General features: G+C 42.8%; 4 protein-coding genes across 13 annotated transcripts; 3 read left to right on the plus strand and 1 right to left on the minus strand.

Moving 5' to 3' along the window:
- Positions 1–10,040: 10,040 nt before the first annotated feature.
- Positions 10,041–13,511, minus strand: LOC110510485 (C-X-C motif chemokine 13). 2 transcript variants are annotated; one of them, XR_005052401.1, is made up of 3 exons: positions 12,036–12,319; positions 10,517–10,597; positions 10,041–10,366 (listed from the first exon to the last, which is right to left on the minus strand). XR_005052401.1 is itself a non-coding variant. In XM_036981821.1 (3 exons), the coding sequence occupies exons 1-3, from the start codon at positions 13,505–13,507 to the stop codon at positions 10,315–10,317; spliced, it is 261 nt and encodes an 86-aa protein (XP_036837716.1). In that variant the 5' UTR covers positions 13,508–13,511; the 3' UTR covers positions 10,041–10,314. The 2 variants fall into 2 exon arrangements, 1 of the variants encoding a protein (XP_036837716.1); XM_036981821.1 differs by lacking the exon at positions 12,036–12,319 and adding an exon at positions 13,380–13,511.
- Positions 13,512–23,695: 10,184 nt separating this feature from the next.
- LOC110510489 (trichohyalin) lies at positions 23,696–111,087 on the plus strand. Of its 9 annotated transcripts, none has more exons than XM_036979255.1 (16): positions 23,696–23,887; positions 75,906–75,932; positions 80,399–80,731; positions 81,166–81,171; positions 83,441–83,446; positions 84,003–84,008; positions 86,750–86,824; positions 98,384–98,410; positions 99,778–100,110; positions 100,535–100,546; positions 107,026–107,031; positions 108,123–108,197; positions 108,468–108,743; positions 108,815–108,889; positions 109,119–109,196; positions 109,290–111,087. In XM_036979255.1, exons 2-16 carry the CDS (start codon positions 75,911–75,913, stop codon positions 110,600–110,602), a joined length of 2,643 nt encoding a protein of 880 aa, XP_036835150.1. In that variant the 5' UTR covers positions 23,696–23,887; positions 75,906–75,910; the 3' UTR covers positions 110,603–111,087. The 9 variants fall into 9 exon arrangements, with proteins under 9 accessions (XP_036835150.1, XP_036835155.1, XP_036835149.1 ...); XM_036979254.1 differs by lacking the exon at positions 23,696–23,887 and adding an exon at positions 26,434–26,576; XM_036979253.1 differs by lacking the exon at positions 23,696–23,887 and adding an exon at positions 75,568–75,731.
- On the plus strand, positions 41,265–51,811 carry LOC118964812 (trichohyalin-like). Its single transcript, XM_036979251.1, has 5 exons — positions 41,265–41,446; positions 41,715–43,430; positions 43,616–43,684; positions 43,811–43,885; positions 50,397–51,811. The coding sequence occupies exons 2-5, from the start codon at positions 41,723–41,725 to the stop codon at positions 51,722–51,724; spliced, it is 3,180 nt and encodes a 1,059-aa protein (XP_036835146.1). The 5' UTR covers positions 41,265–41,446; positions 41,715–41,722; the 3' UTR covers positions 51,725–51,811.
- An 18,943-nt stretch (positions 111,088–130,030) lies between the features above and the next one.
- Positions 130,031–136,499, plus strand: LOC118964813 (myelin-oligodendrocyte glycoprotein-like). Its single transcript, XM_036979262.1, has 7 exons — positions 130,031–130,195; positions 130,370–130,396; positions 131,694–132,026; positions 132,451–132,456; positions 132,958–133,032; positions 133,570–133,647; positions 134,189–136,499. The coding sequence occupies exons 2-7, from the start codon at positions 130,375–130,377 to the stop codon at positions 134,233–134,235; spliced, it is 561 nt and encodes a 186-aa protein (XP_036835157.1). The 5' UTR covers positions 130,031–130,195; positions 130,370–130,374; the 3' UTR covers positions 134,236–136,499.
- The last annotated feature ends 7,680 nt before the right edge of the window (positions 136,500–144,179 follow it).

Here is a 144,179-nt window from a genome sequence, read left to right on the forward strand (position 1 = left end):
ACCCAATGCGATATAGGAAATAGGTTTCCATTTGGGAGGAAGCCCCAAGTTCAGGTCATCCTGGTCTGATGTCAGACCACCTGATGTGTTTTTGCCTTGGCCCGGTCTGGGTGGGCCCGGTCTGGGTGGGCACGGTCTGGGTGGGAAAGGTCTGGGTGGGCCCTGTCTGGGTGAGCCCTGTCTGGGTGGGCCCGGTCTGGGTGGGCCCTGACTGGGTGGGCCCTGTCTGGGTGGGCACGGTCTGGGTGGGCCCTGTCTGGGTGGGCCCTGTCTGGGTGGGCCCAGTCTGGGTGGGCCCTGTCTGGGTGGGCCCTGTCTGGGTGGGCACGGTCTGGGTGGGCCCTGTCTGGGTGGGCCCTGTCTGGGTGGCCTGGCTGAGAGTTAGAAAAGCTTTTTGCCATAATCTAATGACAGTACGACGACAGCCGCCATCTGGGTTTCTCTGTGGTTGAGAAATCCACTCCTCAAGACACGTTATGACATCCAGAGTTCTACTGAATTGCGTTTGATGATCATGTTAAAGTTGCCATCGTTTCATCATACACCCAAACAGGACTTCTTCTTCCTTCTCCAAAATGACGGTGGTGTTTGGGACTTTTCACTACTGCTCTATTTTGGAGTTAAGTCCCGGTAAGACAAGGTTTTTATTTTATTTATTTTTTTAGCAAAATGTGAAATGTTGTCATCTCTTAAACATGCGTCTATGGAAGCCTATAAGGGTCAATCAGTGAACAGGATCCCAGCATTACTATTGTATCTCAAACACAGCTTCAGTATTAACATAATTTGCTCTCAGCTTCTCATTCTGCTATGTAAATTGACACTATGCATTGATTTTTCCCTCGTCTGTTTGAGTGGTGTGTGTGTGTGTGTGCTCCTGACCCAGTGAAAATTATCTGATTAAAAAAAAATAATAATAATAATATAAATAATTTATTGCACCTTATTGAGGTAGGATCCAGGCCTACCTCTTCCGTTCATTAGTTAGCCCCCATGTTGAGGTAGGATCCAGGCCTACCTCTTCCGTTCATCTGTTAGCCCCCATGTTGAGGTAGGATCCAGGCCTACCTCTTCTGTTCATCAGTTAGCCCCCATGTTGAGGTAGGATCCAGGCCTACCCCTTCCGTTCATCAGTTAACCCCCATGTTGAGGTAGGATCCATGCCTACCTCTTTTGTTCATCAGTTAGCCCCCATGTTGAGGTAGGATCCAGGCCTACCTCTTCCGTTCATCAGTTAGCCCCCATGTTGAGGTAGGATCCATGCCTACCTCTTCTGTTCATCAGTTAGCCCCCATGTTGAGGTAGGATCCAGGCCTACCTCTTCTGTTCATCAGTTAGCCCCCATGTTGAGGTAGGATCCAGGCCTACCTCTTCTGTTCATCAGTTAGCCCCCATGTTGAGGTAGGATCCAGGCCTACCTCTTCCGTTCATCAGTTAGCCCCTTATTGAGGTAGGATACAGGCCAACCTCTTCTGTTCATCAGTTAGCCCCTTATTGAGGTAGGATCCAGGCCTACCTCTTCTGTTCATCAGTTAGCCCCCATGTTGAGGTAGGATCCAGGCCTACCTCTTCTGTTCATCAGTTAGCCCCCATGTTGAGGTAGGATCCAGGCCTACCTCTTCCGTTCATCAGTTAGCCCCCATGTTGAGGTAGGATCCAGGCCTACCTCTTCTGTTCATCAGTTAGCCCCTTATTGAGGTAGGATCCAGGCCTACCTCTTCTGTTCATCAGTTAGCCCCTTATTGAGGTAGGATACATGACTACCTCATCTGTTCATCAGTGTTAGCCCCTTATTGAGGTAGGATACAGGGCTACCTCTTCTGTTCATCAGTTAGCCCCTTATTGAGGTAGGACACAGGCCAACCTCTTCTGTTCATCAGTTAGCACCTTATTGAGGTAGGATACAGGCCTACCTCTTCTGTCACCTAGACTAGAGTTCCTTTTTGAGTGAAAACCAAATTAAAACCTGTTGCTTTGTGAAAACTTTCAAATCCCTGGGTCCGTTACAATGACTTGGATCACGTCGAACGGGGGGAGTCCAAATTTATTGACACCCTTGACAAAGATGAGAAATAATGACTGTGTAAAATCAACAATTCAAATACTGAGCTATATTGTACGCTCAACAAAATGGGGAATTATATTTTTTTATACGAATACAATTGCTCAGAGAAAGAGATTTTGTCTAACAATATATAAAAAAATATCTCAAAAAGGTAGGGGGTCAAAAGTTTAGTATTTGGTCCAATATTTCTAGCATGCAATGATTACATCAAGCCTGTGACTCTATAAACTTGTTGATGTATTTGCAATTCGTTTTTGTTTTTGTATTTCAGATGATTTTGTGCCCAATAGAAATTAATGGTAAATAATGTATTGTGTCATTTTGGAGTCACTTTTATAGTAAATAATAATAGAATATGTATCTAAACACTTCTACATTAATATGGATGTTACCATGGTTACAGATAATCCTGAATGAATCGTGAATAATAATGAATAGTGAGAAACTTACAGAGGGTCAAAGATCATACCCCCAAGATATGCTAACCTCTCATTAGGGCCTACCAGGGAGGTTAGCATGTAATATCATACCCCCAAGATATGCTAACCTCTCATTAGGGCCTACCAGGGAGGTTAGCATGTAATATCATACCCCCAAGATATGCTAACCTCTCATTAGGTCCTACCAGGGAGGTTAGCATGTAATATCATACCCCCAAGATATGCTAACCTCTCATTAGGGCCTACCAGGGAGGTTAGCATGTAATATCATACCCCCAAGATATGCTAACCTCTCATTAGGGCCTACCAGGGAGGTTAGCATGTAATATCATACCCCCAAGACATGCTAACCTCTCACCATTACCAATAACAAGGGAGGTTAGCATGTAATATCATACCCCCAAGACATGCTAACCTCTCACCATTACCAATAACAAGGGAGGTTAGCATGTAATATCATACCCCCAAGACATGCTAACCTCTCACCATTACCAATAACAGGGGAGTACCTGTATTTCTGGAACACCTGGGAATTTTGAGAAAATTAACAGAATTTTGCAAACCTAATCCCCATACCCATAAATACAGTATATGTCTTCATTCATACCCCTCAAGGAACAAACACTAAGTTTATATGACTTCAAAGTTACAGAAATTCCCAGGTATTGCCCTAATGTGGATACACTAATACCATGGCAACACTGTGTGTGTGTGTGTGTGTGTGTGTGTGTGTGTGTGTGTGTGTGTGTGCGTGTGTGTGTGTGTGTGTGTGTGTGTGTGTGTGGTGTCTGAATCTGTTGTCAACATAACATGCCTTGGCAACGTTGGCTTTGCTTTTATTTGCCCATGAATCAAACTGACACGCTATGCCTCCGATTTTCAATGACTTCTGTGAAACCAGAGAGAGAGAGAGAGAACTACATTTGTATCAGTTCTATATCAAAGCCACATAGTATCATCTTTGGTGACTGTCTTATCACACTATAACTGGTGATTTGGGGGGGGGGGGGGGGGGGGGGTATAATATGTTCCTCGTCCCGTGTATGATCATGCTGTCTTGCTAGTTCCTGTGTTCATTTGTTCCGTGGCAAAAGAAATCTGATCTGGGACCACGCTACCATTTGTCCAACTAGGGTGGTAATTTTAGATTTTGTCACCAGTCCAAAGTTTGTCAATCTGATCTGTATGCCCAGTCATTGTGCCACCTCAACAAAGTACCGAGATCAGCGGTATGAGAACCAATGACCAAACACCCAAACTACATCCTTTATCTATTTCTGAACCAAAGGCAGTGTACAAATTGATACTTTGTACGATACAGTATTACAAGCTTTTGAAAAGAGATAAATGTTTTAGATTTAAAAAAATATATATTTTAAACAATTGTCTAAATGGCTTTTATTTATTTATGAGTGAATAATTTTAATGTGAAATTAATCTGAATGGTCAAATGTTATGAGATGTTTGTTTTTTTTATCCCTTTTTCAGCTGATGATCTCCTAGCCTTCCCTAGGACTTTTACTGTTGTTCTTTTTAACTAAGACTCCCACTTCCAAACACCATAATAATTTGCTAAACTTCAGCTGCATCTTCCCTCCACATTGTCTCATTAAATATCGCAGTCAATCGTGAACACATCCACTTTCTACGTGTGTATCAACATTTGTTTTGTAGAGCACACCTCCATTTTCTTCCAACAACAACAACATGCCTAATTTGTACAGGATACCTTCTCTAGTTTGTACAGGATGCCTTCTCTAGTTTGTACAGGATACCATCTCTAGTTTGTACAGGATACCTTCTCTAGTTTGTACAGGATACCATCTCTAGTTTGTACAGGATGCCTTCTCTAGTTTGTACAGGATGCCTTCTCTAGTTTGTACAGGATACCTTCTCTAGTTTGTACAGGATACCTTCTCTAGTTTGTACAGGATACCTTCTCTAGTTTGTACAGGATACCTTCTCTAGTTTGTACAGGATACCTTCTCTAGTTTGTACAGGATACCTTCTCTAATTTGTACAGGATATTACACTACATGAGTATGTGGACACCTACTCGTCGGACATCTCATTCCAAAATCATGGGCGTTAATGTGGAGTTGGTCCCCCTTTTGCTGCTATAACAGCCTCCACTCTTCTGGGAAGGCTTTCCTCTAGATGTTAGAACATTGCTGAGGAGACTTGTTTCCATTCAGCCATAAGAGCATTAGTGAGGTCGGGCACTGATGTTGAGCGATTAGGTCTGTCTCGTAGTCGGCGTTTCAATTAATCCTAAAGGTGTTCGATGGGGTTGAGGTCAGGGCTCTGTGCAGGCCAGTCAAGTTCATCCACACTGATCTCGACAAACCATTTCTGTATGGACCTTGCTTTGTGCACGGGGGCATTGTCATGTACCCCCTGTATATAGCCTCCAGATTGACTCGGTACCGGTACCCCCTGTATATAGCCTCCACACTGACTCGGTACCGGTACCCCCTGTATATAACCTCCACACTGACTCGGTACCGGTACCCCCTGTATATAACCTCCACACTAACTCGGTACCGGTACCCCCTGTATATAGCCTCCACACTGATTCGGTACCCCCTGTATATAGCCTCCACATTGACTCGGTACCGGTACCCCCTGTATATAGCCTCAACATTGACTCTGTACCGGTACCCCCTGTATATAGCCTCCACATTGACTCTGTACCGGTACCCACTGTATATAGCCTCCACACTGACTCTGTACCGGTACCCCCTGTATATAGCCTCCACATTGACTCTGTACCGGTACCCCCTGTATATAGCCTCCACACTGATTCGGTACCCCCTGTATATAGCCTCCACATTGACTCGGTACCGGTACCCCCTGTATATAGCCTCAACATTGACTCTGTACCGGTACCCCCTGTATATAGCCTCCACACTGACTCGGTACCGGTACCCCCTGTATATAGCCTCCACACTGACTCGGTACCGGTACCCCCTGTATATAGCCTCCACACTGACTCGGTACTGGTATCCCCTGTATATAGCCTCCACACTAACTCTGTACCGGTACCCCCTGTATATAGCCTCCACATTGACTCGGTACCGGTACCCCCTGTATATAGCCTCCACACTGACTCGGTACTGGTATCCCCTGTATATAACCTCCACACTGACTCGGTACCGGTACCCCCTGTATATAACCTCCACACTGACTCGGTACTGGTATCCCCTGTATATAGCCTCCACACTGACTCGGTACTGGTATCCCCTGTATATAGCCTCCACACTGACTCGGTACCGGTACCCCCTGTATATAGCCTCCACACTGACTCGGTACTGGTATCCCCTGTATATAGCCTCCACACTGACTCGGTACTGGTATCCCCTGTATATAGCCTCCACACTGACTCGGTACTGGTATCCCCTGTATATAGCCTCCACACTGACTCGGTACTGGTATCCCCTGTATATAGCCTCCACACTGACTCGGTACTGGTATCCCCTGTATATAGCCTCCACATTGACTCTGTACCGATACCTCCTGTATATAGCCTCCACATTGACTCTGTACCGATACCTCCTGTATATAGCCTCCACACTGACTCGGTACTGGTATCCCCTGTATATAGCCTCCACACTGACTCGGTACTGGTATCCCCTGTATATAGCCTCCACACTGACTCGGTACTGGTATCCCCTGTATATAGCCTCCACATTGACTCTGTACCGATACCTCCTGTATATAGCCTCCACATTGACTCTGTACCGATACCTCCTGTATATAGCCTCCACACTGACTCGGTACTGGTATCCCCTGTATATAGCCTCCACATTGACTCGGTACCGGTATCCCCTGTATAGCCTCCACATTGACTCGGTACTGGTATCCCCTGTATAGCCTCCACATTGACTCTGTACCGGTACCCCCTGTATATAGTCTCCACATTGACTCTGTACCGGTACCCCCTGTATATAGCCTCCACATTGACTCTGTACCGGTATCCCCTGTATATAGCCTCCACACTGACTCGGTACTGGTATCCCCTGTATATAGCCTCCACATTGACTCTGTACCGGTATCCCCTGTATATAGCCTCCACATTGACTCTGTACCGGTACCCCCTGTATATAGTCTCCACATTGACTCTGTACCGGTACCCCCTGTATATAGCCTCCACATTGACTCTGTACCGGTATCCCCTGTATATAGCCTCCACACTGACTCTGTACCGGTATCCCCTGTATATAGCCTCCACATTGACTCTGTACCGGTACCCCCTGTATATAGTCTCCACATTGACTCTGTACCGGTACCCCCTGTATATAGCCTCCACATTGACTCTGTACCGGTATCCCCTGTATATAGCCTCCACACTGACTCGGTACTGGTACCCCCTGTATATAGCCTCCACATTGACTCTGTACCGGTATCCCCTGTATATAGCCTCCACACTGACTCGGTACTGGTATCCCCTGTATAGCCTCGTTACTGTGTTGCTTTTTATTATTTATTTATTTGTACTCTTCTTGAACTGCATTGTTGGTTAAGGACTTGTAAGTAAAGCATTTCACAGTAAGGTCTACACTTGTTGTATTCAGCGCATTTAACAAATTACATTTGATAACATATCTAGTTTGTACAGGATACTATCTCTAATTCCATCCATCCTTCCTTCCTTCCATCCTTCCATCCATCCTTCTATCCATCCTTCCTTCCATCCATCCTTCCATCCATCCATCCATCCATCCATCCATCCATCCTTCTATCCATCCTTCTATCCATCCTTCCATCCATCCTTCTATCTATCTATCCATCCATCCATCCATCCATCCATCCATCCATCCATCCATCCATCCATCCATCCATCCATCCATCCATCCATCCATCCATCCATCCTTCCTTCCTTCCTTCCATCCATCCATCCATCCATCCATCCATCCATCCATCCATCCATCCATCCATCCATCCATCCTTCCTTCCTTCCATCCTTGTATCCATCCTTCTATCCATCCATCCATCCTTCCATCCTTGTATCCATCCTTCTATCCATCCATCCATCCATCCATCCATCCATCCATCCTTCCTTCCTTCCTTCCTTCCTTCCATCCATCCACTTGAGTTCAAATCTTTCAGTGTTGGCTTTAGCTTGCTTGGAGTGTCAGGTGGGCAGAGTAGTCCCACTGTACCAGGAAAGCTCAATCAAGCCCGGATCAAGTGTTTGAAATGATTTCAGATAGTATTGGAAACCAGTTATCAGGATGGAACAATTAGTGTTCAGCTTCTAGGCTAACATGTAGTGTCGTAACGTTGGTATCACTAATGTGACCACTGTTGTTTATCGAATATTAACTATGTTTATAATTACGTGATTTAAATGAATCGGGTAATCATTAACCCAGTAACCTGGGGCACCATGGGAAAAGTTTGTTTAATGAATTTCCGTTTCCCTAATTAACTCAAATAATATCAGAATATCGATTTTACAGCAGTCCCTAATTAATTCATTTCCTCTACAGTCTCATCCTGAACGTTGCATAATTCGTAAATCTGCATAAACCCAGGTCTCACTAAATCATGCCGTACCACACCAATTGAGTTGATTATTTATTTACTAACAAGCTAAATGATAATATAAGATACACATCCTCAAACACACAGTCTAGGCTATTGATTAGAACTTAGTACGATGAAACAGGTCCCTAGTGGACCAACACAATATGACACGTGTTACATAAGATGGGGATTGAGAGAGAGCGAGCACTCTTGGGTACATTTTGTAAGCTATGCTTAGTTTGGCCCTAAACTGCCACTCTTATGGGTCAGAATTATAATGATGTAATTACTTGTTGAAGGTCTTCATTTGGTATCTCTGTTGGGTATTTTTTTAATTTGACCTTTATTTAACTAGGCAAGTCAGTTAAGATCAAATTCTTATTTTCAATGACAGCCTAGGAACAGTGGGTTTAATTGCCTGTTCAGAGGCAGAACGACAGATTTGTACCTTGTCAGCTCAGGGATTTGAACTTGCAACCTTCTGGTTACTAGTCCAACGCTCTAACCACTAGGCTACCCTGCCGGGTATCTCTGTTGGGTATCTCTGTTGGGCCCAGGGCTTCGTGGGCCGAGCTCCGCTTAGTGAGAGATGTTCAGCCGACGTCCCGTTCTCTGGCTGGTCATCTACTTTGTTTGCGAGTGTAAGTCTCTGATTGTCCACCAGCTGTTACAATGTCCTCTTTTCTAGTTGTCTGTTACCTTGCTTTTGTTCTGGAAGAGGCGTCTTCTGAGGACGGCTAATCAGCCGTGTAGATAGTTCCAGCGTGGGAATGAAAGCAGTGTAGACACACGATTCCTTGGAGAGAAGAACCGGGTGGTCCTTCTTCAATTCACCTTCTTAGATACAGCTACTCGACCGGAGCATTGATTGTTAAGAGGTTCATTTGTCTTCTTCAACCTCGTGTTGCATTTTGGGGTCACGACTAGTCATGGACCTCGGCTGCAGGTCAATTTAGTCTGTTATGTAAATTCTTAACTCGCATGTTTTATACTCTCGGGTCAAAAGAGAGAGATGACTCTGTAGGACTGTGATCCACGGTAACTTGACCCGAACAGGCCAGTCATGACAGTTGGAACAATCATTCAGTGGCTTGCGTCAGCCATATTGAGAGTGGTCATAGATAGATAGCTCCTCCTCCTCAGAGACCTTGCTATTACCCTGTAGAGCTCTTTGTTCAATAGTAGAGCACTAAATAGGGAATAGGATGCCATTTGGGACACAATTAATGTTTAATCAACTGCACAGGTCTGTTTTCTGAATGTGGAAGTCAGAAGTCATGTTGATCTGATTTCAAAGTAGTTGTGTTTTTTATTGGTTCATTCATGTTCTTTCATCTGTGTTTGGGTAAGACCATTATACAGAGGACTCATCTTTTGTATCAATGCCATTATATGGCGTCTGTGAGAGCATGAGCAGTGCCATTGATGCTGTCTCCATTTTAAAAGTAGTCAATTTTCTTCTTTTGTGTTTGAAAAAAAAAAATGTGTGATTTAAGTGCTGCCTGCAGTGCTGGAGTCCAGAACAACATCTTGTCCTTTATTTATTGTAACCACTAGATGGCGGTGATATAGCGTTTACTAACCATCGCCAACCCAATATGAAGAAGAAGACAATGCTCTGTTCATTGGCGGATCGCTCCCAAACCATAGGAATTCCCTCCCAGTTGACTACTTTAAAATGGTGGAAGTCCTCAATGGCAATGTCCATGGTAAAACCAGGTTATATCCATCTACATTCCTCTATCTTTGTGGGTAAGACACAAGGCCTTAACTACCACCAGGAAGTTTGAAAAGGACCTATGATCCCCAAAGAGCAGGCAAACTACGGACGCCCCAGTCCCGCCCCGGTCCCGCCCCTGCTGGGAGTGGAATATTAAGTCAACCCATCAGAGGTAGACGTGCTGACTGACTTTATGGGATAATGATGCTCACATCAACAAGTTGGTAAACAAGGCATTTCACCCTTCCTCCTCCTCAGGCAATAAAATGCTCATGTTTTGTACATTTTGTATAGGTTGTGTTTATTTTTCGAGGGTAGACCCAATACATGATTAAAAAAAAACATGAAATAATCACATTCAATACATACTGAAATCATTTAAAATAAACTAATTCACTTGGTATTAGAATCATATTTGAATAGAATCCATTGGTATCACATTGGCATCACATTGGTATTACATTGGTATCACATTGGTATTACATTGGTATCACATTGGTATTACATTGGTATCACATTTCCATTTAGCTCCAACTTGATACATTCCTGTTCCAATTCACTCAATGCTGGTTGAGATGGGGAAGTTCTACACTTCTCTTCCTCTTGTTGGTACTGTAGAAAGAGATGGTCTGTGTTAAAGTTAACAGAAGTGTGTGTGTGTGTGTGTGTGTGTGTGTGTGTGTGTGTGTGTGTGTGTGTGTGTGTGTGTGTGTGTGTGCGTGTGTGTGTGTGTGCGTGTGTGTGTGTGTGTGTTGTATTTACCTTTGTAACTTGACAATGACTTTGTTGATCCATCGTGCATCTGGAGTCACACAGACGGTGGCTTTGTCCTTCTTGGTAACGCTGATGAATGAAGGGAGGGATATATATTACAGCGTCGCCATGGTTACATATCATACACTGCAGAATTGAACCTATCAGAAAACGTCAATATGAACGTACACATATTTAGCAGATGTTATTATGGCTGTAGTGAAATGGTTGTGTTCCCAGCTCCAACAGTGCAGTAATATCTAACAATACACACAAATCTGAGTAGAAGAACGGAATTAAGAAATCTATAAGTATTAGGATGAGCAAAGTCAGAGTCCTGTATATGTTAATGTATGTATAGATACAGTACGAGTCAAAAGTTTGGACACACCTACTCATTCCAGGGTTCTAGAACACCTACTCATTCCAGGGTTCTAGAACACCTACTCATTCCAGGGTTCTAGAACACCTACTCATTTCAGGGTTTTTCTTTATTTTTACTATTTTCTACATTGTAGAATAATAGTGAAGACATCAAAACTATGAAATAAAACATATGGAATCATGTAGTAACCCAGAAAGTGTTAAACAAATCAAAATATATTTTATATTTGAGATTGTTCAAAGTAGCCACCCTTTGCCTTGATGACAGCTTTTCACACTCTTGGCATTCCTTTGACCTCATGGCTTGGTTTTTACTCTGACAGGCACTGACAACTGTAGGACCTTTATATAGACAGGTGTGAGATGTTCCAAATCATGTCTAATCAATTGAATTTACCACAGGTGGACTCCAATCAAGTTGTAGAAACATCTCAAGGATGATCAATGGAAACAGGATGCATCTAAACTCAATGTAGAGTCTCATAGCAAAGCGTCTGAATACTTATGTAAATAAGGTGTTTCTGTTTCTTATATTTAATACATTTGCTAAAATGTCTAAAAACCTGTTTTCTCTTCGTTATTATGGAGTATTGTGTGTAAATTGATGAGGACAATTTTTTATTTAATCCATTTTAGAAAAAGGCTGTAAACATAATAAAATGTGGGAAAAGTCAAGGGGTCTGAATACTTTCTGAATACACTGTATGTATATGTATACATGTGTGATTGAATGTAGAGTCATTGTGGACAGTATGTGGATAGAATATATAGTACATCTGTAGAATAGGGAGCATATAATAGTACATGTACAGCAATAGTTGAATAGGATGGCCTTGACTAGAAAAACATATTTGTAATCTGTGATTGTCTGGAGTCCCTGCCACATACTGAGTTTCGAGGGGGAATTGCTATAGGCTACCACTGCAAATGCCCACATTTATTACAATGTCTTAGCCTTGGTTACGAATAGGAACATTGAACTCATCATCAGTGACTAATGATTGGTTTGCATAGCATGCAGTAAAGTGACTATACTGACTAATTAATTTCCCCTCCACCACGACCGATCCCCCACGCTTCTTCCCCCTATGCATTAGAAAACCACAGTTTAGCGCTTCGTTCAAGACCTCGCTGACTGACTCACATGATCTATGTGTGAAGACAATGACAGCCACCATGGGTTTTAGGTGCGGTTTCCAAGACACAGATGAAGCCTGAACAACAACAACAACAAAAAGCATGGAGATTCCACTGGGCCAGTGGTTACCAACCAATCGATCGCGATCGACTTCAAGGCATTCCTAGTCGATCACCAAACATTTCTGTAGAAAATCATATGAAAAAGGATTGAGGGTCTTCTTTTTTAAATTCGTGTTGCGCTGTTACCGGCAGGTGCACTTCAGAAGCCTTGCGCACCGGGTAGGCAAACTGTTCCCAGTTTAAACCATTTAGTTTGTCAGGAAAGACCAACTCCACCTAACCAGCGGACAGGAAGATCTGTGGATAAATCGAGTGAGCCTCACTGCGCTGGCCAATCGTATATCTCAAATCACTGTGCCTACAGCTTCCACGACCCCCACACAAAGTTTGATACCAGCCTATGTAAGATTTCATAACTTTTAAAACCAGGACCAGAGAGAAATGATCAAAGAATACAGCTGCTGTTTTTTATGAGTGAGTTCATGTTTAAGTTTTCATTCTGCTCTGTCACTGTTTTCATTCAACACTATTACATAATATAAAACATGTTTCTCTCTACTTCCACTCACACTGTAATGAATGAGTAGCCAAGTGTATGGACAACGCTGTGTTTCTATCATTATTAGCATCTCGTCCTGTCTATTTTAATAGGGAGGGATATTATACTTTCTCTGGTCAGAGGAACAACATGAATTTGTGTCTGAAAGCAGATGTGGTGTGACTCGACTTTAGCCATCAGGTGGAAGACGTTGTCCCCTCTCTCTGGTCAGTCTCACCTCTCTCTGGTCAGTCTCACCTCTCTCTGGTCAGTCTCACCTCTCTCTGGTCAGTCTCATCTCTCTCTGGTCAGTCTCATCTCTCTCTGGTCAGTCTCACCTCTCTCTGGTCAGTCTCATCTCTCTCTAGTCAGTCTCACCTCTCTCTGGTCAGTCTCATCTCTCTCTGGTCAGTCTCACCTCTCTCTGGTCAGTCTCATCTCTCTCTAGTCAGTCTCACCTCTCTCTGGTCAGTCTCACCTCTCTCTGGTCAATCTCACCTCTCTCTGGTCAGTCTCACCTCTCTCTGGTCAGTCTCACCTCTCTCTGGTCAGTCTCACCTTTCTCTGGTCAGTCTCACCTCTCTCTGGTCAGTCTCACCTCTCTCTAGTCAGTCTCACCTCTCTCTAGTCAGTAATGTAACTTTTTAAGTCATGTTTAAAAAATATATATATTTCAGAAATAGATGTTGGTTTGCTTGTTGACTGTGAAAGGGTTCTTGACTGGTTGCTAGGTGGTGTTAGTTGACTCACATGATCTCTGTTTGACGACAGTGGGCACCTGGAGGTAGGATCTCTATCCTGTGGAACAGCCGAGGAGAGATGAAAGCAGAGGACGTCCGGATGCAGCGACACTTCTGACATGCAGCACAGCCGTTCATGGGGAATGCTGCAGGGATGAAGACCGGGAATATTACATACAATAACAATATAGTGTTGTTAGAATTTGGGGTTAAAGGTTAAGGTTTAAGGGATAGAGTTAACACCTTTTTATCATCACTAAAAGTTGCACTTTGAAACATGTGAATGTTAGAAAGACAAAACTGATTCTAGATCAGCACTCTTAGGGCTCTATTCAGTCTGTATCATCGCTGAAGTGTTACAGATTAAATCAAATCAAAGTTTATTTGTCTCGTGCGCCGAATACAACAGGTGTAGTAGACCTTCCAGGGAAATGCTGAATACAACAGGTGTAGTAGACCTTACAGTGAAATGCTGAATACAACAGGTGTAGTAGACCTTACAGTGAAATGCTGAATACAACAGGTGTAGTAGACCTTACAGTGAAATGCTGAATACAACAGGTGTAGTAGACCTTACAGTAAAATGCTGAATACAACAGGTGTAGTAGACCTTACAGTGAAATGCTGAATACAACAGGTGTAGTAGACCTTACAGTGAAATGCTGAATACAACAGGTGTAGTAGACCTCACAGTGAATTGCTGAATACAACAGGTGTAGTAGACCTTACAGTGAAATGCTGAATACAACAGGTGTAGTAGACCTTACAGTGAAATGCTGAATACAACAGGTGTAGTAGATCTTACAGTGAAATGCTGAATACAACAGGTGTAGTAGACCTTACAGTGAAATGCTGAATACAACAGGTGTAGTAGACCTTACAGTGAAATGCTGAATACAACAGGTGTAGTAGACCTTAAAGTGAAATGCTGAATACAACAGGTGTAGTAGACCTCACAGTGAAATGCTGAATACAACAGGTGTAGTAGAACTCACAGTGAAATGCTGAATACAACAGGTGTAGTAGACCTTACAGTGAAATACTGAATACAACAGGTGTAGTAGACCTTACAGTGAAATGCTGAATACAACAGTTGTAGACCTTACAGTGAAATGCTGAATACAACAGGTGTAGTAGACCTTACAGTGAAATGCTGAATACAACAGGTGTAGTAGACCTTACAGTGAAATGCTGAATACAACAGGTGTAGTAGACCTTACAGTGAAATGCTGAATACAACAGGTGTAGTAGACCTCACAGTGAAATGCTGAATACAACAGGTGTAGTAGACCTTACAGTGAAATGCTGAATACAACAGGTGTAGTAGACCTTACAGTGAAATGCTGAATACAACAGGTGTAGTAGACCTTACAGTGAAATGCTTACTTACAGGCTCTAACCAATAGTGTAACAAAGGTATTAGGTGAACAATAGGTAAGTAAAGAAATAAAAACACCAGTTAAAAGACAGTGATTGCGTGACAGCAATGTAACGATAATATCTGATTGAGCCGACATGCAGCGTTTACCGTGAATGCAGTTTCCACTAAGGAACATTACCTTTAAATTTCACTCACGCTGCAACGCAGAACTTCTGCCATACGGATTGAATACAGACCCTACTCTGAGACACTTAACATTGCAGTGGATTGATTGTGATAATTGGAATTAAATTGTTTAAAAAAATAAATTATAATAGGTTTGGTTTGTTGATTGTTTAAGAGTCAAGTTGAACAGATTCATAGATATGTAGATATATAGATAAAGATGCAATATCTCACCTTGAAGAGCCACGAACCAGCAGAGAATCAGGGACACCAACAGGTAGTGTGGCTTGAAAGGCATCTTGAGTCTGTGTTGGCTGTGGTCGGCTGGTGTCTACTGAAACTGAATTATGTTGTCTCTGGGTTTATATTGCTGCAAAAAAGGAAGTGTGGGGGAATCCCTCGTCTTCACGCAAAATGAAGATCAGACTTTTGGAGGATATAAAAATGTCTATATATATATTCACTATTTTAACTTTATCCTTCATTTCTAGCCTAGTGATTCTATTGAAATGAAACATGCCATATCGAGAATCTGTCTTGTTACATTGTAAAGAGGATTTTAATGATAATATAATCAAATAATACTTCAGCAATCTAGTCAAAACCTGGTAAATGCTGAGTAGAACAAGTAGAGATTCAGTGGTCAAGATTGGAGAGCGTTTAAAAACTGTATTTCTCCTAGACATACAGACAGGTCCATAATTATTGACCTTGATAAAGATGAACAATAAAAGACTGTAGAAAATCAACACAAACACTGTTGTATGCAAAAAAAAGGGGAAATTATATTTTATACTAATACAATTGCTCAGTGAAAGTGATTTTGTTTCACAAGTCATATTTCTTTTCTCTCTCAAAAAGATAGGGGTTAAAATGGCACTTCTGTTTTCAATACCTCACCTTGAGAGGATAATGGCCACTGAGTCTTTTTCTACTATGTTTTATAGGATCTTCTTTTAAGCCTCCAACATTAGGTTATGAGAATGAAGAACACATCAGGAGGGATCTTAGACCTGCTACGTTAGGTTATGAGAATGAAGAACACATCAGGAGGGATCTTAGACCTGCTACATTAGGTTATGAGAATGAAGAACACATCAGGAGGGATCTTAGACCTGCTACGTTAGGTTATGAGAATGAAGAACACATCAGGAGGGATCTTAGACCTGCTACATTAGGTTATGAGAATGAAGAACACATCAGGAGGGATCTTAGACCTGCTACATTAGGTTATGAGAATGCAGAACACATCAGGAGGGATCTTAGACCTGCTACATTAGGTTATGAGAATGCAGAACACATCAGGAGGGATCTTAGACCTGCTACATTAGGTTATGAGAATGCAGAACACATCAGGAGGGATCTTTGACCTTTCCTCTATAACAGAGTCTTTCCAGATCCTTGATATCTTTTGTCTGCGCTGATGGACTGCCCTCTTCAATTCAAACCAAAGGTTTTCAATGGGGTTCAAGTCTGGAGACTGAGAGGACCTTAACAAACTGTTCATTTTGTGGTCATTTAACAATTTCTTTGCTGATTTTGATTAGTGCTTGGGGTTATTGTCTTACTGGAAGATCCACTTGTGGCCAAGGTTCAGACCCCTGGAGAGGCAACCAGGTTTTTGGCTGAAATGGCCTGGTACTTGGCAAATTTGATGATGCCTTTGACCGTAACAACGGTCCCAGGACAAAACAAAAATTATATTTTTGGTCTTCTTTTAAGGTTAGGGTTAAGGTTAGGTTTAAAAATCAAATTTTTCAGAAGATAAATGGTAGAAAAAGGCAGAGTTTTTTGACTTTGTGGACAAAAAAAAGAACAAGCAAAATAGTCCCATAACATCAAATATCCTCCACCATATTTTACAGTCGGTATGAGGCTCCTTTTTAATGACGTCCAACAAATGTAAACACCTGCAGTTTGACAAACGGAAACGGGCGCCATGGGAACCTGCACTATGTTCAGATGACATGAAAATAAAGCTACTTTGGTTCTTCTCATCTTTATCAAGGGTGTCAGTAATTGTGGACCTGACATTATACACTGCATGTGCAACAACATCTCCTCCTTGGGAATTAATACAGTACTATTATTACCCTGTCGTATCTTTTCCCTATCAGAATCACTCTGCCACACATTTATCAAGGCTGATAGCTTCATATCACTTGTGTTCTTTTCCCTATCAGAATCACTCTGCCACACATTTATCAAGGCTGATAGCTTCATATCACTTGTGTTCTTTTCCCTATCAGAATCACTCTGCCACACATTTATCAAGGCTGATAGCTTCATATCACTTGTGTTCTTTTCCCTATCAGAATCACTCAGCCACACATTTATCAAGGCTGATAGCTTCATATCACTTGTGTTCTTTTCCCTATCAGAATCACTCTGCCACACATTTATCAAGGCTGATAGCTTCATATCACTTGTGTTCTTTTCCCTATCAGAATCACTCTGCCACACATTTATCAAGGCTGATAGCTTCATATCACTTGTGTTCTTTTCCCTATCAGAATCACTCTGCCACACATTTATCAAGGCTGATAGCTTCATATCACTTGTGTTCTTTTCCCTATCAGAATCACTCTGCCACACATTTATCAATGCTGATAGCTTCATATCACTTGTGCTCTTTTCCCTATCAGAATCACTCTGCCACACATTTATCAAGGCTGATAGCTTCATATCACTTGTGTTCTTTTCCCTATCAGAATCACTCTGCCACACATTTATCAAGGCTGATAGCTTCAGATCACTTGTGTTCAATATAGATTCATTTCACTTGATCGGGTGCAAGGAACCCAGAATAAGGAACTGAAAATTCCAACAAGCATTAAGATGCCAGACAATGTTTTTTCTATTAGCAGACTGATGGAAAGAGCTCTCTATTGGCCGTGGACTGCCCGGTGATGACCTCATCTAATTTTACATTGTGGTCATTTATCAGACGCTCTTATCCAGAGCGACCTACATATAAGGATTGTTCCCATTGGCAGTTTGAAATGACTCAAATCCACATTTTTTGCATATCCGATTCTAATCTGTTATTTTTCCTGCAGTCTGAACAGCAAAAAGCAGATGGAATTGGACATTTCAAGTCACATTTCAAACCGCCTTCATAAGTGATTTTAAGTCAGATACAAATCTGATTCCTGGCCATGTGACTTGTGTCTGAACTGTCAAATCTGATTTATTTGCCCTCAAGTGGTTTGCCCTTGTGGTAGAAAGGTAAACAGCTAGCTAGCTGACTGCTGTGGCTAGCTAATTGACTGGTGTGACTAGCTAGTTGACTGCTGTGGCTAGCTAATTGACTGGTGTGACTAGCTAATTGACTGGTGTGACTAGCTAGCTGACTGCTGTGGCTAGCTAATTGACTGGTGTGACTAGCTAGTTGACTGCTGTGGCTAGCTAAACAACGCTGTGGCTAGCCAATTGACTGGTGTGACTACCTAGCTGACTGCTGTGGCTAGCTAATTGACTGGTGTGACTAGCTAGTTGACTGCTGTGGCTAGCTAATTGTCTGCTGTGGCTAGCTAATTGACTGCGGTGACTAGCTAGTTGACTGCTGTGGCTAGCTAATTGACTGGTGTGGCTAGCTAGTTGACTGCTGTGACTAGCTAGCTGACTGTTGTGGCTAGCCAGTTGACTGCTGTGGCTAGCTAGTTGACTGCTGTGACTAGCTAGTTGACTGCTGTGGCTAGCTAGTTGACTGTTGTGGATAGCCAGTTGACTGCTGTGACTAGCTAGTTGACTGCTGTGACTAGCTAGTTGACTGTTGTGGCTAGCTAGTTGACTGTTGTGGATAGCTAGTTGACTGTTGTGGCCGAAAAAGGACTGGTTTTGAAAGTTGGATCATCTTGTGCTTTGAGGCTTTAAAGTTGTTCTGACACTATGATTTTGAACATTCAAAGTATGTGGGAAACATCCCTGGCAGGCATTGTCGTCATCTTAGCTTGCTACTTAACTTCTGAGTGAGAGGAAGCAGGAGCACCAATCAGCCTACACCACCACACATACACCCATTGTTAGTGTGACAACTAGCCATGTCATCAATGGTATAATAACATGGGTAGAATAACATGGGTTGAATAGCATGGGTTGAATAACATGGGTATAATAACATGGGTATAATAACATGGGTATAATAACATGGGTTGAATAACATGGGTAGGATAACATGGGTTGAATAACATGGGTTGAACAACATGGGTATAATAACATGGGTAGAATAACATGGGTAGATTAACATGGGTAGAATAACATGGGTATAATAACATGGGTAGAATAACATGGGTATAATAACATATGTCTTATAATAAAGGCTATTATGGTCAGATAAAATAGGATTAGATGAAGGCTAATACAAGTTTATAACAAAGTAATAATGTAATAGTAGCTGTGTTAGTATTACTATATTACCGTACTTTAATAGTCCCAGACTGACAGTGAGTCTAGTAGACAGGAGGCCTATTATATCAGTACCATCATTATAATACAGTTTTTATGGCTTTGCAGAACCAAAAAACTCCAAACGAACCAAAGGAGGAAGAAAGCACAGCATTTCACTTCCTGGATTTCACTTTCCCCTCTGAACTAGAATAGAAAGTTAGGCAATATAATGAACCTGAACACCGTGTGGGTAAACCACATGCAGCCAGCCCATGTCTGTGCCACCTTCTATGATCTGAGTATGATGAGCATGGTGTGTCAGTGGAAACCTGGGGTGTGTTCACGACCCCTCAAACCCACACGGAAACCAGCAGAAGCAAACTGAAGGAAAAGGGGAGGGACCAACATGAATTTGTCCAAAAGAAACTTGAATTTTTATTGAAAAGCATGTTTTTGTTCAAAGTTAATGGTTTCCGTTACAAACTGTTTGTTACGGTTTTGTTCTGAATGAACAGACCTCCGGGTGTTAAGACCAGTGTCTCCCAATCCTGGTTCTGGAAACCCAAAGGGGAGCACGCACAACCCTGATTCAAATCAAAGGTTTGATGATGACTTGATTAGTTGAATCAAGTCTGAGTGCTCGTGCAAACAGCACTAACTGTTATATAGACCTGATAACACTGTTATATAGACATTATAACACTGTTATATAGACATTATAACACTGTTATATATACATTATAACACTGTTATATAGACATTATAACACTGTTATATAGACATTATAACACTGTTATATAGACATTATAACACTAACTGTTATATAGACCTGATAACACTGTTATATAGACCTCATAACACTGTTATATAGACATTATAACACTGCTATATAGACATTATAACACTGTTATATAGACATAACACTGTTATATAGACATTATAACACTGGTATATAGACATTATAACACTGTTATATAGACATTATAACACTGTTATATAGACATTATAACACTGCTATATAGACATTATAACACTGTTATATAGACATTATAACACTGTTATATAGACATTATAACACTGTTATATAGACCTCATAACACTGTTATATAGACCTCATAACACTGTTGTATAGACATTATAACACTGTTATATAGACATTATAACACTAACTGTGAGAATCACACTGTTTCATTCAGTGGAAACTATTGCAGCTCATACTGTAACTATCATGCATGTTGGTCCCAGTAGTTTCCATTGGAAATGATGAGTGTGCACCTAACCTCATCACTGAAGGACTGTTAGCAGACTCCCGCACTAAAGGACTGTTAGCAGACTCCCACACTAAAGGACTGTTAGCAGGCTCCCACACTAAAGGACTGTTAGCAGGCTCCCACACTAAAGGACCGTTAGCAGGCTCCCACACTAAAGGACTGTTAGCAGGCTCCCACAGTAAAGGACTGTTAGCGGGCTCCCACACTAAAGGACTGTTAGCAGGCTCCCACACTAAAGGACTGTTAGCAGACTCCCACACTAAAGGACCGTTAGCAGGCTCCCACACTAAAGGACTGTTAGCAGGCTCCCACACTAAAGGACTGTTAGCAGGCTCCCACACTAAAGGACTGTTAGCAGACTCCCACACTAAAGGACTGTTAGCAGGCTCCCACACTAAAGGACTGTTAGCAGGCTCCCACACTAAAGGACTGTTAGCAGACTCCCACACTAAAGGACTGTTAGCAGGCTCCCACACTAAAGGACTGTTAGCAGGCTCCCACAGTAAAGGACTGTTACCAGACGCTCTTATCCAGAGAGACTTACAGTTTAGTGTGTTCATCTGAAGATAGCTAGGTGGGACAAGTTAGACATACTTCTGCCTGGTTTGTTAGGCCGATGTAGTTACAGCTTAGTCATTTAGCAGACATTTTATCCAGAGGGACTCACAGTAGCAGATTAGGGTGAAGTGGTGAGGCTGATCTCAATTCCGGTTCAGGAGGTAAGATGAAACATGATAGCACTAGCAAACACTTGAGTGGAGAGAGAAGAACTGTGGTAAATCACCACAGAAGAACTGTGGTAAATCACCACAGAAGAACTGTGGTAAATCACCACAGAAGAACTGTGGTAAATCACCACAGAAGAACTGTGGTAAATCGAGCAGAGGATGGTGCCACGAGCAGCAGGCCAGCGTGGAGTAGCCAGGCCCAGCAAGAGAAGATTGTGTAAATATATGCTTTGTGTCGAGGGGAACATGATTAAGGTGAATGTGGAAGCAATGTGAAGGTTAAGTGCTGTAATTGTGGGGGAGAACACGGTGCAACATTTGGTGGATGGCAGGTACAGAGAGAGGCTAGAGAGGCTCACATATAGACAATTAGTCATGATGTATCATATGTAGAGGCTGTAAAACAGATTGGTGGACTTGCAGTGTGGACTGATGGAGCTTCCATAGCTGCTCCTGTAGTAAGAGAACCTACTGTCAGACTGATGGAGCTTCCATAGCTGCTCCTGTGGTAAGTGAACCTACTGTCAGACTGATGGAGCTTCCATAGCTGCTCCTGTAGTAAGTGAACCTACAGTCACACTGATGGAGCTTCCATAGCTGCTCCTGTAGTAAGTGAACCTACTGTCAGACTGATGGAGCTTCCATAGCTGCTCCTGTAGTAAGTGAACCTACTGTCAGACTGATGGAGCTTCCATAGCTGCTCCTGTAGTAAGTGAACCTACTGTCAGACTGATGGAGCTTCCATAGCTGCTCCTGTAGTAAGTGAACCTACTGTCAGACAGATGGAGCTTCCATAGCTGCTCCTGTAGTAAGTGAACCTACTGTCAGACTGATGGAGCTTCCATAGCTGCTCCTGTAGTAAGTGAACCTACTGTCAGACTGATGGAGCTTCCATAGCTGCTCCTGTAGTAAGTGAACCTACTGGCAGACTGATGGAGCTTCCATAGCTGCTCCTGTAGTAAGTGAACCTACTGTCAGACTAATGGAGCTTCCATAGCTGCTCCTGTAGTAAGTGAACCTACTGTCAGACTGATGGAGCTTCCATAGCTGCTCCTGTAGTAAGTGAACCTACTGTCAGACTGATGGAGCTTCCATAGCTGCTCCTGTAGTAAGTGAACCTACTGTCAGACTGATGGAGCTTCCATAGCTGCTCCTGTAGTAAGTGAACCTACTGTCAGACTGATGGAGCTTCCATAGCTGCTCCTGTAGTAAGTGAACCTACTGTCAGACTGATGGAGCTTCCATAGCTGCTCCTGTTGGGCTGGTGTTTCTTTTTTTCCCTCGTCTTCTCTCCTTTTTCATGGTATCCAATTGGTAGTTACAGTCTTGTCTCCTCGCTGCAACACCTGCAGACACCAGGGCAACAGGAAGAAGAGGGAGGGACAGCCCCAGTAGTCAGCTGGCTCAGATACCAGGGCAACAGGAAGAAGAGGGAGGGACAGCCCCAGTAGTCAGCTGGCTCAGGCACCAGGGCAACAGGAAGAAGAGGGATCAGATGGACCAGAAGCACCAGCAGTAGTGCCACAAACGTCTGCTGTTTGGATGCTGTTTGACAAGACAGCAACTGAGTGTGAAGGAATCCCTCAGCAGATGCCATAATGGAGATCCAGTCCTATTTGGAGGAGCCCCTCCTCCAACGATTATGTTATGTTGTTCAGATTGTATTCATTTTTAATTGTTACATTTATATGCACTTTGTTTATATACATTAAAAAGTAATACTTTAAATGCAAATGTTTAATAGCATTCTTTTTCATATCAAACCAATGCATTTTTAAAAACATGATAGTTAAGGTAGAGTATGACTTAATTTTATAATTTAATTAGAGTTGTTTTCACACCAATCATAGTCAAACTATAGCAAACTGTTTGACTTGAAAAAATACAAAACATGTTTTTTTTTAAAGAGCCGGACTGCCCACAACAACAGCCCCCTAAATCATGTCTTGACGTTCTGATTTGTAAATTTACTGCAGTTCCCAACATTGACCAGCAGGTGGTAATGATACTCTCTTCTCAGACAGTAAATGACCACCAGTCAGCTACATTTATTTTGTGGGGAGGGGATGGAAAAGCATTGAGACTATTTCTCATGGAAGCAATTTCACTCATTTACTAATGTGAATGTGTCCAAAGAGATGAGAGAAGCTAATATTGATAGGCACTGTTAAATCTTTACAGCTCAGGATAATATGACTATAATTAAAGATCATCACTACCATCTGCTGGCTGGATCGGTCTTCTGATTTGAACCCTATTCTACACACTGCTAACCTTATGCCGAACCTGAAACCTAAATTAAGATCAGAAATGCACATTTTTGTTTTCATTACATTTTATGATAGGCCTGTAGACAATTTAGACTTTGTGGCTGGGTTTTCTAATAACCAGAGAGGATGGGGGGAGGAGTTTACTCCAAATACCTGAGCAAAGGTGAAAGTGAAAGTTGTGTCTCAGCATAGGACTGAGGTGTAGATTGTTCTGTAAAAACGTGTAGAAATGCACATATAGTGACTATTAGAGTGGTTATAGATTTAAATCAACTATTTTGAGTGTGAAGTGGAGGACGTGAAGACCAGTAAAGGTAAGAGGAGATCTCAGTATATTTCACTTTCCAAACTAGACACAACAGTCCTGTTTTAAAACAATGAGGACTGGAGAACGAGGAAGTGATGTTTGTATCTGTGTGATTGAGCAAAAGAGAGATTTTGATGAATGGTAATGATGTAAATATGAATGTTTTCTCGTTTTATTGAGAAATGAAACACAAACCCCACCTTCTTCCCGGTTGTATGTAATAACACACTAAAATGTCTGGCTAACAATGTAAGAAATAACACTGGAATGTTGCCTCGGGGCTAGAATCACTTCCGCCCTCTCTATCGGCGCCATTTTATATATTGACTACGTCCCTCCTGGCTCGCTCATTAATATCTTAATCTAAATTACTGATTGTCTCTTATCCGCTTGTCTTCCCATTATGCCATAGTTTGTTCATCTTCATTGTCAGTAGAAACCACATTTGTTTAAGCAAGTCATCCATATCAGCTATGTTTTTTTAAAGCAGTAAATGAGGCTGAATGAACTGTTTCACTGAATGGGGCTCAATGAGAAATAGTTAGAAGTAACCTTCTAAGACGACATGATAATATTGTCTAGATAGAGAACGACAGATCAGCTGTAAACAAGCAGGGCAGGTGGTAATACAGGCAATTAACTTAAAAACAGTTGAAATCAAATGCAGCTTTAAATATCTCCCTGTAAAACATAAGATCTAGCATCACTTGTATATTTTGTACTCAAAATAAAAAACATGATAAAATAAATCTATAACATTTACATTGAATTCAGTTGCAGAAAAGCCTCCTATTGTAGTGATTTGCTGCTATACTGAACATCTACAGCTGGGTCAGAACATACTGGTTTGGGTTTGATGATGAACAGGGTAAAACACTGTTGCCAGGGGCTACCACATGACACAGCATTGTGCAGAATGTTACAGTAGAAACTTGTTGAAAATTGTCAAACTGAGACTAAATTTAAAGACAATTGACCAATAAAAATATATGGTTTCCGATGACTTCTGTGAAAAGTAAAGTCTCGATTAACTTAAGGTGCTGACATGGATACTGTCTGTAAGTGCCCAGATTGTAATGGTTTTAACCCAAACTCAGTCTTTACCCCCAGCCCTGTCCCCTGTCCCCTGTCCCCTACACACCCTAACCCAAACTCAGTCTTTACCCCCAGCCCTGTCCTCTGTCCCCTACACACCCTAACCCAAACTCAGTCTTTACCCCCAGCCCTGTCCCCTGTCCCCTACACACCCTAACCCAAACTCAGTCTTTACCCTCAGCCCTGTCCCCTGTCCCCTACACACCCTAACCCAAACTTCACCTTTACCCCCTATCCTGTCCCCTGCACACCCTAACCCAAACTCCACCTTTACCCCCAGTCCTGTCCCCTACACACCCTAACCCAAACTCAGCCTTCACCCCCAGCCCTGTCCCCTACACACCCTAACCCAAACACCACCTTTACCCCCAGCCCTGTCCCCTACACACCCTAAACCAAACTCAGCCTTTACCCCCAGCCCTGTCCCCTACACACCCTAACCCAAACTCCACCTTTACCCCCAGCCCTGTCCCCTACACACCCTAACCCAAACTCCACCTTTACCCCCAGCCCTGTCCCCTACACACTCTAACCCAAACTCAGTCTATACCCCCAGCCCTGTCCCCTACACACCCTAACCCAAACTCAACCTTTACCCCCAGCCCTGTCCCCTGTCCCCTACACACCCTAACCCAAACTCAGCCTTTACCCCCAGCCCTGTCCCCTGTCCCATACACACCCTAACCCAAACTCAGCCTTTACCCCCAGCCCTGTCCCCTACACACCCTAACCCAAACTCAGTCTATACCCCCAGCCCTGTCCCCTACACACCCTAACCCAAACTCAGCCTTTACCCCCAGCCCTGTCCCCTACACACCCTAACCCAAACTCAGTCTATACCCCCAGCCCTGTCCCCTACACACCCTAACCCAAACTCAGTCTTTACCCCCAGCCCTGTCCTCTGTCCCCTACACACCCTAACCCAAACTCAGTCTATACCCCCAGCCCTGTCCCCTACACACCCTAACCCAAACTCAGTCTATACCCCCAGCCCTGTCCCCTACACACCCTAACCCAAACTCAGTCTTTACCCCCAGCCCTGTCCTCTGTCCCCTACACACCCTAACCCAAACTCAGTCTATACCCCCAGCCCTGTCCCCTACACACCCTAACCCAAACTCAGCCTTTACCCCCAGCCCTGTCCCCTACACACCCTAACCCAAACTCAGTCTATACCCCCAGCCCTGTCCCCTACACACCCTAACCCAAACTCAGCCTTTACCCCCAGCCCCCTATATGGTATGTCTGACTTTCTTATTTGTAAATAATGATACTCTCTTCTCAGACTGTAACTAACCTTATGCCTAACCTTAAACCTAAATTAAGATCAGAAATGTACATTTTAGTTTTCATGACATTTTATGATAGGCCTGTAGACAATTTAGACTTTGTGACTGGGTTTTCTAATAACTAGAGAGGCTGGGGGGAGGAGTTTACTCCAAATACCTGTACAAAGGGGAAAGTTGTGTCTCAGTATAGGACTGAGGTGTAGATTGTTCTGTAAAAACGTGTAGAAATGCACATATAGTGACTATTAGAGTGGTTATGGATTTAAATCAACTATTTTGAGTGTGAAGTGGAGGACGTGAAGACCAGTAAAGGTAAGAGGAGATCTCAGTATATTTCACTTTCCAAACTAGACACAACAGTCCTGTTTTAAAACAATGAGGACTGGAGAACGAGGAAGTGATGTTTGTATCTGTGTGATTGAGCAAAAGAGAGAATTTGATGAAAGGTAATGATGTAAATATGAATGTTTTCTCTTTTTATTGCAGTTAATATGGCAGAGTCCAGAGTTCATAGTAAGTCACCATGCTATAATTAATGATGAACTTTTATTTCATGTATCTGGGAGAACAGAACTAAACCAACTATTGAAAATGAAATGTGTTTGTAGTTTTATTTGTCTTTATGTGTAAATGTGTGTCAGGATGAAATGTGTTTGTAACATGAGGAGTTGTAGCTGAGTTTGTGTCTGTGAGAAACAGCTCTACTGCTCCACAGTGACCTCTCCCTCCAAACATCTCTTTATTATAGAACCCATTTAATCCAGTCTGACACAATATGGAAGAAAATCAACCTTTTGTACTTTACTGGCTCTAGAGAAGTTAAAGTTGTACATTTCAACAAATAAGTTGTTTTCCTGAGTGGAGCAGCTGTCTATGGTGCTGTGTCTCAGTGTGAGAGGTGTCTCTACAGACTCTGGTTCAATTCCAGGCTGTATCACAACTTCCCATGATTGGGTGTCCCATAGGGGTGGAGGACAATTTGTTTGTCTGGGGTAGGCTGTCATTGTAAATAAGAACTTGTTCTGAACTGACTTGCCTCGGTAAATAAATAAAATATGTATCCAGAGCCATTAGGATTAAGTGCCTTGCTCAAGGGCTTATCAACACATGTTATCCTAGTTTCCTCAGGGACTCAAAACAGCGACGTTTGGGTTACTGGCCCAAGTGCTCAGCTTCCTGACAAACATGTCTGACTAATGGGAAAATACAGTGCCTCTAATTTATTATAAAATGTATAATTTATTTTAGATATGCCTGTATCTGTACTTGATAGTATACATTTGAGGGTATTGGCATGTGGGTGTTAGGGTTAGGGCATGGGGGTAACAGGGCTGGGGTGTGTGGGTCATTGAGTTTAGGTGTGTGGGTAAGTGGGCTGAGGTATATAGATATTGAGGTTGAGGAATAGGGGTAACAGGACTGGGGTGTGTGGGTCATTGAGTTTAGGTGTGTGGGTAAGTGGGCTGAGGTATATAGATATTGAGGTTGAGGAATAGGGGTAACAGGACTGGGGTGTGTGGGTCATTGAGTTTAGGTGTGTGGGTAAGTGGGCTGAAGTATATAGATATTGAGGTTGAGGAATAGGGGTAACAGGACTGGGGTGTGTGGGTCATTGAGTTTAGGTGTGTGGGTAAGTGGGCTGAGGTATATAGATATTGAGGTTGAGGAATAGGGGTAACAGGGCTGGGGTGTGTGGGTCATTGAGTTTAGGTGTGTGGGTAAGTGGGCTGAGGTATATAGATATTGAGGTTGAGGAATAGGGGTCACAGGACTGGGGTGTGTGGGTCATTGAGTTTAGGTGTGTGGGTAAGTGGGCTGAGGTATATAGATATTGAGGTTGAGGAATAGGGGTAACAGGACTGGGGTGTGTGGGTCATTGAGTTTAGGTGTGTGGGTAAGTGGGCTGAGGTATATAGATATTGAGGTTGAGGAATAGGGGGAACAGGACTGGGGTGTGTGGGTCATTGAGTTTAGGTGTGTGGGTAAGTGGGCTGAGGTATATAGATATTGAGGTTGAGGAATAGGGGGAACAGGACTGGGGTGTGTGGGTCATTGAGTTTAGGTGTGTGGGTAAGTGGGCTGAGGTATATAGATATTGAGGTTGAGGAATAGGGGTAACAGGGCTGGGGTGTGTGGGTCATTGAGTTTAGGTGTGTGGGTAAGTGGGCTGAGGTATATAGATATTGAGGTTGAGGAATAGGGGTAACAGGACTGGGGTGTGTGGGTCATTGAGTTTAGGTGTGTGGGTAAGTGGGCTGAGGTATATAGATATTGAGGTTGAGGAATAGGGGTAACAGGACTGGGGTGTGTGGGTCATTGAGTGTAGGTGTGTGGGTAAGTGGGCTGAGGTATATAGATATTGAGGTTGAGGAATAGGGGGAACAGGACTGGGGTGTGTGGGTCATTGAGTTTAGGTGTGTGGGTAAGTGGGCTGAGGTATATAGATATTGAGGTTGAGGAATAGGGGTAACAGGACTGGGGTGTGTGGGTCATTGAGTTTAGGTGTGTGGGTAAGTGGGCTGAGGTATATAGATATTGAGGTTGAGGAATAGGGGTAACAGGACTGGGGTGTGTGGGTCATTGAGTTTAGGTGTGTGGGTAAGTGGGCTGAGGTATATAGATATTGAGGTTGAGGAATAGGGGTAACAGGACTGGGGTGTGTGGGTCATTGAGTTTAGGTGTGTGGGTAAGTGGGCTGAGGTATATAGATATTGAGGTTGAGGAATAGGGGTAACAGGACTGGGGTGTGTGGGTCATTGAGTTTAGGTGTGTGGGTAAGTGGGCTGAGGTATATAGATATTGAGGTTGAGGAATAGGGGTAACAGGACTGGGGTGTGTGGGTAAGTGGGCTGAGGTATATAGATATTGAGGTTGAGGAATAGGGGTAAATACCTGTTCATGTTATTATAGACAGAGGACTCTGTCACAACTGTGACCAAGAATAAAACATACTTTTTAATAAATAAATAATCAAAATGGATGACATGTTAGGCTACTAGCGACATAAGATTAGCATAGTGGCATGTCTGGGAAAGATGTGGGAACAAATGGGATAATATCATTCTAGATTGTAGCATCACATTCTTCTATGACATATAGACTTTCCTTCAAATGAATCTGTCTGTCTGGGATTGTGGGGGTTGTAGTTTAGAATTGACATGGTCCTGGTTGTTGTATGTCTGTTGTAGTTTTTAATTCAGATGTGTTTATAAATGTACTGAGAGGATTTGTGTTCCTGACACAGATGATGTCATTAAACATGAAATGTTCTCTCTTTCTGAACAGATCAGTTTAAACTCACCTCAGAAGACCATGTGTGGGCCGATGTTGGTGAAGAGGTCACACTCCCCTGTCACCTCTCACCTGACACCAGTGCTGTTGCCACGACGATCAGGTGGTTTAAAGGGACAGAGTGTATTTACCTGTATAAGAATGGCCAGGTGACAGAGAGGAGTGACTGTGAGGGCAGAGTGAGTCTGATCACCCAGGAGCTGGAGAGAGGCAACGTGTCTCTGAGGCTGAGAGACTTCAGGGAGTCAGATAGAGGAGTCTACATCTGTCAGGTCATCCATGGAGAACAGAAGGATGAGGCTGCAGTGAGTTTATTGGTCAGAGGAGGTAAGTGTTCTAGAACTCCAGGAATGTTTCTAAACACCTAAACAACAACAATAACAACCAGTCTCTTTCCCTGTACAGAACACTTGTACTTTCTCATGTAGGTAGGAGTTCATAGTAGGAGTTACAGATGAATAGACTAGATTCATTCTGAATATCAACTAGTTACAATGCATATTACCATCACTCTGAGCTTTGAGCTGGTCCTAAAGCATTAGAACCATTCCAACATTACTGTCATGTCCCTTGATTGTCATTAGTAAGTTTGATGTCCCAGTATGAATCATTCTGTGATGTTTAGACTGTTCCAATAGTAGCACTGCTTACATCCCTTTCCCTAGATGTACATTAGTAATGAATGTGATGAACAGTCATATCAATATGATGTATGGTATTTGATTGAATAATGTAATGTAACTGAAATTGGATTGAATGTAGTTGTAATAACTCATACATTTTGATGTACATTATCAATATTCATTCCTCTCCATCTTGGATAATGGATGATCAGGATCAATACCATAGTCCTCCCACTATATATCTGCCATGGAGGTCAATATTTCACATAGTCCTCCCACTATATATCTGCCATAGAGGTCAACATTTCACACACCAAAATGAAAATAGAATCAGTACATTAGTAATGAATGTGATGAACAGTCATTCCAATATGATGTATGGTATTTCATTAAATTATGTCATGAGACTGAAATTCAATGAACAATAATAACTAATGCATTCTGTTTTACATGATCATTATTCATGACTCTCCATCTTGGATAATGGATGATCAGCAAGCAGTGAGTATTTACTTATTTGTCTGTTTTGTTTATTGACAACCAATAACACAAGACAAATAACAGACCAGAGTGTTAATCTGATACTATAAAAACTACAGGCCTTGTGAACAGCAGTGTGTCTTCTTCAAGGCTACAAATTAAATCAGTTTCTTTACATTTATCAATACTCTCCCCAAATGTTCTCAAGGTAGGTTGGATTAAGATGTATAGATGTTCTTCAAATTATCCAGAATTTTCATATCATAGTTCTCCCGCAATATATCTGCCAAAGAGGTCAACATTTAACATATCCCTCCCACACAATATCTGTTGTAGAGCTCAACATTTTAGAGGGGTTGAGTTAAATGCGGAAGACACATCTCAGTTGAATACATTCAGTTGGACAACTGACTAGGTATCCTCCTTTCCTTTCCCTTTCACAATATATCTGCCATAGAGGTCAATATTTCACATAGTCCTCCCACTATATATCTGCTATAGAGGTCAATATTTCACATAGTCATCCCACTATATATCTGCCATAGAGGTCAACGATCCACACACCAAAAATAAAATAGAATCATCTTGAATTCAGCTTGATGTCTTATTATGAAGCATTCAGTCATTCTCAGACTGCTCACATAGTAGTGCTGCTTACATCCCTTTCCCTAGATGTACATTAGTAATGAATGTGATGAACAGTCATTCCAATATGATGTATGGTATTTCATTAAATTATGTAATGAGACAGAAATTCAATGAACAATAATAACTAATGCATTCTGTTTTACATGATCATTATTCATGACTCTCCATCTTGGATAATGGATGATCAGTACGGGGTGAGTAATTACTTATTTGTCTGTTTTGTTTATTGACAACCAATAACACAAGACAAAGAACAGACCAGAGTGTTAATCTGATACTATAAAAACTACAGGTCTTGTGAACAGCAGTGTGTCTTCTTCAAGGCTACAAATTAAATCAGTTTCTTTACATTTATCAAAACTCTCCCCAAATGTTCTCAAGGTAGGTTGGATTAAGATGTATAGATGTTCTTCAAATTATCCAGAATTTTACATCATAAATCTCCCACAATATATCTGCTATAGAGCTCAACATTTTACAATCCAAAAATAAAATGAAATCAGCTTGAATTCAGCTTGATGTCTTATTATGAGGCATTCAGTCATTCTCAGACTGCTCACATAGTAGTGCTGCTTACATCTCTTTCCCTAGATGTAAATTAGTAATGAATGTGATGAACAGTCATTCCAATATGATGTATGGTATTTCATAAAATGATGTAATGAGACAGAAATTCAATGAACAATAATAACTAATGCATTCTGTTTTATATGATCATTATTCATGACTCTCCATCTTGGATAATGGATGATCAGCAAGCAGTGAGTATTTACTTATTTGTCTGTTTTGTTTATTGACAACCAATAACACAAGACAAATAACAGACCAGAGTGTTAATCTGATACTATAAAAACTACAGGCCTTGTGAACAGCAGTGTGTCTTCTTCAAGGCTACAAATTAAATCAGTTTCTTTACATTTATCAATACTCTCCCCAAATGTTCTCAAGGTTGGTTGGATTAAGATGTATAGATGTTCTTCAAATTATCCAGAATTTTCATATCATAGTTCTCCCGAAATATATCTGCCAAAGAGGTCAACATTTAACATATCCCTCCCACACAATATCTGTTGTAGAGCTCAACATTTTAGAGGGGTTGAGTTAAATGCGGAAGACACATCTCAGTTGAATACATTCAGTTGGACAACTGACTAGGTATCCCCCTTTCCTTTCCCTTTCACAATATATCTGCCATGGAGGTCAATATTTCACATAGTCCTCCCACAATATATCTGCTATAGAGGTCAATATTTCACATAGTCCTCCCACTATATATCTGCTATAGAGGTCAATATTTCACATTGTCCTCCCACTATATATCTGCTATAGAGGTCAATATTTCACATAGTCCTCCCAATATATATCTGCCATTGAGGTCAACATTTCACATAGTCCTCCCACTATATATCTGCTATAGAGGTCAATATTTCACATTGCCCTCCCACTATATATCTGCTATAGAGGTCAATATTTCACATAGTCCTCCCACTACATATCTGCTATAGAGGTCAATATTTCACATAGTCCTCCCACTATATATCTGCCATAGAGGTCAATATTTCACATAGTCATCCCACTATATATGTGCATTAGAGGTCAACGATCCACACACCAAAAATAAAATAGAATCATCTTGAATTCAGCTTGATGTCTTACTATGAAGCATTCAGTCATTCTCAGACTGCTCACATAGTAGTGCTGCTTACATCCCTTTCCCTAGATGTACATTAGTAATGAATGTGATGAACAGTCATTCCAATATGATCTATGGTATTTCATTAAATTATGTAATGAGACTGAAATTCAATGAACAATAATAACTAATGCATTCTGTTTTACATGATCATTATTCATGACTCTCCATCTTGGATAATGGATGATCAGCATTAGGTGAGTAATTACTTATTTGTCTGTTTTGTTTATTGACAACCAATAACACAAGACAAAGAGCAGACCAGAGTGTTAATCTGATACTATAAAAACTACAGGCCTTGTGAACAGCAGTGTGTCTTCTTCAAGGCTACAAATTAAATCAGTTTCTTTACATTTATCAATACTCTCCCCAAATGTTCTCAAGGTAGGTTGGATTAAGATGTATAGATGTTCTTTAAATTACCCAGAATTTTATATCATAGACCTCCCACAATATATCTGCCATAGAGGTCAATAATTCACATAGTTCTCCCACAATATATCTGCTATAGAGGTCAATATTTCACATAGCCCTCGCACAATATATCTGCTATAGAGGTCAATATTTCACACTCCAAAGTTGTTAAGAAAATTATGTTCTCAATGTTCATAAACTGACCTTCAATTAAACTACTCGGTCTGTTTCCAAGAATTTGTAAGGTTCTTGTTGAAATGAAACAGACAGAGGCCAGTCTACAATAGTCAGCAACGATTATTTACGAGAGCTCTACTTAGTTGTACAAAACCATTTATTTTATACTTGGCTTCTTACGCACATACATACACACACAACATTAGGTATCCAACGCACCCCCCGTCCTGCTACCCAGCTGAGAGAGATTAGGGAAGGCCACGAAAAACACTCCCCATCCTCCCTCAAGATAGGGGGGCCCTGGGAAGTACGTCCTTTCCTTTCCACCATCTCCCAGAGGCCCCATATCCAAGGTCTGCATGAGAATTCTGCTAAGACAGTCTGTGTTTGAGACACCCAGACACCACATTATCTATATTGTTTTACTCTAATTCTGACTAGAATTACACATTTATTGATTATAATTTTATACATTCTAATCAATTCCATAAAATCATGCAGGGGGAGGGTGGAATACTGTTAATTATAATCCTATGTTAAATGTATACATCATTTAGTCATTATTCATCAAATTCACAACCAAAATTAACATGGAATCAGCTTGAATTCAGTTTGATGTCCCAATATGAATCATTCTGTGATGTTTAGACTGTTCCAATAGTAGCACTGCTTACATCCCTTTCCCTAGATGTACATTAGTAATGAATGTGATGAACAGTCATTCCAATATGATGTATGGTATTTCATTAAATTATGTAATGAGACAGAAATTCAATGAACAATAATAACTAATGCATTCTGTTTTACATGATCATTATTCATGACTCTCCATCTTGGATAATGGATGATCAGGACGACGTGAGTAATTACTTATTTGTCTGTTTTGTATAAATACAACCAATAACACAAGACAAAGAACAGACCAGAGTGTTAATCTGATACTATAAAAACTACAGGCCTTGTGAACAGCAGTGTGTCTTCTTCAAGGCTACAAATTAAATCCGTTTCTTTACATTTATCAATACTCTCCCCAAATGTGCTCAAGGTAGGTTGGATTAAGATGTATAGATGTTCTGTAAATTACCCAGAATTTTATATCATAGTCCTCGCACAATATATCTGCTATAGAGGTCAACATTTCACACTCCAAAGTTGTTAAGAGAATTATGTTCTCAATGTTCATAAACTGACCTTCAATTAAACTACTCGGTCTGTTTCCAAGAATTTGTAAGGTTCTTGTTGAAATGAAACAGACAGAGGCCAGTCTACAATAGTCAGCAACGATTATTTACGAGAGCTCTACTTAGTTGTACAAAACCATTTATTTTATACTTGGCTTCTTACGCACATACACACACACACACAACATTAGGTATCCAACGCACCCCCCGTCCTGCTACCCAGCTGAGAGAGATTAGGGAAGGCCACGAAAAACACTCCCCATCCTCCCTCAAGATAGGGGGGCCCTGGGAAGTACGTCCTTTCCTTTCCACCATCTCCCAGAGGCCCCATATCCAAGGTCTGCATGAGAATTCTGCTAAGACAGTCTGTGTTTGAGACACCCAGACACCACATTATCTATATTGTTTTACTCTAATTCTGACTAGAATTACACATTTATTGATTATAATTTTATACATTCTAATCAATTCCATAAAATCATGCAGGGGGAGGGTGGAATACTGTTAATTATAATCCTATGTTAAATGTATACATCATTTAGTCATTATTCATCAAATTCACAACCAAAATTAACATGGAATCAGCTTGAATTCAGTTTGATGTCCCAGTATGAATCATTCTGTGATGTTTAGACTGTTCCAATAGTAGCACTGCTTACATCCCTTTCCCTAGATGTACATTAGTAATGAATGTGATGAACAGTCATGTCACGCCCTGGTCGAAGTATTTTGTGTTTATCTTCATGTATTGGGTCAGGCCAGGGTGTGGCATGGGGTTTTTGTATTGTGGTGTGTTTTGTCTTGGGGTTTTGGTATATATTGGGATTGTAGCTAGTGGGGTGATCTAGCAGAGTCTATGGCTGTCTGGAGTGGTTCTCAATCAGAGGCAGGTGTTTATCGTTGTCTCTGATTGGGAACCATATTTAGGCAGCCATATTCTTTGGTTGTTTTGTGGGTGATTGTCCTTAGTGTCTTGATGTCCTTATGCTGTGTTAGTTTACACTAGTATAGGCTGTTTCGGTTTTCGTCACGTCTATTGGTTTGTAGTGTTTTGTATTTAGATTTGTGTTACGTTTGTTCATTAAACATGGATCACAATCTACACACTGCATTTTGGTCCGACTCTCCTTCACATACAGAAAACCGTTACAGAATCACCCACCACAAACGGACCAAGCAGCGTGTCAACAGGCAGGAGCCACAGGAGAAGCAACAAAGGCGCAATGAGGATTGGACATGGGACGATATATTGGATGGCAAGGGTTGCTACACATGGGAGGAGATCCTGGTGGGAAAGGATCGCCTCCCATGGGACCAGGTGGAGGCAGCGAGGAGAGCAGAGGCAGCCGGAGAGAGGAGACGGCGATATGGGGGAACACGGTTGGCAAGGAAGCCCGAGAGTCAGCACCAAAAATGTATTGGGGGGGCTCACAGGGAGTAGAGCTACGCCAGGTAGGAGACCTGCACAAACTCCCTGTGCTTACCGGGGGGCTAGAGAGACCGGGCAGGTACCGTGTTATGCAGTGGTGCACATGGTGTCCCCAGTGCAGGTGCATAGCCCGGTGCGGTATATTCCAGCTCCTCATATCGGCCGGGCTAGAGTGGGCATCGAGCCAGGTAAGGTTGGGCAGGCTCGGTGCTCAAGAGCTCCAGTGCACCTGCACGGTCCGGTCTATCCAGTACCACCTCCACACCCCAGCCCTCCGGTAGCAGCTCCAGGCTTCCTGTGCGTGTCCTCGGTCTAGTACCACCAGTACCAGCACCACGCATCAGGCCTACAGTGCGCCTCGCTTCTCCAGCGCTGTCGGAGCCTTTCTCCTCTCCTGCGCTGCTGAAGTCTCCCGCCTGTTCAGCGCAGCCAGAGCCTTCCTCCTCTACTGCGCTGCTGGAGTCTCCTGCCTGTTCAGCGCAGCCAGAGCTGCCAGCCTGCATAGAGCAGCCAGAGCTGCCAGTCTGCATGGAGCTGCCAGTCTGCATGGAGCTGCCAGTCTGCATGGAGCTGCCAGAGCTGTCAGTCTGCATGGAGCAGCCAGAGCTGTCAGTCTGCATGGAGCAGCCAGAGCTGTCAGTCTGCATGAAGCAGCCAGAGATGCCAGTCTGCAAGGAGCTGCCAGTCTGCAAGGAGCTGCCAGTCTGCAAGGAGCTGCCAGTCTGAAAGGAGCTGCCAGTCTGCAAGGAGCTGTCTGTCTGCACGGAGCCGCCAGAGCTGTCAGCCTACATGGAGCCGCCAGAGCTGTCAGCCTACATGGAGCAGCCAGAGCCGCCAGTCAGCGTGGAGAAGCCAGAGCCGCCAGTCAGCATGGAGCAGCCAGATCTTTCAGTCTGCCAGGATCCGCCAGTCAACCAGACTCTTCCAGATCCGCCAGTCAACCAGACTCTTCCAGATCCGCCAGTCAACCAGACTCTTCCAGATCCGCCAGTCAACCAGACTCTTCCAGATCTGCCAGTCGGCCGGGATCTGCCAGTCGGCCGGTATCCGCTAGTCGGCCAGGATCCGCCAGATCCGCCAGTCAGCCAGGATCTACCAGCCAGGATCTGGTAGATCTATCTACCTGCCTGAGCTTCCTCTCACTCTCGAGCCTCCTCTCACTCCCGAGCTTCCTCTCACTCCCGAGCTTCCTCTCACTCCCGAGCTTCCTCTCACTCCCGAGCTGCCCTTCAGTCCTGATCTGCTCCTCAGTCCAGTGGGATTCTGGGTGAGGACTACTAGGCCATGGTTGGCGGCGAGGGTGGACTATCCAGGGACGCGAGGAGAGGGGACAAAGACGTTGACTGAGTGGGGTCCACTTCCCGCGCCGGAGCCGCCACCATGGACAGACGCCCACCCGGACCCTCCCTGTTGTTTTGCGGTGCGTTCGGGAGTCCGCACCTTAGGGGGGGGGGGGTTCTGTCACGCCCTGGTCGAAGTATTTTGTGTTTATCTTCATGTTTGGGTCAGGCCAGGGTGTGGCATGGGGTTTTTGTATTGTGGTGTGTTTTGTCTTGGGGTTTTGGTATATATTGGGATTGTAGCTAGTGGGGTGATCTAGCAGAGTCTATGGCTGTCTGGAGTGGTTCTCAATCAGAGGCAGGTGTTTATCGTTGTCTCTGATTGGGAACCATATTTAGGCAGCCATATTCTTTGGTTGTTTTGTGGGTGATTGTCCTTAGTGTCTTGATGTCCTTATTCTGTGTTAGTTTACACTAGTATAGGCTGTTTCGGTTTTCGTCACGTCTATTGGTTTGTAGTGTTTTGTATTTAGATTAGTGTTACGTTTTTTCATTAAACATGGATCGCAATCTACACGCTGCATTTTGGTCCGACTCTCCTTCACATACAGAAAACCGTTACAAGTCATTCCAATATGATGTATGGTATTTCATTAAATTATGTAATGAGACTGAAATTCAATGAACAATAATAACTAATGCATTCTGTTTTACATGATCATTATTCATGACTCTCCATCTTGGATAATGGATGATCAGGACGACGTGAGTAATTACTTATTTGTCTGTTTTGTATAAAGACAACCAATAACACAAGACAAAGAACAGACCAGAGTGTTAATCTGATACTATAAAAACTACAGGCCTTGTGAACAGCAGTGTGTCTTCTTCAAGGCTACAAATTAAATCAGTTTCTTTACATTTATCAACACTCTCCCCAAATGTTCTCAAGGTAGGTTGGATTAAGATGTATAGATGTTCTGTAAATTACCCAGAATTTTATATCATAGTCCTTGCACAATATATCTGGCATAGAGGTCAACATTTCACACTCCAAAGTTAAGAGAATTATGTTCTCAATGCTCATAAACTGACCTTCAATTAAACTACTCGGTCTGTTTCCAAGAATTTGTAAGGTTCTTGTTGAAATGAAACAGACAGAGGCCAGTCTACAATAGTCAGCAACGATTATTTACGAGAGCTCTACTTAGTTGTACAAAACCATTTATTTTATACTTGGCTTCTTACGCACATACATACACACACAACATTAGGTATCCAACGCACCCCCCGTCCTGCTACCCAGCTGAGAGAGATTAGGGAAGGCCACGAAAAACACTCCCCATCCTCCCTCAAGATAGGGGGGCCCTGGGAAGTACGTCCTTTCCTTTCCACCATCTCCCAGAGGCCCCATATCCAAGGTCTGCATGAGAATTCTGCTAAGACAGTCTGTGTTTGAGACACCCAGACACCACATTATCTATATTGTTTTACTCTAATTCTGACTAGAATGACACATTTATTGATTATCATTTTATACATTCTAATCAATTCTATAAAATCATGCAGGGGGAGGGTGGAATACTGTTAATTATAATCCTATGTTAAATGTATACATCATTTAGTCATTATTCATCAAATTCACAACCAAAATTAACATGGAATCAGCTTGAATTCAGTTTGATGTCCCAGTATGAATCATTCTGTGATGTTTAGACTGTTCCAATAGTAGCACTGCTTACATCCCTTTCCCTAGATGTACATTAGTAATGAATGTGATGAACAGTCATATCAATATGATGTATGGTATTTGATTGAATAATGTAATGTGACTGAAATAGGATAGAATGTAGTTGTAATAACTCATACATTTTGTTATACATTATCAATATTCATTCCTCTCCATCTTGGATAATGGATGATCAGGATCAATACCATAAACCTCCAACAATATATCTGACATTGAGGTCAATATTTCACACACCAAAATGAAAATAGAATCAGCTTGAATTCAGCTTGATGTCTTATTATGAAGCATTCAGTCATTCTCAGACTGCTCACATAGTAATGCTGCTTACATCCCTTTCCCTAGATGTACATTAGTAATGAATGTGATGAACAGTCATATCAATATGATGTATGGTATTTTATTAAATTATGTCATGAGACAGAAATTCAATGAACAATAATAACTAATGCACTCTGTTTTACATGATCATTATTCATGACTCTCCATGTTCGGATAATGGATGATCAGTACAACGTGAGTAATTACTTATTTGTCTGTTTTGTTAACTAACAACCAATAACACAAGACAAAGGACAGACCAGAGTGTTAATCTGATACTATAAAAACTACAGGTCTTGTGAACAGCAGTGTGTCTTCTTCAAGGATACAAATTAAATCAGTTTCTTTACATTTATCAAAACTCTCCCAAAATGTTCTCAAGGTAGGTTGGATTAAGATGTATAGATGTTCTTCAAATTATCCAGAATTGTCATTTAGTCCTCCCACTATATATCTGCTATAGAGGTCAACGATCCACACACCAAAAATAAAATAGAATCATCTTGAATTCAGCTTGATGTCTTATTATGAAGCATTCAGTCATTCTCAGACTGCTCACATGTTAGCACTGCTAACATCCCTTTCCCTAGATGTACATTAGTAATGAATGTGATGAACAGTCATTCCAATATGATGTATGGTATTTTATTAAATTATGTAATGAGACAGAAATTCAATGAACAGTAATAACTAATGCATTCTGTTTTACATGATCATTATTCATGACTCTCCATCTTGGATAATGGATGATCAGCATTAGGTGAGTAATTACTTATTTGTCTGTTTTGTTTATTGACAACCAATAACACAAGACAAAGAACAGACCAGAGTGTTAATCTGATACTATAAAAACTACAGGCCTTGTGAACAGCAGTGTGTCTTCTTCAAGGCTACAAATTAAATCTGTTTCTTTACATTTATCAATACTCTCCCCAAATGTTCTCAAGGTAGGTTGGATTAAGATGTATTGATGTTCTTCAAATTATCCAGAATTTCAGATCATAGATCTCCCACAGACTTATATCTTATATAGACTTATATCTTATATAGAGGTCAACATTTCACACTCCAAAATTAACATGGAATCATCTTGAATTCAGTTTGATGTCCCAGTATGAATCATTCTGTGATGTTTAGACTGTTCCAATAGTAGCACTGCTAACATCCCTTTCCCTAGATGTACATTAGTAATGAATGTGAACAGACAGTCATATCTATATGATGTATGGTATTTCATTAAATTATGTAATGAGACAGAAATTCAATGAACATTAATAACTAATCCATTCTGTTTTACATGATCATTATTCATGACTCTCCATCTTGGATAATGGATGATCAGTACGGGGTGAGTAATTACTTATTTGTCTGTTTTGTTTATTGACAACCAACAAGACAAAAGAACAGACCAGAGTGTTAATCTGATACTATAAAAACTACAGGCCTTGTGAACAGCAGTGTGTCTTCTTCAAGGCTGCAAATTAAATCAGTTTCTTTACATTTATCAATACTCTCCCCAAATGTTCTCAAGGTAGGTTGTATTATGATGTCATATGTTCTTCACATTCTACTGAATGTATATTCTATAGAACCCTGCCTCCTGACACAATATCCTGTATCTGACATAGAGCCCAATGCTGGTTATCACAAACAATGACAATAATCATTTGATCAGAGAAAGACCAATAACAAAACAACATTATTTATGAAGTGCCTACATGAGGGAGGCTTGAGTGACAGGATACATCTGATTGGTCCTGTTTGTTCTGTATATAGTGATGTCGTCTACCACACAGAACTCACCTCTCTGTTTTACACCATAGTCTCAGGATCACGGTATTTACAACATGAGACCCAGGAGAACAAGCTGAAGAGGGAGGCATCAGCTGGTGAGCTTGGTAAGTATGAGAGAGTCTGGAGGAGAGAGGATTGAATCAGGGAACATGAGTGATGTCATTCAGTTTCAGACTAATTCATTTGTAACGTATCACATAGTCAATAGACCAGTTGATGATTGGTTCAGCTCAGATAACTGTTGACTGGAGAAAATAATTACTAATAATTGTACCACCTCCATCAAATGATAATGTCTTTATAGACATACTATTGAATGAATTCATACATTTCTTATTCAAACCACCAATTAAATATGTTAATTGCTCTCAGAGTTGAAGATGGAAAAAGAATTAAAAAATAAATTAAGACAGGAGATGATGAAACAACTAAAGGAGAAAGACACACAGCTCGATGATATGACCCAGGAAGTGAGAGAGAAAGAGAGACTCCTGGAGGAGAAGAACCAGATAATGGAACAGAGGGAGAAACTATTAGAAGAGAAAGAAAACCAACTGGAAGAGAAAGACAAGCAACTAAAGGATAGAGACATTCAACTAGAGGACAGAGACCACAGACTGGGAGATGAAGACAAGCAACTAAAGGATAGAGACATTCAACTAGAGGACAGAGACCACAGACTGGGAGATGAAGACAAGGAACTAAAGGATAGAGACATTCAACTAGAGGACAGAGACCACAGACTGGGAGAGAAGGACACACTACTGGAAGAGAGAGACAAACTACTGAAGGATAGAGACATTCAACTAGAGGCTCTTAGAAAGAACCTGCAGGACAAGAACAGCCAAGTAGAGAACTTCAGAGTCCTACTGCAGGAAAAATACCTTCAACTAGAGGACAGGAACCACAGACTGGGAGAGAAGGACAGACTACTAGAAGAGAGAGACAAACTACTGGAGGGAAAAGATCTTCACCTAGAGGACAGAAACTATAGACTGGGAGAGAAGGACAGACTACTGGAAGAGAGAGACAAACTACTGAAGGAAAAAGACCTTCAACTAGAGGACAGGAACTATCGACTGGGAGAGAAGGACAGACTACTGGAAGAGAGAGACAAACTACTGAAGGAAAAAGACCTTCAACTAGAGGACAGGAACTATCGACTGGGAGAGAAGGACAGACTACTGGAAGAGAGAGACAAACTACTGAAGGGAAAATACCTTCAACTAGAGGACAGCAACCACAGACTGGGAGAGAAGGACAGACTACTGGAAGAGAAAGAGGACCAACTAAAGGAAAAGGACCTTCAACTAGAAGACAGGAACCACAGACTGGGAGAGAAGGACAGACTACTGGAAGAGAAAGAGAACCAACTAAAGGAAAAAGACCTTCAACTAGAAGACAGGAACCACAGACTGGGAGAGAAGGACAAACTACTGGAAGAGAAAGAGAACCAACTAAAGGAAAAAGACCTTCAACTAGAAGACAGGAACCACAGACTGGGAGAGAAGGACAGACTACTGGAAGAGAAAGAGAACCAACTAAAGGAAAAATACCTTCAACTAGAAGACAGAAACCACAGACTGGGAGAGAAGGACAAACTACTGGAAGAGAAAGAGGACCAACTAAAGGAAAAATACCTTCAACTAGAGGACAGGAACCACAGACTGGGAGAGAAGGACAAACTACTTGAAGAGAGAGACAAACTACTTGAAGAGAGAGACAAACTACTTGAAGAGAGAGACAAAGAACTGGAAGAGAGGAGACAGGAACTAAAAGAGAGGAGACAGGAAGTAGAAGAGAGGATACAGGAAGTAGAAGAGAAAGACAACCTACTCGAGGAGAGAGAGAAGCAGTTAAAGGAAAGAGACAAACTACTGGAAGAGAGAGACAAACTACTGGAACTACTGGAAGAGAGAGACAAAGTACTGGAGGGAAAAGGAAATGAACTAGAAGAGAGGAGACAGGAAGTAGAAGAGAGGAGACAGGAAGTAGAAGAGAAAGACAACCTACTAGAGGAGAGAGAGAAGCAGTTAAAGGAGAGAGACAAACAGGTGGAGGATGTCAACAATGAAAATGCTGAACTGGGTAAGATTATTCACACCATTAATACATTTAGTCTTCTGTACTTTCCTCAATTCTCAGGTTATTGTCGACTCTCCACTGAGTTGTGAATATTGTTGTACATCACTTCATACTTTCCCTCTGCATCATATTTCTGTCTAAAGTCTTTAACACAGAATTCAGATCCTAGTCCTCCTTTGTTATTTCAGCTCAACAGATATGTGATGTGAAGACTGAGGTAGAGAGACTGAGAAGAGAGATCTCAGCCCAGATGACTGGTGAGTGACATATGTGATACTTAACATTTCAGTAGAAACCCAGAACTCCCCTTCAGTAGGTCTATGTGCCTTCGTGTGTCACTGAGGTAAATGTTCTCATTCTAAATGGTTGTTCTGTTATTTTAGAACATGGAGAGACGTCAGATACAGGTTCCATCCTCCCAGTCAGGAGGAGACACAGCATGGAGTTTCCTCCACTTAGTGAGTTATCAATATTGTCCTGTTGTCTTCTACTGTTTCTAGTCTATAGTGACCATCCTTCACTTAGTGAGTTATCAATATTGTCCTGTTGTCTCCTACTGTTTCTAGTCTATAGTGAACCATCCTCCACTTAGTGAGTTATCAATATTGTGTCACGATCTTTCAAAATCGAACCCAGAAGCAGACCAGGACAAGGAGAGTAGGAAGAAGGTGAGTATTTATTTACAAGTGAATGTGAATGGGTAGATATATCCAGGTGGCGTAGCGGGCAGCGGTGGTGAGTTGATGGGAGAAAATAGGTGGATCCAATGGGGTAGCGGAATTCTCCGACGACCAGGCGGGAATGGGGTAAATGATCCGGGTGAGTAACTGAAGACAGAACAAACGGAGGTAAGTTTAAGGCAAGCAATACGTAAAAAACAACAAAACAAATTCTATCCAACTTGAGGCTGATACTATGGCACAACATACTGTTCATGGCTAACGATCCGGCAGGAAATGGATGTCAGGTCAGAGCTTTTGAAGGAGAGAGATGATGATCAGGACAGGTGTGCAGATTACTGATGGGATACAGGTGCGGGTGAACATCGATCTCCCAAAAAGCTAATTCGCCCGGCAACCAGTCAGGGTGGGTTCCAGGACACCGGAAACACACTCCAGGACAGAAACACAGGCAAACACAGACTCAGGAAGCGGGATTCGTGACAGTACCCCCCCTCCGACGAACGCCACCGGGCGGACTACCTGGAGCGCCAGGGTGGAGGCGGTAGAAGTCACGAAGCAGGTCGTCATCAAGGATCTGACGCCGAGGAATCCAACTCCTCTCCTCTGGACCATATCCTTCCCAATCCACGAGATATTGGAAACCTCAACCCCGCCGTCTGGAATCCATTATGCTGCGCACCGTGTAGGCAGGACCACCTCCGATCATCCGAGGAGGAGGAGGACGAGGAGGAGGGGGCAACAGAGGACTGAGGAGAACCGGCTTGAGGCAGGAGACATGAAAGGTGGGGAGTACTCGAAGCGTTGCCGGCAACTTGAGTCAGACCACAACAGGGTTAATGATTCTCTCCACCACAAACGGACCAATGAACTTTGGTGACAGTTTCCTCGACTCAGTCCGTAGAGGAAGATTCCGTGTAGCCAACCAAACCTTATCTCCGATGGTATAAGCGGGAGCAGGAATATGGCGACGATTCGCCTGGATCTGATACCGGTCAGAAACTCTAAGGAGGACCTTCCTGGCCCGATGCCAGGTCCGGTGGCAACGACGAATGTGGGCCTGGACAGAAGGAACCGAAAGATCCCTCTCCTGAGAAGGAAACAAGGGAGGTTGGTATCCGTACAGGCATTGGAAGGGGGACATCCCAGTGGCAGATGAAGGAAGGGTATTATGGGCATACTCGACCCAGGGTAATTGAGATGACCAAGAGGTGGGATCAGAGGAGACAAGACAACGCAGCGTGGACTCTCTGGTTGGCTCTCTCCGCCTGACCATTAGATTGTGGGTGAAATCCAGAAGTGAGACTGACTGTAGCTTCAATGGCCAAACAGAAAGATCTCCAGACAGCAGAGGTAAACTGAGGACCACGGTCAGAAACAATGTCACTGGGCTATCTGTGGACCCTGAGAACCTCACTAACCAGGATCTCGGACGTCTCCGTGGCAGATGGAAGCTTGGAGAGAGGGACAAAATGAGCAAACTTGCTGAATCTGTCCACAATGGTCAGAATGACCGTGTTCCCAACAGAAGGGGGCAATCCCGTGACAAAATCCAGGGCCAGATGCGACCAAGGTCGCCGAGAAATAGGTAGGGGGTGAAGAAGCCCAGAGCTGGGCCGATTTGGTACTTTTATTCTGAGCACAAACAGGACATGCGGCAACAAACCTCCGGGTATCTTCTCCCATGGCAGGCCACCAAAATCGTCTGCGCAGTAGCGCCATAGTCCGAGCAACGCCAGGGTGACAAGCTATCTTGCTGACTTGGGACCACTGAAGAACAGCAGAACGGACCGACTCAGGCACGAACAACCGAAGGGCCGCCATCACATCCTCCTCAATCTTCCATGTAACAGCTCCCACGACAAGGTTCTGGGGAAGAATCGTCTCAGTCTTGGCCCCACTCTCATCCGTCTTGGAGAACATCCGGGACAAGGCGTCCGCTTTACCGTTCTTCGACCCAGGTCGGAACGTCAGGGAAAAATTGAAGCGTCCAAAAAACAAAGCCCACCTGGCCTGACGGGAGTTGAGACGTTTAGCCGATTGCACGTAAGCCAGATTCTTGTGGTCAGTCCAGACCACAAACGGTTGCTCCGCTCCCTCGAACCAGTGACGCCACTCCTCCAAGGCAAGCTTCACAGCGAGAAGCTCCCGGTTACCCACATCGTAGTTTCTCTCAGCTGGTGAAAGAAAACAAGTGTAGAAGGCGCAGGGATGGAGTTTACCGTCAGTGGAGCTACGCTGGGACAGGATGGCGCCCACCCCCACATCAGACGCGTCCACCTCAACAACAAACTGACGGGAAGTGTCAGGTTGAGAGAGAATCGGCGCGTTGGTGAATCGGCTCTTCAAGTTCAGAAATGCTCGGTCTGCCTCAGGAGTCCAACAGAAAATTCTGGTGCAAGACGTCAGAGCAGTTAAAGGGGCGGCCACCCGGCTGTAATCACGGATAAACCTCCGATAGAAGTTCGCAAATCCCAGGAATCTCTGGAGCTGCAATCTCGTACTGGGCCGGGCCCAATCCCGAACTGCCCAAATCTTCTCTTGGTCCATCTTGATCTCACCCCTGGAGATGATGTACCCGAGGAAGGATGTAGTGTGGGCGTGAAAATCACACTTCTCTGCCTTCACAAACAGACGGTTCTCCAATAACCGCTGCAGTACCTGCTTAACATGCTGGATGTGGCTGGAAAGCTCCTTGGAGAAAATCAGGATGTCATCCAGGTAAACGAACACAAACAGACCGATCATATCCTTCAGCACGTCATTCACCAAACTTTGGAACACTGCTGGAGCGTTGGAAAGTCCAAACGGCATCACCTGGTACTCGAAATGTCCCATAGGTGTATTGAATCCAGTCAACCACTCGTCCCCCTCTTTGATCCGAACCAGATGATACGCATTGCATAGATCAAGCTTCGTAAACACAGTAGCACCCTGTAAAGAATCGAAAGTGGAGCTCATCAAGGGCAAGGGGTACTTGTTCTTGACCGTAATATCATTCAACCCCCGATAATCAATACACGGTCGAAGAGAGCCATCCTTCTTACTCACAAAAAAAATCCAGCTCCCATGGGTGATGACGAGGGACGAATGAGACCTGCAGGAAGAGACTCCTTTATGTAGGTCTCCAGGGCTTCCCGCTCAGGTCGAGAAATACTGTATAACCGTCCCTTGGGAAAGGCAGCTCCAGGGAACAGCTTAATTGTACAATCATAAGGTCGGTGGGGAGGAAGTGACTGAGCTTTCTGCTTACTGAACACCTCACCCAACTCGTGATATGTTTCAGGAACCAGGGACAAATCAGGAGGAGCAGACTCACTGACCCGACTGGGGACAGCATGAGAACAGGAAGTCCTGAGGCAGTTAGCATGGCACTCAATGCTCCAACTAGTTACCTTACCAGTCACCCAATCGAACGAAGGATTGTGTTCACTTAGCCAGGGGTATCCAAGAACCAGAGGAACATGGGGGGAAGGCAAAATGAAAAAAGAAATAACCTCTGAATGATTCCCGACAACAACATCTTAACCGGTTCAGTCCTCATAGTGATCCGTGCCAGACTACTGCCGTTCAGAGTGGTTGCTTCAATGGCTTCCGGTAATTGCTCCTTGGAAAGCCCCAACTGTTCCACTAAGTCGGCATCAATGAAGCTGTCATCGGCACCTAAATCGATGAAAGCGTTAATCGCTAAACTCTGATTCTTATTTATGAGGGTAGCAGGAAAACGAGGTCTGACAGGGCTCTTGAGAGGTTGAAACTGGCTCGCTAACAAACCTCCCAAACTTAACGAGCCGAGCAGTTTAACGGGCGCTGAGGACAAATGGAGGTGTAATGTCCCGAGCTACCACAGTAGAGGCAGCTGTTGGTCTCACGTCTACGTTGGCGCTCGTCCTTAGTTAACCCGTGCCGCCCCACTTGCATAGGTTCAGGATCTGGCGGCAGGACTCCTCCACTAATCCCGTGTGAGGGAAAATGATCCGTTCTGGTCCACTTCCTGACCCGAATGGTAACCGAGTCTCAGATTGATTAGATGGACCCCACTGCTTCTCCCTCCTTCTCTCTCGGACTCTATTATCTACCCGAATAGCTAAGGTGACCAAACTATCTAGGTCACTAGGCTCTGGATAGGAGATCAGCTCGTCCTTGAGTTGCTCCGACAACCCCTGGTAAAAAAACGCGTGTAGTGATTCCTCATTCCAACCACTCTCCACAGCCAACGTCCTGAATTCTATCACAAAGTCTGCCACACTGCGAGCTCCTTGGCGAAGAGAGAACAAACGTTTAGCTGCGTCCTTACCTCGGACTGGATGGTCAAAAAGCTTTCTCATATCTGCCGTGAAACCCTGGTATGACGTCATGCATGTGTCCCGTCGTTCCCAAACAGCTGAAGCCCATTCCAGAGCTCTACCACGCAGCAGCTCAATAACAAAAGCTATCCTAGCCTTATCTGTGGCGTAAGAGTAGGGCTGCAGATCAAAAACTAACCCACACTGTAAAAGAAATTAACGGCATCCTCCCAGATCTCCCTCGTACTTCTCCGGTGTCGGAACCTTGGGCTCACGGAAGGAACCCGCTCCCGAATCGGCAGGTGAAATGGGTGAAACAGGTGGTGGATGATCCGCCGGCAACCTGAGCTGATCCTGGATACTCGTTAATCTATCCGATAAGTTCCGGATTGAACCCGCTATCTCGTGTAGCGCCGTGTTGTGTTGTCCCAACATCTTCTCCTGCTGGGTAATTGTATGGCAAACGGAGTCCAGGTCCGCTGGGTTCATCACTGGCCGGATCGTTCTGTCACGATCTTTCAAAATCGAACCCAGAAGCAGACCAGGACAAGAAGAGTAGGAAGAAGGTGAGTATTTATTTACAAGTGAATGTGAATGGGTAGATATATCCAGGTGGAGTTTCGGGCAGCGGTGGTGAGTTGATGGGAGAAAATAGGTGGATTCAATGGGGAAGCGGAATCCTCCGACAACCAGGCGGGAATGGGGTAAATGATCCGGGTGAGTAACTGAAGACAGAACAAACGGAGGTAAGTTTAAGGCAAGCAATACGTAAAAAACAACAAAACAAATTCTATCCAACTTGAGGCTGATACTATGGCACAACATACTGTTCATGGCTAACGATCCGGCAGGGAATGGATGTCAGGTCAGAGCTTTTGAAGGGGAGAGGTGATGATCAGGACAGGTGTGCAGATTACTGATGGGATACAGGTGCGGGTGAACATCGATCTCCCAAAAAGCTAATCCGCCCGGCAACCAGACAGGGTGCGTTCCAGGACACCGGAAACACACTCCAGGACAGAAACACAGGCAAACACAGACTCAGGAAGCGGGATTCGTGACATATTGTCCTGTTGTCTCCTACTGTTTCTAGTCTATAGTGGACCATCCTCCACTTAGCGAGTTATCAATATTGTCCTGTTGTCTCCTACTGTTTCTAGTCTATAGTGAACCATCCTCCACTTAGTGAGTAATCAATATTGTCTTGTTGTCTCCTACTGTTTCTAGTCTATAGTGGACCATCCTTCACTTAGTGAGTTATCAATATTGTCCTGTTGTCTCCTACTGTTTCTAGTCTATAGTGGACCATCCTTCACTTAGTGAGTTATCAATATTGTCATGTTGTCTCCTACTGTTTCTAGTCTATAGTGAACAATCCTCCACTTAGTGAGTTATCAATATTGTCATGTTGTCTCCTACTGTTTCTAGTCTATAGTGGACCATCCTTCCCTTAGTGAGTTATCAATATTGTCATGTTGTCTCCTACTGTTTCTAGTCTATAGTGAACCATCCTCCACTTAGTGAGTTATCAATATTGTCTCAAACTGTCATCAATCTTGATATTCTCTATTTTCTCCAATAATCTATATTTCACTATGATGTGTAATGTATTTGTAGTTGGTTTATACTATGTTTTAAATATGTCTCTGATGAGTCAGTATGTTGACCAGTTCTCTGTGGGGATACAGACCCCACACTTCCACTGAGGAGGAGACACAGCATGGAGTTACCTCCTCCATATAGTGAGTTATGGATGTAGATTATATTATATTAGACACTGTTGTACATCCTCCAGAGAGTGAGTTATGGATGTAGATTATATTATATTAGACACTGTTGTACATCCTCCATCTAGTGAGTTATGGATGTAGATGATATTATATTAGACACTGTTGTACATCCTCCATCTAGTGAGTTATGTATGTAGATTATATTATATTAGACACTGTTGTACATCCTCCAGAGAGTCAGGGTGTTGATCAGTGCTGTGTGTTGTGTTGCAGTGGGAGGAGAGAGCAGCAGTCCAGACTCCCCAGTGTCTCCCAGTGTGTCTGAGCTGAGACTGGTGCTGCTGGGGAGGACTGGGGCTGGGAGGAGTGCAGCAGGAAACACCATCCTGGGCAGAGAGGAGTTTGGGGCCCAGGCCAGCCCCTCTGCAGTGACCCAGAGGAGTAAGAGGAGAGAGGGGGACGTGTGTGGGAGACGGCTGGTGCTGGTGGACACTCCAGACTGGTTCTGTCCTGGACTCTCTCTGGAGGAGATGAGACAGGATGTGGGGCTCTGTGTCCGTCTGTCTGCCCCAGGACCCCACGCCTTCCTCCTGGTCATACCAGTGGAGCCCTCTAAGGGGGATGAGAGAGGGGTGCTGGAGAGAATGGAGGACATGTTTGGGGAGGGTTGTTGGGAACACACTGTGATTCTATTCACCCATGATGATGGCCTGAAAGAGCAGAGCATTGAGGAGTTTCTCCAAACAGGAAGTCAGGACCTCCAGCAGCTTGTAGAGAAAAGTGGGAGCAGGTACCACGTCCTCAACATTAAGGACAGGGACCACGGCACTCAGATATCAGAGCTCCTGGATCAGGTAGAGGAGATGGTGGCAGGAAACAGAGAGAGATTCTACAGCAGTCAGACCTACCAGGAGGCAGAGGACCAGGTTAGAGAGATGGAGGGAAACATCCAGAGAGAGAGAGGAGAGAGGAAACAGAGGGAGGAGAGAGACTTGAGAGAGAGGCTTCAGAAGGAGTTGCAGGACTCTCTGATAAAGATAGAGGGAGTGATCCAGGAACATGAGGGAGATATCAGAACACTCAGTGAAAGAACCAGTGAACTGGAGAGACAGGTGAAAGAAGAGAGGGATGAGAAGAAGAAAAGAGAGCTGGAGAGGGAGCTGAAGAGGGAGTCTGATAGGAGGGAGGAGATGGAGAGAAAGCAGGAGAGATTTAGAGAGAAGAGAGAGAATGAGAGGAGGGAGATGGAGGAGAGACACAGACAGGAGATGGAGAACTATGAAGGAGAGGCCAGAGTTGAAGCAGAGAGAAACCTGATGAAGATAGTCCTGCCTGAGTTACAGAGGAACATCATGATCTCACAGACAAAGATACAGAGGGAGTTCAGCAGACAGATGGAGGAGAAGAATAGACAGATGAAGGAGAAGGATAGAGAGATAAAGAGACTGAAACAGAACTCAGAGGAGGTGTATATAACCAGTGAGATGAGCAGGCAACATGCACAGCGAGAACCAATAGGAATTAGAGGAGGAAGAGACGGAAGAAGGATGAGTAGGATGAGACGACTGTTTTGTGTAGGGGTTAGAGAGGAGACCAGATAGAGACAACTGTTTTGTGTAGGGGTTAGAGAGGAGACTAGATAGAGACAACTGTTTTGTGTAGGGGTTTGAGAGGAGACCAGTTAGAGAGACAACTGTTTTGTGTAGGGGTTAGAGAGGAGACTAGTTAGAGACAACTTATGTGTAGGGGTTAGGAGGAGACTAGATAGAGACAACTGTTTTGTGTAGGGGTTAGAGAGGAGACCAGATAGAGAGAACCCTACTGTATTTCCCTCCACTGTGAGAGAAACATAGCAGTGTTATTATTTTACTACAGTCACACTGTTGTTTTCTATTTGCTGACCTTCATCAATCAAAGTTCATCTGCTATTGTTATGATGTTATGCTTCAAGTTGAAACCTTAAACGTATCTCTACAGTTCTCGCTAGTGGACAGACAGGCTACGCTCTGCTCACGTAGCATTTGGTTCAGGGTTCAGAGGTCACAGTGAAGGATTGATGAGTAATACATGTGTTTATTATGGTATGTTAGTTGAGCCCATTACCCAGTGGGTAGTAATCTGTGATGTGGATGTAGCTCACAGTTACCATGGTGATGTCTCATATTGATGCTGGGGATCTTTCCCAATGGAACTCTGATACCACATGAGACTGATATTGTTGAAATAAAATGTAACTTTGTAAAACATCAGTGTTTGGACATTGTTTGTCTTGGATGAGTCTCTACCGTACAGAGCTGAGCTGTCAACACTGAGCTGTCATCACTGAGCTGTCAACACTGAGCTGTCAACACTGAGCTGTCAACACTGAGCTGTCAACACTGAGCTGTCAACACTGAGCTGGTCTCTCTCTTTACCTGACACACAACTTCTACTACTACTTCTACCACTGTTACCATTACTGCTAACACTACTACTACTACTACTACTACTACTACCACTACCACTACCACTACCACTACTACTACTACTACTACTACTACTACTACTACTACTAATGCTACTACTGCTATTACTACTAAACGCAACCCGGGTTGACTACTCCTGGCTAAAGTTTTCATCCCGGAGCAAGCACCAACTAGCCTGGAGCTAGCCCATGCTAGACTTATCTCCTGGCTAGGGCTCCTGGCCTACTCATGAAGCCCACTCCTCGGCTACAATATCCGGACCCTTCCGCTGGGCACGGAACCCCACCGATCCTTGACGACTGGAATACCGACATAATCTGCCCGAGGATCCCAACAGGCCCCTCAGGCCCCTCAGGCCTGCTAGCTATCTATAGCATATTGGACTCTTAACTGATCCACTGGCCAGTTTCTTGGACCACTATACCCATTTTGCCAATTGGACTTGGACCCCTCTGCTACTTGGAAACCTACTAATTCCACGACTGGTCTATCGACGTCACCGCAGAGGAGGCCCTTATGCTAGTTTGCTATCCCCGGCCTGCTAACTGCTAGCTTGCTAGCCCTGGCCTACTAACTGTTGGCTTGCTAGCCCCAGCCTGCTAGCCCCAGCCTGCTAACTGTCTGAATCGCCGTGTCCCCAGACTTCTGTAAACGTAAAAGCCTTGGTTTCATGCATGTTAACATTAGAAGCCTCCTCCCTAAATTTGTTTTATTCACTGCTTTAGCACATTCTGCCAACCCAGATGTCTTAGCCGTGTCTGAATCCTGGTTTAGGAAAACCACCAAAAACCCTGACATTTCCATCCCTAACTATAACATTTTCCACCAAGATAGAACTGTCAAAGGGGGTGGAGATGCAATCTACTGCAGGGTTAGCCTGTAGAGTTCTATCTTACTATCCAGGTCTGTACCAAAACAATTTGAGCTTCTACTTCTAAAAATTCACCTTTCCAGAAACAAATCTCCCACCGTTGTCGCCTGCTATAGACCACCGTCTGCCCCCAGCTGTGCCCTCGATACTATATGTGAACTGATTGCCCCCCATCTATCTTCTGAGCTCGTGCTGCCAGGTGACCTAAACTGGGATATGCTTAACAACCCATCCTACAATCTAAGCTTGATGCCCTCAATCTCACACAAATTATCAATGACCCTACCAGGTACAACCCCAAATCTGTAATCACGGGCACCCTCATAGATATCATCCGATCTAACTCGCCCTCCAAATACACCTCTGCTGTTTTCAACCAAGATCTCAGCGATCACTGCCTCATTGCCTGCATCCGTAATGGGTCTGCGGTTAAACGACCACCCCTCATCACTGTCAAACCCCCCCTTAAAACACTTCAGCGAACAGGCCTTCCTAATCGACCTAATCGACCTGACCTCATCCCGTCAGTAGAGGATGCCTGGTTATTCTTTATAAGTGTCATGTATTGTCATGTTGTGTCTTGTTCCTGTTCTTTTTCTTCACCCTGTCTCCCTCTGCTGGTCGTATTGGTTTGCCTTTTCTCACCCTCCTTCCCCCAGCTGTTCCTTGTCTTCTCTAACCACCTCATTCACCCCTTTTCCCACCTGTTCCCTTTTTCCCTCTGATTAGGTCTCTATATCTCTCTCTGTTCCTGCTTCTGTCTTTGTCAGATTCTCGTTTGTGTTTCTCATGCCAGAACCAAACTATCGTCGTGTTTGCTTTACCTTGTCCTGTCCTGTCGGAATCTGCCAGTCCATCTGAGCCTACGTGTGTTTTGCCATTAAAGGAACTCTGTTTTGTTAATCTGCTTTTGGGTCCTCACTCACGCACCTGACAGAAGAATCTGACCAAAAATGGACCCAGCGACTTCGGATCCTCTCCACTCAGCCGTCGAGATCCAGGGAGCGATGCTAGGCAGACACGAGCAGGAATTGTCTGCTGCTCGACATGCCGTTGAGACCCTGGCCGCCCAAGTCTCCAACCTCACAGAACAGGTTCACCATCTCCGCCTCGATCCACCGGCCACTTCCAGGGCTTTCGAATCTCCGGAGCCCAGAATCAATAACCCGCCGTGTTACTCTGGGGAGCCCACTGAATGCCGCTCGTTCCTCACCCAGTGTGATATTGTGTTTTCTCTCCAGCCTAACACTTACTCCAGGAGCACAGCTCGTATCGCCTACGTCATATCTCTCCTTACTGGACGGGCTCGTGAGTGGGGCACGGCAATCTGGGAGGCAAGGGCTGAGTGTACTAACCAGTATCAGGACTTTAAGGAGGAGATGATACGGGTTTTTGATCGTTCTGTTTTTGGGGAGGAAGCTTCCAGGGTCCTGTCTTCCCTATGTCAAGGTAATCGATCCATAACAGACTACTCTATTGAGTTTCGCACTCTTGCTGCCTCCAGTGACTGGAACGAGCCGGCTTTGCTCGCTCGTTTTCTGGAGGGTCTCCGCGCGGAGGTAAAGGATGAGATTCTCTCCCGGGAGGTTCCTTCCAGCGTTGATTCCTTGATTGAACTCGCTATTCGCATAGAGCGACGGGTTGATCTTCGTCACCGAGCTCGTGGAAAGGAGCTCGCGTTCTCCGTTGCCCCCCTCTCCGCATCACTACCATCTTCCTCTGCCGGCTCGGGTGCTGAGCCTATGCAGCTGGGAGGTATCCGCATCTCGACTAAGGAGAGGGAACGGAGAATCACCAACCGCCTCTGTCTCTATTGCGGTTCCGCTGGTCATTTTGTCACTTCATGTCCAGTAAAAGCCAGAGCTCATCAGTAAGCGGAGGGCTACTGGTGAGCGCTACTACTCCTGTCTCTCCTTCAAGATCCTGCACTACCTTGTCGGTCCATCTACGCTGGACCGGTTCGTCAGCTTCCTGCAGTGCCTTAATAGACTCTGGGGCGGAGGGCTGTTTTATGGACGAGACCTGGGCTCGGGAACATGACATTCCTCTCAGACAGTTAAGGGAGCCCACGGCCTTGTTCGCCTTGGATGGTAGTCCTCTCCCCAGGATTCAGCGTGAGACGCTACCTTTAACCCTCACTGTCTCTGGTAATCATAGCGAAACCATTTCTTTTTTAATTTTTCGTTCACCTTTTACACCTGTTGTTTTGGGCCATCCCTGGCTAGTTTGTCATAATCCTTCTATTAATTGGTCTAGTAATTCTATCCTCTCCTGGAACGTCTCTTGTCATGTGAAATGTTTAATGTCTGCTATCCCTCCTGTTTCCTCTGTCTCTTCTTCACAGGAGGAGCCTGGTGATTTGACAGGGGTGCCGGAGGAATATCACGATCTGCGCACGGTGTTCAGTCGGTCCAGGGCCACCTCTCTTCCTCCACACCGGTCGTATGATTGTAGTATTGATCTCCTTCCGGGAACCACTGGGAACCACTCCTTCCGGGAACGACTATACTCTCTGTCGGCTCCCGAACGTAAGGCTCTCGAAGATTATTTGTCTGTAGCTCTTGACGCCGGTACCATAGTCCCCTCCTCCTCTCCCGCCGGAGCGGGGTTTTTTTTTGTCAAGAAGAAGGACGGGTCTCTGCGCCCCTGCATAGATTATCGAGGGCTGAATGACATAACAGTGAAGAATCGTTATCCGCTTCCTCTTATGTCTTCAGCCTTCGAGATCCTGCAGGGAGCCAGGTTTTTCACTAAGTTGGACCTTCGTAACGCTTACCATCTCGTGCGCATCAGGGAGGGGGACGAGTGGAAGACGGCATTTAACACTCCGTTAGGGCACTTTGAATACCGGGTTCTTCCTTTCGGCCTCGCTAACGCTCCAGCTGTCTTTCAGGCATTAGTCAATGACGTCCTGAGAGACATGCTGAACATCTTTGTTTTCGTTTACCTTGACGATATCCTGATTTTTTCACCGTCACTCCAGATTCATGTTCAGCACGTTCGACGTGTCCTCCAGCGCCTTTTAGAGAATTGTCTTTTTGTGAAGGCTGAGAAGTGCACTTTTCATGCCTCCTCCGTCACATTTCTCGGTTCTGTTATTTCCGCTGAAGGCATTAAGATGGATCCCGCTAAGGTCCAAGCTGTCATTGATTGGCCCGTCCCTAAGTCACGCGTCGAGCTGCAGCGCTTTCTCGGCTTCGCGAACTTCTATCGTCGTTTCATCCGTAATTTCGGTCAGGTGGCAGCTCCTCTCACAGCCCTTACTTCTGTCAAGACGTGCTTTAAGTGGTCCGTTTCCGCCCAGGGAGCTTTTGATCTCCTCAAGAATCGTTTTACATCCGCACCTATCCTTGTTACACCTGACGTCTCTAGACAGTTCGTTGTCGAGGTTGACGCGTCAGAGGTGGGTGTGGGAGCCATTCTTTCTCAGCGCTCCCTCTCTGACGACAAGGTCCACCCTTGCGCGTATTTTTCTCATCGCCTGTCGCCGTCGGAACGTAACTATGATGTGGGAAACCGCGAACTGCTCGCCATCCGCTTAGCCCTAGGCGAATGGCGACAGTGGTTGGAGGGGGCGACCGTTCCTTTTGTCGTTTGGACTGACCATAGGAACCTTGAGTACATCCGTTCTGCCAAACGACTTAATGCGCGTCAGGCTCGTTGGGCGCTGTTTTTCGCTCGTTTCGAGTTCGTGATTTCTTATCGTCCGGGCTCTAAGAACACCAAGCCTGATGCTTTATCTCGTCTCTTCAGTTCTTCAGTAGCCTCCACTGACCCCGAGGGGATTCTCCCTGAGGGGCGTGTTGTCGGGTTGACTGTCTGGGGAATTGAGAGGCAGGTAAAGCAAGCACTCACTCACACTCCGTCGCCGCGCGCTTGTCCTAGGAACCTTCTTTTCGTTCCCGTTCCTACTCGTCTGGCCGTTCTTCAGTGGGCTCACTCTGCCAAGTTAGCCGGCCACCCTGGCGTTCGGGGTACGCTTGCTTCCATTCGCCAGCGTTTTTGGTGGCCCACCCGGGAGCATGACACGCGTCGTTTCGTGGCTGCTTGTTCGGTCTGCGCGCAGACTAAGTCCGGTAACTCTCCTCCTGCCGGCCGTCTCAGGCCGCTTCCCATTCCCTCTCGACCGTGGTCTCACATCGCCTTAGATTTTATCACCGGACTGCCTTCGTCAGCGGGGAAGACTGTTATTCTTACGGTTGTCGATAGGTTCTCTAAGGCGGCTCATTTTATTCCCCTTGCTAAGCTCCCTTCTGCTAAAGAAACGGCACAAATCATCATCGAGAATGTTTTCAGAATTCATGGCCTTCCGTCAGACGTCGTTTCGGAAAGGGGTCCGCAATTCACGTCTCAATTTTGGAGGGAGTTTTGCCGTTTGATTGGGGCTTCCGTCAGTCTCTCTTCCGGCTTTCACCCCCAGTCTAACGGTCAAGCAGAACGGGCCAATCAGACTATTGGTCGCATCTTACGCAGTCTTTCTTTTCGTAACCCTGCGTCTTGGTCAGAACAGCTCCCCTGGGCAGAATACGCCCACAACTCGCTTCCTTCGTCTGCGACCGGGCTATCTCCTTTTCAGAGTAGCCTCGGGTACCAGCCTCCGCTGTTCTCGTCTCAGTTCGCCGAGTCCAGCGTCCCCTCCGCTCAGGCTTTTGTCCAACGTTGCGAGCGCACCTGGAAGAGGGTCAGGTCTGCACTTTGCCGTTATAGGGGGCAGACTGTGAGAGCCGCTAATAAGCGTAGAACTAAGAGTCCTAGATATTGTCGCGGTCAGAGAGTTTGGCTCTCCACTCAGAACCTTCCCCTTAAGACAGCTTCTCGCAAGTTGACCCCGCGGTTCATTGGTCCGTTCCGTATTTCTCAGATCATTAATCCTGTCGCAGTGCGACCTCTTCTTCCGCGATATCTTCGTCGCGTCCACCCGGTCTTCCATGTCTCCTGTGTTAAGCCCGTTCTTCGCGCTCCTGCTCGTCTTCCCCCCCCCCCCCCCATCCTTGTCGAGGGCGCACCTATCTACAGGGTCCGTAAGATTTTGGACATGCGTCCTCGGGGCCGTGGTCATCAGTACCTAGTGGATTGGGAGGGGTACGGTCCTGAGGAAAGGAGTTGGGTTCCCTCTCGGGACGTGCTGGACCGTTCGCTGATCGATGATTTCCTCCGTTGCCGCCAGGTTTCCTCCTCGAGTGCGCCAGGAGGCGCTCGGTGAGTGGGGGGGTACTGTCATGTATTGTCATGTTGTGTCTTGTTCCTGTTCTTTTTCTTCACCCTGTCTCCCTCTGCTGGTCGTATTGGTTTGCCTTTTCTCACCCTCCTTCCCCCAGCTGTTCCTTGTCTTCTCTAACCACCTCGTTCACCCCTTTTCCCACCTGTTCCCTTTTTCCCTCTGATTAGGTCTCTATATCTCTCTCTGTTCCTGCTTCTGTCTTTGTCAGATTCTCGTTTGTGTTTCTCATGCCAGAACCAAACTATCGTCGTGTTTGCTTTACCTTGTCCTGTCCTGTCGGAATCTGCCAGTCCATCTGAGCCTACGTGTGTTTTGCCATTAAAGGAACTCTGTTTTGTTAATCCGCTTTTGGGTCCTCACTCACGCACCTGACAATAAGTGCCTTCCTCACCATCTTAAATAAGCATGCTCCATTCCAAAAATGTGGAACCAGGAATAGATATAGCCCTTGGTTCACTCCAGACCTGTCTGCCCTTGACCAGCACAAAATATCCTGTGGCGTTCTGCATTAGCCTCGAATCGCCCCCGTGATATGCAACTTTCAGGGAAGTTAGGAACCAATATACACAGGCAGTTAGGAAAGCTAAGGCTAGCTTTTTCAAACAGAAATTTGCATCCTGTAGTACAAACTCAAAAAAGTTCTGGGACACTGTAAAGTCCATGGAGAATAAGAGCACCTCCCAGTTGCCCACTGCTCTGAGGCTAGGAAACACTGTCACTACCGATAAATCCACAATAATTGAGAATTTCAATAAGCATTTTTCTACGGTTGGCCATGCTTTCCACCTGGCTACCCCTACCCCAGTCAAGAGCCCTGTGATCCCCACAGCAACTCGCACAAACCTCCCCCACATCTCCTTCACCCAAATCCAGATAGCTGATGTTCTGAAAGAGCTGCAAAATCTGGACCCCTACAAAAAAAAGACTCTCTTCTCTGTATACATCAATGATGTCGCTCTCGCTGCTGGTGATTCTTTGATCCACCTCTACGCAGACGACACCATTCTGTATACCTCTGGCCCTTCTTTGGACACTGTGTTAACTAACCTCCAGATGAGCTTCAATGCCATACAACTCTCCTTCCGTGGCCTCCAACTGCTCTTAAATGCAAGTAAAACTAAATGCATGCTCTTCAACCGATCGCTGCCCGCACCTGCCCGCCCGTCCAGCATCACTACTCTGGACGGTTCTGACTTAGAATATGTGGACAACTACAAATGCCTAGGTGTCTGGCTAGACTGTAAACTCTCCTTCCAGACTCACATTAAACATCTCCGATCCAATATTAAATCTAGAATCAGTTCCGATTTCACAACAAAGTATCCTTCACTCATGCTGCCAAACATACCCTCGTAAAACTGACCATCCTACCGATCCTCGACTTCGGCGATGTCATTTACAAAATAGCCTCCAACAATCTTCTCAACAAATTGGATGCAGTCTATCACAGTGCCATCCGTTTTGTCACCAAAGCCCCATATAGTACCCACCACTGCGACCTATACGCTCTCGTTGGCTGGCCCTCACTTCGTACTCATCACAAAACCCACTGGCTCCAGGTCATCTACAAGTCTCTGCTAGGTAAAGTCCCACATTATCTCACATCACTGGTCACCATAGCAGCACCCACCCGTAGCACGCGCTCCAGCAGGTATATCTCAATGGTCACCCCCAAATCCAATTCTTCCTTTGGCTGCCTCTCCTTCCAGTTCTCTGCTGCCAATGACTGGAACAAACTGCAAAATTCTCTGAAGCTGGAGATTCCCCATCTCTCTCACTAGCTTTAAGCACCAGCTGTCAGAGCAGCTTAAAGATCACTGCACCTGTACATAGCTCATCTGTAAACAGCCCACCCAACTACCTCATCCCCATACTGTATTTATTTATCTTGCTCCTTTGCACCCCAGTATCTCAACTTGCACATTCATCTTCTGCACATCCTACCATTCCAGTGTTTAATTACTATATTGTAATTAATTTGCCACCATTACCTATTTAATGCATTTACCTCTCTTATCCTACCTCATTTGCACATGCTGTATATAGATTGTTCTACTGTATTATTGATTGCATGTTTATTCCATGTGTAAGTCTGTGTTGTTGTATGTGTCAAACTGCTTTGCCTTATCTTGGCCAGGTCGCAGTTGCAAATGAGAACTTGTTCTCAAATAGCCTACCTGGTTAAATAAAGATCAAATAAAAATTTAAAATAAATAAATGCAGATGTCAATATGACTGATAGGTGAGTAATTAAATAGACATGCAGTAACCATGCCTGACCAGCAGATGTCTCTGTTTTACCACCAGAGGAGCAGGAGGAACCATGAGGACTTTCAGAGTAGCAGTTGTCCATTCAACAGCTGACTCCAATAGTTGATTCCAACTCTTTTGATTTGATACCCAAACAGACACACAGAGAAATATCAGCATCATGTTGCTTGTTTTACTATATAGAAAGTGTTTTGTTGCTTTGTATCACACATAGTATATGTTACTTCAACAATATAGTATTAAATCAGTATCACTAAATACCATATCAGTTTTCTGTCTCCCATACCTTGATACCTTGATAATCAGAATATAGTGTGAATAATGTTGTAGCTTTTCATTGACGGTGTTTATAAGATGTTCCCTTTTAAATGTTCTGGTTATTTAGTGGAGCTTTGTCCTTTTGAGAGGCTGTTTTTACACCAGAAACTGTATTTATTTAAGACACATAGTGATGTCATAAGTCAATGGTGCCACCTGACATTGATTTTAAAAGGCAGGATAATGATAAATAGTTCCACTTTCCAGATCTGTCTACATTTGTAAGATATCCAGACACAATGCATGTCTGACTCCCTCCGGAGGTGTTCAGGAAAATAACAATCACATCATAATGTGTCTTTTCATCATCTACCCCAGTGGTTCACAAACTTTGTATCGTCCCGTACCCCTTCAAACACTCAATCTCCAGGGGTCTGCACTGCTCTCTACTACACCATGCGCCCTACCCTACACACACACACACACACACACACACACACACACACACACACACACACACACACACACACACACACAACTCCTGAATACTCCAAACACACACACACACACACACACACAACTCCTGAATACTCCAAACACACACCACTAAAATATAAGTGATGGAAATGAGAGAGGTGAAGGGAGGTGAAGGTGAGGGAGAAGGAGAAATGAGTTAGAAAGTGAGGGGTGGAAAGAGGAAAAGAGTGAGGACGTTCAGGGTTAGGGGTGATGAGAAGGAAAGGTTGCTGATGAAGGAGGGGAGAGGAGAGGAGAGGGGGCTGGCGAGAGGTGAGGAGAGGAGATAGGAGAGAGGTTAGGAGAGGTGACAAGCGAGAGGTGAGGAGAGGGGACAGGTGAGAGGTGAGGAGAGGAGATAGGAGAGAGGTGAGGAGAGGTGACAGGTGAGAGGTGAGGAGAGGGGACAGGTGAGAGGTGAGGAGAGGGGACAGGTGAGAGGTGAGGAGACACACACACACACACACACACATACAACTCCTGAATACTCCAAACACAGCTTGTTGTTGTAATGCTATGCACTCTATCTAGGTTGTTGTAATGCTATGCACTCTATCTTAGAGGTTGTTATAATGCTATGCACTCTATCTAGGTTGTTGTAACACTATGCACTCTATCTAGGTTGTTGTAATGCTATGCACTCTATCTTAGAGGTTGTTGTAATGCTATGCACTCTATCATAGAGGTTGTTGTAATGCTATGCACTCTATCATAGAGGTTGTTGTAATGCTATGCACTCTATCATAGAGGTTGTTGTAATGCTATGCACTCTATCTAGGTTGTTTTAATGCTATGCACTCTATCATAGAGGTTGTTGTAATGCTATGCACTCTATCATAGAGGTTGTTGTAATGCTATGCACTCTATCTAGGTTGTTGTAACACTATGCACTCTATCTAGGTTGTTGTAATGCTATGCACTCTATCATAGAGGTTGCTGTAATGCTATGCACTCTATCTAGGTTGTTGTAACACTATGCACTCTATCTAGGTTGTTGTAATGCTATGCACTCTATCATAGAGGTTGCTGTAACACTATGCACTCTATCTAGGTTGTTGTAATGCTATGCACTCTATCATAGAGGTTGTTGTAACACTATGCACTTTATCTAGGTTGTTGTAATGCTATGCACTCTATCATAGAGGTTGCTGTAATGCTATGCACTCTATCTAGGTTGTTGTAATGCTATGCACTCTATCTTAGAGGTTGTTGTAATGCTATGCACTCTATCTTAGAGGTTGTTGTAATGCTATGCACTCTATATTAGAGGTTGTTGTAATGCTATGCACTCTATCATAGAGGTTGTTGTAATGCTATGCACTCTATCATAGAGGTTGTTGTAACACTATGCACTCTATCATAGAGGTTGTTGTAATGCTATGCACTCTATCTTAGAGGTTGTTGTAATGCTATGCACTCTATCTATGTTGTTGAAATGCTATGCACTCTATCTAGGTTGTTGTAATGCTATGCACTCTATCATAGAGGTTGTTGTAATGCTATGCACTCTATCTTAGAGGTTGTTGTAATGCTATGCACTCTATCTAGGTTGTTTTAATGCTATGCACTCTATCTAGGTTGTTGTAATGCTATGCACTCTATCTTAGAGGTTGTTGTAATGCTATGCACTCTATCTAGGTTGTTGTAACACTATGCACTCTATCTAGGTTGTTGTAATGCTATGCACTCTATCATAGAGGTTGTTGTAACACTATGCACTCTATCTAGGTTGTTGTAATGCTATGCACTCTATCATAGAGGTTGCTGTAATGCTATGCACTCTATCTAGGTTGTTGTAATGCTATGCACTCTATCTTAGAGGTTGTTGTAATGCTATGCACTCTATCTTAGAGGTTGTTGTAATGCTATGCACTCTATATTAGAGGTTGTTGTAATGCTATGCACTCTATCATAGAGGTTGTTGTAATGCTATGCACTCTATCATAGAGGTTGTTGTAACACTATGCACTCTATCATAGAGGTTGTTGTAATGCTATGCACTCTATCTTAGAGGTTGTTGTAATGCTATGCACTCTATCTATGTTGTTGTAATGCTATGCACTCTATCTAGGTTGTTGTAATGCTATGCACTCTATCATAGAGGTTGTTGTAATGCTATGCACTCTATCTTAGAGGTTGTTGTAATGCTATGCACTCTATCTAGGTTGTTTTAATGCTATGCACTCTATCTAGGTTGTTGTAATGCTATGCACTCTATCTTAGAGGTTGTTGTAATGCTATGCACTCTATCTAGGTTGTTGTAACACTATGCACTCTATCTAGGTTGTTGTAATGCTATGCACTCTATCATAGAGGTTGTTGTAATGCTATGCACTCTATCTAGGTTGTTGTAACACTATGCACTCTATCTAGGTTGTTGTAATGCTATGCACTCTATCTAGGTTGTTGTAATACTATGTACTCTATCTTAGAGGTTGTTTTAATGCTATGCACTCTATCTTAGAGGTTGTTGTAATACTATGTACTCTATCTTAGAGGTTGTTGTAATGCTATGCACTCTATCTAGGTTGTTGTAATGCTATGCACTCTATATTAGAGGTTGTTGTAATGCTATGCACTCTATCTAGGTTGTTGTAATGCTATGCACTCTATCTAGGTTGTTGTAATGCTATGCACTCTATCTAGGTTGTTGTAATGCTATGCACTCTATCTAGGTTGTTGTAATGCTATGCACTCTATCTAGGTTGTTGTAATGCTATGCACTCTATCTAGGTTGTTGTAATGCTATGCACTCTATCTTAGAGGTTGTTGTAATGCTATGCACTCTATCTTAGAGGTTGTTGTAACGCTATGCACTCTATCTTAGAGGTTGTTCTAATGCTATGCACTCTATCTTAGAGGTTGTTGTAATGCTATGCACTCTATCTTAGAGGTTGTTGTAATGCTATGCACTCTATCTAGGTTGTTGTAATGCTATGCACTCTATCTTAGAGGTTGTTGTAATGCTATGCACTCTATCTAGGTTGTTGTAATGCTATGCACTCTATCTTAGAGGTTGTTGTAATGCTATGCACTCTATCTAGGTTGTTGTAATGCTATGCACTCTATCTAGGTTGTTGTAATGCTATGCACTCTATCTAGGTTGTTGTAATGCTATGCACTCTATCTTAGAGGTTGTTGTAATGCTATGCACTCTATCTAGGTTGTTGTAATGCTATGCACTCTATCTTAGAGGTTGTTGTAATGCTATGCACTCTATCATAGAGGTTGTTGTAATGCTATGCACTCTATCTAGGTTGTTGTAATGCTATGCACTCTATCTTAGAGGTTGTTGTAATGCTATGCACTCTATCTAGGTTGTTGTAATGCTATGCACTCTATCTTAGAGGTTGTTGTAATGCTATGCACTCTATCTAGGTTGTTGTAATGCTATGCACTCTATCATAGAGGTTGTTGTAACGCTATGCACTCTATCTTAGAGGTTGTTGTAATGCTATGCACTCTATCTAGGTTGTTGTAATGCTATGCACTCTATCTTAGAGGTTGTTGTAATGCTATGCACTCTATCTAGGTTGTTGTAATGCTATGCACTCTATCTTAGAGGTTGTTGTAATGCTATGCACTCTATCTAGGTTGTTGTAATGCTATGCACTCTATCTAGGTTGTTGTAATGCTATGCACTCTATCTAGGTTGTTGTAATGCTATGCACTCTATCTTAGAGGTTGTTGTAATGCTATGCACTCTATCTAGGTTGTTGTAATGCTATGCACTCTATCATAGAGGTTGTTGTAACGCTATGCACTCTATCTTAGAGGTTGTTGTAATGCTATGCACTCTATCTAGGTTGTTGTAACGCTATGCACTCTATCTTAGAGGTTGTTGTAACGCTATGCACTCTATCTTAGAGGTTGTTGTAATGCTATGCACTCTATCTAGGTTGTTGTAATGCTATGCACTCTATCTTAGAGGTTGTTGTAATGCTATGCACTCTATCTAGGTTGTTGTAATGCTATGCACTCTATCTAGGTTGTTGTAATGCTATGCACTCTATCTAGGTTGTTGTAATGCTATGCACTCTATCTTAGAGGTTGTTGTAATGCTATGCACTCTATCTAGGTTGTTGTAATACTATGTACTCTATCTTAGAGGTTGTTTTAATGCTATGCACTCTATCTAGGTTGTTGTAATACTATGTACTCTATCTTAGAGGTTGTTTTAATGCTATGCACTCTATCTTAGAGGTTGTTGTAATACTATGTACTCTATATTAGAGGTTGTTGTAATGCTATGCACTCTATATTAGAGGTTGTTGTAATGCTATGCACTCTATCTAGGTTGTTGTAATGCTATGCACTCTATCTTAGAGGTTGTTGTAATGCTATGCACTCTATCTAGGTTGTTGTAATACTATGTACTCTATCTTAGAGGTTGTTTTAATGCTATGCACTCTATCTTAGAGGTTGTTGTAATACTATGTACTCTATATTAGAGGTTGTTGTAATGCTATGCACTCTATATTAGAGGTTGTTGTAATGCTATGCACTCTATCTTAGAGGTTGTTGTAATGCTATGCACTCTATCTAGGTTGTTGTAATGCTATGCACTCTATCTTAGAGGTTGTTTTAATGCTATGCACTCTATCTTAGAGGTTGTTGTAATGCTATGCACTCTATCTAGGTTGTTGTAATGCTATGCACTCTATCTTAGAGGTTGTTGTAATGCTATGCACTCTATCTTAGAGGTTGTTGTAATGCTATGCACTCTATCTAGGTTGTTGTAATGCTATGCACTCTATCTTAGAGGTTGTTGTAATGCTATGCACTCTATCATAGAGGTTGTTGTAATGCTATGCACTCTATCTAGGTTGTTGTAATGCTATGCACTCTATCATAGAGGTTGTTGTAATGCTATGCACTCTATCTTAGAGGTTGCTGTAATGCTATGCACTCTATCTAGGTTGTTGTAATGCTATGCACTCTATCTAGGTTGTTGTAATGCTATGCACTCTATCTAGGTTGTTGTAATGCTATGCACTCTATCTTAGAGGTTGTTTTAATGCTATGCACTCTATCTTAGAGGTTGTTGTAATACTATGTACTCTATCTTAGAGGTTGTTGTAATGCTATGCACTCTATCTAGGTTGTTGTAACGCTATGCACTCTATCATAGAGGTTGTTGTAATGCTATGCACTCTATCTAGGTTGTTGTAATGCTATGCACTCTATCATAGAGGTTGTTGTAACGCTATGCACTCTATCTTAGAGGTTGTTGTAATGCTATGCACTCTATATTAGAGGTTGTTGTAATACTATGTACTCTATCTTAGAGGTTGTTTTAATGCTATGCACTCTATCTTAGAGGTTGTTGTAATGCTATGCACTCTATCTTAGAGGTTGTTGTAATGCTATGCACTCTATATTAGAGGTTGTTGTAATGCTATGCACTCTATCTTAGAGGTTGTTGTAATGCTATGCACTCTATCTTAGAGGTTGTTGTAATGCTATGCACTCTATCATAGAGGTTGTTGTAACACTATGCACTCTATCTTAGAGGTTGTTGTAATGCTATGCACTCTATCTTAGAGGTTGTTGTAATGCTATGCACTCTATCTTAGAGGTTGTTGTAATGCTATGCACTCTATCTAGGTTGTTGTAATGCTATGCACTCTATCTTAGAGGTTGTTGTAACACTATGCACTCTATCTTAGAGGTTGTTGTAACACTATGCACTCTATCTTAGAGGTTGTTGTAATGCTATGCACTCTATCATAGAGGTTGTAGTAACACTATGCACTCTATCTAGGTTGTTGTAATGCTATGCACTCTATCTAGGTTGTTGTAATGCTATGCACTCTATCTTAGAGGTTGTTGTAATGCTATGCACTCTATCTTAGAGGTTGTTGTAATGCTATGCACTCTATCTTAGAGGTTGTTGTAATGCTATGCACTCTATCTTAGAGGTTGTTGTAATGCTATGCACTCAATCTTAGAGGTTGTTGTAATGCTATGCACTCTATCATAGAGGTTGTTGTAATGCTATGCACTCTATCTAGGTTGTTGTAACACTATGCACTCTATCTTAGAGGTTGTTGTAATGCTATGCACTCTATCATAGAGGTTGTTGTAATGCTATGCACTCAATCTTAGAGGTTGTTGTAATGCTATGCACTCTATCATAGAGGTTGTTGTAATGCTATGCACTCTATCTAGGTTGTTGTAACACTATGCACTCTATCTTAGAGGTTGTTGTAATGCTATGCACTCAATCTTAGAGGTTGTTGTAATGCTATGCACTCTATCTTAGAGGTTGTTGTAATGCTATGCACTCTATCTAGGTTGTTGTAACACTATGCACTCTATCTAGGTTGTTGTAATGCTATGCACTCTATCTAGGTTGTTGTAACACTATGCACTCTATCTAGGTTGTTGTAATGCTATGCACTCTATCTAGGTTGTTGTAATGCTATGCACTCTATCTAGGTTGTTGTAATGCTATGCACTCTATCTAGGTTGTTGTAATGCTATGCACTCTATCTTAGAGGTTGTTGTAATGCTATGCACTCTATCTAGGTTGTTGTAATGCTATGCACTCTATCTTAGAGGTTGTTGTAACGCTATGCACTCTATCTAGGTTGTTGTAATGCTATGCACTCTATCTAGGTTGTTGTAATGCTATGCACTCTATCTTAGAGGTTGTTGTAATGCTATGCACTCTATCTTAGAGGTTGTTGTAATGCTATGCACTCTATCTAGGTTGTTGTAATGCTATGCACTCTATCTAGGTTGTTGTAATGCTATGCACTCTATCTAGGTTGTTGTAATGCTATGCACTCTATCATAGAGGTTGTTGTAATGCTATGCACTCTATCTAGGTTGTTGTAATGCTATGCACTCTATCTAGGTTGTTGTAATGCTATGCACTCTATCTAGGTTGTTGTAATGCTATGCACTCTATCTAGGTTGTTGTAATGCTATGCACTCTATCTTAGAGGTTGTTGTAATGCTATGCACTCTATCTAGGTTGTTGTAATGCTATGCACTCTATCTAGGTTGTTGTAATGCTATGCACTCTATCTAGGTTGTTGTAATGCTATGCACTCTATCTTAGAGGTTGTTGTAATGCTATGCACTCTATCTTAGAGGTTGTTGTAATGCTATGCACTCTATCTAGGTTGTTGTAATGCTATGCACTCTATCTAGGTTGTTGTAATGCTATGCACTCTATCTAGGTTGTTGTAATGCTATGCACTCTATCATAGAGGTTGTTGTAATGCTATGCACTCTATCTAGGTTGTTGTAATGCTATGCACTCTATCTAGGTTGTTGTAATGCTATGCACTCTATCTAGGTTGTTGTAATGCTATGCACTCTATCTAGGTTGTTGTAATGCTATGCACTCTATCTTAGAGGTTGTTGTAATGCTATGCACTCTATCTAGGTTGTTGTAATGCTATGCACTCTATCTAGGTTGTTGTAATGCTATGCACTCTATCTAGGTTGTTGTAACACTATGCACTCTATCTAGGTTGTTGTAATGCTATGCACTCTATCTTAGAGGTTGTTGTAATGCTATGCACTCTATCATAGAGGTTGTTGTAACGCTATGCACTCTATCTTAGAGGTTGTTGTAATGCTTTGCACTCTATCATAGAGGTTGTTGTAATGCTATGCACTCTATCATAGAGGTTGTTGTAATGCTATGCACTCTATCTAGGTTGTTGTAATGCTATGCACTCTATCTTAGAGGTTGTTGTAATGCTATGCACTCTATCTAGGTTGTTGTAATGCTATGCACTCTATATTAGAGGTTGTTGTAACGCTATGCACTCTATCTAGGTTGTTGTAATGCTATGCACTCTATATTAGAGGTTGTTGTAATGCTATGCACTCTATCTTAGAGGTTGTTGTAATGCTATGCACTCTATCATAGAGGTTGTTGTAATGCTATGCACTCTATCTTAGAGGTTGTTGTAATGCTATGCACTCTATCTTAGAGGTTGTTGTAATGCTATGCACTCTATCATAGAGGTTGTTGTAATGCTATGCACTCTATCATAGAGGTTGTTGTAATGCTATGCACTCTATCTAGGTTGTTGTAACGCTATGCACTCTATCATAGAGGTTGTTGTAATGCTATGCACTCTATCTAGGTTGTTGTAATGCTATGCACTCTATCATAGAGGTTGTTGTAATGCTATGCACTCTATCTAGGTTGTTGTAATGCTATGCACTCTATCATAGAGGTTGTTGTAATGCTATGCACTCTATCATAGAGGTTGTTGTAATGCTATGCACTCTATCTAGGTTGTTGTAACGCTATGCACTCTATATTAGAGGTTGTTGTAATGCTATGCACTCTATCTTAGAGGTTGTTGTAATGCTATGCACTCTATCTTAGAGGTTGTTGTAATGCTATGCACTCTATCTAGGTTGTTGTAATGCTATGCACTCTATCTTAGAGGTTGTTGTAATGCTATGCACTCTATCTTAGAGGTTGTTGTAATGCTATGCACTCTATATTAGAGGTTGTTGTAACGCTATGCACTCTATCATAGAGGTTGTTGTAATGCTATGCACTCTATCTAGGTTGTTGTAATGCTATGCACTCTATATTAGAGGTTGTTGTAATGCTATGCACTCTATCTTAGAGGTTGTTGTAATGCTATGCACTCAATCTTAGAGGTTGTTGTAATGCTATGCACTCTATCTTAGAGGTTGTTGTAACGCTATGCACTCTATCTAGGTTGTTGTAATGCTATGCACTCTATCTTAGAGGTTGTTGTAATGCTATGCACTCTATCTTAGAGGTTGTTGTAATGCTATGCACTCTATCTTAGAGGTTGTTGTAACGCTATGCACTCTATCTAGGTTGTTGTAATGCTATGCACTCTATCTTAGAGGTTGTTGTAATGCTATGCACTCTATCTTAGAGGTTGTTGTAATGCTATGCACTCTATCTTAGAGGTTGTTGTAATGCTATGCACTCTATCTTAGAGGTTGTTGTAATGCTATGCACTCTATCTTAGAGGTTGTTGTAATGCTATGCACTCTATCTAGGTTGTTGTAATGCTATGCACTCTATCTAGGTTGTTGTAATGCTATGCACTCTATCTAGGTTGTTGTAATGCTATGCACTCTATCTAGGTTGTTGTAATGCTATGCACTCTATCTTAGAGGTTGTTGTAATGCTATGCACTCTATCTTAGAGGTTGTTGTAATGCTATGCACTCTATCTTAGAGGTTGTTGTAATGCTATGCACTCTATCTTAGAGGTTGTTGTAATGCTATGCACTCTATCTTAGAGGTTGTTGTAATGCTATGCACTCTATCTTAGAGGTTGTTGTAATGCTATGCACTCTATCTAGGTTGTTGTAATGCTATGCACTCTATCTAGGTTGTTGTAATGCTATGCACTCTATCTAGGTTGTTGTAACGCTATGCACTCTATCATAGAGGTTGTTGTAATGCTATGCACTCTATCTAGGTTGTTGTAATGCTATGCACTCTATCTAGGTTGTTGTAATGCTATGCACTCTATCATAGAGGTTGTTGTAACGCTATGCACTCTATCATAGACGTTGCTGTAACGCTATGTAAGACCTACAGAACATGGAAGAGCTTAATCTTCCCTCCAACATAAAGTTGATCATGTCAAAACTTCCCCACAAACTAATGTAAAACTGGAGGTCTACAGAATGTGATATGTTAGAGAGAAGACACCTGAGAGCCCAGTTCAGTGACTTTGTGACGTTCATGGAAAAACAGGCCAAAATATTGCAGGATCCGTTGTATGGAGATATTCAATATCCCCTAAAAAACCTTTAAAAGAACAAACATTCAAAGTAAAGAGACCAGACACCTGCCCTTCTGATGCTCCCAGTAGTAAAGAGACCAGACACCTGCCCTTCTGATGCTCCCCGTAGTAAAGATACCAGACACCTGCCCTTCTGATGCTCCCCGTAGTAAAGATACCAGACACCTGCCCTTCTGATGCTCCCAGTAGTAAAGAGACCAGACACCTGCTCTTCTGATGCTCCCAGTAGTAAAGAGACCAGACACCTGCCCTTCTGATGAGCCCAGTAGTAAAGAGACCAGACACCTGCCCTTCTGATGCTCCCAGTAGTAAAGAGACCAGACACCTGCCCTTCTGATGCTATCAGTAAAGCGGGAGGAGACTGTCAGCAGTGCTCTTGTTTCTCTGGAAGCTGGTGAAGATACCGAGGTCGGTACAGATGGTGCACTTGCAATTGCGCCAGTTCAAGTAAAGCTGGAAAATGGAAGCAAGTCTGTGTTAACCAATGCATTTGTTGATTCTGGTAGTTTAGCAACATTTTGTACTGAGAGACTCATGATGCAGCTGAAAGCTAAAGGCAGTGAGACTGATATTCTGCAACACAATGAGGCATTAGAGTCCTACCAAGAGCTTTGAGATATCTGGGTTAGAGATTGGCAAAGTGGAAGGAGACATTTCTTGCTCTATCAAAGCAAATTCTACGAGCTCTGCAAGCTAAAGTGCGGATGGGACGAAGTCATCCCAAAGAACACTCTATTTCATGGAAGAAATGGCTCTGAGCTGGACCAGCTGTCCAGTTTCCAGATTGACAGGTGTATGATGCCTGAGAACTTTGGTCAAGTCAAGACGGCAAAGCTGCATCACTTCGGTGACGCAAGAGAACAAGGTTATGGCACGGCAAGTTACCTTGGGTTCACAAACAGTATGGAAAAGGTCCACATCCCATTCATACTGGGGAGATCAAGAGTGACTCCACTCAAGCAGATGATCCCCAGAATGGAACTTGATGCAGCAACATTGTAGATGCCAGTGGACAGGATGTTAAGGTTGGAGCTCCAGACTGAACTTGAGGAGTCAACTTTCTGGACAGACAACCAGTCTGTGCTAAAATACATCCGCAATGATACCAAGAGATTCCATACCTTTGTGGCTAATAGGGTTGCTATGATCCGTGACCTGTCGAAAGCAACACAGTGGAGATATTTGAACTCCCAACACAACCCAGCCGACGATGTCTCGAGGGTTACATGCTGAAACATTCCTGAACTCAAAGAGATGACTCAAAGGACCAGAATTCCTGAAGAAACTAGAAACACAATGGCAGAAAGTCCCCGAGGAGCTTGGCTCCATCCCTCTGGATGATCTGGTTGAGAAAGGACATCTTATTCCACATCCATGAGCAGGTTCGCCACTCTGGGAGAGGTCACATGCTTTCCATACTTCACCAGCAATATTGGATACCCTGTGCCAAACTCTTAGCAAGGAAGATCCTTAAGAGCTGTGTCTTCTGCAGGCGATGTAAGCTAGAGCTGGAGAACAGAAGATGGCCGACCTTCCACAAGATCAGGTGTCACCTGATTTGCTGCCATTCACCCATGTGGGCATAGATTACTTCAGCCCCATAGAGGTGAAGTGAGGCCACGTTCATGTGAAATGATATGGTGGGATCTTTACTTGCCTTGTGAGTTGAACTGTCCATCTAGAAGTTGCTAGTTATCTGGATACTGATTCCTGCATCAATGCCCTGCGCAGGTTCATCTGTCGAAGGGGCTCAGTAATAAGTGTCAGAACAGACATTGGCACCAACTTTGTTGGAACACACAGAGAGCTAGGAGAAGCTCTGAAAGAGCTGGAACACAACAAGATTCAAATGAATTACTGAAGGATGGAGTAACATGGCCATTCAACCCTCGCTCTGGAGCCCACCATGGGGGGTTATAGGAGAGGTTGATCCCTCTGGAGCCCACCATGTGGGGTTATGGGAGAGGTTGATCCCTCTGGAGCCCACCATGGGGGTTTATGGGAGAGGTTGATCTGTCTGGAGGCCACCATGGGGGGTTATGGGAGAGGTTGATCTGTCTGGAGCCCACCATGGGGGTTTATGGGAGAGGTTGATCCATCTGGAGCCCACCATGGGGGGTTATGGGAGAGGATGAGCAGACTGGTGGAAAAAGATCCTCTATTCAGTCCCTAAAGAGCAAGTACTGGATGATGAGGCTTTGCAGAAGTTGAGGTGATCATGAACAACAGACCAATCACAACTGTAACAAATGACCATAATGATCTAGAACCCCTACCTGCTACCATCAGCTTAATCTGAAAAGTTTGCGCTGTTCTTTGAAGTACAGTGCACAGCGTTGTATGAGATTTTCAGTTTCTTGGCATTTTCTCACATGGAAAAGCCTTCATTTCTCAGAACAAGAATAGACTGACTTTTTCTCTGCATGCTTCTTTATTACTCTTATATCTAACAAAAAAAATGAATCTCCAATAAACTTAAAGAAGAAGAAGAAGAAGAACACATAAAATGACCTGTTTGTTTGTCTGGTCAAAAGACTCTACCACTCCCGTGTCTGATTGGAGAATATGTTTTTTGTGAGATATAAGAAGAATAAACCTTTTTTGTTGCACCATATCCCTGGATCTCATTGAATGTTTTGGCCGTTTGGGAACTTGGAATGTGGACTGTATGCGTCCGAAACAACCCCACTTCAGGCTTGGGAAGTGGTTCTGGTCAAGAGGAAGGAAGCCCCTACAATCATCATAAATATGGAAGAACTGTTCAGATTGTTTTGGCTGGGAAGCATGCAGACGCCTTAATTCAGCCTCCCATACTTACAGTCTTTACCCCCAGCCCTGTCCCCTACACACCCTAACCCAAACTCAGTCTTTACCCCCAGCCCTGTCCCCTACACACCCTAACCCAAACTCAGCCTTTACCCCCAGCCCTGTCCCCTGTCCCCTACACACCCTAACCCAAACTCAGTCTTTACCCCCAGCCCTGTCCCCTACACACCCTAACCCAAACTCAGTCTTTACCCCCAGCCCTGTCCCCTACACACCCTAACCCAAACTCAGTCTTTACCCCCAGCCCTGTCCCCCTGCACACCCTAACCCAAACTCAGTCTTTACCCCCAGCCCTGTCCCCTGTCCCCTACACACCTTAACCCAAACTCAGCCTATACCCCCAGCCCTGTCCCCTACACACCCTAACCCAAACTCAGCCTTTACCCCCAGCCTCCTATATGGTATGTCTGACGTTCTGACGTAAGTTCACTGCAGTTCCCAACATTGACCAGCAGGTGGTAATGATACTCTCTTCTCAGACAGTAAATGACCACCAGTCAGCTACATTTATTTTGTTAGGAGGGGATGGAAAAGCATTGAGACTGTTTGTCATGGAAGCAATTTCACTCATTTACTCATGTGAATGTGTCCAAAGAGATAAGAGAAGCTAATATTGATAGACACTGTTAAATCTTTACAGCTCAGGATAATATGACTATAATTAAAGATCATCACTACCATCTGCTGGCTGGATCGGTCTTCTGATTTTAATTGAAACAGTTTTTAGAACTTTAGAGATGATGAACTAAAATATGATAGAAGATATAACAGCATAAATTAGAGACAAGGTCACAAACCCTCTAATGTTGGTCACTAGTTAACAAGGTCACAAAACCTCTAATGTTGGTCACTAGTTAACAAGGTCACAAACCCTCTAATGTTGGTCTCTAGTTAACAAGGTCACAAACCCTATAATGTTGGTCACTAGTTAACAAGGTCACAAACCCTGAACCATTTATACATTTTACCAGACTCTCTGTAGTGAGTCTATTCCTTTTCAAACTTTTTTAGTAATTGAAACCACAACTCTGGCATTGCAAGCACTATGCTCTACCAACTGAGCTACATTATTCCATTCTGATTTTAACCCTAAACCACACTGCTAACCTTATGCCTAACATTAAACTAAGATCAGAAATGTACATTTCTGTTTTCATGACATGTTACGAAGGCCTGTAGACAATTTGGACTTTGTGACTGGGTTTTCTATTAACCAGAGAGGCTGGGGGGGGGGAGTTTACTCCAAATACCTGAGCAAAGGGGAAAGTTGTGTCTCAGTATAGGACTGAGGTGTAGATTGTTCTGTAAAAACGTGTAGATATGCACATATAGTCACTATTAGAGTTGTTATGAATTTAAATCAACTATTTTGAATGTGAAGTCGAGGACGTGAAGACCAGTAAAGGTAAGAGGAGATCTCAGTATATTTCACTTTCCAAACTAGACACAACAGTCCTGTTTTAAAACAATGAGGACTGGAGAAAGAGGAAGTGATGTTTGTATCTGTGTGATTGAGCAAAAGAGAGAATTTGATGAAAGGTAATGATGTAAATATGAATGTTTTCTCTTTTTATTGCAGTTAAAATGGCAGAGTCCAGAGTTCATAGTAAGTCACCATGCTATAATTAATGATTAACTTTTCTTTCATGTATCTGGGAGAACAGAACTAAACCAACTATTGAAAATGAAACGTGTTTGTGGTTTTATTTGTCTTTATGTGTAAATGTGTGTCTGGATGAAATGTGTTTGTAACATGAGGGGCGACAGGTAGACTAGTGGTTAGAGTGTTGAGCAGGTAACCGAAAGGTTGCTAGATTGAATCCCCGAGCTGACAAGGTAAACATCTGTTGTTCTGCCCCTGAACAAGGCAGTTATAACCCACTGTTCCTAGGCAGCAGGAACAAGGCAGTTATAACCCACTGTTCCTAGGCAGCAGGAACAAGGCAGTTATAACCCACTGTTCCTAGGCAGCAGGAACAAGGCAGTTATAACCCACTGTTCCTAGGCAGCAGGAACAAGGCAGTTATAACCCACTGTTCCTAGGCAGCAGGAACAAGGCAGTTATAACCCACTGTTCCTAGGCAGCAGGAACAAGGCAGTTATAACCCACTGTTCCTAGGCAGCAGGAACAAGGCAGTTATAACCCACTGTTCCTAGACAGCAGGGTTGGCTGTCATTCTAAAGTGCCTTGCTCAAGGGCATATCAACAAACATTTTCCTTGTTGCCTCAGGGATTCAAACCAGCGACGTTTTTTGTATTTATTTTATTTCACCTTTATTTAACCAGGTAGGCTAGTTGAGAACACCTTTATTTAACCAGGTAGGCTAGTTGAGAACACCTTTATTTAACCAGGTAGGCTAGTTGAGAACACCTTTATTTAACCAGGTAGGCTAGTTGAGAACACCTTTATTTAACCAGGTAGGCTAGTTGAGAACACCTTTATTTAACCAGGTAGGCTAGTTGAGAACACCTTTATTTAACCAGGTAGGCTAGTTGAGAACACCTTTATTTAACCAGGTAGGCTAGTTGAGAACACCTTTATTTAACCAGGTAGGCCAGTTGAGAACAAGATATACATTTTGTGCAAAAGGCATGAGGAGGTAGGTGAATAATATACAAATAATACAATTTAGCAGATTAACACTGGAGTGATAAATGATCAGATGGTCATGGACAGGTAGAGATATTGGTGTGCAAAAGAGCAGAAAAGTAAATAAATAGAAACAGTATGGGGATGAGGTAGGTAAAATTGGGTGGGCTATTTACCGATGGACTATGTACAGCTGCAGCGATCGGTTAGCTGCTCAGATAGCAGATGTTTGAAGTTGGTGAGGGAGATAAAAGTCTCAACTAGCTGAGTTTGTGTCTGTGAGAAACAGCTCTACTGCTCCACAGTGACCTCTCCCTCCAAACATCTCTTTATTATAGAACCCATTTAATCCAGTCTGACACAATATGGAAGAAAATCAACCTTTTGTACTTTACTGGCTCTAGAGAAGTTAAAGTTGTACATATAAACAAATAAGTTGTTCTCCTGAGTGGAGCAGCGATCTATGGTGCTGTGTCTCAGTGTGAGAGGTGTCTCTACAGTCTCTGGTTCAATTCCAGGCTGTATTACAACCGCCCATGATTGGGTGCCCCGTAGGTCAGAGCACAATTGGTCCAGCGTCGTCTGGGGTAGGCTGTCATTGTAAATAAGAATTTGTTCTGAACTGACTTGCCTCGTTACATAAATAAAATGTGTATCCAGAGCAATTAGGATTAAGTGCCTTGCTCAAGGGCATATCAACACATGTTTTCCTAGTTTCCTCAGGGATTCAACCCAGCGACGTTTCGGTTACTGGTCCAATGCTCTTAAGTGCTCAGCTACCTGACAAACATGTCTGACTAATGGAGAAATACAGAGCCTCTAATTTATTCTATATATTTAGTCATAACAGATCCTTTTCTTCAGTAGATTTAAGTTGAGTTCGGTTCAGAATTTACTTCTAAATGATGTTCCAGATGATTTACCATCATCCATTAACCTTCACTGAGGTTTAAATCAGAGATTTTTACTGTAAAACATAATATGTTGTTATTTCAGGGGGAATTGGCCATGTATAGACCCATAAAGTGAATTAGTATAATAAATGAGGCTTGGACACTGGGGTAGACCTGGTTAGTATGAATGTTGAGGCTTGGACACTGGGGTAGACCTGGTTAGTATGAATGTTGAGTCTTGGACACTGGGGTAGACCTGGTTAGTATGAATGTTGAGGCTTGTACACTGGGGTAGACCTGGTTAGTATGAATGTTGAGGCTTGGACACTGGGGTAGACCTGGTTTGTATGAATGTTGATGCTTGGACACTGGGGTAGACCTGGTTAGTATGAATGTTGAGTCTTGGACACTGGGGTAGACCTGGTTAGTATGAATGTTGAGGCTTGGACACTGGGGTAGACCTGGTTAGTATGAATGTTGAGGCTTGGACACTGGGGTAGACCTGGTTAGTATGAATGCTGAGGCTTGGACACTGGGGTAGACCTGGTTAGTATGAATGCTGAGTCTTGGACACTTGGGTAGACCTGGTTAGTATGAATGTTGAGGCTTGGACACTGGGGTAGACCTGGTTAGTATGAATGTTGATGCTTGGACACTGGGGTAGACCTGGTTAGTATGAATGTTGAGTCTTGGACACTGGGGTAGACCTGGTTAGTATGAATGTTGAGGCTTGGACACTGGGGTAGACCTTGTTAGTATGAATGTTGATGCTTGGACACTGGGGTAGACCTGGTTAGTATGAATGCTGAGTCTTGGACACTTGGGTAGACCTGGTTAGTATGAATGTTGAGGCTTGGACACTGGGGTAGACCTGGTTAGTATGAATGTTGAGGCTTGGACACTGGGGTAGACCTGGTTAGTATGAATGTTGAGGCTTGGACACTGGGGTAGACCTGGTTAGTATGAATGTTAGGGCTTGGACTTTGGGGTAGACCTGGTTAGTATGAATGTTGAGGTTGGACACTGGGGTAGACCTGGTTAGTATGAATGTTGAGGCTTGGACACTGGGGTAGACCTGGTTAGTATGAATGTTGAGGCTTAGACACTGGGGTAGAATCCATATAAAACTTAAGAAATTTTAGGTACTCACACAGAACTTTAAGGATCATCCACACAGGATTGGTCAGACGTCCACACAGAACATCAGAACATAAAAACGTTTGCCCACACAGAGTCAAACGTACCCCGCTCACACAGAACGGTCCGACAACTATTACCTAGTGATCCCATAACAAAATACTCACACAGAGTAATGCAGGGCATACCTGGCTAGCACATTTAAAATAATTGGAATTCACCACCTCTGAGGGTCACTTAGACAATCACACAGACGCACAGAATGAGGTCCTTCTTCCAATAGGGCTTCACCAAGTGTCATGTTTCACCTAGAATACACAGTCCCCTGGCCCCTCACCCCACAGACCACACCAATCCACACTGTGATCAATTCAGTGTCATGACAGCTCTTGGTCACTCGCAACCGGACAGTGGCAGAGTATCTTTTGAGTCCACAAACCCTCAGATTACTCTCCCCTGACTCGGCCCTGCTTACGCCGCCAAGGTGCCTTCCTTACAAAGGAATTCACGCTCAGAGTATACGTAACAGGCTTCAAACTTGACTTCAAATCTGTGTGTGGTTCGCTCACCTTTTCCTTTAAAAAAAACTCAGTTCGAGATGTGGTATCCACTCGGCTCACTTCCTCTCAGATCAAAGGTTGGTCCATCTCCTTCGTTCCCAAAGTGTGGTTTCCCTAAGATCCCAAGTTTAGGGGATCCCTCGTGCACGATTTATTTACCTAGATCGTCAGGAACGGCGACCGAGTGAAGATTCATATCCCCTCCTCGTCGCCAAATGTCGTGGAAATTTCCTGTAATTACCAAATCATGAGAGCAAACCACAAGTCAGATTTATCATAAAGTCCATCTTTAATTATATGAGCTCCATCACAACCCTGTGACTCTCAGATCAATTCAGTGTCTATGAATGAATTCTCTGAGAGTCCTTACACATTGCAACTGAGATCTTTTATAGCAAAGACACACATAGCCAGACAGCATTGGCTATAAATGTTACCTAAATCATTTTGATTCCGCCACGACAATAGATATTGAGGTTGAGGAATAGGGGTAAATATCTGTTCATGTTATTATAGACAGAGGACTCTGTCACAACTGTGACCAAGAATAAAACATACTTTTAAATAAATAAATAATCAAAATGGATGACATGTTAGGCTACTAGTGACATAAGATTAGCATAGTGGCATGTCTGGGAAAGATGTGGGAACAAATGGGATAATATCATTCTAGACTGTAGCATCACATTCTTCTATGACATATAGACTTTCCTTCAAATTAATCTGTCTGTCTGGGATTGTGGGGGTTGTATTTTAGAATTGACATGGTCCTGGTTGTTGTATGTCTGTTGTAGTTATTAATTCAGATGTGTTTATAAATGTACTGAGAGGATTTGTGTTCCTGACACAGATGATGTCATTAAACATGAAATGTTCTCTCTTTCTGAACAGATCAGTTTCAACTCACCTCAGAAGACTATGTGTGGGCTGATGTTGGTGAAGAGGTCACCCTCCCCTGTCACCTCTCACCTGACTACAGTGCTGTTGCCACAACGATCAGGTGGTTTAAAGAGACAGAGTGTATTTACCTGTATAAGAATGGCCAGGTGACAGAGAGGAGTGGCTATGAGGGCAGAGTGAGTCTGATCACCCAGGAGCTGAAGAGAGGCAACGTGTCTCTGAGGCTGAGAGACTTCAGGAGGTCAGATAGAGTTGTCCACATCTGTCAGGTCATCCATGGAGAACAGAAGGAGGAGGCTGCAGTGGGTTTATGGGAAAGAGAAGGTAAGTGTTCTAGAACTCCAGTAATGTTTCTAAACACCTAAACAACAACAATAACAACCAGTCTCTTTCCCTGTACAGAACACTTGTACACTTGCACTTGTACTTTCTCATGTAGGTAGGAGTTCATAGTAGGAGTTACAGATGAATAGACTAGATTCATTCTGAATATCAACTAGTTACAATATTACCATCACTCTGAGCTTTGAGCTGGTCCTAAAGCATTAGAACCATTCCAACATTACTGTCACGTCCCTTGATTGTCATTAGTAATGAATGTGATGAACACTCACACCCCTCTGATGAACATCACATCACTATGGTATTTGAGAGGATCATGTGACAGATGGTGATTTGAAGGTCATGATAATAACTAATACATTCTGTTTTACATGATCATTATTCATGACTATCCATCTTGGATAATGGATGATCAGTACCAGGTGAGTAATTACTTATTTGTCTGTTTTGTTAATTGACAACCAATAACACAAGACAAAGAACAGACCAGAGTGTTAATCTGATACTATAAAAACTACAGGCCTTGTGAACATGTATAGATGTTCTTCAAACTACTCTTAATTTTCATATCATAGATCTCCCACAAAATATCTGCCATAGAGGTCAACATTTCACAAAGTCCTCCCACAAATTTCTGCCATAGAGGTCAACATTTCACAAAGTCCTCCCACAAATTTCTGCCATAGAGGTCAACATTTCACAAAGTCCTCCCACAAATTTCTGCCATAGAGGTCAACATTTCACAAAGTCCTCCCACAAATTTCTGCCATAGAGGTCAACATTTCACAAAGTCCTCCCACAAATTTCTGCCATAGAGGTCAACATTTCACAAAGTCCTCCCACAAATTTCTGCCATAGAGGTCAACATTTCACAAAGTCCTCCCACAAATTTCTGCCATAGAGGTCAACATTTCAGAGGGGACACATTGAATTTGAATACGTTCAGTTGGACAACTCTCTTTTCCGTTCCGGTTCACATGGCCCTCCCACAATATACAGTTGAAATCGGAAGTTTACATATACTTATGGAGTCATTAAAACTCGTTTTTCAACCACTCCACAAATTTCTTGTTAACAAATTATAGTTTTGGCAAGTCGGTTAGAGCATCTACTTTGTCCAACAATTGTTTACAGACAGATTATTTAACTTATAATTCATGGTATCACAATTCCAGTGGGTCAGAAATGTACATACACTAAGTTGACTGTGCCTTTAAACAGCTTTGGAAATTCCAGAAAATGATGTCATGGCTTTTGAAGCTTCTGATAGGCTAATTGACATCATTTGTGTCAATTGGAGGTGTACCTGTGGATGTATGTCAAGGCCTACTGTCAAACTCAGTGCCTCTTTGCTTGACATCATGGGAAATCCAAAGAAATCAGCCAAGACCTCAGAGAAAAAATGGTTCATCCTTGGGAGCAATTTCCAAACGCCTGAAGGTCCCACGTTCATCTGTACAAACAATAATATGCAAGTATGAATACCATGGGACCAGGCAGCCGTCATACCGCTCAGGAAGGAGATGTGCTCTGTCTCCTAGAGATGAATGTACTTTGGTGCGAAAAGTGAAAATAAATCCCAGAACAACAGCAAAGGACCTTGTGAAGATGCAGGTGAAGAAAGAGGTACAAAATTATATATATCCACAGTAAAACCAGTCCTATATCAACATAACCTGAAAGGCCGCTCAGCAAGGAAGAAGCCACTGCTCCAAGACCACCATAGAAAAGCCAGAGTACGGTTTGCAACTGCACATGAGGACAAAGATCATACTTTTTTGGGGAAAAAAGTCTGGTCTGATTAAACAAAAATAGAACTGTTTAGCCATAATGACCATCGTTATGTTTGGAGGAAAAAGGGGGAGCCTTACATGCCGAAGAACACCATCCCAACCGTGAAGCACGGGGGTGGCAGCATCATGTTGTGGGGGTGCTTTGCTGCAGGAGGGACTGGTGCACTTCACAAAATAGATACATTTGTGGGCAGAACCGAAAAAGCGTGTGCGAGCAAAGGAGGCCTACAAACCTGACTCAGTTACACCAGCTCTGTCAGGAGGAATGGGCCAAAATTCACCCAACTTATTGTGGGAAGCTTGTGGAACTCTAACCAAAACGTTTGACCCAAGTTAAACAATCTAAAGGCAATGCACCCAAAAACGAATTGAGTGGTTGTAAACTTGACACACTGGGAATGTAATGAAAAAAATAAAAGCTGAAATAAATCAGTCTCTCCACTATTATTCTGATATTTCACATTCTTAAAATAAAGTGGTGATCCTATCTGACCTAAAACAGGGATTTTTTTACCAGGATTAAATGTCAGGATTTGTGAAAAACTGAGTTTAAATGTACTTGGCTAAGGTGTATGTAAACTTCCGACTTCAACTGTATATGCCATAGAGGTCAACATTTCACACACCAAAATTAAAATAGAATCAGCTTGAATTTATCTTGATGTCTTATTATGAAGCAGTCAGTCATTCTCAGACTGCTCACATAGTAGTGCTGCTTACATCCCTTTCCCTAGATGTACATTAGTAATGAATGTGATGAACAGTCATTCCAATATGATGTATGGTATTTCATTAAATTATGTAATGAGACAGAAATTCAATGAACAATAATAACTAATGCATTCTGTTTTACATGATCGTTATTCATGACTCTCCATATTGGATAATGGATGATCAGCAAGAAGTGAGTAATTACTTATTTGTCTGTTTTGTTTATTGACAACCAATAACACAAGACAAAGAACAGACCAGAGTGTCAATCTGATACTATAAAAATTACAGGCCTTGTGAACAGCAGTGTGTCTTCTTCAAGGCTAAAAATTAAATCAGTTTCTTTACATTTATCAATACTCTCCCCAAATGTTCTCAAGGTAGGTTGGATTAAGATGTATAGATGTTCTTCAAATTATCCAGAATTGTCATATCATAGATCTCCCACAAAATATCTGCCATAGAGGTCAACATTTCACACACCAAAATTAAAATAGAATCAGCTTGAATGCATGTCTTATTATGAAGCAGTCAGTCATTCTCAGACTGCTCACATAGTAGTGCTGCTTACATCCCTTTCCCTAGATGTACATTAGTAATGAATGTGATGAACAGTCATTCCAATATGATGTATGGTATTTCATTAAATTATGTAATGAGACTGAAATTCAATGAACAATAATAACTAATGCATTCTGTTTTACATGATCATTATTCATGATTCGCAATCTTGGATAATGGATGATCAGGATTAGGTGAGTAATTACTTATTTGTCTGTTTTGTTTATTGACAACCAATAACACAAGACAAAGAACAGACCAGAGTGTTAATCTGATACTATAAAAACTACAGGCCTTGTGAACAGCAGTGTGTCTTCTTCAAGGCTACAAATTAAATCAGTTTCTTTACATTTATCAAATATAGATGTTCTTCAAATTATCCAGAATGTTCATACCATATCCCTCCCACAATATACAGTGGGGAGAACAAGTATTTGATACACTGCCAATTTGACAGGTTTTCCTACTTACAGTGCACTTAGAGGTCTGTAATTTTTTATCATAGGTACACTTCAACTGTGAGAGACGGAATCTAAAACAAAAATCCAGAAAATCACATTGTATGTTTTTTAAGTAATTAATTTGCATTTTATTGCATGACATAAGTATTTGATAAATCAGAAAAGCAGAACTTAATATTTGGTACAGAAACCTTTGTTTGCAATTACAGAGATCATACGTTTCCTGTAGTTCTTGACCAGGTTTGCACACACTGCAGCAGGGATTTTTGCCCACTCCTCCATACACGCCTTCTCCAGATCCTTCAGGTTTCGGGGCTGTCGCTGGGCAATACGGACTTTCAGCTCCCTCCAAAGATTTTCTATTGCGTTCAGGTCTGGAGACTGGTTAGGCCACTCCAGGACCTTGAGATGCTTCTTACGGAGCCACTCCTTAGTTGCCCTGGCTGTGTGTTTCGGGTCATTGTCATGCTGGAAGACCCAGCCACGACCCATCTTCAATGCTTTTACAGAGGGAAGGAGGTTGTTGGCCAAGATCTCACGATACATGGCCCCATCCATCCTCCCCTCAATACGGTGCAGTCGTTCTGTCCCCTTTGCAGAGAAGCATCCCCAAAGAATGATGTTTCCACCTCCATGCTTCACGGTTGGGATGGTATTCTTGGGGTTGTACTCATCCTTCTTCTTCCTCCAAACACGGCGAGTTGAGTTTAGACCAAAAAGCTCTGTTTTTGTCTCATCAGACCACATGACCTACTCCCATTCCTCCTCTGGATCATCCAGATGGTCATTGGCAAACTTCAGACGGGCCTGGACATGCGCTGTCTTGAGCAGGGGGACCTTGCGTGCGCTGCAGGATTTTAATCCATGATGGCGTAGTGTGTTACTAATGGTTTTCTTTGAGACTGTGGTCCCAGCTCTCTTCAGGTCATTGACCAGGTCCTGCCGTGTAGTTCTGTGCTGATCCCTCTCCTTCCTCATGATCATTGATGCCCCACGAGGTGAGATCTTGCATGGAGCCCCAGACCGAGGGTGATTGACCGTCATCTTGAACTTCTTCCATTTTATAATAATTGCGCCAACAGTTGTTGCCTTCTCACCAAGCTGCTTGCCTATTGTCATGTAGCCCATCCCAGCCTTGTGCAGGTCTATAATTTTATCCCTGATGTCCTTACACAGCTCCCTGGTCTTGGCCATTGTGGAGAGGTTGGAGTCTGTTTGATTGAGTGTGTGGACAGGTGTCTTTTATGCAGGTAACAAGTTCAAACAGGTGCAGTTAATACAGGTAATGAGTGGAGAACAGGGGGGCTTCTTAAAGAAAAACTAACAGGTCTGCGAGAACCAGAAATCTTACTGGTTGGTAGGTGATCAAATACTTATGTCATGCAATAAAATGCAAATTAATTACTTAAAAATCATACAATGTGATTTTCTGGATTTACAGACCTCTACATGCTTTGTAAGTCGGAAAACCTGCAAAATCGGCAGTGTATCAAATACTTGTTCTCCCCACTGTATCTGCCATGGAGGTCAACATTTCAGAGGGGTTGAGTTAAATGCTGAAGACACATCTCAGTTGAATACATTGAGTTAGACAACTGACTAGGTATCCCCCTTTCCTTTCCCTTTCACATAGTCCTCCCACTATATATCTGCCAATAAGGTCAATATTTCACATAGTCCTCCCAAAATATATCTGCCATGAAGGTCAACATTTCACACTCAAAAAATTAATGTGGAATCAGCTTGAATTCAGTTTGATGTCCTAGTGTGAATCATTCTGTGATGTTTAGACTGTTCCAATAGTAGCACTGCTTACATCCCTTTCCCTAGATGTACATTAGTAATGAATGTGATGACCAGTCATATCAATATGATGTATGGTATTTGGTTGAATAATGTAATGTGACTGAAATAGGATTGAATGTAACTGTAATAACTCATACACTGTGTTACACATGATCAATATTCATTCCTCTCCATCTTGGATAATGGCTGATCAGGAGCAATACCATAAACCTCCAACAATATATCTGCCATAGGGGTCAACATTTAAACACCAAAATTAGGCCTTGTGAACAGCAGTGTGTCTTCTTCAAGGCTACAAATTAAATCAGTTTCTTTACATTTATCAATACTCTCCCCAAATGTTCTCAAGGTAGGTTGGATTAAGATGTCATATGTTCTTCACATTCTACTGAATGTATATTCCATAGAACCCTGCCTCCTGACACAATATCCTGTATCTGACATAGAGCCCAATGCTGGTAATCACAAACAATGAAAATAATAATTTGATCAGAGAAAGGCCAATAACAAAACAACATTATTTATGAAGTTAACCAGATCTCATTGGTGCCCACAGTCCCTACATGAGGGAGGCTTGAGTGACAGGAGAAATCTGATTGGTCCTGTTTGTTCTGTATATAGTGATGTCGTCTACCACACAGAACTCACCTCTCTGTTTTACACCATAGTCTCAGGTTCACGGTATTTACAACGTGAGACCCAGGAGAACAAGCTGAAGAGGGAGGCATCAGCTGGTGAGCTTGGTAAGTATGAGAGAGTCTGGAGGAGAGAGGAATGAGTCAGGGAACATGAGTGATGTCATTCAGTTTTTCAGACTTGTTTATTTATAATGTATGAAATAGTCAATAGACCAGTTGATGATTGGTTCAGCTCAGATAACTGTTGACTGTAGGAAATAATAAAATATTGTACCACCTCCATCAAATGTTAATGTCCTTATCGGCAAACTATTGAATTAATTAATAAATGACTTATTCAAACAATGATAGAACACGCCAATAGCATCTCGCTAGGTCATGCCTGGCCCTGCCCACCTGGCCCTGCCCACCTGGCCCTGCCCACCTCCTTGCTTGTTATGACTCACATTGGAAACGACACTCCGTGTTCTACGGAATGACGTTAGAGTCTTTGCCAAATAAGCTTCTTGACCAATCAGGACGTGAATATGACACCACTTCTTAGGCCACGTCTTAGGTCACACAGTACCTGTGTGCATTTTGGGGTATATTGATGAGACCGAATGGGCAGCAATGGGATGTCCATAGGCTGCCGAAACAGTCATTACTATTTCTCTCTATAGCTGGAACAGGGAGCTGGCTGGATGAAGTGGGCCCCCTGGGTTGCCCCAGCCCGTGCAGGGAGCTGGCTGAATTTAGTGGCGCCCCCTGGTGGCCCTCATTGGGCCCTCTCCCCTCTTCTCCTTGGTGCAGGGAGCTGGCTGGATGAAGTGGCTACGACAGGGGTCAGACCTCCTGTCCAGGGGTCGGCTCGGCTCCCTGGGTCGGCCCCAGCCCCCTCTGGGTGAATTTGGTAGCACCCCCTGGTGGCCACGGGCAGGGGCCTCGCTTTGGTGGTCGGCCCCCCCTCCCTGGGCTTGTCCATCCCTCTCTGGCCGTCTTCCCACTCTCTTCCTGGTGAAGAGAGCAGGGTGGATTTAGTGGCGCCGCCTAGGGGGTCGAGGGAAGAGGGTCAGCCCCAGCCCTCTCTGGCCCTTTCCCCCATCTCCCTGGTGCAGGGAGCTGGCTGGATGTAGTGGCACCCCCTGTTGGCCGTCGGTGGGGGTCAGCCCCCCTCTCCGTGTGTTGGCCCCCCTCTCCCTGGCTTGGCCCCATCCCTCTCTGGCCCTCTGTAGGGAGCTAGGTGGTTGTAGAGGCGCCCTCTGGTGGCCTCTCCCCTCATCTCCCTGGTGTAGGGAGCTGGCTGGATGTACTGGTGCCTCCTGGTGGCCGTGGGCGGAGGTAGGCACCTACGGGCCCCCCTCCCTGATTCATCCTCATCCCTCTCCGGCCCCTCCCCCCATATCCCTGGGGAAGGGAGCTGGCAGGATTGGGCCCCATGCCCAGGGGCCGGTCCACCCAGTCTCTGGAGCGAGACACTAGACAGGGTCTCAGAGTCTCTAGAGCATTAATATCCCCTGTAAAAGCACACTGGACAGGTGTAATGAAGGCATGTAAAAATGACCATAACAAGCATTCTAATCACCTGTAAATGAACACTGAACAGGTGTAATGGGGAATATACATGGCTGTGACTATAACCGAAGATAATTCTCTTGGGAGGTAATACGGTCGGCATTTCATCGTGAGATATTTATTCTAAGGCGGGTGAAAGAAAGGACTTGAGTTATTTTATGTTTTCACAATCACACCATGTGTCGTTAATCATGAAACATACTACCCCGCCCTTCTTCTTCCCAGCTGTATGTAATAACACACTAAAATGTCTGGCTAACAATGTAAGAAATAACACTGGAATGTTGCCTCGGGGCTAGAATCACTTCCTCCCTCTCTATCGGTGCCATTTTATATATTGACTACGTCCCTCCTGGCTCGTTCATTAATATCTTAATCTAAATGACGGATTGTCTCTTATCCACTTGTTGTCCCATTATGCCATAGTTTGTCCATCTCAATTAACAGTAGAAACCACATTTGTTTAAGCAAGTCATCCATATCAGCTATGTTTTTTAAAAGCAGTAAATGAGGCTGAATGAACTGTTTCACTGAATGGGGCTCAATGAGAAATAGTTCATGACAAATCACCAGTAACCTTCTAAGACGACATGGTAATATTGTCTAGATAGAGAACGACAGATCAGCTGTAAACAAGCAGGGCAGGTGGTAATACAGGCAATTAACTTAAAAACAAACGGTTGAAATCAAATGCAACTTTAAATATCTCCCTGTAAAACATAATATCTAGCATCACCTGTATATTTTGTACTCAAAATAAAAAACATGATAAAATAAATCTATAACATTTACATTGAATTCAGTTGCAGAAAAGCCACCTATTGTAGTGATTTGCTGCTATACTGAACATCTACAGCTGGGTCAGAACATACTGGTTTGGGTTTGAGGATGAACAGGGTAAAACACTGTTGCCAGGGGCTACCACATGACACAGCATTGTGCAGAATGTCACAGTAGAAACTTGTTGAAAATAGTCAAACTGAGACTAAATTTAAAGATAATTGACCCCCCAAAATATATGGTTTCTGATGACTTCTGTGAAAAGTAAAGTCTTGATTAACTTAAGGTGCTGACATGGATACTGTCTGTAAGATACTGTCTGTAAGATACTGTCTGTAAGATACTGTCTGTAAGATACTGTCTGTAAGATACTGTCTGTAAGATACTGTCTGTAAGATACTGTCTGTAAGATACTGTCTGTAAGATACTGTCTGTAAGATACTGTCTGTAAGATACTGTCTGTAAGATACTGTCTGTAAGTACCCAGATTGTAATGGTTTTAAATAAGATACTGTGGCTTTGATAAACAGAGAGGTTGTCTTCCCTCTGGAAAGGGGACTGTGACTGTTACAGAAGCAAAGCAATACTTCCATCCAGAGGACTAGGGAGGAATTTGACAGTGAACCAGAAATACCAAAGCCAAATTATAGACATTGGGTATAAAATACAATCTTTCATATTGCATTTCAAAACATCCTAAACCTTTTTACAATCAGTTAACACTAGTATTATTGGTTTCGGTTCTCCTCTCTAACACTGTGAGTGTTCCTCTTGCAGTGTGTGATATGAACCCAGGTAGCTCTTTCAGCTATTCTCACCGCGAAGGCTGTCACCAGGAGTACTTGGTATGGCCCCTCCCGTCTATTCTCCTCAGGGACTGGATTGAGTAAATCACCTTCTCCTGTAATTCACCTGTAGTGCATAAAATATTGGACATACAGGTTTGGTTATCAAACATTTTCTCATTTGTTCTATCTGATTATATCTTTACCTCTCCAGGGTACGTGGGACGCTAGCGTCCCATCTGGCCAACAACCAGTGAGATTGCAGAGCGCCAAATTCAATTACAGAAATGCTCATTATAAAAATTCAGAAAACAAACCATATTTTACATAGGTTTAAAGATTAACTTCTTGCTAAACCAACCACAGTGTCATATTTATAAAATGCTTTTCTGCGAAAGCATACCTAGCCCAGAACATACCTAGCCCAGAACATACCTAGCCCAGAACATAGCCCAGTTGACAAATTATTACAAACAGTAACCAGCCAAGCAGAAGTGTTACAAAACTCAGAAATAGAGATAAAATGAATCTTACCTTACCTTTGATGATCTTCATATGGTGGCAATCAGAAGACATTAATTTAGTCAGTAAATGTTCCTTTTGTTCGATGTATTCTCTTTATATCCAAAAACCTCCGTTTTGTTAGCGCGTTTTCTTCAGTAATCCACAGGCTCAAACAATCAGACAAAAAATCCAAAGTGTATCTGTAAAGTTCATAGAAACATGTCAAACGATGTTTATATTCAATCCTCGGGTTGTTTTTTTAGCCTAAATGATCTATAATATTTCAACCCGGACAATAACGGCGTCAATATAAAAGGTAAACAAGAAATGCACATGCGCATGAAAAAAACTCTGCGACACGTTAGGGTCCTCTCGTTCAGACTGGTCTTACTCCCTCATTTATAAGAAGACTGTTCTAGTGGAAGGCATAGGAACTGCAAATTGAGTCCTATGTCAATGGATACAGTAATGGCATTGAATAGAAAACTACAAAAACAACAAAAACAACAACTTCCTGAATGGATTTCTCTCAGGTTGTCTGTCGCCTGCTAAATCAGTGCTGTTATACTCACAGACACTGTTTTAACACTTTTGGAAACTTTAGAGTGTTGTCTATCCAAATCTACCAGTTATATGCATATCATATCTTCTGGGCCTGAGTAGCAGGCCGTTTAATTTGGGCATGCTTTTCATCCCAAATTCCGAATGCTGCCCCCTACCTTAGAGAGGTTAACTTCTATGCCTACTTGTTAGCTAGAATTTGTTTTATTTATTTTTTAGTTTATTATCCAATAGGCCACATCCTATCCTAGACCACAACTTAGCCATCCCCCTTTGATACCTGGCTCTGCCCAGGTAACAACCTTGCCTACTCTAAACAAGGATTTCTCCTCTGTGGTTCAAACTATAATTATGTCCAAGAGCTATAAACTCCATTATAATTATTTTACCTTAAAACCAGTACCACAAATGACCACAAATTCATTATCCAAATGGCCCTCCCCTGAGGCTGATCAGACCACAAGGGAAAGCCATGATAGAGGTCAAAGGTTATCCCACTCTTTTACAGTCATAGTCCATACCATATTAGACATATTAAAGAACCCTTTATCTAAAGAATTCACTTGTTTAATTAAAACTCAGAAAATAAAACTCCTAATATTCCATATGTGAGTGTAGCCCTTTAAGATTTCTTGTCTCTGGGAAACATGGAAATCCCCTTAAACCCAAACGTTTACTACAAACAAAACCTAATAGTTATGATAATACTATTGTACTCCCTCATCGTTCGTTTAAAATTTCATCAATGTTTCATGTAACTCATTTCAGTCTTTCTCCAAATAGTCTCCTCAAAATGCTTGATAGGAACACCCTGCCATTAGATACCCACAACTGTGATTAGCGTGCACTGTCCCTTTAAAATGAACTAACCCACAATCCACTCTGCGGACCTTTCATTGTTCCCTGTAATGAAAACAGATTATAATGTTAGTATACCTTAACTTCCTGTTAAATGTCACTGGTGTTACCTGAACAATCAAACCAAAATCCATAACCGGGAACTATCACAAACTTTCACAATTCAACTATACAGACCTCCCTCTCTTATAGCCAAATATAGCCCAGTGAACGCCACCAATCAGTGATGGCCACCTAGCAATTTTGTTGCTAGTTTTAGCATCTTTTCAGACTACCCTGACAATATTCAGCTACTTTTAAAAAAGTATTTGGAACTTTGAGTCACTTCACTGAAAAGTGACTCAAAGCTATAATGCACGCATTTTCCCTCTAAATGACACAAACCATTTTCTCTGTCACCCTCAGTCACAACATCATTGCCTGGCGGCAAAAGTGCATTGCGAGTGATGTCAGCAACAGGCGCTCAGCCTGTGCCCAAGCCGCAGCAACTTTCAACGAGTTGCAAATCATTGTTGGCTAACTGCAGCAGCAGTGGTACGGATCCGATAAACCAAACCCAATTTATCACAAATGTTGGATCTTGAACAGAATTTACAACATCAGTCAACATCTCTCAATCACAATTGTGCTGCCAGAAGTACAGAAAAGAGTGTACCTGAACAACGGTCAAATCAATTTGAGTAATGTTATTGTGTATTCAACGTAATGACGCAGTTTTACGTTATCATGCAACAGTTCAACCTACATCTTGGCAAAACCCCCTATTTGGATTGAGTTTTGCTTTCGTAAAAGTAAAATCAAACTTTCTCCAAAATGTAAACGTACCATGTACTTCGCAAAATTTCTAAGAACATTTCGATGGGCACAACTCTATCGTAATTGTCTCTTCGTTATTATTCAGAATTCATTAGATTTAGGTACGTAACTGTCTCTCAATGATACAGTAATTTAAATACGACTCAATTCTCAATACATTATTCCAGCAGATCATTTAGGCAACAGACACCGTCTTCCATCAAAATTCCCTTCGCTATTATTTTGAATGAATTAATCACTCAATTTAACCTAAACAATCTATTAAAAAAGTTCAATTTATATCTTATACAAACACTAGCGACCGTATCTTTCTAGGCAAAACATACAAATTGTTTAATTACAATCAAAAACTCTGATTTTAGTCAGAGCATTTACCAGGAACCAAACCTGGACCTCCCACATGGCAGGTGAGAATTCTACCACTGAACCACCATCACCACTTGAATGACAGCGTTTCCCCGCCAACAACCATATTATTATAATTGTCTGTCGTTGCAAACTCCGGCACCAAGACAATTCTCCGAAAATAGTCCTAATTCAAAATGTCCAAGTTCTTCCCCAGCGAGGATTCTCCTTACTCTTTCTCTCTCGTTTTTCTCTGTATGTACAGCCCACTGTAAAACCATCGCTGCCCCCTGGGGGTCCCCTTTTCCTTTTACATATATAATCATATACAATCCTTTTTCTGTCTCATCTTCTTCTATGTTCTTTTCTACCTCTATCCAATTACTATAGTTATGTTCTACAGTATATTTTTACAATCTAGGTGTATGTATTTATATGATCTATGTATGTGCTGTTTACCGTTACCTAGTTACAATCTATGTGTATGGATTTATATGATTTTCTCCTTTCTGGAAACTTTATCTATAGCGTTGATTGTCGTTCGGATATTAGGTTTTACCTATACAACTATAAGCCATTACCCAGGGGTCGTGAATCCCTAGTTAACCTCTTATTTTGGGTTGTGTCGGAGGATTTTTAAAGTACACCAATATCTCGTATCTCCCTTCACTACTTTAGGCTTCCCTCTCTTCCTTTTTGGACACTATCTCTTTCAGTATTGAAGTGCAGTTATCTTGTTCGCATAGAATTACCTTTCTTTCTCACCAAGCCTAGTTTATATCCTCACCTATTTTAATATATCTACCGCTACTTTTCATAGTCAGACTCATATACAGATAGACTACTTAGGTTAGGACTTTATTTAGGTATGTTTTTTGAATTAATGGCTGTCCTATTTGTACAACACGACCGTACTATCTATCAACACCTATTTAGTGTCCCCGCTTAATCTCTGGCGAACGGGTCTCTGTTATTAAGATTAGTTTTATTTATGGTAGCGCACCTTACCTCAGGTCATCGCGGACCTGCTACAACTGTGTACATTGGTCCTACAAAACCCTGTTTATCTGTTTGGAATAATGAAGCTCCTATCATTGATCAATTCTAAACATTTTTAGAACATCAAATCAAAGATAACTTAAATCATTCCCCCCAAATTCGAGAATAAAGACTATTTACCGTCGTCTTGTAGACTGGAAAAAAGCAATGCCGGTTGGACTCTAGTCACCGTTCCTGTCAACCTGGGGTATTTACCGGCCTGTTATAGAGCCCCAATTTCAGGGGACAGGACTTTGTTCTACGGGACCGCGGCCCGCCCGTGCATGGTTCTCGGCTTGTTTCCTTCGGATGACAGGGACAGATATTTAAGTCCGGCTTCGAAGGACCAATTGTTAAAGGGATATCACAATTCCTATATGTGTTCATTAACCAATTCGATTAAAATCATTATTTCTGTTTCTAGGAATTTGTAAGATCCTTATTTGCATGAAATAGACAGAGACCAGTCTATCACAATTAGTCAATAGTATTTATTCTCGGAGCGCGCTGCCCATAGAACCATGTACAACAGCTTATATATCACATATGACGTCATTGGTTATAAAATGTATCGCCTCCTCTCGACCAGGACAAAACAGGTTCAAAAGTTCATTCCAACTTACTAGCGCACATACATGACACACAATATATCTGGACTATCTCCTGAAGTCTCACCATAGTATATTACTACTTAGCAGACAGTTCCAGATACGGAAAACCTGGAGGGGCTCTCGCTGTCTTATTTAATCACCACAGAGTTATAGCTGAGTGGGTTCAAACATAGGTTAATGATCCCCTTTGCTTACTTCAAACACACACAACACATTCCTCTCCAAACTAGTTGGAATGGTGTTTATTATGTTTAATTACTCCTTGTTCATGCTACATAACCTCTAATCCCTAATGGTTAAGTTTCTGAGTAGATTATTTAATCATTCATGTTAAACTTTTGATAAAATCTCTTAAGTAGCTAGGTCACGAAAATCAGAAAAGCTTCGGATGTTTTCACTCCCAGTTACACAACAAATGTTCCTTTTGTTCCATAAAGATGATTTTTATATCCAAAATACAGGCGTTTCTTTGTCGCGTTATGTTCAGAAATCCACAGGAAAGAGCGGTCACCACAACGCAGACATATATTCCAAATAATATCTATAATGTCCACAGAAACATGTCAAACGTTTATAATCAATCTTCAGGTAGTTTTTAAAATAAAATGTGATAATATATCAACCGAGTGAGTAGCTTTTTCCATAACAGCGGGAGGAACAATGGCGGCTTTACTCAGTTGCACAAACCTCACTCTGAGAGCCCCCACCTCTCCACTTACGCAATGTGATCCTTCACGCTCATTTGTCAAAATAAAAGCCTGAAACTATGTATAAAGACTGTTGACACCTTAGGGAAGCCAAATAAAAAAGGAATCTGGTTGATATCGCTTTAATGGAGGATAGGCATGCATAGGAACAAAGAGGTTTCAAAATAAGAGCCACTTCCTGATTGGATTTTCCTCGCCTGCAATATCAGTTCTGTTTTACTCACAGACAATATTTGTACAGTTTTGGAAACTTTAGAGTGTTTTCTATCCTAATCTGACAATTATATGCATATCTAGTTTCTGGGGTTGAGAAATAGGCAGTTTCAAAATGGGTACGTTTTAAAGCCAAAAACAAAAATACTGCCCCCTACACTCAACAAGTTAACAACTAGACTACATCTCTTAACAAAAATATACAACAAATAAAAAATAAAAAAAATATGTCTAAATGCTATTTTTTGAATGTCGTGGGTTTGAGGGAGATCGTTAATCCCATTTTTAAAACTGTCCAAAACAATTTTTAAAAAAAATCACTAAATATTGTTGTTAGAGCCGATGTGGACATATTTGTATAAAAGACAGAACATACAGAACTCCATGTACGTGTGTGTAAATATATGAAATATGAATGTATATGATAAAATATCAGGTACCTTAATGATTTAAATTGACCTGATTGACTTATATTCCTTTGTTATAAGTGTACCTTAGTTTTTAACTCCTCCTCTTGACCATTCATTGTACTGTGGTCAGTGTGTTAGTGACAGGATAAAGACAGGAAGTTGGGCCTTCGGGGGAGGGGGAGTCCTAGCTAGACACGGGAGTGGTATAGTCTTTTAACCAGACAACAAACAGGTCATATTATGTATTTTTCACGTAAAGTAATCTATGCTTTAAGTTGATCGGAGAATATGTTTTTTGTGAGATATAATAAGAATAAACCTTTTTGTTGCACCATATCCCTGGATCTCATTGAATGTTTTGGCCGTTTGGGAACTTGGAATGTGGACTGTATGCGTCCGAAACAACCCCACTTCAGGCTTGGGAAGTGGTTCTGGTCAAGAGGAAGGAAGCCCCTACAATCATCAAAATTAAGGAAGAACTCTTCAGATTGTTTTGGCTGGGAAGCATGCAGACGCCTTAACTCAGCCTCCCATACTTACAGTCTTTACCCCCAGCCCTGTCCCCTACACACCCTAACCCAAACTCAGTCTTTACCCCCAGCCCTGTCCCCTGCACACCCTAACCCAAACTCAGCCTTTACCCCCAGCCCTGTCCCCTACACACCCTAACCCAAACTCAGTCTTTACCCCCAGGCCTGTCCCCTACACACCCTAACCCAAACTCAGTCTTTACCCCCAGCCCTGTCCCCTGTCCCCTGTCCCCTACACACCCTAACCCAAACTCAGTCTTTACCCCCAGCCCTGTCCCCTACACACCCTAACCCAAACTCAGCCTTTACCTCCAGCCCTGTCCCCTAAACACCCTAACCCAGTCTTTACCCCCAGCCCTGTCCCCTGTCCCCTACACACCCTAACCCAAACTCAGTCTTTACCCCCAGCCCTGTCCCCTGTCCCCTACACACCCTAACCCAAACTCAGCCTTTACCCCCAGCCCTGTCCCCTACACACCCTAACCCAAGCTCAGTCTTTACTCCCAGCCCTGTCCCCTACACACCCTAACCCAAACTCAGTCTTTACCCCCAGCCCTGTCCCCTGCACACCCTAACCCAAACTCAGCCTTTACCGTCAGCCCTGTCCCCTGTCCCCTACACACCCTAACCCAAACGCAGTTCCCAACATTGACCAGCATGTGGTAATGATACTCTCTTCTCAGACAGTAAATGACCACCAGTCAGCTACATTTCTTTCGTTAGGAGGGGATGGAAAAGCATTGAGACTATTTGTCATGGAAGCAATTTCACTCATTTACTCATGTGAATGTGTCCAAAGAGATAAGAGAAGCTAATATTGATAGTCACTGTTAAATCTTTACAGCTCAGGATAATATGACTATAATTAAAGACCATCACTACCATCTGCTGGCTGGATCGGTCTTCTGATTAGAATGGAAACAGTTTTCAGAACTTCAGAGATGATGAACTAAAATATGATGATAGAAGACGGCACCATGCTGCATAAACTCTCTAATGTTGGTCTCAAGTTAACAAGGTCACAAACCCTCTAATGTTGGTCTCTAGTTAACAAGGTCACAAAACCTCTAATGTTGGTCTCTAGTTAACAAGGTCACAAACCCTCTAATGTTGGTCTCTAGTTAACAAGGTCACAAAACCTCTAATGTTGGTCTCTAGTTAACAAGGTCACAAACCCTCTAATGTTGGTCTCTAGTTAACAAGGTCACAAAACCTATAATGTTGGTCTCTAGTTAACAAGGTCACAAACCCTCTAATGTTGGTCACTAGTTAACAAGGTCACAAACCCTCTAATGTTGGTCACTAGTTAACAAGGTCACAAACCCCGAAACATTTTTACATTTTACCAGACTCTCTGTAGTGAGTATTCATTTTCATACTTTTTTAGTAATTGAAACCACAACTCTGGCATTGCAAGCACTATGCTCTACCAACTGAGCTACATTCTAAATTCTGATTTTAACCCTAACCCACATTGGTAACCTTATGCCTAACATTAAACTAAGATCAGAAATGTACATTTCTGTTTTCATGACATTTTATGATAGGCCTGTAGACAATTTAGACTTTGTGACTGGGTTTTCTAATAACTAGAGGCTGTGGGGAAGCGTTTACTCCAAGTGCCTGAGCAAATGGGAAAGTTGTGTCTCAGTATAGGACTGAGGTGTAGATTGTTCTGTAAAAACGTGTAGATATGCACATATAGTGACTATTAGAGTGGTTATGGATTTAAATCAACTATTTTGAATGTGAAGTGGAGGACGTGAAGACCAGTAAAGGTAAGAGGAGATCTCAGTATATTTCACTTTCCAAACTAGACACAACAGTCCTGTTTTAAAACAATGAGGACTGGAGACAGAGGAAGGGATGTTTGTATCTGTGTGATTGAGCAAAAGAGAGAATTTGATGAATGGTAATGATGTAAATATGAATGTTTTCTCTTTTTATTGCAGTTAAAATGGCAGAGTCCAGAGTTCATAGTAAGTCACCATGCTATAATTAATGATTAACTTTTCTTTCATGTATCTGGGAGAACAGAACTAAACCAACTATTGAAAATGAAATGTGTTTGTGGTTTTATTTGTCTTTATGTGTAAATGTGTGTCTGGATGAAATGTGTTTGTAACATGAGGAGTTGTAGCTGAGTTTGTGTCTGTGAGAAACAGCTCTACTGCTCCACAGTGACCTCTCCCTCCAAACATCTCTTTATTATAGAACCCATTTAATCCAGTCTGACACAATATGGAAGAAAATAAACCTTTTGTACTTTACTGGCTCTAGAGAAGTTAAAGTTGTACATATCAACAAATAAGTTGGGCTCCTGAGTGGAGCAGCAGTCTGTGGTGCTGTGTCTCAGTGTGAGAGGTGTCTCTACAGACTTCAATTCCAGGCTGTATCACATGATTGGGAGTGGCATAGGGCAGAGCACAATTGGTCCAGTGTTGTCTGGGTGTCATTGTAAATAAGAATTTGTTCTGAACTGACTTGCCTCGTGAAATAAATATATATCCAGAGCAATTAGGATTCAGTGCCTTGCTCAAGGGCATATCAACACATGTTATCCTAGTTTCCTCAGGGATTCAACCCAGCAACGTTTGGGTTACTGGTCCAATGCTCTTAAGTGCTCAGCTTCCTGACAAACAAGTCTGTCTAATGGGATAATACAGAGCCTCTCATTTATTCATATTTTATAATTTATTTTAAACGCCTGTATCTGTACTTGATTGTATAGGTTTGAGGGTATTGGCATGTGGGGATTAGGGCATGGGGGTAACAGGACTGGGGTGTGTGGGTCATTGAGTTTAGGTGTGTGGGTAAGTGGGCTGAGGTATATAGATATTGAGGTTGAGGAATAGGGGTAACAGGACTGGGGTGTGTGGGTCATTGAGTTTAGGTGTGTGGGTAAGTGGGCTGAGGTATATAGATATTGAGGTTGAGGAATAGGGGTAAATATCTGTTCATGTTATTATAGACAGAGCACTCTGTCACAACTGTGACCAATAATAAAACATACTTTTAAATAAATAAATAATCAAAATGGATGACATGTTAGGCTACTAGTGGCATAAGATTAGCATAGTGGCATGTCTGGGAAAGATGTGGGAACAAATGGGATAATATCATTCTAGATTGTAGCATCACATTCTTCTATGACATATAGACTTTCCTTCAAATGAATCTGTCTGTCTGGGATTGTGGGGGTTGTAGTTTAGAATTGACATGGTCCTGGTTGTTGTATGTCTGTTGTAGTTATTAATTCAGATGTGTTTATAAATGTACTGAGAGGATTTGTGTTCCTGACACAGATGATGTCATTAAACATGAAATGTTCTCTCTTTCTGAACAGATCAGTTTAAACTCACCACTAAAAACAATGTGAGGGCTAATGTTGGTGAAGAGGTCACCCTCCCCTTTCACCTCTCACCTGACACCAGTGCTGTTGCCACGACGATCAGGTGGTTTAAAGGGACAGAGTGTATTTACCTGTATAAGAATGGCCAGGTGACAGAGAGGAGTGGCTATGAGGGCAGAGTGAGTCTGATCACCCAGGAGCTGAAGAGAGGCAACGTGTCTCTGAGGCTGAGAGACTTCAGTTGGTCAGATAGAGGAGTCTACATCTGTCAGGTCATCCATGGAGAACAGAAGGAGGAGGCTGCAGTGGGTTTATGGAACAGAGGAGGTAAGTGTTCTAGAACTCCAGTAATGTTTCTAAACACCTAAACAACAACAATAACAACCAGTCTCTTTCCCTGTACAGAACACTTGTACTATCTCATGTAGGTAGGAGTTCATAGTAGGAGTTACAGATGAATAGACTAGATTAATTCTGAATATCAACTAGTTACAATGCATATTACCATCACTCTGAGCTTTGAGCTGGTCCTAAAGCATTAGAACCATTCCAACATTACTGTCACGTCCCTTGATTGTCATTAGTAATGAATGTGATGAACACTCACACCCCTCTGATGAACATCACATCACTATGGTATTTGAGAGGATAATGTGACAGATGGTGATTTGAAGGTCATGATAATAACTAATACATTCTGTTTTACATGATCATTATTCATGACTCTCCATCTTGGATAATGGATGATCAGAAGCAGTACAGGGTGAGTAATTACTTATTTGTCTGTTTTGTTGATTGACAACTAATAACACAAGACACTGTGTTAACTAACCTCCAGATGAGCTTCAATGCCAACTCTCCTTCTGTTGCCTCCAACTGCTCTTAAATGCAAGTAAAACTGAATGCTCTTCAACCGATCGCTGCCCGCCCTTCCAACATCACTACTCTGGACGGTTCTGACTTAGAATATATGGACAACTATAAATACCTAGGTGTCTGGTTAGACTGTAAACACTCACATTAAGCATCTCCAATCCAAATTTACATCTAGAATAGGAATCCTATTTTGCAACAATGCATTCTTCACTCATGCAGCCAAACCCTAACCATCCTACCGATCCTTGACTTCGGCGATGTCATTTACAAAATAGCCTCCAACACTCGACTCAGCAAATTGGATGCAGTCTATCACAGTGCCATCTGTTTTGTCACCAATTTGGTCACCAAACCCGATATACTACCCACCACTGTGACCTGTATGCTCTCGTTGGCTGGCCCTCGCTTCATATTCGTCGCCAAACCCACTGGGTCCAGGTCATCTATAAGTCTTTGCTAGGAAAAGCCCCGCCTTATCTCAGCTCACTGGTCACCAAAGCAGCACCCACCCGTAGCACGCACTCCAGCAGGTATATTTCACTGTCAGGGCAGCTCACAGATCACTGCACCTGTACATATTGCATCTGTAAATAGCCCATCTGTAAATAGCCCATCTGTAAATAGCCCATCTGTAAATAGCCCATCTGTAAATAGCCCATCTGTAAATAGCCCATCTGTAAATAGCCCATCAAATGACCTCAGCCCCATACTGTTATTTATTTATTTTATTTTGCTCCACCCCAGTATCTCTACTTGCTATTATTATTATCTATTTACTTTCCTCTACACTCATCTTCTGCACATCACTCCGGTGTTTAATTGCTATATTGTAATTATTTTGCCACAATGGCCTATTTATTGCCTTACCTCCTACCTCATTTGCACATACTGTATATACGTAGACATTTATACTGTATTATTGACTGTATGTTTGTTTATTCTATGTGTAACTCTGTGTTGTTGTCGAACTGCTTTGCTTTATCTTGGCCAGGTCGCAGTTGTAAATGAGAACTTGTTCTCAACTTGCCTACCTGGTTAAATAAAGGTGTTCTCAACTAGCCTACCTGGTTAAATAAAGGTGTTCTCAACTAGCCTACCTGGTTAAATAAAGGTGTTCTCAACTAGCCTACCTGGTTAAATAAAGGTGTTCTCAACTAGCCTACCTGGTTAAATAAAGGTGTTCTCAACTAGCCTACCTGGTTAAATAAAGGTGTTCTCAACTAGCCTACCTGGTTAAATAAAGGTGTTCTCAACTAGCCTACCTGGTTAAATAAAGGTGTTCGCAACTTGCCTACCTGGTTAAATAAAGGTGTTCTCAACTAGCCTACCTGGTTAAATAAAGGTGTTCTCAACTAGCCTACCTGGTTAAATAAAGGTGTTCTCAACTAGCCTACCTGGTTAAATAAAGGTGTTCTCAACTAGCCTACCTGGTTAAATAAAGGTGTTCTCAACTAGCCTACCTGGTTAAATAAAGGTGTTCTCAACTGGCCTACCTGGTTAAATAAAGGTGTTCTCAACTGGCCTACCTGGTTAAATAAAGGTGTTCTCAACTAGCCTACCTGGTTAAATAGGTAGGTGTTCTCAACTAGCCTACCTGGTTAAATAGGTAGGTGTTCTCAACTAGCCTACCTGGTTAAATAAAGGTGTTCTCAACTAGCCTACCTGGTTAAATAAAGGTGTTCTCAACTAGCCTACCTGGTTAAATAAAGGTGTTCTCAACTAGCCTACCTAGTTAAATAAAGGTGTTCTCAACTAGCCTACCTGGTTAAATAAAGGTGTTCTCAACTAGCCTACCTGGTTAAATAAAGGTGTTCTCAACTAGCCTACCTGGTTAAATAAAGGTGTTCTCAACTAGCCTACCTGGTTAAATAAAGGTGTTCTCAACTAGCCTACCTGGTTAAATAAAGGTGTTCTCAACTGGCCTACCTGGTTAAATAAAGGTGTTCTCAACTAGCCTACCTGGTTAAATAAAGGTGTTCTCAACTGGTCTACCTGGTTAAATAAAGGTGTTCTCAACTGGCCTACCTGGTTAAATAAAGGTGTTCTCAACTGGCCTACCTGGTTAAATAAAGGTGCTCTCAACTAGCCTACCTGGTTAAATAAAGGTGTTCTCAACTAGCCTACCTGGTTAAATAAAGGTGTTCTCAACTAGCCTACCTGGTTAAATAAAGGTGTTCTCAACTTGCCTACCTGGTTAAATAAAGATGTTCTCAACTAGCCTACCTGGTTAAATAAAGGTGTTCTCAACTAGCCTACCTGGTTAAATAAAGATGTTCTCAACTAGCCTACCTGGTTAAATAAAGATGTTCTCAACTGGCCTACCTGGTTAAATAAAGATGTTCTCAACTTGCCTACCTGGTTAAATAAAGATGTTCTCAACTAGCCTACCTGGTTAAATAAAGGTGTTCTCAACTAGCCTACCTGGTTAAATAAAGGTGTTCTCAACTAGCCTACCTGGTTAAATAAAGGTGTTCTCAACTTGCCTACCTGGTTAAATAAAGATGTTCTCAACTAGCCTACCTGGTTAAATAAAGATGTTCTCAACTAGCCTACCTGGTTAAATAAAGGTGTTCTCAACTAGCCTACCTGGTTAAATAAAGGTGTTCTCAACTAGCCTACCTGGTTAAATAAAGGTGTTCTCAACTAGCCTACCTGGTTAAATAAAGGTGTTCTCAACTAGCCTACCTGGTTAAATAAAGGTGTTCTCAACTTGCCTACCTGGTTAAATAAAGATGTTCTCAACTAGCCTACCTGGTTAAATAAAGGTGTTCTCAACTAGCCTACCTGGTTAAATAAAGATGTTCTCAACTAGCCTACCTGGTTAAATAAAGATGTTCTCAACTGGCCTACCTGGTTAAATAAAGATGTTCTCATCTTGCCTACCTGGTTAAATAAAGATGTTCTCAACTAGCCTACCTGGTTAAATAAAGGTGTTCTCAACTAGCCTACCTGGTTAAATAAAGGTGTTCTCAACTAGCCTACCTGGTTAAATAAAGGTGTTCTCAACTAGCCTACCTGGTTAAATAAAGGTGTTCTCAACTAGCCTACCTGGTTAAATAAAGGTGTTCTCAACTAGCCTACCTGGTTAAATAAAGGTGTTCTCAACTAGCCTACCTGGTTAAATAAAGGTGTTCTCAACTAGCCTACCAGGTTAAATAAAGGTGTTCTCAACTAGCCTACCTGGTTAAATAAAGGTGTTCTCAACTAGCCGACCTGGTTAAATAAAGGTGTTCTCAACTAGCCTACCTGGTTAAATAAAGGTGTTCTCAACTAGCCTACCTGGTTAAATAAAGGTGTTCTCAACTAGCCTACCTGGTCAAATAAAGGTGTTCTCAACTAGCCTACCTGGTTAAATAAAGGTGTTCTCAACTAGCCTACCTGGTTAAATAAAGGTGTTCTCAACTTGCCTACCTGGTTAAATAAAGGTGTTCTCAACTAGCCTACCTGGTTAAATAGGTAGGTGTTCTCAACTAGCCTACCTGGTTAAATAAAGGTGTTCTCAACTAGCCTACCTGGTTAAATAAAGGTGTTCTCAACTAGCCGACCTGGTTAAATAAAGGTGTTCTCAACTAGCCTACCTGGTTAAATAAAGGTGTTCTCCACTAGCCTACCTGGTTAAATAAAGGTGTTCTCCACTAGCCTACCTGGTTAAATAAAGGTGTTCTCAACTAGCCTACCTGGTTAAATAAAGATGTTCTCAACTAGCCTACCTGGTTAAATAAAGGTGTTCTCAACTAGCCTACCTGGTTAAATAAAGGTGTTCTCAACTAGCCTACCTGGTTAAATAAAGGTGTTCTCAACTAGCCTACCTGGTTAAATAAAGGTGTTCTCAACTAGCCTACCTGGTTAAATAAAGGTGTTCTCAACTAGCCTACCTGGTTAAATAAAGGTGTTCTCAACTAGCCTACCTGGTTAAATAAAGGTGTTCTCAACTGGCCTACCTGGTTAAATAAAGGTGTTCTCAACTAGCCTACCTGGTTAAATAAAGGTGTTCTCAACTAGCCTACCTGGTTAAATAAAGGTGTTCTCAACTAGCCTACCTGGTTAAATAAAGGTGTTCTCAACTAGCCTACCAGGTTAAATAAAGGTGTTCTCAACTAGCCTACCAGGTTAAATAAAGGTGTTCTCAACTAGCCTACCTGGTTAAATAAAGGTGTTCTCAACTAGCCTACCTGGTTAAATAAAGGTGTTCTCCACTAGCCTACCTGGTTAAATAAAGGTGTTCTCAACTAGCCTACCTGGTTAAATAAAGATGTTCTCAACTAGCCTACCTGGTTAAATAAAGGTGTTCTCAACTAGCCTACCTGGTTAAATAAAGGTGTTCTCAACTAGCCTACCTGGTTAAATAAAGGTGTTCTCAACTAGCCTACCTGGTTAAATAAAGGTGTTCTCAACTAGCCTACCTGGTTAAATAAAGGTGTTCTCAACTAGCCTACCTGGTTAAATAAAGGTGTTCTCAACTAGCCTACCTGGTTAAATAAAGGTGTTCTCAACTGGCCTACCTGGTTAAATAAAGGTGTTCTCAACTAGCCTACCTGGTTAAATAAAGGTGTTCTCAACTAGCCTACCTGGTTAAATAAAGGTGTTCTCAACTAGCCTACCTGGTTAAATAAAGGTGTTCTCAACTAGCCTACCTGGTTAAATAAAGGTGTTCTCTACTAGCCTACCTGGTTAAATAAAGGTGTTCTCTACTAGCCTACCTGGTTAAATAAAGGTGTTCTCAACTAGCCTACCTGGTTAAATAAAGGTGTTCTCTACTAGCCTACCTGGTTAAATAAAGGTGTTCTCAACTGGCCTACCTGGTTAAATAAAGGTGTTCTCTACTAGCCTACCTGGTTAAATAAAGGTGTTCTCAACTAGCCTACCTGGTTAAATAAAGGTGTTCTCTACTAGCCTACCTGGTTAAATAAAGGTGTTCTCAACTAGCCTACCTGGTTAAATAAAGGTGTTCTCTACTAGCCTACCTGGTTAAATAAAGGTGTTCTCAACTAGCCGACCTGGTTAAATAAAGGTGTTCTCTACTAGCCTACCTGGTTAAATAAAGGTGTTCTCTACTAGCCTACCTGGTTAAATAAAGGTGTTCTCAACTGGCCTACCTGGTTAAATAAAGGTGTTCTCAACTGGCCTACCTGGTTAAATAAAGGTGTTCTCAACTAGCCTACCTGGTTAAATAAAGGTGTTCTCAACTAGCCGACCTGGTTAAATAAAGGTGTTCTCTACTAGCCTACCTGGTTAAATAAAGGTGTTCTCTACTAGCCTACCTGGTTAAATAAAGGTGTTCTCAACTGGCCTACCTGGTTAAATAAAGGTGTTCTCTACTAGCCTACCTGGTTAAATAAAGGTGTTCTCTACTAGCCTACCTGGTTAAATAAAGGTGTTCTCAACTGGCCTACCTGGTTAAATAAAGGTGTTCTCAACTGGCCTACCTGGTTAAATAAAGGTGTTCTCAACTTGCCTACCTGGTTAAATAAAGATGTTCTCAACTAGCCTACCTGGTTAAATAAAGGTGTTCTCAACTAGCCTACCTGGTTAAATAAAGGTGTTCTCAACTAGCCGACCTGGTTAAATAAAGGTGTTCTCTACTAGCCTACCTGGTTAAATAAAGGTGTTCTCAACTGGCCTACCTGGTTAAATAAAGGTGTTCTCAACTAGCCTACCTGGTTAAATAAAGGTGTTCTCAACTAGCCTACCTGGTTAAATAAAGGTGTTCTCAACTAGCCTACCTGGTTAAATAAAGGTGTTCTCAACTAGCCTACCTGGTTAAATAAAGGTGTTCTCAACTAGCCTACCTGGTTAAATAAAGGTAAAATAAAATACATTTAAAAAGACAAAGAACAGACCAGAGTGTTAATCTGATACTATAAAAACTACAGGCCTTGTGAACAGCAGTGTGTCTTCTTCAAGGCTACAAATTAAATCAGTTTCTTTACATTTATCAAAACTCTCACCCAAGTGTTCTCAAGGTAGGTTGGATTAAGATGTATAGATGTTCTTCAAATTATCCAGATTTTACACAAATGATCTTCCATAGAGAACAACATTTCACATAGTCCTCCCACAATATATCTGCCATAGAGGTCAACATTTCACACACCAAAATGAAAATAGAATCAGCTTGAATTCAGCTTGATGTCTTATTATGAAGCATTCAGTCATTCTCAGACTGCTTACATAGTAGCACTGCTTACATCCCTTTCCCTAGATGTACATTAGTAATGAATGTGATGAACAGTCATTCCAATATAATGTATGGTATTTTATTAAGTTATGTAATGAGACAGAAATTCAATGAACAATAATAACTAATGCATTCTCTTTTACATGATCATTATTCATGACTCTCCATCTTGGATAATGGATGATCAGTATTGGGTGAGTAATTACTTATTTGTCTGTTTTGTTTATTGACAACCAATAACACAAGACAAAGAACAGACCAGAGATGTTCTTCAAATTATCAAGAATTTTCATATCATAGATCTCCCACAATATATCTGCTATGGAGGTCAACATTTCACATAGTCCTCCCACTATATATCTGCTATAGAGGTCAACATTTCACATAGTCCTCCCACTGTATATCTGCCATAGAGGTCAATATTTCACATAGTCCTCCCACTATATAGCTGCCATAGAGGTCAATATTTCACATAGTCCTCCCACTATATATCTGCCATAGAGGTCAATATTTCACATAGTCCTCCCACTATATATCTGCCATAGAGGTCAATATTTCACATAGTCCTCCCACTATATATCTGCCATGGAGGTCAACATTTCACATAGTCCTCCCACTATACATCTGCCATAGAGGTCAATATTTCACATAGTCCTCCCACTATATAGCTGCCATAGAGGTCAATATTTCACATAGTCCTCCCACTATATATCTGCCATAGAGGTCAATATTTCACATAGTCCTCCCACTATATATCTGCCATAGAGGTCAATATTTCACATAGTCCTCCCACTATATATCTGCCATAGAGGTCAATATTTCACATAGTCCTCCCACTATATATCTGCTATAGAGGTCAACATTTCACATAGTTCTCCCACTATATATATTTCACATTCCAAAATGAACATGGAATCAGCTTGAATTCAGTATCTTTACATTTATCAAAACTCTCCCCAAATGTTCTCAAGGTAGGTTGTATTATGATGTCATATGTTCTTCACATTCTAATGAATGTATATTCTATAGAACCCTGCCTCCTGACACAATATCCTGTATCTGCCATAGAGCACAATGCTGGTTATCACAAACAATGAAAATAATAATTTGATCAGACAAAGACCAATAACAAAACAACATTATTTATGAAGTTAACCAGATCTCATTGGTGCCCACAGTCCCTACATGAGGGAGGCTTGAGTGACAGGAGAAATTTGATTGGTCCTGTTTGTTCTGTATATAGTGATGTACCACACAGAACTCACCTCTCTGTTTTACACCATAGCCTCAGGTTCACTGTATTTACAATGTGAGACCCATAAGGACAAGCTGAAGAGGGAGGCATCAGCTGGTGAGCTTGGTAAGTATGAGAGAGTCTGGAGGAGAGAGGATTGAATCAGGGAACATGAGTGATGTCATTCAGTTTTTCAGACTAATTCATTTGTAATGTATCCAATAGTCAATAGACCAGTTGATGATTGGTTCAGCTCAGATAACTGTTGACTGGAGGAAATAATTACTAATAATTGTACCACCTCCATCAAATGATAATGTCTTTATAGACATACTATTGAATTAATTAATACATTACTTATTCAAACAACCAATTAAATATGTTAATTTCTCTCAGAGTTGAAGATGTTTAAAGAGATGATGAATCAACTAGAGGACAGCAACCACAGACTGGGAGAGAAGGACAAACTACTGGGAGAGAAGGACAAACTACTGGAAGAGAGAGACAAACAACTGGAAGAGAGAGACAAACAACTGGAAGAGAGAGACAAACTACTGGAAGAGAGAGACAAACTACTGGAGGGAAAAGAAAATGAACTAAAAGAGAGGAGACAGGAAGTAGAAGAGAGGAGACAGGAAGTAGAAGAGAGGAGAAACCCAGAACTCCCCTTCAGTAGGTCTATGTGCCTTCATGTGTCACTGAGGTAAATGTTCCCATTCTAAATGGTTGTTCTATTATTCTAGAACATGGAGAGATGTCAGATACAGGTTCCATCCTCGCAGTCAGGAGGAGAAACAGCAAGGACCTTCCTCCATTCAGTGAGTTATCAATATTGTCCTGTTGTCTCCTACTGTTTCTAGTCTATAGTGGTCCATCCTTCACTTAGTGAGTTATCAATGTTGTCTCAAAATTTCGTTATCTTAAAATTCTCTATTTTCACCAATAATCTATATTTCAATATGATGTGTAATGTATTTGTTTATACTATGTCTTAAATGTGTCTCTGATGAGTCAGTATGTTGACCAGTTCTCTATGTTGTGTTACAGTGGGAGGAGAGACCTCTGATACAGACCCCACACTTCCACTGAGGAGGACAAACAGCATGGAGTTTATTCCTCCAGATAGTGAGTTATGGGTGTAGATGATATTATATTAGACAATGTTGTACATCCTCCAGAGAGTCAGAGTGTTGATCAGTGCTGTGTGTTGTGTTGCAGTGGGAGGAGAGAGCAGCAGTCCAGACTCCCCAGTGTCTCCCAGTGTGTCTGAGCTGAGACTGGTGCTGCTGGGGAGGACTGGGGCTGGGAGGAGTGCAGCAGGAAACACCATCCTGGGCAGAGAGGAGTTTGGGGCCCAGGCCAGCCCCTCTGCAGTGACCCAGAGGACTAAGAGGAGAGAGGGGGACGTGTGTGGGAGACGGCTGGTGCTGGTGGACACTCCAGACTGGTTCTGTCCTGGACTCTCTCTGAAGGAAATGAGACAGGATGTGGGGCTCTGTGTCCGTCTGTCTGCCCCGGGACCCCATGCCTTCCTCCTGGTCATACCAGTGGAGCCCTCTAAGTGGGAGGAGAGAGGGGTGCTGGAGAGAATGGAGGAGATGTTTGGGGAGGATTTTTGGGGACACACTGTGATTCTATTCACCCATGATGATGGACTGAAAGAGCAGAGCATTGAGGAGTTTCTCCAAGCAGGAAGTCAGGACCTCCAGCAGCTTGTAGAGAAAAGTGGGAGCAGGTACCACGTCCTCAACATTAGGGACAGGGCCCATGGCACTCAGGTATCAGAGCTGCTGGATCAGGTAGAGGAGATGGTGGCAGGAAACAGAGAGAGATTCTACAGCAGTCAGACCTACCAAGAGGCAGAGGACCAGGTTAGAGAGATGGAGGGGAAGATCCAGAGAGAGAGAGGAGAGAGGAAACAGAGGGAGGAGAGAGACTTGAGAGAGAGGCTTCAGAAGGAGTTGCAGGACTCTCTGATAAAGATAGAGGGAGTGATCCAGGAACATGAGGGAGATATCAGAACACTCAGTGAAAGAACCAGTGAACTGGAGAGACAGGTGGAAGAAGAGAGGGATGAGGAGAAGAAAAGAGAGCTGGAGAGGGAGCTGAAGAGGGAGTCTGATAGGAGGGAGGAGATGGAGAGAAAGCTGGAGAGATTTAGAGAGAAGAGAGAGAATGAGAGGAGGGAGATGGAGGAGAGACACAGACAGGAGATAGAGGAGATGATGGAGAACTATGAAGGAGAGGCCAGAGTTGAAGCAGAGAGAAACCTGATGAAGATAGTCCTACCTGAGTTACAGAGGAATATCATGATCTCACAGACAAAGATGGAGAGGGAGTTCAGCAGACAGATGAAAGAGAAGAATATAGAGATGGAGAGACTAAGACAGAACTTGAAAGAAGTCAGGGAAGCTCACTCAGTGTTGCAGAAGGGACTGGAACGAGAGGGGAAAGGTCAGAGGGCACTGATAGGGTTGTTGGGCTGGGTCAGGAGAAACTCATCAAGTTGGCTTCTCCACAATCTGATATGATTCACCATCACCGTCTATGATGACGAACCAGACCAGGTCTACTGTCCACTGTACCGTGGGGGGTGACCATGGATCATGGTGGTCATGGGGAAAACAGGACAGAATCATGTCTGGTCCAGTCTACAGTGTCAAGAGAAGGAGGGGAGGGAGGTCTGTAAAGATCTTGATGAGACGTAAAACACAATTCCAATCCAACGTAGATTATTGACCTTTGCACTGCAGACCTTTAGAATGGAGAGGGTTATGGGGGGTCAGGAGGTCAGCGGGCGGAGTCAGAGACTGAGAACTCTAAAGATCTGAGTGAGACTTTTACTCAGTGTTTGAGGAGGTCTACTATTGAACAGAGAACCATACTGTATTTACCACACACTACTTCCTGTTCTTATTCAAATTGTTTCATGTTGAAACTTTAAATATACACTGAGTGCACAAAACATTAAGAACACCTTCCTAAAGGTGTTACAATAAAATGTAACTTTGTAAGACATCAGTGTTTGGACATTGTTTGTCTTGCATGATTCTCTACCGTACAGAGCTGAGCTGTCAACACTGAGCTGTCAACACTGAGCTGTCAACACTGAGTTGTCAACACTGAGTTGTCAACACTGAGCTGTCAACACTGAGATGTAAACACTGAGGTGTCAACACTGAGGTGTCAACACTGAGGTGTCAACACTGAGCTGTCAACACTGAGATGTCAACACTGAGCTGTCAACACGGAGCTGTCAACACTGAGCTGCTGTCAACACGGAGCTGTCAACACGGAGCTGTCAACACGGAGCTGTCAACACGGAGCTGTCAACACGGAGCTGTCAAAACTGAGCTGTCAAAACTGAGCTGTCAACACTGAGCTGTCAACACTGAGCTGTCAACACTGAGCTGTCAACACTGAGCTGTCAACACTGAGCTGTCAACACTGAGCTGTCAACAGTAGGCTGGTCTCTACATGATACTGCTACTACTACTGCTACTACTGCTACTACTTCTACTACTACTACTGCTACTACTACTACTACTGCTACTGATGCTACTACTACTACTACTGCTACTGCTACTGCTACTGCTACTGCTGCTACTACTACTGCTACTGCTACTACTGCTACTGCTGCTACTACTGCTACTACTAATACTACTACTACTGTTGCTACTACCACTAATACTACTACTACTGTTGATACTACCACTACTACTACTACTACTACTACTACTACTACTGCTACTACTACTAATACTCTAGGACAGCAGTTTGAGAAGACCAGAGGAAGTGATGGAGAAACTAATGTTCCAATGTCCAATATTTTATTTATAATCTAACAATTCCCCAACAACGACCTTATACACACAAAGCTAAAGGGGTGAATGAGAATATGTGTATATATAAGTATATCAATGAGCGATGGCCGAGCGAAATAGGCAAGGTGCAGTAGATGTTATAAACAGTGATTGCTCTTTAGCAGTCTCATGGACTTTGTTGGAAAGGGGAGCAATTTGACTTTCCAATATTGATTGTATTGTTTAGACATTACAGTTGATCTGGAAGTATCATTTTTTGGAGGCGCTAAAATAAGGTCAATTGTACGGACCAGTGCGATGTACAAAAGCGAGTTTGTTAACGTTAATTGAACAGTTTTGAACAAATTCATTTCTTAAAAAATGAAGGAGAATCAAGAGAGAAATAGAGTGAGAGAGAGTCATTTTTTTCACTTATCTGGCAATTGCAGCTAGCTAGTTTAGCCTATTGAAAGACCCTGCTCGAACAGAGGGTTAGCTAGTTGGCTAGTTGGCTAGGACCTTCCAACACAACACTGGAACTCTCAAGGTAAGCTTTTGGTATTGCTAATTTGTTGCCACCGGGGCCCGCCGGCATAACTGCTACCTAACTGTTGTCATGACTCTCTCTCCTGGGTGAGGATCAAAGATAGAACCCCCCCTGTCGTGGAAATTTCCCCTATTTACCAAATCATGAGAGCAAACCACAACACAAGTCAGAGTTAGTTATCAAAGTCCATCTTTAATTATATGAGCTCTATCACAACCCTGTGACTCAGTGTCTATCAATGAATTCTCTGAGAGCCCCCTCTACATTGTAACTGAGATCCTTTAATAGCAAAGATCCACTCCCCCTAGACGACATGACAAACCACAGGTCTTAGGAACTTACACAAAGATCCACCCCCCCTAGACGACATGACAAACCACAGGTCTTAGGAACTTACAAAGAAAATACTTTACTTCAGAGAGGAGTATCCGCTAGCCAGACAGAGTTGGCTATAAATTATCGTTCAGTTTGGTCTCCTAAACAAAGCTCTTATTTCGTCCTTGGTACAAAATGGTACCAAGACATTACCCCCACCCTATGATATATATCAAATTGTCATTTAGATACAAGCATATATCAAATCCATCCTATCTTGACAAGATCACAGAGACACACTGACTGGCACACAGACATTGTGGAGCCAAGAGATACACACTTGACCTCTCCCCTCTCTCCAGCCCAAACAACTTAGTCTTGACATAGAACAGATGCTGCAACCCCGCCACAGTATTATACAAACACATTCTGATGAGAAGTAACTTACAAACATGATGAATATAAAACATCTTACCTATGTTACCACCTAATTCTGATTATTCCCCAACACCCCCCCCCCCCCCCCCCCCCAGAGAGGAAGGGGGAGGAGTTGGGACGGTTTTATGACTTAACACCGGTCGTAAACTCTCTTCGGCTCTGCAGTATTGAGAATGGAATGTCTGAGTGTTACAAAATAAACTCTTGCTTAAAACATTTACATCAAAATATTGGACATTGGAACATTAGTTTTGGAATCCAAACGTTTGGAATGGTCTGTTGGGATCCAAACAATAATCATGTCATATAATTTAGTATTTTGTGATATCATTAAGGATGGTATAACTAAATAACTGTATATTTAAGAGCTTTCACAATATAGATATCAGAATTACATCTAAATGTTTTAAAACGTATACGATGAAATACGAAACTATATGTGGAAAGATAGCAATGTGATTTTAGCCTTCTAAATGATATAATAGTTTTTCAACTTTTGGTAAGTCAGTAACCACGCCCATGTGAAGACATTGTGGCAACGTGATGGAACCGCCCTCCAAGATGAGTTCTTAAAAGAACTCGCTGAAGATCTAACTATTTAGACCACAGGCTGAAATGGTTGTAATTTAAATACGGACCAGACAGAGTGGAGCAGTGACACGGCTGACAAATGGCTTAAAAATACAACACCAGAAAATAAAACCTCTGAAACTCTCGATGAGTGAAGGTGAAGACTAGACATTCAGTCTGCAGCTGCACATGTAATATAGTCTAGGAAACTCGACCAAAGACGGACGACAAAGAACAGTTTCCTCTCACCACCATAGGTACCTTTGAGGTATCTATTCTACAAATTAAATCTGTTTCTTTACATTTATAGGTACTATCCCCAAATGTTCTCAAGGTACAGCTGAAGTCGGAAGTTTACATATACCTTAGCCAAATACATTTAAACTCAGTTTTTCACTGACATTTAATTCAAGTAAAAATGACCTGTCTTAGGTCAGTTAGGATCACCACTTTATTTTAAGAATGTGAAATGTCAGAATAATAGTAGGGAGAAGGATTTATTTCAGCTTTTATTTCTTTCATCACATCCCCAGTGGGTCAGAAGTTTACATACACTCAATTAGTATTTGGTAGCATTGCTTTTAAATTGTTTAACTTGGGTCAAACGTTTCATGGTCAGAAGTTTACATACACTCAATTAGTATTTTGTAGCATTGCCTTTAAATTGTTTAACTTGGGTCAAACGTTTCGGGTAGCCTTACACAAGCCTCCCACAATAAGCTGGTTGAATTTTGGCCCATACCCCTGACTGAGCTGTCAACACTGAGCTGTCAACAGTAGGCTGGTGTCTACATGATACTACTACTACTACTACTACTGCTACTGCTACTACTACTGATACTGCTGCTACTACTATTACTACTGCTACTACTGCTACTGCTACTGCTACTACTACTGCAACTACTACTGCAACTACTACTGCTGCTACTACTACTACTGCTACTGCTACTGCTACTACTACTGCCGCTACTACTACTAATACTCTAGGACAGCAGTTTGAGAAGACCAGAGGAAGTGATGGAGCATCAGTCTGAATGCAGATGTCCATATGACTGATAGGTGAGTAATTAAATAGACATGCAGTAACCTTGTCTGACCACCAGATGTCTCTGTTTTACCACCAGAGGAGCAGGAGGAACCATGAGGACATTCAGAGTAGCAGACGTCCATTCAACAGCTGACTCCAATAGTTGATTCCAACTCTTTTGATTTGATACCCAAACAGACACACAGAGAAATATCAGCATCATGTTGCTTGTTTTACTATATAGAAAGTGTTTTGTTGCTTTGTATCACACATAGTATATGTTACTTCAACAATACAGTATTAAATCAGTATCACTAAATACCATATCAGTTTTCTGTCTCCCATACCTTGATACCTTGATAATCAGAATATAGTGTGAATAATGTTGTAGCTTTTCATTGACGGTGTTTGTAAGATGTCCCCTTTTAAATGTTCTGGTTATTTAGTGGAGCTTTGTCCTTTTGAGAGGCTGTTTTTAAACCAGAAACTGTATTTATTTAAGACACATAGTGATGTCATAAGTCAATGGTGCCACCTGACATTGATTTTAAAAGGCAGGATAATGATAAATAGTTCCACTTTCCACATCTGTCTACATTTGTAAGATATCCAGACACAATGCATGTCTGACTCCCTCCGGAGGTGTTCAGGAAAATCACAATCACATCATAATGTGTCTTTTCATCATCTACCCCAGTGGTTCACAAACTTTGTATCGTCCCGTACCCCTTCAAACACTCAACCTCCAGGGGTCTGTACTGCTCTCTACTACACCATGCGCCCTACCCTACACACACACACACACACACACACACACACACACACACACACACACACACACACACACACACACACACACACACAACTCCTGAATACTCCAAACACACAAACACACACACACACACACAAACACACAGCTCCTGAATACTCCAAACACACACACCACTAAAATATAAGTGATGGAGATGAGAGAGATGAAGGTGAGGGAGAGGGAGAAATCAGTTAGAAAGTGAGGGGTGGAAAGAGGAACAGAGTGAGGATGTTCAGGGTTAGGGGTGATGAGAAGGAAGGGTTGCTGATGAAGGAGGTGAGTGAAGAGAGGGGGCTGGCGAGAGGTGAGGAGAGGATATAGGAGAGAGGTGAGGAGAGGTGACAGGCGAGAGGTGAGGAGAGGGGACAGGTGAGAGGTGAGGAGACACACACACACACACACACACATACAACTACTGAATACTCCAAACACAGCTTGTTGTTGTAATGCAATGCACTCTATCTAGGTTGTTGTAATGCTATGCACTCTATCTAGGTTGTTGTAATGCTATGCACTCTATCTTAGAGGTTGTTGTAATGCTATGCACTCTATCTAGGTTGTTGTAATGCTATGCACTCTATCTACGTTGTTGTAACACTATGCACTCTATCTAGGTTGTTGTAATGCTATGCACTCTATCTAGGTTGTTGTAATGCTATGCACTCTATCTAGGTTGTTGTAATGCTATGCACTCTATCTTAGAGGTTGTTGTAATGCTATGCACTCTATCTAGGTTGTTGTAATGCTATGCACTCTATCTAGGTTGTTGTAATGCTATGCACTCTATCTAGGTTGTTGTAATGCTATGCACTCTATCTAGGTTGTTGTAATGCTATGCACTCTATCATAGAGGTTGTTGTAATGCTATGCACTCTATCATAGAGGTTGTTGTAATGCTATGCACTCTATCATAGAGGTTGTTGTAATGCTATGCACTCTATCATAGAGGTTGTTGTAATGCTATGCACTCTATCTTAGAGGTTGTTGTAATGCTATGCACTCTATCATAGAGGTTGTTGTAATGCTATGCACTCTATCTTAGAGGTTGTTGTAATGCTATGCACTCTATCTAGGTTGTTGTAATGCTATGCACTCTATCTTGGAGGTTGCTGTAATGCTATGCACTCTATCTTAGAGGTTGTTGTAATGCTATGCACTCTATCTAGGTTGTTGTAATGCTATGCACTCTATCTAGGTTGTTGTAATGCTATGCACTCTATCTTAGAGGTTGTTGTAACGCTATGCACTCTATCATAGAGGTTGTTGTAATGCTATGCACTCTATCATAGAGGTTGTTGTAATGCTATGCACTCTATCATAGAGGTTGTTGTAATGCTATGCACTCTATCTAGGTTGTTGTAATGCTATGCACTCTATCTTAGAGGTTGTTGTAATGCTATGCACTCTATCTTAGAGGTTGTTGTAATGCTATGCACTCTATCTAGGTTGTTGTAATGCTATGCACTCTATCTAGGTTGTTGTAATGCTATGCACTCTATCTTAGAGGTTGTTGTAATGCTATGCACTCTATCTAGGTTGTTGTAATGCTATGCACTCTATCTAGGTTGTTGTAATGCTATGCACTCTATCTAGGTTGTTGTAATGCTATGCACTCTATCATAGAGGTTGTTGTAATGCTATGCACTCTATCTAGGTTGTTGTAATGCTATGCACTCTATCTAGGTTGTTGTAATGCTATGCACTCTATCATAGAGGTTGTTGTAATGCTATGCACTCTATCTTAGAGGTTGCTGTAATGCTATGCACTCTATCTAGGTTGTTGTAATGCTATGCACTCTATCTAGGTTGTTGTAATGCTATGCACTCTATCTAGGTTGTTGTAATGCTATGCACTCTATCATAGAGGTTGTTGTAATGCTATGCACTCTATCTTAGAGGTTGTTGTAATGCTATGCACTCTATCTAGGTTGTTGTAATGCTATGCACTCTATCATAGAGGTTGTTGTAATGCTATGCACTCTATCTTAGAGGTTGTTGTAATGCTATGCACTCTATCTAGGTTGTTGTAATGCTATGCACTCTATCTTAGAGGTTGTTGTAATGCTATGCACTCTATCATAGAGGTTGTTGTAATGCTATGCACTCTATCATATAGGTTGTTGTAACGCTATGCACTCTATCATAGAGGTTGTTGTAATGCTATGCACTCTATCTAGGTTGTTGTAATGCTATGCACTATCTAGGTTGTTGTAATGCTATGCACTCTATCTAGGTTGTTGTAATGCTATGCACTCTATCTTAGAGGTTGTTGTAATGCTATGCACTCTATCATAGAGGTTGTTGTAATGCTATGCACTCTATCTTAGAGGTTGTTGTAATGCTATGCACTCTATCATAGAGGTTGTTGTAATGCTATGCACTCTATCATAGAGGTTGTTGTAATGCTATGCACTCTATCTTAGAGGTTGTTGTAATGCTATGCACTCTATCATAGAGGTTGTTGTAATGCTATGCACTCTATCATAGAGGTTGTTGTAATGCTATGCACTCTATCTAGGTTGTTTTAATGCTATGCACTCTATCATAGAGGTTGTTGTAATGCTATGCACTCTATCTAGGTTGTTGTAATGCTATGCACTATCTAGGTTGTTGTAACGCTATGCACTCTATCTTAGAGGTTGTTGTAATGCTATGCACTCTATCTTAGAGGTTGTTGTAATGCTATGCACTCTATCTAGGTTGTTGTAATGCTATGCACTCTATCTAGGTTGTTGTAACGCTATGCACTCTATCTAGGTTGTTGTAATGCTATGCACTCTATCTTAGAGGTTGTTGTAATGCTATGCATTCTATCATAGAGGTTGTTGTAATGCTATGCAAGACCTACAGAACATGGAAGAGCTTAATCTTCCCTCCAACATAAAGTTGATCATGTCAAAACTTCCCCACAAACTAATGTAAAACTGGAGGTCTACAGAATGTGATATGTTTGAGAGAAGACCCCTGAGAGCCCAGTTCAGTGACCTTGTGACGTTCATGGAAAAACAGGCCAAAATATTGCAGGATCCGTTGTATGGAGATATTCAATATCCCCTGGCCAACAAAAGGTTTTAAAAAACCCAAAACATCAGCAGATTCTAAACAGCAGTTCAAGTCCAAGAGTAGGGGAAGCAGCTTTGCCACTGCAGTAGATGTAGTGTCAGTTTACGACTCTAAAAAACCTTTAAAAGAACAAACATTCAAAGTAAAGAGACCAGACACCTGCCCTTCTGATGCTCCCAGTAGTAAAGAGACCAGACACCTGCGCTTCTGATGCTCCCAGTAGTAAAGAGATCAGACACCTGCCCTTCTGATGCTCCCAGTAGTAAAGAGACCAGACACCTGCCCTTCTGATGCTCCCAGTAGTAAAGAGACCAGACACCTGCCCTTCTGATGCTCCCAGTAGTAAAGAGACCAGACACCTGCCCTTCTGATGCTATCAGTAAAGCGGGAGGAGACTGTCAGCAGTGCTCTTGTTTCACTGGAAGCTGATGAAGATACCGAGGTCGGTACAGATGGTGCACTTGCAATTGCGCCAGTTCAAGTAAAGCTGGAAAATGGAAGCAAGTCTGTGTTAACCAATGCATTTGTTGATTCTGGTAGTTTAGCAACATTTTGTACTGAGAGACTCATGATGCAGCTGAAAGCTAAAGGCAGTGAGACTGATATTCTGCAACACAATGAGGCATTAGAGTCCTACCAAGAGCTTTGAGATATCTGGGTTAGAGATTGGCAAAGTGGAAGGAGACATTTCTTGCTCTATCAAAGCAAATTCTACGAGCTCTGCAAGCTAAAGTGCGGATGGGACGAAGTCATCCCAAAGAACACTCTATTTCATGGAAGAAATGGCTCTGAGCTGGACCAGCTGTCCAGTTTCCAGATTGACAGGTGTATGATGCCTGAGAACTTTGGTCAAGTCAAGACCGCAAAGCTGCATCACTTCGGTGACGCGAGAGAACAAGGTTATGGCACGGCAAGTTACCTTGGGTTCACAAACGATATGGAAAAGGTCCACATCCCATTCATACTGGGGAGATCAAGAGTGACTCCACTCAAGCAGATGATCCCCAGACTGGAACTTGATGCAGCAACATTGGAGGTGCCATTGGACAGGATGTTAAGGTTGGAGCTCCAGATTGAACTTGATGCAGCAACATTGGAGGTGCCAGTGGACAGGATGTTAAGGTCCAGATTGAACTTGAGGAGTCAACTTTCTGGACAGACAGCCAGTCTGTGCTAAAATACATCCTCAATGATACCAAAAGATTCCATATCTTTGTGGCTAATAGGGTTGCTATGATCCGTGACCTGTCGAAAGCAACACAGTGGAGCTATTTGAACTCCCAACACAACCCAGCCGACGATGCCTCGAGGGTTACATGCTGAAACTTTCCTGAACTCAGAGAGATGACTCAAAGGACCAGAATTCCTGAAGAAACTAGAAACACAATGGCAGAAAGTCCCCGAGGAGCTTGGCTCCATCCCTCTGGATGATCTGGTTGAGAAAGGACATCATCGTGAACATGTAAGCTAGAGCTGGAGAACAGAAGATGACCAACCTTCCACAAGATCGGGTGTCACCTGATTTGCTGCCATTCACCTATGTGGGCATAGATTACTTCGGCCCCATAGAGGTGAAGCGAGGCCGCGTTCATGTGAAATGGTATGGTGGGATCTTTACTTGCCTTGTGAGTTGAACTGTCCATCTAGAAGTTGATGGTTATCTGGATACTGATTCCTGCATCAATGCCCTGCACAGGTTCATCTGTCGAAGGGGCTCAGTAACAAGTGTCAGAACAGACATTGGCACCAACTTTGTTGGAACACACAGAGAGCTAGGAGAAGCTCTGAAAGAGCTGGATCACACAGAGAGCTAGGAGAACCTCTGGTAGAGCTGGAACACAACAAGATTCAAATGAATTACTGAAGGATGGAGTGACATGGTCATTCAACCCTTGCTCTGGAGCCCACCATGGGGGGTTATGGGAGAGGTTGATCCGTCTGGAGCCCACCATGGGGGGTTATGGGAGAGGTTGATCCCTCTGGAGCCCACCATGGGGAGTTATGGGAGAGGTTGATCCGTCTGGAGCCCACCATGGGGGGTTATGGGAGAGGTTGATCCGTCTGGGGCCCACCATGGGGGTTATGGGAGAGGTTGATCCCTCTGGAGCCTACCATGGGGAGTTATGGGAGAGGTTGATCCATCTGGAGCCCACCATGGGGGGTTATGGGAGAGGTTGATCCGTCTGGGGCCCACCATGGGGGTTATGGGAGAGGTTGATCCCTCTGGAGCCCACCATGGGGAGTTATGGGAGAGGTTGATCCGTCTGGATTCCACCATGGGGGGTTATGGGAGAGGTTGATCCGTCTGGAGCCCACCATGGGGGGTTATGAGAGAGGTTGAGCAGACTGGTGAAAAAAGATCCTCTATTCAGTCCCTAAAGAGCAAGTACTGGATGATGAGGCTTTGCAGAAGTTGAGGTGATCATGAACAACAGACCAATCACAACTGTAACAAATTACCATAATGATCTAGAACCCCTGACTGCTACCATCAGCTTAATCTGAAAACAAAGCCAGTCCTACCACAGGACAATTCCAGAGAAGAGATCTACACTCATGAAGGAGATGGAAGCAAGTACAATATATCACCTCTTCTGGAAGAGATGGATCAGGGAGTATCTTCCACTTATGCAGGAGTGGAACAAAAACTAAGAGAAACCTCAGTGCTAGTGACCTTGTGGTCATCGTCGATGACACCGCGCCAAGGAACTCTTGGCTAATGGGGCGTGTGGTGAAGGCTTTTCCAGGGTCAAAGGTCTTGTCCGGAGCGTCATGGTTAAAGACCAAGATCAACATCTTACAGAGACCTATCAATAAACGCTGTCTTCTCCTGGAGGCAGCTGAGTGAGACACACACACACACACACACACACACACACACACACACACACACAGTGATCCATCTTTGAGTCAAGTGCACCTCTGATTCTTGGATGTCATTTTTGGATGTTGAACACTTGAACTCTGAGACTGAGATCAGTGGACTCTTGTCCTATATGGGACCTTGTATATTTGTATATACACTATCATTCAAAAGTTTGGGGTCACTTAAAAAGGTCCTCAACTGGCAGCTTCATCAAATAGTACCCACGAAACACCAATCTCAACGTCAACAGTGACGAGGCGACTCCAGGATGCTGGCCTTCTAGGCAGAGTTCCAAAGAAAAAGCCACATCTCAGACTGGCCAATAAAAAGGAAAGATTAAGATGGGCAAAAGAACACAGACACTGGACAGAAATATGACTTTTTCTTTGCAACCCTGCATTCTGCCCAAGAAATTCTGAAGAGTTTTTCCATATGTATGTTGATTGCAGTGTCTTCCTCTCCTCTTGAGCATTGACTGTCCAAGCCTGAATTGCCTGAATCCAGGGATATGATGCAACAAAAATATTTATTACTCTTACATCTAACAAAACATTGAATCTCCAATAAACTTAAAGCATAGATTACTTGACATGAAGAACACATAAAATGACCTGTTTGTTTTTTCTAGTCAAAAGACTCTACCACTCCCGCGTCTAGCTAGAACTCCCCCTCCCCCGAGGAAGGGGTGAAGCTGCCAGTTGAGGACTTGTGAGGCATCTGTTTCTCAAACTAGTGTTGGGGAATAATCAGAATTGGTTGGTAACATAGGTAAGATGTTTTATATTCATCATGTTTGTAAGTTACTTCTCATCAGAATGTTATTTTTGTATAATACTGTGGCGGGGTTGCAGTATCTGTTCTCTGTCAAGACTAAGTTGTTTGGGCCGGAGAGAGGGGAGAGGTCAAGCGTGTATCTCTTGGCTCCACAATGTCTGTGTGCCAGTCAGTGTGTCTCTGTGATCTTGTCAAGATAGGATGGATTTGATATATGCCTGTTGATATGGAGGATTGGTTTATGGTTCTGAGTTTGAGAAAATAACATGTTTTAGGAGACAAAGCTGAACCATGAATTATGCCGATGCTGTCTTATCCTGTGTGTGTCTTTTCTATAAAGGATCTCAGTTGAAATGTGGAAGGGACTCTCAGAGAATTCATTGATAGACACTGAATTGATCTGAGAGTCACAGGGTTGTGATAGAGCTCATAAAATTAAAAATGGACTTTGATAACTAACTCTGACTTGTGTGTGGTTTAACCTCATGATTTGGTAAATAGAGGAAATTTCCACGACACTAGACACTCTAATGTACTTGTCCTCTTGTTTCTCAGTTGTGCACCGGGGCCTCCCAGTCTTTCTATTCTGGTTAAAGACCGTTTGTGCTGTTCTGTGAAGTACACAGCGTTGTACGAGATCTTCAGTTTCCTGGCAATTTCTCACATGGAATATCCTTCATTTCTCAGAACAAGAATAGACTGATGAGTTTCAGAAGAACGTCTTCGTTTCTAGCCATTTTGAGCCTGTAATCGAACCCACAAATGCTGATGTTCCAGACAGTGGCTATGCTCAAGAGGAAGGAAGCCACTACAATCATCATACATATGGAAGAACTGTTCAGATTTTCTTTTTAGTCTAAATAAGGCCAGTTTTATTGCTTCTTTAACCAGAACAACAGTTTTCAGCTGTGCTAACATAATTGCAAAAGGGTTTTCTAATGATTATTTAGCATTTTTAAAATGATAAACTTGGATTAGCTAATACAACGTGCCATTGGAACACAGGAATGATGGTTGCTGATAATGGGCCTCTGTGTCATGTTGTCTTGTCTCTGTCCTTTCCCTTCACCCTGTCTCCCTCTGCTGGTCGTGTCAGGTTACCTTTTCTCCCCTTCTTTCCCCCAGCTGTTCCCTGTCTCCTCCTAACTACCCATTCACCCCGTTCCCCACCTGTTCCCTTTTTCCCTCTGATTAGGTCCCTATATCTCCCTCTGTTTCTGCTCCTGTCCTTGTCGGATTCTTGTTTGTTTGTGTTTCATGCCTGAGCCAGACTATCGTCATGTTTGCTGTAACCTTGTCCTGTCCTGTCGGAATCTGCCGGTCTATCTGAGCCTACCTACGTTTTGTTATTAAAGAAGCTCTGTTTAAGTTAGTTCGCTTTTGGGTCCTCATTCACTCCCCATAACAGAAGAATCCGACCAAGAATGGACCCAGCGACTTCGGATCCTCTCCACTCAGCCGTCGAGATCCAGGGAGCGATGCTAGGCAGACACAAGCAGGAATTGTCTGCTGCTCGACATGCCGTTGAGACCCTGGCCACCCAAGTCTCCAACCTCACAGAACAGGTTCACCATCTCCGCCTCGATCCACCGGCCACTTCCAGGGCTTTCGAATCTCCGGAGCCCAGAATCAATAACCCGCCGTGTTACTCTGGGGAGCCCACTGAATGCCGCTCGTTCCTCACCCAGTGTGATATTGTGTTTTCTCTCCAGCCCAACACTTACTCCAGGAGCACTGCTCGTGTCGCCTACGTCATATCTCTCCTTATTGGACGGGCTCGTGAGTGGGGCACGGCAATCTGGGAGGCAAGGGCTGAGTGTACTAACCAGTATCAGGACTTTAAGGAGGAGATGATACGGGTTTTTGATCGATCTGTTTTTGGGGAGGAGGCTTCCAGGGCCCTGTCTTCCCTATGTCAAGGTAATCGATCCATAACAGACTACTCTATTGAGTTTCGCACTCTTGCTGCCTCCAGTGGCTGGAACGAGCCGGCTTTGCTCGCTCGTTTTCTGGAGGGTCTCCGCGCAGAGGTAAAGGATGAGATTCTCTCCCGGGAGGTCCCTTCCAGCGTGGATTCCCTGATTGAACTCGCTATTCGCATTGAGCGACGGGTTGATCTGCGTCACCGAGCTCGTGGAAAGGAGCTCGCGTTCTCCGTTGCCCCCCTCTCCGCATCACTACCATCTTCCTCTGCCGGCTCGGGAGCCGAGCCTATGCAGCTGGGAGGTATCCGCATCTCGACTAAGGAGAGGGAACGGAGAATCACCAACCGCCTCTGTCTCTATTGCGGTTCTGCTGGTCATTTTGTCACTTCATGTCCAGTAAAAGCCAGAGCTCATCAGTAAGCGGAGGGCTACTGGTGAGCGCTACTACTCCTGTCTCTCCTTCAAGATCCTGCACTACCTTGTCGGTCCATCTACGCTGGACCGGTTCGTCAGCTTCCTGCAGTGCCTTAATAGACTCTGGGGCGGAGGGCTGTTTTATGGACGAGACCTGGGCTCGGGAACATGACATTCCTCTCAGACAGTTAAGGGAGTCCACGGCCTTGTTCGCCCTGGATGGTAGTCCTCTCCCCAGGATTCAGCGTGAGACGCTACCTTTAACCCTCACTGTTTCTGGTAATCATAGCGAAACCATTTCTTTTTTGATTTTTCGTTCACCTTTTACACCTGTTGTTTTGGGCCATCCCTGGCTAGTTTGTCATAATCCTTCCATTAATTGGTCTAGTAATTCTATCCTCTCCTGGAACGTCTCTTGTCATGTGAAATGTTTAATGTCTGCTATCCCTCCTGTTTCCTCTGTCTCTTCTTCACAGGAGGAGCCTGGTGATTTGACAGGGGTGCCGGAGGAATATCACGATCTGCGCACGGTGTTCAGTCGGTCCAGGGCCACCTCTCTTCCTCCACACCGGTCGTATGATTGTAGTATTGATCTCCTTCCGGGAACCACTCCCCCCCGGGGTAGACTATACTCTCTGTCGGCTCCCGAACGTAAGGCTCTCGAGGATTATTTGTCTGTAGCTCTTGACGCCGGTACCATAGTCCCCTCCTCCTCTCCCGCCGGAGCGGGGTTTTTTTTTGTCAAGAAGAAGGACGGGTCTCTGCGCCCCTGCATAGATTATCGAGGGCTGAATGACATAACAGTTAAGAATCGTTATCCGCTTCCTCTTATGTCTTCAGCCTTCGAGATCCTGCAGGGAGCCAGGTTTTTCACTAAGTTGGACCTTCGTAACGCTTACCATCTCGTGCGCATCAGGGAGGGGGACGAGTGGAAGACGGCGTTTAACACTCCGTTAGGGCACTTTGAATACCGGGTTCTTCCTTTCGGCCTCGCTAACGCTCCAGCTGTCTTTCAGGCATTAGTCAATGATGTCCTGAGAGACATGCTGAACATCTTTGTTTTCGTTTACCTTGACGATATCCTGATTTTTTCACCGTCACTCCAGATTCATGTTCAGCACGTTCGACGTGTCCTCCAGCGCCTTTTAGAGAATTGTCTTTTTGTGAAGGCTGAGAAGTGCACTTTTCATGCCTCCTCCGTCACATTTCTCGGTTCTGTTATTTCCGCTGAAGGCATTAAGATGGATCCCGCTAAAGTCCAAGCTGTCATTGATTGGCCCGTCCCTAAGTCACGCGTCGAGCTGCAGCGCTTTCTCGGCTTCGCGAACTTCTATCGTCGTTTCATCCGTAATTTCGGTCAGGTGGCCGCTCCTCTCACAGCCCTTACTTCTGTCAAGACGTGCTTTAAGTGGTCCGTTTCCGCCCAGGGAGCTTTTGATCTCCTCAAGAATCGTTTTACATCCGCTCCTATCCTTGTTACACCTGACGTCTCTAGACAGTTCGTTGTCGAGGTTGACGCGTCAGAGGTGGGCGTGGGAGCCATTCTTTCTCAGCGCTCCCTCTCTGACGACAAGGTCCACCCATGCGCGTATTTTTCTCATCGCCTGTCGCCGTCGGAACGTAACTATGATGTGGGTAACCGCGAACTGCTCGCCATCCGGTTAGCCCTAGGCGAATGGCGACAGTGGTTGGAGGGGGCGACCGTTCCTTTTGTCGTTTGGACTGACCATAGGAACCTTGAGTACATCCGTTCTGCCAAACGACTTAATGCGCGTCAGGCGCGTTGGGCGCTGTTTTTCGCTCGTTTCGAGTTCGTGATTTCTTATCGTCCGGGCTCTAAGAACACCAAGCCTGATGCTTTGTCTCGTCTCTTCAGTTCTTCAGTAGCCTCCACTGACCCCGAGGGGATTCTCCCTGAGGGGCGTGTTGTCGGGTTGACTGTCTGGGGAATTGAGAGGCAGGTAAAACAAGCGCTCACTCACACTCCGTCGCCGCGCGCTTGTCCTAGGAACCTTCTTTTCGTTCCCGTTCCTACTCGTCTGGCCGTTCTTCAGTGGGCTCACTCTGCCAAGTTAGCCGGCCACCCTGGCGTTCGGGGTACGCTTGCTTCCATTCGCCAGCGTTTTTGGTGGCCCACCCGGGAGCATGACACGCGTCGTTTCGTGGCTGCTTGTTCGGTCTGCGCGCAGACTAAGTCCGGTAACTCTCCTCCTGCCGGCCGTCTCAGGCCGCTTCCTATTCCCTCTCGACCGTGGTCTCACATCGCCTTAGATTTTGTCACCGGACTGCCTTCGTCAGCGGGGAAGACTGTTATTCTTACGGTTGTCGATAGGTTCTCTAAGGCGGCCCATTTCATTCCCCTTGCTAAGCTTCCTTCTGCTAAAGAGACGGCACAAATCATCATCGAGAATGTTTTCAGAATTCATGGCCTTCCGTCAGACGTCGTTTCGGACAGAGGTCCGCAATTCACGTCTCAATTTTGGAGGGAGTTTTGCCGTTTGATTGGGGCTTCCGTCAGTCTCTCTTCCGGCTTTCACCCCCAGTCTAACGGTCAAGCAGAACGGGCCAATCAGACTATTGGTCGCATCTTACGCAGTCTTTCTTTTCGCAACCCTGCGTCTTGGTCAGAACAGCTCCCCTGGGCAGAATACGCCCACAACTCGCTTCCTTCGTCTGCGACCGGGCTATCTCCTTTTCAGAGTAGCCTCGGGTACCAGCCTCCGCTGTTCTCATCTCAGTTCGCCGAGTCCAGCGTCCCCTCCGCTCAGGCTTTTGTCCAACGTTGCGAGCGCACCTGGAAGAGGGTCAGGTCTGCACTTTGCCGTTATAGGACGCAGACTGTGAGGGCTGCTAATAAGCGTAGAACTAAGAGTCCTAGATATTGTCGCGGTCAGAGAGTTTGGCTCTCCACTCAGAACCTTCCCCTTAAGACGGCTTCTCGCAAGTTGACCCCGCGGTTCATTGGTCCGTTCCGTATTTCTCGGGTCATTAATCCTGTCGCAGTTCGACTTCTTCTTCCGCGATACCTTCGTCGCGTCCACCCGGTCTTCCACGTCTCCTGCATTAAACCCGTTCTTCGCGCCCCCGCTCGTCTTCCCCCCCCCCCCCCCCATCCTTGTCGAGGGCGCACCCATCTACAGGGTCCGCAGGATTTTGGACATGCGTCCTCGGGGCCGTGGTCACCAGTACCTTGTCGATTGGGAGGGGTACGGTCCTGAGGAGAGGAGTTGGGTTCCCTCTCGGGACGTGCTGGACCGTGCGCTGATCGAGGATTTCCTCCGTTGCCGCCAGGTTTCCTCCTCGAGTGCGCCAGGAGGCGCTCGGTGAGTGGGGGGGTACTGTCATGTTGTCTTGTCTCTGTCCTTTCCCTTCACCCTGTCTCCCTCTGCTGGTCGTGTCAGGTTACCTTTTCTCCCCTTCTTTCCCCCAGCTGTTCCCTGTCTCCTCCTAACTACCCATTCACCCCGTTCCCCACCTGTTCCCTTTTTCCCTCTGATTAGGTCCCTATATCTCCCTCTGTTTCTGCTCCTGTCCTTGTCGGATTCTTGTTTGTTTGTGTTTCATGCCTGAGCCAGACTATCGTCATGTTTGCTGTAACCTTGTCCTGTCCTGTCGGAATCTGCCGGTCTATCTGAGCCTACCTACGTTTTGTTATTAAAGAAGCTCTGTTTAAGTTAGTTCGCTTTTGGGTCCTCATTCACTCCCCATAACACTCTGTACACCTATGTAGATATTCCATTAAAAATCAGCCGTTTCCAGCTACAATAGTCATTTACAACATTAACAATGTCTACACTGTATTTCTGATCAATTTGATGTTATTTGAATGGACAAAAAAAATGCTTTTCTTTCAAAAACAAGGACATTTCTAAGTTACCCCAAACTTTGAACGGTAGTGTAGCTATGAACCGTAATAGTGCTCTGGTATAGAATGTTTTGTGAATTGGCTCTATTTTTTAAATATTAAGTAACTGTAATGTTTTCAGTGCTGTTAACAATTATGGGCCGGTATGTTAGAGCCGATGTGGACATATTTCTATAAAAGACAGAACATACAGAGCTCCATGTAAAGGTGTGTAAATATATGAAATATGAATGTATATGATGAAATATCAGGTACCTTGATGATTTAAATTGACCTCATTGCGATATATTCCTTTGTTATAAGTGTACCTTAGGTTTTAGCTCCTCCTCTTGACCATTCATTGTACTGTGGTCAGTGTGTTAGCGACAGGATAAAGACAGGAAGTTGGGCCTTCGGGGGAGGGGGAGTCCTAGCTAGACACAGGAGTGGTATAGTCTTTTAACCAGACAACAAACAGGTCATATTATGTATTTTTCACGTGAAGTAATCTATGCTTTAAGTTGATTGGAGAATATGTTTTTTTGTGAGATATAATAAGAATAAACCTTTTTGTTGCACCATATCCCTGGATCTCATTGAATGTTTTGGCCGTTTGGGAACTTGGAATGTGGACTGTATGCGTCTGAAACAACCCCACTTCAGGCTTTGGAAGTGGTTCTGGTCAAGAGGAAGGAAGCCCCTACAATCATCATAAATATGGAAGAACTGTTCAGAATTGTTTTGGCTGGGAAGCATGCAGACGCCTTAATTCAGCCTCCCATACTTACAGCCCTTACCTCCAGGCCTGTCCGCTGTGTAACGGATGTGAAACGGCTAGCTTAGTTAGCGGTGCGCGCTAAATAGCGTTTCAATCGGTGACGTCACTTGCTCTGAGACCTTGAAGTAGTGGTTCCCCTTGCTCTTCAAGGGCCGTGGCTTTTGTGGAGCGATGGGTAACGATGCTTTGTGGGTGACTGTTGTTGATGTGTGCAGAGGGTTCGCGCCCGGGTATAGGCGAGGGGACGGTCTAAAGTTATACTGTTACACCTGCACAACATAACCCATAATCAGCCTTTACTCGACAGTGGTATGTCTGACTTTCTGATTTGTAAATTCACCGCAGTTCCCAACATTGACCAGCAGGTGGTAATGATACTCTCTTCTCAGACAGTAAATGACCACCAGTCAGCTACATTTATTTTGTTAGGAGGGGATGGAAAAGCATTGAGACTGTTTGTCATGGAAGCAATTTCACTAATTTACTCATGTGAATGTGTCCAAAGAGATAAGAGAAGCTAATATTGATAGACACTGTTAAATCTTTACAGCTCAGGATAATATGACTATAATTAAAGATCATCACTACCATCTGCTGGCTGGATCGGTCTTCTGATTTGAACCTTATTCTACACACTGCTAACCTTATGCCGAACCTTAAACCTAAATTAAGATCAGAAATGCAAATTTTTGTTTTCATTACATTTTATGATAGACCTGTAGACAATTTAGACTTTGTGGCTGGGTTTTCTAATAACCAGAGAGGCTGGGGGGGAGGAGTTTACTCCAAGTGCCTGAGCAAATGTGAAAGTGAAAGTCTCAGTATAGGACTGAGGTGTAGATTGTTTTGTAAAAACGTGTAGAAATGCACATATAGTGACTATTAGAGTGGTTATAGACTTAAATCAACTATTTTGAGTGTGAAGTGGAGGACGTGAAGACCAGTAAAGGTAAGAGGAGATCTCAGTATATTTCACTTTCCAAACTAGACACAACAGTCCTGTTTTAAAACAATGAGGACTGGAGAACGAGGAAGTGATGTTTGTATCTGTGTGATTGAGCAAAAGAGAGAATTTGATGAAAGGTAATGATGTAAATATGAATGTTTTCTCGTTTTATTGCAGTTAAAATGGCAGAGTCCAGAGTTCATAGTAAGTCACCATGCTATAATTAATGATTAACTTTTCTTTCATGTATCTGGGAGAACAGAACTAAACCAACTATTGAAAATGAAATGTGTTTGTAGTTTTATTTGTCTTTATGTGTAAATGTGTGTCTGGATGAAATGTGTTTGTAACATGAGGAGTTGTAGCTGAGTTTGTGTCTGTGAGAAACAGCTCTACTGCTCCACAGTGACCTCTCCCTCCAAACATCTCTTTATTATAGAACCCATTTAATCCAGTCTGACACAATATGGAAGAAAATCAACCTTTTGTACTTTACTGGCTCTAGAGAAGTTAAAGTTGTACATATCAACAAATAAGTTGTTCTCCTGAGTGGCGCAGCTGTCTATGGTGCTGTGTCTCAGTGTGAGAGGCGTCTCTACAGACTCTGGTTCAATTCCAGGCTGTATCACATGATTGGGAGTCGCATAGGGCAGAGCACAATTGGTCCAGTGTTGTCTGGGGTAGGCTGTCATTGTAAATAAGAATTTGTTCTGAACTGACTTGCCTCGTTAAATAAATAAAATGTGTATCCAGAGCAATTATGATTAAGTGCCTTGCTCAAGGGCACATCAACACATGTTTTCCTAGTTTCCTCAGGGATTCAACCCAGCAACGTTTCGGTTACTGGTCCAATGCTCTTAAGTGCTCAGCTTCCTGACAAACATGTCTGACTAATGGGAAAATACAGAGCCTCTCATTTATTCTAATTTTATAATTTATTTTAGATATGCCTGTATCTGTACTTGATAGTATACATTTGAGGGTATTGGCATGTGGGTGTTAGGGCACGGGGGTAACAGGGCTGGGGTGTGTGGGTCATTGAGTTTAGGTGTGTGGGTAAGTGGGCTGAGGTATATAGATATTGAGGTTGAGGAATAGGGGTAAATATCTGTTCATGTTATTATAGACAGAGCACTCTGTCACAACTGTGACCAAGAATAAAACATACTTTTAAATAAATAAATAATCAAAATGGATGACATGTTAGTCTACTAGTGGCATAAGATTAGCATAGTGGCATGTCTGGGAAAGATGTGGGAACAAATGGGATAATATCATTCTAGATTGTAGCATCACATTCTTCTATGACATATAGACTTTCCTTCAAATGAATCTGTCTGTCTGGGATTGTGGGGGTTGTATTTTAGAATTGACATGGTCCTGGTTGTTGTATGTCTGTTGTAGTTATTAATTCAGATGTGTTTATAAATGTACTGAGAGGATTTGTGTTCCTGACACAGATGATGTCATTAAACATGAAATGTTCTCTCTTTCTGAACAGATCAGTTTAAACTCACCTCAGAAGACCATGTGGAGGTTAAAGTTGGTGAAGAGGTCACCCTCCCCTGTCACCTCTCACCTGACACCAGTGCTGTTGCCACGACGATCAGTTGGTTTAAAGGGACAGAGTGTATTTACCTGTATAAGAATGGCCAGGTGACAGAGAGGAGTGGCTATGAGGGCAGAGTGAGTCTGATCACAAAGGAGCTGAAGAGAGGCAACGTGTCTCTGAGGCTGAGAGACTTCAGGAGGTCAGATACAGGATTCTACATCTGTCAGGTCATCCATGGAGAACAGAAGGATGAGGCTGCAGTGAGTTTATTGGTCAGAGAAGGTAAGTGTTCTAGAACTCCAGTAATGTTTCTAAACACCTAAACAACAACAATAACAACCAGTCTCTTTCCCTGTACAGAACACTTGTACTTTCTCATGTAGGTAGGAGTTCATAGTAGGAGTTACAGATGAATAGACTAGATTCATTCTGAATATCATCTAGTTACAATGCATATTACCATCACTCTGAGCTTTGAGCTGGTCCTGAAGCATTAGATCCATTCCAACATTACTGTCACGTCCCTTGATTGTCATTAGTAATGAATGTGATGAACAGTCACACCCCTCTGATGTACATCACATCACTATGGTATTTGAGAGGATAATGTGACAGATGGTGATTTGAAGGTCATGATAATAACTAATACATTCTGTTTTACATGATCATTATTCATGACACTCCATCTTGGATAATGGATGATCAGCACCAAGTAAGTCATTTCTTATTTGTCTGTTTTGTTTATTGACAACCAATAACACAAGACAAAGAACAGACCAGAGTGTTAATCTGATACTATAAAAACTACAGGTCTTGTGAACAGCAGTGTGTCTTCTTCAAGGCTACAAATTAAATCAGTTTCTTTACATTTATCAAAACTCTCCCCAAATGTTCTTAAGGTAGTTTGGATTATGATGTCATATGTTCTTCACATTCTACTGAATGTATATTCCATAGAACCCTGCCTCCTGACACAATATCCTGTATCTGACATAGAGCCCAATGCTGGTTATCACAAACAATGACAATAATCATTTGATCAGAGATAGGACAAAAACAAAACAACATTATTTATGAAGTTAACCAGATCTCATTGGTGCCCACAGTCCCTACATGAGGGAGGCTTGAGTGACAGGATAAATCTGATTGGTCCTGTTTGTTCTGTATATAGTGATGTACCACACAGAACTCACCTCTCTGTTTTACACCATAGTCTCAGGATTACAGTATTTACAACGTGAGACCCAGGAGGACAAGCTGAAGAGGGAGGCATCAGCTGGTGAGCTTGGTAAGTATGAGAGAGTCTGGAGGAGAGAGGATTGAATCAGGGAACATGAGTGATGTCATTCAGTTTTTCAGACTAATTCATTTGTACTGTATCAAATAGTCAATAGACCAGTTGATGATTGGTTCAGCTCAGATAACTGTTGACTGGAGGAAATAATTACTAATAATTGTACCACCTCCATCAAATGATAATGTCTTTATAGACATACTATTGAATTAATTAATACATTACTTATTCAAACAACCAATTAAATATGTTAATTATTCTCAGAGTTGAAGATGGAAAAAGAGATGATGAAACAACTGGAGGAGAAAAGATCATGAACTGAAAGAGAGGAGACAGGAAGTAGAAGAGAGGAGACAGGAACTAAAAGAGAGGAGACAGGAAGTAGAAGAGAAAGACAACCTACTAGAGGAGAGAGAGAAGCAGGTGAAGGAAAATGAAAATGAACGAAATGTATTTGTAGTTTGTTTATACTATGTTTTAAATGTGTCTCTGATGAGTCAGTATGTTGACCAGTTCTCTATGTTGTTACAGTGGGAGGAGAGACCTCAGATACAGACCCCACACTTCCACTGAGGAGGACAAACAGCATGGAGTTACCTCCTCCATCTAGTGAGTTATGGATGTAGATTATATTATATTAGACACTGTTGTACCTCATCCATCTAGTGAGTTATGGGTGTACATTATATTATATTAGACACTGTTGTACCTCATCCATCTAGTGAGTTATGGATGTAGATTATATTATATTAGACACTGTTGTACATCCTCCATCTAGTGAGTTATGGATGTAGATTATATTATATTAGACACTGTTGTACATCCTCCATCTAGTGAGTTATGGATGTAGATTATATTATATTAGACACTGTTGTACATCCTCCATCTAGTGAGTTATGGGTGTAGATGATATTATATTAGACACTGTTGTACATCCTCCATCTAGTGAGTTATGGATGTAGATTATATTATATTAGACACTGTTGTACATCCTCCATCTAGTGAGTTATGGATGTAGATGATATTATATTAGACACTGTTGTACATCCTCCATCTAGTGAGTTATGGATGTACATTATATTATATTAGACACTGTTATACATCCTCCAGAGAGTCAGAGTGTTGATCAGTGCTGTGTGTTGTGTTGCAGTGGGAGGAGAGAGCAGCAGTCCAGACTCCCCAGTGTCTCCCAAATAACAGAACTGGAGAGACAGGTGAAAGATGAGGAGTACTGGGGGAAGAAATACAAACACCTTTGTCTGACACATCAAAATGTGGAGTGTTTTCTCATTGGAAAGACGTCGTCCAGATGTCCTTTGGGTGGTGGACCATTCTTGAAACACACAGGAATCCCAACAGCGTTGCAGTTCTTTACACAAGCCAGTGCTCCATGCACCTGTTACCAGACCCCGTTCAAAGACATGTATATATTGCATCTTGCCCATTCACCCTTTGAATGGCACACATACACAATCCATGTCTCAATATCCTTCTTTAACCTTCTTCCTCCCCTTCATCTACACTGATTGAAGTGGATTTAACAAGTGACATCAACAAGGGATCATAGCTGATCACCTGGATTCACCTGGTCAGTCTATGTCCTGGAAAGATCAAGTGTCCTTAATGTTTTGTACACACAGTGTATGTCTACAGTGACTTGATGAGTAATACATTAGATTATTGTTCTGTTGCTGTTGAGACAACTGTTTTGTGTTAGAGAGGAGACCAGAGAGAGACAACTGTTTTGTGTTAGAGAGGAGACTAGAGAGAGACAACTGTTTTGAGTTAGAGAGGAGACCAGAGAGAGACAACTGTTTTGTGTTAGAGAGGAGACTAGTTAGAGAGACAACTGTTTTGTGTTCGAGAGGAGACCAGAGAGAGACAACTGTTTTGTGTTAGAGAGGAGACCAGATAGAGACAACTGTTTTGTGTTAGAGAGGAGACCAGAGAGAGACAACTGTTTTGTGTTAGAGAGGAGACCAGAGAGAGACAACTGTTTTGTGTTAGAGAGGAGACCAGAGAGAGACAACTGTTTTGTGTTAGAGAGGAGACCAGAGAGAGACAACTGTTTTGTGTTAGAGAGGAGACTAGTTAGAGACAACTGTTTTGTGTTAGAGAGGAGACCAGATAGAGACAACTGTTTTGTGTTAGAGAGGAGACTAGTTAGAGAGACAACTGTTTTGTGTTAGAGAGGAGACTAGTTAGAGAGACAACTGTTTTGTGTTCGAGAGGAGACCAGATAGAGACAACTGTTTTGTGTAGGGGTTAGAGAGGAGACTAGTTAGAGAGACAACTGTTTTGAGTTAGAGATGAGACTAGTTAGAGAGACAACTGTTTTGAGTTAGAGATGAGACTAGTTAGAGAGACAACTGTTTTGTGTTAGAGAGGAGACCAGATAGAGACAACTGTTTTGTGTTAGAGAGGAGACTAGTTACAGAGACAACTGTTTTGTGTTAGAGAGGAGACCAGATAGAGACAACTGTTTTGTGTAGGGGTTAGAGAGGAGACTAGTTAGAGAGACAACTGTTTTGAGTTAGAGATGAGACTAGTTAGAGAGACAACTGTTTTGAGTTAGAGATGAGACTAGTTAGAGAGACAACTGTTTTGTGTTAGAGAGGAGACCAGATAGAGACAACTGTTTTGTGTTAGAGAGGAGACTAGTTACAGAGACAACTGTTATGTGTAGGGGTTAGAGAGGAGACTAGTTAGAGAGACAACTGTTTTGTGTAGGGGTTAGAGAGGAGACTAGTTACAGAGACAACTGTTATGTGTAGGGGTTAGAGAGGAGACTAGTTAGAGAGACAACTGTTTTGTCTAGGGGTTAGAGAGGAGACTAGTTAGAGAGACAACCTTTTTGTGTAGGGGTTAGAGAGGAGACTAGTTAGAGAGACAACTGTTTTGTGTAGGGGTTAGAGAGGAGACTAGTTAGAGAGACAACTGTTTTGTGTTGGGGTTAGAGAGGAGACCAGATAGAGACAACTGTTTTGTGTAGGGGTTAGAGAGGAGACCAGATAGAGAGAACCCTACTGTATTTTCCTCCACTGTGAGAGAAACATAGCAGTGTTATTATTTTACCACAGTCACACTGTTGTTTTCTATTTGCTGACCTTCATCAATCAAAGTTCATCAGGATACTGCTGTTGTTCTGATGTTATGTTTCAAGTTGAAACCTTAAACGTATCTCTACAGTTCTCGCTAGTGGACAGACAGGCTACGCTCTGCTCACGTATCATTTGGTTCAGGGTTCAGAGGTCACAGTGAAGGATTGATGAGTAATACATGTGTTTATTATGATATGTTTGTTGACCCCATTACCCAGTGGGTAGTAATCTGTGATGTGGATGTAGCTTCCAGTTACCATGGTGATGTCTCATATTGATGCTGGGAATCTTTCCCAATGGAACTCTGTTACCACATGAGACTGATATTGTTGAAATAAAGAAATTTCACTTTGTAAGACATCAGTGTTTGGACATTGTTTGTCTTGGATGATTCTCTACCGTACAGTGCTGAGCTGTCAACACTGAGCTGTCAACACTGAGCTGTCAACACTGAGCTGTCAACACTGAGCTGTCAACACTGAGCTGTCAACACTGAGCTGTCAACACTGAGCTGGTCTCTCTCTTTACCTGACACACAACTTCTACTACTACTTCTACCACTGCTACCATTACTGCTAACACTACTACTACTACTACTACTACTACTACTACTGCTACTACTACTACTACTGCTACTACTGCTACTACTACTACTACTACTACTACTACTACTACTACTACTACTACTACTGCTACTACTACTGCTACTACTGCTACTACTACTACTGCTACTACTGCTACTACTACTACTACTACTGCTACTACTACTACTACTACTACTACTACTACTACTATCACTACTGCTACTACTACTGCTACTACTACCACTTATACTACTACTACTACTACTACTACTACTACTGCTACTGCTACTACTTCTACTACTACTACCGCTACTACTGCTACTACTACTACTGCTACTACTACTACTACTACTACTACTACCACTACTACTACTACTACTACTACTATCACTACTGCTACTACTACTGCTACTACTACCACTTATACTACTACTACTACTACTACTACTACTACTGCTACTACTACTACTACTACTATCACTACTGCTACTACTACTGCTACTACTACTACTACTACTACTACTACTACTACTGCTACTACTAAACGCAACCCGGGTTGACTAATCCTGGCTAAAGTTTTCGTCCCGGAGCAAGCACCAACTAGCCTGAAGCTAGCCCATGCTAGACTCATCTCCCGGCTAGGGCTCCTGGGCTACTCATGAAGCCCACTCCTCGGCTACAATATCCGGACCCTTCCGCTGGGCACGGAACCCCGTCGATCCTTGATGACTGGAATACCGACATAATCTGCCCGAGGATCCCAACAGGCCCCTCAGGCCCCTCAGGCCTGCTAGCTATCTATAGCATATTGGACTGTTAACTGATCCGCCGGCCAGTTTCTTGGACCACTATACTCATTTTGCCAATTGGACTTGGACCCCTCTGCTACTTGGAACCCTACTAATTCTATGACTGGTCTGTCGACGTCACCGCACGAGGAGGCAAAAACAGACTTCCCCCCATCGCGACGTCCCTCTAAGGCCCTTATGCTAGCTTGCTAATGTGGGAGTAAATGAGACACACAGGCGCCTAGGGGAACTGGATACACTAAAGTAAGAGGAGACACATGGTCGGCTGACACTAGATAAGAGCATACATACAAAAGAACCATAAGCTAAATACAGGGCCAAAGAATAGGCCTGTAGAATAAAGGGACTTATATTATTTTTAGGACAAAGCAAGGGTCCTGCCACCATTATAATCTAACTGAAAGCAGATATGGGCGTTATTGGGCGTGAACAAGCAAGAAGCCTGAACTAAAAAGATAATGGTGGCAGAAGAGTAGGGGAAGTATGTTTATTTGCATATGGGTTGGACCCATATGCTATATGTGTATCAATACAGGAGCCGGGACTCAGGGAAGGTGTGTGTTCCGCGGACCACTCCGGCTTGCTATACTTTTTTTTTTTTTTTGTTTGTTTTTTTTTAATTAAAAAAGCCTATTTGATTTCACAAGTTCTTGCAAGTGTCATATTTGAACCGATTTTCCACGACATAACTTGGCGAGCTTGGCCAGGAGTGACAGGGACTGGGACGTTCTTGGCTGACGACGGGTTCTTTGGGCAATCTGGCAAACAAGGGTGGCCGCCCAACTATAACAAGGTAAGCAAGTTCTTACAATAGTTGAAATGTTTGTATAGATTGCTTCAGAGATCCTGTCTCAGCAGGAGGGACGTCAAGTAGGTCTCTCTCTCAAATTTCCTAAAACAATAGAAATGAAATAACTTTTGAAATTCAATAAATTTGCATGTATGTGTAAGCATGGGGATTGTATAGCAAATATAGATGTACATGCATGTCTAGTGATTGAGGGATCGGGGGCTGTGAACTGTGTTTGGGCGGAGGGGGCGGGCATTTGCTCTGGTCGGACTGCTTGAACGGACCCACGTGTCTGGTTTGATTGGGGGAGTTGTTCCGTCTGATTCTGCTTGGCCGGGTTCGACCGTTTCAGGATCTGTTTTGGGGTGTGCGTAAACACACCTCGATCAACCTGGGCGAGTGTGTGATTCGGACTGCCCCTCTCGTTGGGCCATTTATGTTGGGGACTTTTGTGTGGGCTGGCTGGTGCGACTGTTCGTACCCTCTGGCTGAGCGGCTGGGCTCGGGCGCAGGGCTGCAGCTGCCTGCTTATACGGTTAAAACATAAATAAGTAGTTAAATAAATATTCATGGATACCGCTCCAAAAAGAGGAGGACTGAACGGGTGAATATTTAGAACGCAGGAAGAACGCTGGCCTGATTGTGCGGCGTTCAACTGAAAAAGGAAATCCTACGAATATAAAACGCTCAAAACGCTAAACGGGGGTTTGTAAATCAGTAGGTCACGCCACGATATTGCTCTAACATAAAATAAAGATCAGTACGGGGTGGATGAATAGGATATGAAGACAAGCTGATCCGATTAGACAGTAGTCTTGGCATATCACAGAAATCCTATCAGTCTAGGCTTATGTTGAGGAAGTGTATTAAGTCAATAAAGAAAGTTGTTTTTAGGTAAAAACAAAAGGATTGAATGAACGAATGAAAATAAACGAATGACTGAGAAAAATGCTGTAACATAATTCTGTGAATAGAACACTAGGAATAAGGAAGGACAGATTGTGTTTAGACAGAACGTCCAGAAGAGGGAGCGCGCAGCCCTCCTGTGAGTATAAAGTTGAAGAAGGGTGCCTTTGACTTCTTCTGACTGGCCAAAAGTGATCCTCTATCACAGTTCAATACATTTACAGAGTGATCCCTGTCATAGTTTAACTACTATTAGGCAGAGGGAACGAAATTAAAGAACATCAAAGTAAAATAAGCAAAGATAAAAACACTGATGTGATAAAGTGGTAAGCGACTGCAATTAGAACAATAAAAAGGTGTCAAAACAAACAGTAGATAAGAATAATTAAAGAGGCATTAACCGAACAGTATAAAGCGAATAGAACAGTGTACAACAAAAGAGAAAGCAGAATCGCTAATAAACTGAAATTATACCATAACGATAAAACAAATCTAGGTTAATTAAGATAAAGAACATGAATGAGTCAAATCCAGGACACATTAAGAATGCATAAACAGTGTGAGCAGAGTAAGAGGAAAAACAGACGCTAGTCACTCTGTGTTCGCAGAGACTACGGTCTAAAAATAGCCTGAAGGGCAGAGAGGGGTGCAAAATATTGTGGTCAGGGTAAGAAAGGAAAGAAAGAGAGGCTTGCCTCATTAATAAATTAACCATAGGATCAAAACAACAAGAAAATAGAGTAGAGATAAGAAGTATAAATAATAATATCAAATAAATAAAGGTAAAAATAAGACGTTAGATAAAGATCTTAAAAATGGATTAAAACCGTAATAACAGAACAAACCAAACAAATGAAATTAATAAGACACCAGTAGAGATCTTAGGGGCAAGACATCCCTTGAGCAAAGAAGAAATAATAAAAACTTCCATAAAATGGGAGAAACGCACAAGGAAACTGAACACCAAATGGCCAGAGGTGGGAACATTGGATGTCTCTGTGTGTGAGGAAATGGAGACACTGATAAAGAACTACAAACCAAAGGACAAGAAACAAAAAAGGAGAAATAAACGAGAAAGCGAGAATGAAATACTAAAAATGTTCAAAGAAGAAGGAACTGGTTTGTTAAAAAGCATGAAAACGGCAAGAGAAATGCTGAAGAAAGATGACAAAACAACGAAGGGAAAAGAGTGGGTGACTAACCCCCCACCTTATTCCGATGGGCAATTTCCGATAATAACTGGACACATGGACATAAGAGGTGAGGTAGAAGTGACTGAAGAAAGAGAAGAGGCTGTCACGCCTGGGGCAACATGTGCACTCTCTCACTCAACGGACAGACAAAAGACTGTGAAGAATCCAAACACAGAAGGAGGTTTCAATTGTTATGAGGGCGTGAGAAAAACCCTGGCCGCAATGGAAACAGTAAAAAATGAAAAGGAAATAACAGGACCGCTAACAACAGAAAGAAGAAAAGCAAAAGAAAGAAAGGAAGAATGCTTTAGGAAAGGTTTGGAAATATTAGCAGATTTCCAAGCAGAACAGAGTCTTTGTGATTCAGGAGAGGAAGAAGAAGAGAGCGACAGATACAATAGAAAGGAAAATGAATTAGAAGATCAAAGGTCAAAGCTACAGGAGGAATGTGATAGAATAGAAATAGAACTAGGAATGAGTGAGGGAAGGCTACAGCAAAAGGAAAAAGATCCAGTCTGGGATACACATGAGGACATGAGAAGTGAGTCTGTTGAAAACCATCTTGGGGCTCGTAGAAAAGTGTCGGAAAAGGAACCTGGTTTCTATAAAAAACTGTTTCCAATCCTAATAAAAGGCACTGAGGGACACTATACACCATGGGCCACACGGGACCTGGAGGGGTTGGTTGTTCGTCTGCCAGATCTACATGAAGGGGCTGGATCAGAACCTTTGAAGAACATACCGTGGGGAAATTGCTGGCGGTGGGCGACATAAGGGCACTACTGGCCAGGGTGAGGAGCATGCGTACTATGGGAGAGATCATGCAGGACGGGGGCATCGATGGCACAGATGGGGGAGTGATAAATGATGGATTACTGTTCAACAGATATAGACCAGCCATCTGGCGAGCCTTAAGAGAAGCATATCCAACAAAAGTGGATCCCAAAGCACTAAGAGGTGAAGCTATCAGGACCACAGAAAACCCAGCCACCTACCCACATGGACAGTTGAAAATGTGGAGGATGGAAACAGAACAAGACCCTGAGGGCAATGAACTAATGACAACTATGTTCCGAAATTCAGTAATAGAAGCCATGCCCCAGCCGGTAAAGAGCAGGCTGGAGGATGTGGTGGGACTTACATCAAAACCCTACAGGGAATTCTGTGACTACGTGGTCCATGCAGTGGAGAAACACAGAAAGGATGAACAGAGACAGATGGATCAAGGAAGAGACATTCAGAGAAGACTGACCCAACTGCAGTTGGATGAGCTAAACAACAAAGGGAAGAAGAAAGTCCAGGCTGCTGTCACGACCCCTGGGCCAGAGATGGGAACAATGTCTGCTGTCTCCCCAGGAGAGCCACAGCTGTTCGGCCCTGGGCGGGCCCAAGTGTCAACTGCACCGCCAGTAGTTAATGTGTATACACAGCCCCCGAATTGGAATGGTGGGAAAAAACAACAGAAAAACGTACAATCTGATAAAGGCAAGGGATCTGTGGATCCTCGAGGGCCACCTGGCACCTGTTGGGGATGTAGGCAAACAGGACACAACAGGCGAGAGTGCCCTACACACCCATGGCAGGATCGGACAGAGGGAAATAGAAATAGCAGACCGCCACCGGCGAGTAATGCTCCAAACTACCAACAAAATCTGAATGGTTGGAATCCAAACAATGATTGGCTGGCAGCCCTAACCAAACTTCAGGCCCTGTGAACTCATGGTCAGGGCCTAATCAACGAAACTAGGGATGCCCAGGGAATCCTAAAGGGGAGGATCAGTTTCTAATAATAACAACAAGGGCTGACCAAGAACCTATACTGCAGGTTCAGATAGAAAACAGAGGCACGTCCATGATGATAGATACTGGAGCCACTTACACATGTATGAGTCCAAATTATGCCTCTCATCTCCCCATGTCGGGTAAATATGCCAAAACAATAGGATTCTCGGGAAATACGGAGTTAATTCCAATGACCGCTCCAGTTCGTATAACAACTGACGGTAAATCTGTCACAATTCCAATTTTAGTGTCAGATCAAACACGGATTAATCTATTAGGAAGGGACGCACTATGTAAGATGGGTTTACAAATTAAATGTTCTCCTGATGGAGTAATAATTGAAACAACAGGATTACAACTACCGGTGATGGGTACAGAAGGAACGGCTAATGTATATTGGCTAGGAGGCATTGAATCAGATGTAGATAGAACTGTCAGGAAGTGGGGTAAATTCACCCAGGCCCAAATACCTAAAGCAGTTAGAGCAAATTCTGAATATCATTGCACAATGCAATTTGACCCACACCAGGACCCATTACTAGAACAACTTTGGGTTATGGGGGCAAATGGAAGGAAAGCACCAATAATGTCTCAATATATAGTCATTGGAAAGCAGGGAGCCGCAATGGATGTGATGGACGGAGACGGGTCTGAATTTGTGCAGAAATGGTTCAATGTCTCTGACTCCGTCCCTCACATTACATTGCTGGTAAATCAGGGTTACACATACCTACCAAGGTATGGTCGCAACACGATACAGACATCGGATTAGTTAAATCGGCTAGTCCTGTTTGTGTCAAAATAAAACCTGATGCCAAACTTCCATGGAAAACCCAGTATCCTATGAAGCCTGAGGCTGAAGAAGGAATAAAATTGACAATAGAAGGACTGCCCAGGACAGGTGTATTGATAGAGATGCCCAGTTGTTGCAAGACACCCTTGCTACCTGTTCTTAAAGCCGATGGTAAAAATGGAGACTGGTCCATGACTTAAGAGCTGTAAACGACATAGCTCAGGATTGTCCTGCTGAAGTCCCGAACCCTCAGCTCAGGATTGTCCTGCTGAAGTCCCGAACCCTCAGCTCAGGATTGCCCTGCTGAAGTCCCGAACCCTCAGCTCAGGATTGTCCTGCTGAAGTCCCGAACCCTCACACGCTGCTGACCACTGTTCCCCCGGATGCCAAATACTTCACGGTTATTGACCTGTGTGGAGCGTTTTTTAGTGTACCCCTGGCGGAGGAGTGCAGACATCTGTTTACGTTTAGATATAGGGGCAAAACTCTGTCTTATACTAGAACGCCACAGGGGTTTAAGCACAGTCCGCATCTCTTCAATCAGATATTGAGAGCTGATTTGGAGGAATTAATGTTAGATGGCACATTGATCCAATATGTGAATGACCTGTTGATCTGTGCCTCAACTTTGGAACAATGTCACTCAGACTCACTAAAAGTACTGCAGCGACTAGCTGAGGGGGGACACAAAGTCTCTAAAACAAAATTACAGTACTGTCAACCTCAAGTTGAGTACTTGGGCAGAACAGTAGCACATGGGACTAAAGCAATAGCTCCAGGACAGCTAGAGGGTATTAGTAAAGCACCCTTGCCACAAACAGTAGCTCAAATGATGACCTTTTTGGGTATGACAGGGTTTAGTTTGGATTGGATAGAAGAATATGTAGTTAAAATAGCTCCACTGAGAGAAATAATGAAAGAAGCTGGACAGCTTAATCTAAGAGCAAAACTAGATTGGAACACTGATGCGTTGGTTGCTTTCAAAACACTTAAGACACAAATGCAAACAGCGCCAACCCCAGATTACACTAAACCATTCTTGCTATACGTAGCAAACAGGTGCAACAACTATGCAGCAGCTGTTCTTATGCAAGAAACATGTAGTGGTAGGAAGAAACAACCTATTGCCTATTATAGCTCTAAACTAGATCCGGTAGCCCAGGGATACCCACCGTGTTATCAA

Source organism: Oncorhynchus mykiss, chromosome 6 (assembly GCF_013265735.2).
Source record: "Oncorhynchus mykiss isolate Arlee chromosome 6, USDA_OmykA_1.1, whole genome shotgun sequence".
NCBI lineage: Eukaryota > Metazoa > Chordata > Actinopteri > Salmoniformes > Salmonidae > Oncorhynchus > Oncorhynchus mykiss.

Coding starts and splice junctions, on each gene's coding strand:
- LOC110510485 (XM_036981821.1), bottom strand. CDS start 13,507: ATGAACGGCTGTGCTGCATGTCAGAAGTGTCGCTGCATCCGGACGTCC. Junction 10,598..13,379: donor TGTCGTCAAACAGAGATCAT/GTGAGTCAACTA, acceptor TTCATTCATCAG/CGTTACCAAGAAGGACAAAG. Junction 10,367..10,516: donor GTCATTGTCAAGTTACAAAG/GTAAATACAACA, acceptor CTCTTTCTACAG/TACCAACAAGAGGAAGAGAA.
- LOC118964812 (XM_036979251.1), top strand. CDS start 41,723: ATGGAAAAAGAATTAAAAAATAAATTAAGACAGGAGATGATGAAACAA. Junction 43,431..43,615: donor CAATGAAAATGCTGAACTGG/GTAAGATTATTC, acceptor TTGTTATTTCAG/CTCAACAGATATGTGATGTG. Junction 43,685..43,810: donor GATCTCAGCCCAGATGACTG/GTGAGTGACATA, acceptor CTGTTATTTTAG/AACATGGAGAGACGTCAGAT.
- LOC110510489 (XM_036979252.1), top strand. CDS start 75,884: ATGTTTTCTCTTTTTATTGCAGTTAAAATGGCAGAGTCCAGAGTTCAT. Junction 98,411..99,777: donor GGCAGAGTCCAGAGTTCATA/GTAAGTCACCAT, acceptor CTTTCTGAACAG/ATCAGTTTAAACTCACCACT. Junction 108,744..108,814: donor AAACCCAGAACTCCCCTTCA/GTAGGTCTATGT, acceptor CTATTATTCTAG/AACATGGAGAGATGTCAGAT.
- LOC118964813 (XM_036979262.1), top strand. CDS start 130,375: ATGGCAGAGTCCAGAGTTCATA. Junction 133,033..133,569: donor GGCATCAGCTGGTGAGCTTG/GTAAGTATGAGA, acceptor ATGTTGTTACAG/TGGGAGGAGAGACCTCAGAT. Junction 133,648..134,188: donor GGAGTTACCTCCTCCATCTA/GTGAGTTATGGA, acceptor GTTGTGTTGCAG/TGGGAGGAGAGAGCAGCAGT.